General features: G+C 41.8%; 8 protein-coding genes and 3 non-coding genes across 18 annotated transcripts; 8 read left to right on the forward strand and 3 right to left on the reverse strand.

Annotated features, from left to right (window-relative positions):
- Positions 1-17,219: 17,219 nt before the first annotated feature.
- On the reverse strand, positions 17,220-24,801 carry gata2a (GATA binding protein 2a). 2 transcript variants are annotated; one of them, XM_054785302.1, is made up of 6 exons: positions 24,689-24,801; positions 24,126-24,509; positions 22,993-23,565; positions 20,907-21,064; positions 19,219-19,344; positions 17,220-18,555 (listed from the first exon to the last, which is right to left on the reverse strand). In XM_054785302.1, exons 2-6 carry the CDS (start codon positions 24,352-24,354, stop codon positions 18,256-18,258), a joined length of 1,386 nt encoding a protein of 461 aa, XP_054641277.1. In that variant the 5' UTR covers positions 24,355-24,509; positions 24,689-24,801; the 3' UTR covers positions 17,220-18,255. The 2 variants fall into 2 exon arrangements, with proteins under 2 accessions (XP_054641277.1, XP_054641278.1); XM_054785303.1 differs by having other exon boundaries at positions 17,224-18,555; positions 20,907-21,052.
- A 15,727-nt stretch (positions 24,802-40,528) lies between these two features.
- On the reverse strand, positions 40,529-48,483 carry rpn1 (ribophorin I). Its single transcript, XM_054785784.1, has 10 exons — positions 48,111-48,483; positions 47,244-47,308; positions 46,846-47,152; positions 46,548-46,757; positions 45,676-45,868; positions 43,026-43,125; positions 42,791-42,929; positions 42,500-42,619; positions 41,566-41,811; positions 40,529-41,482 (listed from the first exon to the last, which is right to left on the reverse strand). Exons 1-10 carry the CDS (start codon positions 48,351-48,353, stop codon positions 41,300-41,302), a joined length of 1,806 nt encoding a protein of 601 aa, XP_054641759.1. The 5' UTR covers positions 48,354-48,483; the 3' UTR covers positions 40,529-41,299.
- A 190-nt stretch (positions 48,484-48,673) lies between these two features.
- trnaf-gaa (transfer RNA phenylalanine (anticodon GAA)) lies at positions 48,674-48,746 on the forward strand. The gene has a single exon. It is a non-coding gene; the product is annotated as a tRNA-Phe (tRNA).
- Positions 48,747-51,965: 3,219 nt separating this feature from the next.
- LOC129186625 (ras-related protein rab7-like) lies at positions 51,966-59,711 on the forward strand. 2 transcript variants are annotated; one of them, XM_054785057.1, is made up of 6 exons: positions 51,966-52,312; positions 55,748-55,810; positions 55,929-56,055; positions 57,851-58,069; positions 58,176-58,304; positions 58,376-59,711. In XM_054785057.1, the coding sequence occupies exons 2-6, from the start codon at positions 55,758-55,760 to the stop codon at positions 58,466-58,468; spliced, it is 621 nt and encodes a 206-aa protein (XP_054641032.1). In that variant the 5' UTR covers positions 51,966-52,312; positions 55,748-55,757; the 3' UTR covers positions 58,469-59,711. The 2 variants fall into 2 exon arrangements, with proteins under 2 accessions (XP_054641032.1, XP_054641033.1); XM_054785058.1 differs by lacking the exon at positions 51,966-52,312 and adding an exon at positions 52,343-53,761.
- On the reverse strand, positions 59,045-62,020 carry hmces (5-hydroxymethylcytosine binding, ES cell specific). Of its 2 annotated transcripts, XM_054785054.1 has the most exons (7): positions 61,900-62,020; positions 61,529-61,745; positions 61,161-61,304; positions 60,871-61,089; positions 60,630-60,784; positions 60,313-60,505; positions 59,100-60,031 (listed from the first exon to the last, which is right to left on the reverse strand). In XM_054785054.1, the coding sequence occupies exons 2-7, from the start codon at positions 61,715-61,717 to the stop codon at positions 59,846-59,848; spliced, it is 1,086 nt and encodes a 361-aa protein (XP_054641029.1). In that variant the 5' UTR covers positions 61,718-61,745; positions 61,900-62,020; the 3' UTR covers positions 59,100-59,845. The 2 variants fall into 2 exon arrangements, with proteins under 2 accessions (XP_054641031.1, XP_054641029.1); XM_054785056.1 differs by lacking the exon at positions 61,161-61,304 and having other exon boundaries at positions 59,045-60,031.
- Positions 61,995-68,654, forward strand: LOC129186622 (tubulin monoglycylase TTLL3-like). Of its 5 annotated transcripts, XM_054785052.1 has the most exons (15): positions 61,995-62,120; positions 62,624-62,738; positions 63,581-63,649; positions 63,815-63,906; positions 63,997-64,165; positions 64,245-64,285; positions 64,396-64,524; positions 65,532-65,646; positions 65,711-65,806; positions 65,870-66,041; positions 66,137-66,285; positions 66,350-66,593; positions 66,776-67,035; positions 67,611-67,786; positions 67,861-68,654. In XM_054785052.1, the coding sequence occupies exons 3-15, from the start codon at positions 63,604-63,606 to the stop codon at positions 68,245-68,247; spliced, it is 2,076 nt and encodes a 691-aa protein (XP_054641027.1). In that variant the 5' UTR covers positions 61,995-62,120; positions 62,624-62,738; positions 63,581-63,603; the 3' UTR covers positions 68,248-68,654. The 5 variants fall into 5 exon arrangements, with proteins under 5 accessions (XP_054641027.1, XP_054641024.1, XP_054641026.1 ...); XM_054785049.1 differs by having other exon boundaries at positions 65,711-66,041; XM_054785051.1 differs by having other exon boundaries at positions 64,021-64,165; positions 65,711-66,041.
- Positions 68,655-68,816: 162 nt separating this feature from the next.
- LOC129186497 (cytochrome b-c1 complex subunit 1, mitochondrial) lies at positions 68,817-74,642 on the forward strand. Its single transcript, XM_054784812.1, has 13 exons — positions 68,817-68,973; positions 69,661-69,801; positions 69,895-69,981; positions 70,058-70,187; positions 70,258-70,456; positions 70,570-70,649; positions 70,730-70,845; positions 71,178-71,321; positions 73,370-73,530; positions 73,616-73,701; positions 73,816-73,904; positions 73,982-74,057; positions 74,142-74,642. Exons 1-13 carry the CDS (start codon positions 68,911-68,913, stop codon positions 74,204-74,206), a joined length of 1,437 nt encoding a protein of 478 aa, XP_054640787.1. The 5' UTR covers positions 68,817-68,910; the 3' UTR covers positions 74,207-74,642.
- On the forward strand, positions 71,387-71,506 carry LOC129187075 (small nucleolar RNA SNORA26). Its single transcript, XR_008572349.1, has one exon. It is a non-coding gene; the product is annotated as a small nucleolar RNA SNORA26 (small nucleolar RNA).
- Positions 74,643-79,199: 4,557 nt separating the features above from the next.
- cidec (cell death inducing DFFA like effector c) lies at positions 79,200-85,232 on the forward strand. The gene is made up of 7 exons (XM_054784815.1): positions 79,200-79,300; positions 80,618-80,751; positions 80,848-80,923; positions 81,015-81,168; positions 82,741-82,890; positions 83,201-83,391; positions 84,539-85,232. Exons 3-7 carry the CDS (start codon positions 80,871-80,873, stop codon positions 84,720-84,722), a joined length of 732 nt encoding a protein of 243 aa, XP_054640790.1. The 5' UTR covers positions 79,200-79,300; positions 80,618-80,751; positions 80,848-80,870; the 3' UTR covers positions 84,723-85,232.
- A 260-nt stretch (positions 85,233-85,492) lies between these two features.
- On the forward strand, positions 85,493-107,719 carry LOC129186496 (G-protein coupled receptor 22-like). Its single transcript, XM_054784811.1, has 2 exons — positions 85,493-85,832; positions 103,237-107,719. The coding sequence occupies exon 2, from the start codon at positions 103,370-103,372 to the stop codon at positions 104,852-104,854; it is 1,485 nt and encodes a 494-aa protein (XP_054640786.1). The 5' UTR covers positions 85,493-85,832; positions 103,237-103,369; the 3' UTR covers positions 104,855-107,719.
- Positions 107,720-109,845: 2,126 nt separating this feature from the next.
- trnaf-gaa (transfer RNA phenylalanine (anticodon GAA)) lies at positions 109,846-109,918 on the forward strand. Its single transcript has one exon. It is a non-coding gene; the product is annotated as a tRNA-Phe (tRNA).
- Positions 109,919-128,211: the final 18,293 nt, after the last annotated feature.

Below are 128,211 nucleotides of genomic sequence, written 5' to 3' on the forward strand. Positions count from 1 at the left end.
TCAACCTTTGGATGCTTGCCAGAAGTATCTCAAGGAGAGTCACGGCTGGGTTGGACTCTGTAGGTAAGGAGGTCAGGTTATGACTGGGATCAGCAGAGTGCTGTCATCATGGTTGCTCCCTTTCAAGACATATTATTATACATATTTCCTGTTGTTACAACATATATACTACACATTATGAAGCAACCGCCTTAGTAAATCAAAATGCTTGTAGCCCCGAACTGTCTTCTGTCCAAGAATTATTATTGTAACTATATCATTAATGACAAACCATATACGTTGGGAAAAATTGCCTCATAAAAGGCTTAAATTAACTTGTCACTTAAAAAGAAACAAGAAACAGACCCCCAATTTGGCAAGACTTTATCTGGTAAGTAAATGATAACATTTTGCCTCAAGGTGTGTCTGGTCACTTCTGGAACTAAGACACAAGGACGACATTGACGACACTGCCAGTATAAAGGATTCTATTGTTGATGCGCTCCACTGCTCGTTCAAGTTAGCCACATGAAAGAAATCAATGGAAGGGAGAATGACGAATGAATGTGTTGGTGTTTCTGGTTTGCAGGCTTGTGCCGTGCTGTGTGTGTCTGTGTGTGTGTGTGTGGGTGTGGGTGTGTGTGTGCGCGTGTGCGTGTGCTAAGGCAGGGCAGCATATTTGTGTGTTGCTTTGCTTGTTTGTCACATGATGTCCTGTGGCAATCGCTAACTAACCGTACAGGCGCCAGTTGAGGATGAGTTGGGGGGGGTGAGCGACGGGCATGAGAAGTTACAGAATTGTGAAGAGGAGCCATGGATGGGGGCACTCTGGCTGACTGCTGTCACATGACGGGCATATAATGAAGACAAACTGCGTTCAAACTGTTGAATAAATGTGTCGTTTACTCGTGATCTCTCTTAGCATTGTGTAAACATGGGTTTTGTATCGTCCAAAACGTCACCATCCCCGTGCTAAAGGATATACTGTACTTACTGTAGTATCACAAAGAACACATTATCACCAATACAATCTTCATTTGTTACCTTTGCTGTAGAAATGTATTTGTACACAAGATTAGGCCAAACAACTGATAATCTAACTGATTTCCACACAACTTTAGTGCGGGGCAAGAACCAGTGAAAAATAATTTGGTTTTGTTTGGTAATTAGGATTACTGTCCTTGTGGGGGTCTGTTGGACTGCACTGTTGGACTGCACTGTTGGACTGCGCTGTTGGACTGCTGTTGGACTGCTGTTGGACTGCGCTTAAAGGAAGACTGCCCTTTTTTAAAAAACTTCGGCCATCATCCACAATACTTATGAGAAACATGACCACACATGTCTTTCTCTTTTCTGGGCGTTCCAAAGAGTAAACCAAAAAGCAGCTAGCACGTGGGCGCTAACAATGCACGTAACCGCACACACCTATTTCAACTTTAAAGCCTGAAAAAAAAAAAACCCTCAACAAAGTTCTATTTACATAAGTGACCTGTATATAAACCAGGCTACAGTGACATTGTTATTGTAGCAGCGAACACAATTTTTCTGGCGTAGTCGTGCAGCGCCAAACGCCACTACCGAGTTCAAAACAATGCGATAGGACACCCATTTGTACTGACTAGGAAACAAGAACAAGCATATAAACAACTATGAACAGACAGCCAAATTATCTGTACAGTATTAGCCCACATTCCATGTTTTGTTTATACACGGCTAGATGGATGGTGTTGGGATATCATGTGCAATGTGCTCCATGTATCACAATCAATATCATGATGACCCACTCGATGGACAGTTGTCCATCTGGTCTGGAGTGTCCTTGCCAGTTCATTTTGGGTAGGAGGAAACAAGTTTTGTATCGCTGGAGGGTTTGTTAGCGCTAACAATTCTTCGTTCGTTGTGATTCAATCTCCTTGAGCAATGTCCTCCTCACCAAAGCCTTGCCATGGATGGTAACACTGTGGTATGCCACACTCTATTTTTGTCGGTATGGCTTGACAAGCTCCACATTTACACCACCAAGTCATGCCTGTGTAATGATTTGCCCCCCATTTGCTACCTTCGAAGTTTCACTCTCTCTTCTTGCGGGGTCAGCTTCTAAAAGCTGTAGCTCATCTTTCGTATATTCGGGCTCAAAAAGAGCTCAAAAAGGTTGTGGATCCTCATTTGTTCAAAAGTAGTCGGCGGCCACAGTACATAAGTACCATACTTACTTCCACACTCATTTTCGATCATGTTATCATGTTGTTGGGTTTTTTACAGTGATGGTGATGTCAGCAATTAGATTATAGTTATTACAATTGTGTGCATTACAGTTATTGTTATTCTGTTCACTATTATGGTTAATATTTTCATTACTACTATTACCACTAATAACGGACTGTTTCAATTCAGTATTATCACTGTGGCTGTTGATATCATGTTGTTATTTCCATTATGGTCTTTATGGCCATCATAGACATTTGCTGATGTAGTGCTGTTTGTTTCTGTTGTTTTGTTATTGTCATTGCAATTATTGTTGTTGCTGTTGTTCTTGTCTCTCTCAATTGTCCCCGCACTACCCCCTCTGTTTTCTTTTCTCTTCTTTTCTATCCCCTCTATCCCCTCTCCCACTCCACTCTGAGTTGATGCATTTTGTCGCTGTCCATCAAGTAATGATTACCAAACAGTAATAGTTTCTAATAATTCCCGGTCTACTGTTACATCTCTGATGCACCAGTTTTGTGACATCTCTGTGAAAGAGGTTTAGTAGTTTCCAAAGGACATACAGTAGAACCAATGCTAATGTTTTCACTAGATTGTTCTTATGTATGTGTCTTTACTATTCAGGGTTTCAGACTGAACGGGCAAATAATTTTCACTAGATTTTAAAGGCTCTATTTGGTTCTTTATTATAGGAGCGTTTTACTGCTGTCGCACATCATTCATCACACAACTTCCAATTAGTGTTTGCGTGTTAGTCGACACTTGATTTGTGTGTCTGTTTTTTGTTTTTTTTGTTTTTGTTTTTTTTTTTTGTTTTTTTAACCTGTGTATACGATGTGTTTGGCTGTGACAGGCCACTGTGAAATGTTTCTGACAACAGCAGCCAGTTGCACTTGTGACTGTAATTTTTTTTGTGTGTGTTCGAAGTCCGGTGTGGCTGTGTGTGTGTGTATGTGTGTGTGTGCGCACTTGTTTGTTATGCAGAGATTAACTGCAATTTTAAGTGTGTGTTTTAACGTATTCATGGCTGATGTGCAGAGAGAAGCCACTTGCATTCATTGTATTCCTTTCATTAGGCCAGAAAGAGGCATCATGTAGAAAGGAAGAGTGGGCATGTAGCTGATGCTTCTGCAACAAAAGAGCAAGGAAGGAGAAAGAAAGAATGTTAATAGAGTAGGAGAGGGGAAATGAATCAGTGGAAGGCACTGCCATTCTGTCTTATTCAACAAGCATCCCCCCCCCCCCGTCTGTCAGCTATTTTTTCCCCCTTTTTTTGTTTTTGAGCTCTTGATCACTTCTCTTTCCCCTTTCCACAACATTCCGTGCAGTTTTGTCATCCTGCCAAGGAAACAAATCAGAGAGGACCTCTCCCAGTTGCCTTCACTTTGTCCCATTCTGCCTTTCTTTGCTCTTTTGCTCTCTGCTATAGTGTCTCAGCACACACTTCACTTTGACCCTCGCTCCCATGATGCCACACTGGGAGTGACAACCGTTGAGATGTGACTCAAGGTCAAATGAGCATGTATCCAGCAAGCAATGCTGCATCTGAGAGGGTGTCATAAAATGCTTGTTCTTCCCTTTCAGGAGAACCTAGGTTCCCAAAGTGGGGTATGCGTAGCCCCAGGGGTACGGCAAATGTCATGGGGGTACGTGAATGAAAATGAAAAACAATTAGCACCTACAGTAACACTCACAATTACGAGTGCGCCTGAACGCCTCAGAGCGCACAGTCAGAGCAGAAAGAACGAAGGAGACGCGGCATGAAATTGTTCTACGTGATTTATATGAACTAATAAGTAAGTTTGACGATTATGTTGTGCTTTAAGAGTGTTTAATCTTCAAGATTTAATTTATATTGCTGTTGCAATCCCTGCACTGTGGAAAGCTGTCAATGTATGTGCGTGTCAGGATGAGAGCTTGAGGATTCCCCGAAAATGAGGCTTTATCGCTGCCTGTAGGTATCTTTATACTTTGGACACTGCTTTATCATGTTTGTTAAACTTTCCTTTTCCATTCCATTCCATTTTCCTCCGTTTATCCGGGTCCGGGTCACGGGGGCAGCAGTCTTACTAGGGAAGCCCAGACTTCCCGGTCCCCGACCACCTCCTCCAGCTCCACCGGGGGGACACCAAGGCGTTCCCAGGCCAGCTGTGAGACATAATCCCTCCAGCGTGTCCTAGGTCTTCCCCGGGGCCTTCGCCCGGCTGCGCATGCCCGAAACACCTCACCAGGGAGGCGTCCGGGAGGCATCCGGACTAGATGCCCGAGCCACCTCAGCTGGCTCCTCTCGATGTGAAGGAGCAGCGGCTCTACTCTGAGCTCCTCCCGGATGACCGAGCTCCTCACCCTATCTCCTTTTCAGTTTGGTATGAAATTAATATGCAGAGTTAAATCATAGAAATTGCAAGTGGACAAAAGTAAAGCTTCAAAGTTCAACCGATTCAAACGGAAGGATCCCAACATCCAGCTGAAAAAAAATATGTAGGACGAATATTTATCTATTTATCAGTGCACATGTAAAATGTGAACATGCGAAATACACATTTTGGAACTAGAATTATTTACTCACTATAAAACTAATTATGTTCAATATTTCAAGTTAATGAAGATGAATGTTCTTTATGTTGTTTAAGTGTACAGGAGTAGGGGGTACATGGCTTCAAGTCAAATGTCTGTGAAAAGTTTGGGAACCACTGCAGTAGAAAACTTGCCTTGTTTGGATGAAGTGTCTCTTGTTTCATGAACTCTGTTTTGCCCTTTTTAAGTGTTTCAAAGTGGATCCCTGATTTCTTAGTTCTCCTTCATGTGCATACAGAGATTTTGCACATGCCTTTTATCATCCATTTTTATTGGCACCATTGTAATTGAATGAAGTCATTTACATCACTGACTTTTAAATTAATTTTCTTGTGGTCTTTTTTTTTTTTTTTTTTTTCTCAAGATGATCTCCACTGAAGCATAACTGTGCTGGCATGTTTTAATCAGACGAGCAAATTGAATAATTCTATCAGTCATTTTGGTCTTGTCTTTACCTTTTATGCTGGTGATTAACTGTGTTACCAGTTGTTCAGCTGGCAGGATGGATAAGCTGGATTAGATATTTTTCTTACATGAATTCCTCTGTGTGGTCGTCTGCGTGTATATTGCATTTGAGTGTGTGTTTGAAGCCAATTAAAGATGGATTGGCAGGCTAAAAGTCAGTCAGTGGCTTACTGTAAATGTAGCACAGAGAAGGATGGGACTAACAGCATCCTCACTTGACCTTCAGTTCACAGAAAATAATATAACTATGTCACAGTAGTGGTGAGATGTTTGTCTGTCCATAGCAAGGGTGAGAAATTAGTTTTCCCAAGGGGCCACATAAGAAACATAAAATACCGCGGAGGGCCGGGCCAATATGCTGGATATCAATTCTATACTTTTTTAGGAAAGCAGAAAAATGGCATTGTTTTTGCATGATGGCAACTGGTACGAGGAAATGCAATGATTAAACAATTGACAATAAGATGGTAAATACAATAAGTACAATTTATTCTAAATTTGTCAACTGTAAAACAAATGTTATGTTAGAAAAGAACAGCCTTACATTTTCTTGTTCAGTGAGAGAAACTTCGCCTCTGTGGGCCTTGAACAAGTGCAGTGAAGTCTTATGCAAAAACTACACCTCAAAATAATTCATTCTTATCCAAACTTAACTTTAAATGGTGAACGGTTAGAGCTGTATACTTGCTCACCTGGACTTTATTGTAAACTTCAGCAGCAGGTACAATTGCCATTCCACACACTGGCCCCGGCAACTGTCTGTAAGTTGTCTCCATCGAGACGTTCCCTCTGCAACCTGTGTTAACTAGGAAACGTTACATTACAATCCTATTGTAACAGACACTACCTTCATACTTTGCTACAAATGTATGTAGCAAAGCTAACACACAGTTAGCTTTAACACCCCATCAGTGCAACTGCTTATTAGGAGAAAGAAAGAAGTGAGAAACTAAGTTGTTCATCATTCTGTGTGCGTTCTATGAACACACATAATCAAGAGGAGTCAAGGATTCTCTGACAGGAATCTGTCTACAGTGTCCCAACTCAAAAAGAACCACGATCCATTCTTCACAGAGACTGAGTCATAAACGCATGAATGCTTTGTTTGGGGGCTGTTTGGCCGTACAATAATCGGGGCCGTGTATAAAAACGGAGACATTTTTTTTTTTCGCAATTATTATCGTCGAAAACTAATTCCTACGAAAGCAGAGTTTCCACTGTAGTTTGATAGAGGTTCATGGGGAAGCTGGACCCTATCCCGGCTCCAGTACACAGCAAAATGAATGTCCTCCTTTGTAGTTCTTTGTTTACATAGATTTCCTTTTTTGTTAAACTCATTAGTGAACCATACGGTTCACAGGATATCTGCCACTTTTTCTTGGCGTTTATTCTTGACCTCAAACAGAATAAACATAAACTTGTGCACTCAACTGATCAATTGTAGTGCGACAACTGCAAATACAAGTTCTTCCTTAAATGTGGTGCACGTGTTGGTCTGAAGCATTTTCTTCCACCATTGAGTTGATACAAACAAGCAAATGATCACGGTCATGCAGAAACCACAGGGAAGTGGGTTTATTTCACTGGTTCATTTTTTTTTTTTTTTTTTTTACTCATCTTTCTCTCACCACGGTGTCTTTTCTTTCCGACAAATATGACAGATGCATATCATGCTGCAGTCTGCTCTGAGGAGATAAGGACCGGTAAGGTGCTGGGGTTGCAACATCCCACTGGGCCAATGAGTGAGCACAATGCCGTTTCATACCGATCCTTAACAGATAGGCCTGCTGTGCATGTGTAAATGCACATGATGCCACTGATAATTGCTGTGTCCTCTAAATTTCTGCATCCACTCTGTAATGCTGGCCGGTCTGTACATGTACATGTTTTTTAAAAAGTTATAATTGTTCAGGTACAACTGAGGTGTTTTTGCATGAATGCAGATCCTTTATGTCATATGGAGTTGGATGCTTTTCCTATCAAAAATAGTAATTGATCTGGTGCAAATGACTTCTTCAATCCTTGACACTGAAATCTACAAAAGACCTTTTAGTTTTCCCCGAATGGGGGGGAGTCCAACATTATAGCGATCTAATGTGTTATTTATTATGTATTGTGTAAAAATAAGACAGTAGCAACATCAAATTAAAAGCACAAAATGAATACAGACCCACCATCCACCAGTACGAGCCTGGAGGTTGTTTTTCAGAGAGATTATTACGTTGCTGTTGGATGTGTGTTGTAAAAGGCAGTGTGCTAGCATGAATTAAGTTGAAGTTGTGCACCAACAAATATGCAAATTATCACACAATTACATCATCAAAACATACCTTTATGCATTCCCACATAGTATCAGCATTTGAGACCAAATATGAGGTGAAAGAAAAACGGTAAAAATACATTATAGTAGTCTATCTGTGCAGCATGGGAGACAGTTAGCATGCGCACAATAGTGTCTTCAAGGACCGTCAAACGAAGTTTGACAGCTCACCGCTCGCAACAAACAACATATAAATGCAAAAACTATGGGATTTTTTTTTTTTAAATAAGAAATACGTAATAACATAATATATATTTTTAATAATAAAATTGATATGCATTTACATATAGTTTATGTAGTTATTTACAAATGTATTTTTTAAGTGTTTTTTAAGTGCACCTGAAAGCTTTCCAGACAGGGGTCCCCAACCACCGGTGTATGGGTGGGGCCAGACCGGGCCTGCCTTAGATGAAACGCTGCATCCCACTACTACCCAATATGTTTTTCCAATTGTGTTTTGCCAAACACACAAGTAAAACTGGAGACTGAAAGAAAATGATCCCCAAGTGTGGATAAAATCTTGTTAAGAAATGCCCTCACCACAGTCTTATTGAAGAAATGAACAGTTATCTGATGTATTTTGTGTGCACATTTATCAGACGTATTAAGTGAATATCAAACAGTAAGAACAGTAAGGCTACTGTTACATTTCAATACAAACTGTCAACACCCTGGCCTGTCTTGTGAAAGTTTTCTTTAACTGTATTTCTGAGAGTTGCATTTCTGTGGTTGCGTTGCAAAATGCCAAGATGAAAGTTGGCTATAGGTTCCAACATCATTTTTTGCATGAACGTATAACGGGAATGGCAGCAAAGGCACCTTGGAAGGACTTAATGTGCAAAGGCTTTAGGATGTTCAAGTCAGTTTACTTTGTGTTTACTTCACTGTTGGGTTAGGGGCTACAGGTCATAAAGGAAACCCATTCCAGCCACTTATGTCAACAGTTTTAAAGCTTGTTACCATGAATGAGTGTAGGAATAAATCAACAAGGAAAGTGAATTCCTTCCCACTCATGGACAGGAGAGGGACAGCGGAGACACCACAACATTCTGCCTACGATAATCATTATGCTGTGACTCCAGTTTAAAATCAGTTTTGGACATCGACTTAGGTCATTGTTGAGTTTTACAATCCAGTGTGTGATTGTAGGATTGAGTATTTGCAATACGATGGAATGCAGCACCATTGACATACCCCCTGGCTGTTTTTGGGCTGACCCGGTCTATAAATGGAGACAGTTGAAAATGGCATTGGGAGAGCCACAGAAATGCTGTGTCACTTAATCCCCCACAGCCGTCATTAGTCTACTAGCAAGCTTGGTAGAAGTAAGTAAGGCACTGCAGGTCTCTGTGGGCGTCAACTGTGATTCCATTCTCTGTCTCAACACCCGTCCCAGTGGGAGAGGATCCATGCAGGGGAGGGTCCTCCTCTCCTCTCCCCTGGCTGCCGGCCAAGCTGTCCTGGACCCACTCATGCCTTTCTCCAGTTACTCCCAGTGAAAGTGATTTGGGTGGAAAGGAGTGCTGGTAATGGTGGGGGACATAATACTGGCATGTAAGAGGATGGCCAGTTCAGACACCCTTTCCCTTGAGCCTTCCAAGACATTAGTACTGTACTTGCTCTCTGGTCTGAATGGGCTCATTTGTCCTCAGACATCAGGGATGGATTTGTGTTGTAGAGCAGGTGAGCAGGGGGTGGGTCAGCATAATCCAATGAATCCTGAATACTGTCCCAGGTGAACACCCTGAATGCTCACTGACCCATCTGAAAGAAGAGGGGCCTCCTTTGTGGAATAAGATGTGGGGGGGTGGGAAGCCTGGAGATGTTTTTTGTGTGCACATCCTCTTCTTACGGTTTCCTACCTTGTAGTTGATTTTAGATTTTACACTTTACTGATCAAGCAAAGAATGTGTGAACCATACAGAATGTGAACGGTCATATGAGCGATGCCAGTTCATAATGGTCTTTGTTGGAGTTGCTTCTAGTTCTTGTGAGTACAGCAGCTGAATGCCTCATTTCAGGCAGGATTGTGTACCAACAGAAAAGGGCTACAGTAAGAGTAGCAGCCTTGACAAGTGATTGCCTAGACTCCTTTGACTGGAAATAATCTTTAGAGACATTACATTACATTGTAGGTGGTCCTCAGGTTATGTACGAGTTCCGTTCCTCCACTGGGAGGAGAACATCTTACCTTTACTATGCTGCTTATTGGGAGGAGGAAACAGAGGAGGCAGGAGAACAAATAAAACAATGAAACCGCTACTTTGTTATTACTGTACTCGTAGGGGTAGGGGTACTCGTTTAATACTAAAAGTGCTGCCAACATTGGTGGGTGTTTCTCCTATCCCAGAGCTATGATGTTCATTTTCATTTGGTTACTTCCATGGTGATGTTTTTTTCTTTCCTCAGTGCATTCCCACCAGAAGAGCCTGTGTTTACGCTTGGGAGACATAATGAAGTGCAAAGAGTTCATTAATAATCGATGTTATCCGCTCTGTGTAGCTTCGAATGAGGCACACACTGTATTCATCCGCGGTGTGCGAGACGGGTACACGCTCCATCCTTGCAGCATGCAGCGCACAGTCATCCGCTGCATGTGCTGAAACTAGTTTTAACCTAGTTTCGTTTTTTATGGATTTATGGGAGTGCATATGTAACCACAAACTGCTGTAACTCGAAGACCACCTGTATTATTTCACTGAATTATACAATATGGCCATATCCTAACCACCACAAGAATATGTGACTCTCCCCTTGTTTGTGTTGTGGCAAACAAAAAAAGAGAATAGCTCATAATACCCCTCTATGTCTCTATCAGTTCCTGCTGGCTTAATTGGTCACATTTCTGAAACTTTTTCATTGCTTTAAAAATCCATATCACCGAGTCAAGCATGATATTTCACTGTAAAAGGCAAGCAGGTCATAGTGTTGACGGCTTGAAGTGGTGAAAAGATGTAAAAGGCCACTTTGGATACAGATGGGTGAAATGATGCAAGATCTCAAACACATTTGACTTTTTCAAAGTAATTTCTGACATTCAGAGAGATGATCCGTGAGATTGGCTCTTCTGACAGGTCAGGATGCGGTTGTTTCCTGTCAACAGAGGTCATCAGTGATTATCTGCTGTCAGCTCTGCCTCTGTGAGTGTCAGTTTTTACTGTCAAGGCTTTTGTCGATTACATCATTGCTGTGTGGATCAATCTGAAAACTGTTAAGCGCTCTGCTGTGCAAGGTTTCCATGTGAAGTGTTAATTAGGTGTTTTACAGAATCTGCCCAGTTTTGTCTATCAGAAACAATGAGAGGGGTATTTCTATGAATGTCTCTTCATCCAGGAAATGAGGAAGTTTGAATTTGGGTCCCTTTATAGCATGTTCACAGTGACTGGTGGCTATTGCACTTCAGACAGTTAAGCGCTTAGTCAGTGCTTCATCATAGCCCGAGTATAAGTTCTGCTTTTGCACAGTGTCAATAAACAAAAAGGCAGGAAAACAAGTCTTGTGTTTGTATTATCTGAAAACTGTCCTCCATTGCTACTTTAATATCCTTCTAGGGGTCTTAGGAAGAAGTGATGCTTTTTTTAGTTAGGACCATGTAAAGGTCAACCCCCCCCAAATTGCAACACACACACACACACACACACACCAAGACCTAAATCTGAACTGCACTCTACTTCCTTTCATCTTAAGCGCCCCTCTCTCCCTAACTCAACTTAGTGAAAGGATGGTTGGGATACCTTTTGATTCCTCTAATTCAATTTGATGAAAAAACAAATACTCTTGGGGAGTCGGAGACGAGAAAAGAGTGGGAGTTAGAGAGAAGGAACACAAAGAGATGAAGAATTACATGTAGGGAACAAGCAATGGTGACGGTGGGGTTGTTAAGAACAAACGGGATGACAAGGGCGGGGGGCAGAAAGGGAGGTAGGGAGTCAGGATGAGTCGAAACATCCAGTTCCAGGTTGAAGTCGTAAACCTCTCTTTGCTCTGATCTAGGTGGCCGCCATGCTCACCCCTCCAATGCATTTGAGATCTCTCTACTTCATCTGTACTGTGGAAGGCCACTGATTGCAAAGATAAGTAACATCCTATTTTATGGCTGTTTTGTGTCACATAATTCATGAGGTGAGTTTACTAAGGATGTCTTTTTCACATCATCTGTTGCTCTGTAGAGATTTGCTGAATGAGTACCATAAATTCGCATATTAAAATATTTGATTGGGGAGAAAGTCAAGCTGTGTTTGCACATCCAGACTGACTCTTATGTTATTAATGTATTCATCTCAAGGATAACTTTGCCTGTCATGTTTTACCTAAGAAATGAAACATTGCCCTACTTCCCACATACAACCACATTCTTACACTTACTCAATTCGTGTTCTGTGCACATGCATCCTCAGGTCTGTGGATGCGTTCGTTCAGGGGATGCCAGCTCTGGCAGAATGCTATATTATTTTTGGTAGGGCTGCAGCTTCTCCCCTCTGGAGGGCCTCATTGTCGAGTGCTGGCTCTCCTTTCCGCCCCTCTCCAGCTCCGGGAGTCAAGCCAAGCCCAGCCGGCTCGCTGGCTGCAGCAGTACACCACCCGGTGGAGCCTGCACCCACAACGCTTTGCTCCACACAAGATGGCTACCGTGCATATTGGCTGTAGTCTGTGATATTTAGACAGTGTTAGAGTTAGGGGTTAAGAAAACACAGATTAACAGCATATAACCCATCTACCTAAACCCCCCGTCACACTTATTCAGAATCAGCACGAATCAAGCAGAACCAGCTGGAATGAAACACAAGTTCACACCTCATTCGGAAGAGAGTTACTACTTCAAAAAGAATGCAGTTCGAATATTTACATTATGATTCAAACCTGTCTCGAATCATTCTTGCACATTGACTCAAATGTACTTGGAACAGAGTAGGAATATTAAGAATACTCTTAGAATGCAGTCTGAATATTTAGAAAGTACTTTGAACACTGTATGGGTGCCATTTGATTGTCTGGTGTGAAGGTGCAGCCTCATCAGGAATAGGAGCTGGCTCTTCAGGGGCTTCTTGGGTTACAGCACCTCTGCCCTGTCCACGCCGGCTTAGTTCCTCACCTCGGCTCCTTTTTTCCTTGGCGGCATAACGTGATGCGAATAAGGTGACGCTTCAATGGTCTGTTACCATTCCGCTGTAGCTGGCTGCGTTTTTATGTGATTATGCGGCATTCCAAATTATATCAAGAGGCAATTGGGACATTTCGACTGCATTCGAGTGACAATTGAAAGATTATGATGGCATTCAAAGTGCATTCCATTATTATTTTAATATCGAAATATATTCCAGCAACAACTGAGTTGCATTTGAACTGATTCGGTGCACATTTGGAGACATTCAAGCAGGATTTGAAGTGGCTTGCTGTTTTGGTTCTCCCTCAAATGCCATCAGAATGTTTGGAATGCTGTTGGAATACCATAAGAATATGTAGAATGCAGTTGGAATACATTTTGAATGCCGTTTGATATTTTTCCACTTCGTATACACCTTGAAAGTTATTAGCTCATGCTAATAATGGGCTCAAATATTTGGAATGCACTCAGTACTCAGAATGCAGTCAGAATTTTTAAAATGCAGTTCAAATATCCAGGAATAAACCAGGAATTTTCATTCCGACAGCATTCCGACTGATTCCGCCTTTAGTGCGACTAGGGTTTAAACAACACACGCGTGACAAATCAAAACTATAGCAAAAGCATACACTGTTAAATTAAACGTATTACAGGTGCATGTGGGCCATTACATAGGGAGAGCAAGTGGCTAGTAGACTGTGGTTACTTGCATTAATATCAATGAGGATTACACTTAGTACAGCCCAACTAATTGTAACAATCATGCATTACTAAATGTACAACACATTCAATACAAAGCACCTGATAGCTGTACATGGAAGAACTACCACTAGCAACACTGTTGTAAACTACAAGCTGATTTTTTAGCGTCTGTGCCAGCTGACTTTTACCCAGGTTGAGCATCAGCTGCTGGACAAAGTAGAAGGTATTTTTCAAATACTTGGGGTATTTCAAGTCCAGGGCATAAATCAGTCCAAAAATCACACAGAAGGCCTGAGGAAGGCTGGCAAGCTCATCCATCACCACATTCGCTTCTAAGACGATCGCCACTCTGGAAGGGTTCAGCTGGGGGACTTCCTTTTAACACACAGGATTCCCACTGGAATCCGACTGGAAGAGTCCCTGTCAGTTGCATCCTGACAAAGAAACAGATTTACAAGCGAGAACACAGCCATGCCAGCTACATAACACTGTTGACCACTAAAAATACCATTGTTTGAATGAGATTGTTCGAATGAAAACCCACAGAAAATAAACTACGATTTCAATACAAATTAAATATATACAAGGATCATCACTCAACCACCAGCAGTTCCTGAAGGCAAAGGCACCTGATGTAGACAAGGAAATTATTGTGTTTTTGTATAAATGGTTATGTTCAAGTTTCTGTGCTGTCTTTTCACAGCTAATTACACTTCCAAAGCATTTTATATGTTGAGACTGGTACATTTCAGAGTGTGGGCCTATTGGGGCTCTGACTCTTGAGCATCTGTTCCCTGCAGATTGGCTAATATTGAATATGTTTTCATTATTAAAGTTGATATCGTCAGTAACATTACATCAATTACTAATTACAATGATACGACATTTTCTATGTGTTAATTTAACGCCTAGTAGTTAGCATGTCGACCACAGGCAGGAGATACGGAAGATCTGGGTTCGTGCATGGGTTTTCTCTGGATACTGCGTCAAGGCCTAATCAAAAAAACAGCTGTGGGCTGTAAATGGCCCCCAGGCCACACTTTGGACACCCCTGCTGTAGCTAGTGAGACTGGTGTCTTTTTTCTGGTGGAGGCAGACTGCAGCCCACCTCCTGGACCTTCCGCAGCAGCACCTTCTGTGTCGACTGTCCCGTGTCCAAGTTGAGGAGGTGACTGTCAAACAACAGAAACAAATGTATGGAGCCTAGAGGTGAATAAAGTGCCTTCTGACGAGTTGTATCTCCGACATACAGAATCGAGCAATAGCACAGGAACAGGTTGTTACTGCATGAATGAAAATTGAGCGCAAATTGCGACCCTTAAATTAACATTTCAAACAGCCCCTCCCCCATTACATTGAACGCACAAAATGTTTGTTGGACTGCTAAACTTAAAAACAAGTTTCCACCACTCACAATCAAAACACACCTTCACCCACCAGTTCCTCAGGTGCACGTAACGCTTAAAAAAACAGTGTTGCCTGGCTGCACAGCCGGTGACGTTTGCAGAAGAGCTGAATCTATCAGCAAAGATTGTTTCGTGGCCAAAAATGTGCAACCACAAACAGAAATACAGCAAATCGCATTACACATGATATTATCTTGTCTGGGCGGTGAAATATGCTTTTTATTTTATACTCATGCATCTAACACACTGGCATTGTAGTTAAATGTAAACACGGGCTATGTTTGTATTGTTTTGTCTTGGTTTTATATATGACATGACCTTCGAATTTGCAGAAATCTTGACAAGCATCTTCTATTCTGTGTATATTTTGAAATTGTTAGTCGTCTGTGAAATGGAAATTCCGTGGCTGTAATTGTTACATTATTGAGGTATAGTGTTGATAAAATGAATCTTGAATAATGGTTTATCTTTTTTGATTGATGATTTAATCCAGGATATTGTGGGACACAAAAACCTGACTGGTATATCATGGTTTTATTGAGTGGCTTTGATATTAGCTGTAATTACATCCTTTAAAATGATTCACAGTGCAAGTCATTATTGATGTGCTGCAAAACATGCACACACTTTCTGCTACACAGATAATATTGACGAAGTACAGGAACTTTGAAAATATAATAACAGTCGCTACCTTTCGTGTCCGCCCCGTCACACTTGTTAATTAGCGTGGGAAGCGCCTTGAATGTCTTCTATTGTACTTGTTCACACACCAGCTGCAAATTAAGCAGCTAGGCTATAGTATGCCGTGATATCTAAAAATCATGTGGTTTTCAAATCATCACGATTGTTATCACTGGCATATATTTCAGGGAGTGCAGGTTTTTATTTGCCACAATTTTTTTAATGAACTTAACATTGTATAGCTATCTTTTTACGTGTTTTTTTTTTAATGATGTGGCGGTGATTGAACACTGCAATAATATACTTTGAATGATGACTCCCATGTCAGGTTTTTAGTCAGCAGGTTCAGAGAACATGTCATACAGTGTATAGTATAGGCTTATCCATTTATCTGTACCTTTTAACCTATATGAGCATGTGTAGGCGATAAAGAAAGTTACAAAAAAAACTTGCGGATTTCAGAAAATGGTTCTTGCCGGGGTCTTGCGATTGGCTGGCGACCAGTCCAGGGTGTACCCTGCCTCTCGCCCGAAGTCAGCTGGGATAGGCTCCAGCCTACCCGCAACCCTAGTGAGGATAAGCGGCATAGGAGATGGATGGATTGATTGGTTACTGCTAGGGAAAGTGACTCCGTAGCTGCTAGGTGGAGATGAGCTACTTGGATAAAGAGGTGTGGTCATGACTAAAACTTTATGATTGAAGGTCATTTACCTTAGTTATTTGCGATTTCAACTATGTCAGCAAATCAGTAAAATACACTGAAATAATTGAAGGTGTAGTGCATGTGACACCCGGGTGCATTTGAAAGACAAAACAAAGCAGCATCTTTATAAAGTCCTCGCTCACCATTATTTAAAATTGGAACGTAGCAAGCCTGTGGGAAACCCCGGCAGATCAACCTCTGCAGCAGATGTGAACAGGGTGGAGAGTTCAAGGAGGGGTAATAGTCAACTTTTAGTTTGAACTCTTTAATCGGCTGGTTTGTCTCTTGGGTGTGTGAGGGCACACTGAACTCTGTGATGATGACCTCTAATTGGCCCTCATCGAGCAGACTCATTAATCGTTGGCTCTGCTCAAAAACTCTTCAGCCCAGTATTTTACTGTAATCTTCCAAATGGGAGAAAAGAGGAAAAAAAATACCAACAAAAATAGAGAAACCGAGAAGAGTTGCCAACAAATAGTACAAAGGAGAGGGGGAGTGCAAAAGCATGAACAAAACAAACAAAAAGAAAGAAAAAAGGATGAGATGAGGGAGAAACAGTCGACGCCTGCTTCCTGGCAGCCTCAGCTGCGTGCACATCTGTGTGTAAATGGTCGGAGCAGACCCCCACGTGTTTGCTCAGGTCGCCTGATTGCCTTTCCTTCCTCTTCTCTATCCCGCTAAAGACCCGCTGTCCTTCCTCTCACTCCAATCACCGCAGCCAAGAAAGAGGGCGGCAGGCACAGGGAGTCAGAGTGACTCCCACTGAACTTTTGTCATGACTCAGTATTCGTTGCAGTAAATTCATATAGTTATAAAAAAAAAAAAAAAAAAAGGGATATGGTGTGTGGTATCTGGTTAAATCATGGATAAACTTTGTGTTTGTGTATGCAAGAATGCAGTGTATGTGTTTGTGTCTGGAGTCTACTGTCTGGGTACAGGGTAGAATGGGCCAGCCTGGGGCTCAGCTCCACAAAGAGGCCTTCTCTTAACAACGTACCATCACAGTTCGAGGAGGAGCCTGACCAAACCGTTTCCACGCTTTAGGGATCACTTTTGATTTTAATAATCAAGCCGTCGTCATCGTTTCTATGGCTATATAAAGGCACTTTTACATCAAGCCTATTTAGTTCCGATTTTTTCTGGTCAAGGTTCAGAGGCGTGAAGAGACAACTCTACAAGGTGATGTGAAAGCACTGCTCACTCGTCCCGATAATCGCCACTGCTGTCATGGAAACATCATTGTGCAACACCATACCTGCAGACGCAAAGTTTAGACCAATAAATGTGGTGAAAGAGAGGTTTAAGAAGCGGTGACATTGTATTTAAGTAATAAACTTTATTTTCTTCACTTTTGTGAGATGGAAAAATGATAAAAACGTACAGCTCAGGGACTTTTTATCTATAAGTCAGTGTTTTCCTTTGCGTCATAACCATAAAACCAAAATCAGAACAATTTTCGTATGTCTTTGACAAAAGCTTAAAGAGTGAAAATAAATTATTGTAGCAATAATTATAACATCAAATATAACAACCATAATAGCAATTAAGTATTTATAAACACTCTATTTACTGTATTTTCTTTCTCCATAAAAGGCCATTATTAAAAACTGGTGAACATTGAGTGGGAACATTGTGTCCAGCATGTGAAGAGCGCACAGGTTTGTGGGTACTGCAGCCTGGATCTACTGCATTGCTGTTTGTGTTCAGCCAGGCTTTACATTTCCAGCACTGAAGCTTCTGTCCACAGTAGTCTTGGCTGGGAAAAGGTGGACAGGGTGCACATACCTCAGAATATATGGAGAAGAGGTGACCTCTCATGGATTTCCTGCGACAGGGTTGAGGTGAGGCGGGTACCAAAGTGACTTAGGAAGAACAAGCAAAAAGAATGACAGGCATCACCATTCTCTCCTTTCTTGCACTTCAAGCTCCTCGCAGAGTCCGCTCTCTGCTCCGTCTCATCAACTCAACTCGCAGTTATTAAGTCCAACTGAGCGCTGCTCGGATCCAACCACTGTACATGACGCGGCAAGTCTGCTCAGCTTCCGCCTTATTATGAGAGAGGGGGGCCTTTTAATGGTAATGGCAACACGGTGGCTCAGACAGGAAGAGAAGTTCAGTGAGGCTCTGCCCAAACCGGAGAGCGGTTGGTGTGGTGGGGGTGACCGAATGAAGGGTGAATGGGCGTGGGAGTCGGCAGCATGTGTCCCGAGTGGCTGAAGGGGGGTAAGTGACCCATGTGGGTCATGTGGCTTGTGAGGCCGGGGGCAGCGCCAAAGGGAGAGGCCTTGTCCTGCATGCACTTGGATAGCTCTTCGAAGCCGTCCCCTGATCGCTTGTTCCTCTTGGACTTGCTGGACATTTTGCGGTTGCGTGTCTGGATGCCTTCTTTCTTCATGGTCAGTGGTCTGTTGACCTGTGGGGAGCAGCACATTAGCTCTACATGTCCCAGACAAAAGCTGCACTGACATCATGAATACTGCATTTGAATTGTGCTTTTACTTCCAGTGCATGAACCCACACAGTATTTAAACAATAAATATACCTCGTATTACTTTGTTCTTTTTGGATTTGGATTCCATGTGTCAAACCCAAATGTCTAATTTACAGCACGGTGCTATAAATAATGAGTAGCTGTTTTGCATAAATTATAGTTGCATTATAAGGTGAGTCAGGGGCGTGTTTGGCTTTTGTCTAATTCAAAACACAACAGTCGTCTTGGTCAATTTGAATACATGAGGATGAGGGCCTGGATGGATCTGAAAGGACCAGCCTCAGACAAATCCTCATCAGTGTAACCGACGCCGTTACACTGAATGATGGTCCCACCCCACAGCCTCTCAGGGGAGTAACGCCCCCCATTGAAACAACGATGGATTAATAATAAAAAAAAAAAGGAGGACGACCGGTGGGTTCTGCTCAACAGGGCGAGCTGGCTTTGCTTGAACCTCACAGCTTCTCTGCTCTTAAATCTATACAAGCTGTCCGCCCACTTGACCAGTTAACGACCAGCCCCCGTCATCAACCGCCCCCCTCCCCCCCAAACCATGCACTGTGTGTGTTTTCTGGGGCTACTTACATTGTGCAGTTTGAAGTAAAGGCCACAGGCATTACACACTGGGTCTCCATTCCCATTGCGCCTCCACAGGGTGGTGGTGGTGGTCTGGCAGTTTGCACAGCAGGTGCCTGCACGGCGAGCGGCGGACTGCAGGAGGCAGAGGGAATATATTATGCATTTAAACCAATTCATTGTGGTCAAGAGGGTGCAAAACACAGAATATCACAGTAACCTTACTGGCCAGTAGAAAATAATACTAAAAATATAATAACATTTGAAACATTTTAATGTTTCTTGGAAAATAAAAGTTTTTTTTAGAATGTTTTGCAACCATGATAAGACAAGGATATTTCCTCCTGAAAGTATGTTTTTAAATTCATTATACTATTGTTAGCATTGCTACAAGCCATCTAAAACCCGGTGCCTCGCCTGGCAGTAGGCTCCCTCGTCCATTGCAGATCAATTCTACACACATAATAAGAAACATTAACTTTACATGCAACCAACCCTCTGGGTCTGAGCAGCATCCATGTTTTTTCTTTAAATGAAATCCAGGTGCGTGGTGTTGGAGTTGACCAGCCACACTCACATTTATTTTAATGCAAAATAATAGAATAAAGTTAGCATTTCAGAAAAAGCTTTGCATCCCAATTGTGCACACCGAGAATGATAAACAGGAGAGGAACATAAATCCATGTATTTTCCAATCCCCACCCCTCTCTCGGTCCATCTCTTCACAGCGTATAAGCGGCTCCTCTAGTGTTGTGATAATCTCTTTACAGTATATGTCAGTCTGGCCAGAGAGAATGCAGCGTGCTGGGTGAAGGCGGAAACAGCCGGGAGCCTGACTTCCTTATCAGGGCCGGGCAGATATCCGGATAGGAAACAACTGGATGCCCCTTTGAACACGGCTCTGACAAACACTTGAGTTGAAAATGCAAAAAGCTGCAGCCACATAGGCAGACCCAGTGGAAAATGGAATGGACTTTTTTTTTTTTTTTTTTTTTTGCCTCTGTGGCTAGGGAACAGCTCGGGAAAACATTTCCATTATAAACTGGTAGAGGTTAATGTGTATATCTTATGGAATAAATACATAGCTACATTTCTAATCTTGGTAATTTGCCTTGAAAATTAAAAAAAAGAAAGAAAAAATTTAATCAGCTGTGAATCATTTCTTTATTTTTAAATTCATAATAAAGTTATTAATGATTCAGCATATAAAATATGTTTCCATTAATAAATTGAATAAATAAATTGCCGACAACTGATCTTTTATCTATAATTGGATATATAATTTATTCTTCTATACATTCCAAAACAGTAATATAGAGTACTGTACTTTCTATGATTTGTATGGCCGTATCAAATGTATATTGATTCGTCGTAGTTGCTTCATGGCTATGCAATGGTATCAGCACCATGGCCATTCAGTGTCTCATTTACTCCACCGTGGTGTTAACTGAAGCAACATGGGCATTGGTATCAGTAACAGTATCAGAAGTACCAGCAATAATGATAGCAGGAACAATGGCAATAGTAGAAGTATTGTAGTAGGCCATGAAGGTGGATCATCAGGGGGTGAGAGCAACAAACAATTACCGGAAGATCATAGGGAAAATATAACTTTCCTGGCATTGTGCTGCAGGCATCTGTTTTTTACTCATATTTGAATGCTTTCTCCCATAGTGAAGCATACAAGTAGCACTCACCAGTCTGCGTTTAGGCTTGATGAGCGGTCGATTCTGGCCGTTCATCTTATGGTACAGTCCGCAGGCGTTGCACAGGTAGTGACCAGTACCGTCCCGTCGCCACAGAGGAGTGGAAGTGGCACCGCAGTTTACACACTCACGACCCTCTGCATATAATTCAAGAGGAGACAAGAAGAAATTTTATATAATTAAAAATGTCTGGCTTGGGTGGTTGCACCCCGGCGGCTGTCCAATGCTGGGCTGGTCGGCCCAAGCGGACCTGGATGACCCCTGAAGTCAGGCTGTGTCTTGTTACAACATGTCAGAGTGCGTTTGTGTGTCGTGAATTTGGTTATGGACATCTGTATGTAAACTGATATAGAGCGGGGAGGCACAACGTATAGCCGGACCATGTCCAGAAGTGTCGAACAAGAAGAAAGACACACTATCACATTTTAACTTTATCAACTGAAGGGACTCTGTAAAAAGAAATAGTAGTAAATGTGTTCATGCTTACATGTCCTGTTGACAGCAATAGTGTTTCAACTCACAATCAAACCTGCTCAAAATAAAAACACGCTTTGACTCTTTCCAAATGGCCTGTTGCTCAACTCAAGTATTCCATTCTCCCTAGAGTATCACCTCATTATTGCTGATATAATACCAGCGACACCCAATGTCCCACCCTCGCTCGACAATGGAATCTGACCTGAGCATAAAGCTATGTTCCTTTTGAAATGCATCTTGGCTCTTTTATCCCTCTTTTGTCTTCCCCTCAAGTGTTTCACAAGTCCGGCAAGCACATTCAAGCAGGGTCATTAGCGCTTTAAATATTCATCAGCGAGTACTGATGTCTTATGCAACGTTCAGTGTTGAAATTAAAAAATGGGAAGATGAAAGCTTTGCTGTGAAAAGGCAGGGAAAGAGGAGGGGTCGGGTTTGCGGCTAATTCAACAGGAAGCCACTGTAAGGTATATACGTGTCGACAGCTGAAATGTCAGTGTGGCATTTTCTACACCAATCAATCAACTTTCACTGACGCTGGACATCCACTTTAACAGATAAGCGTCTTTTTAATGTCACAGCCGATGTGTTCCTGATTCAGGCACATTCATTCTATTAAAATGTCACAGTACAACATTTTGGGCCTACAAAAGCTCACATCAGTCAGATAATCTTACTGGCAGCATTGCCAGGGTGGATGAAACAAAAACAATGACGAGTTGTATGATTACACAACTCGAAGCAATTTCTAGGTTTGTTGTTCATTCATTTACAAATACTAATCATGTTCGACTCGTTACAATTTTATTTGTTATTCTGCATTTTGTTTTTAATGATAATAATTGGAATATACACAGATGATGCATGCCCTTCAGCAAACAATGCCATCTAAAGGAGAGAAGCTGCTCCACTGTGGTCTTGTCCACTTTTCTGCGCCATGGCCGTTGCTTAAGAACACAAACAGCAGGACTCTGTCGCCTGTTCTTTGTTAGTGTGTGGAGGCTGCAGGGAGGGGTGGAGGTCGTGATTTGTTCACTTGGAGGTATACAGGATATGGCAGGAGCCAGGGCGTCGTGACTCCTTCATTTTTTTTTTTTGAGTGCAATAAAGGGCACGTTTTTAAAACACACACACACGACACGACGACCACATTATTTATGTCACAATGAAACAACAAAGCTAATTTGATGCACAGGATATTTTACCTCCCTTCGGTACAGAATGATGACAATTATTAAATAGTTACATAAGATGTCGTTCATGTAATTCTACACATGCATCAAATAAATAAATTGCACACAGTGGAGAATAATTGGAAAAAAAGAAGGTGTCGTATCGTGATATGTTAAAAAAAAAGGATAGAATTTTTTCAACTGATTTTTTTTCCACTTTGAGTTTAGCTATAAAATATATTTACGAATACATAAAATGTGTATACCTTGTTTTTCAAAGTATATTAGTGTAACCGTCATACAAATGTTGATCATTTTGCAAGTTATGGAAAGTTCTTTCTATGTTTTATAATTGACGATGTGTTTCTGTGTGTTATGTCCTTTCACTTGCAAGTGGCGTGAAACGTGATAAAGAAACTCGTGAGACTCACCTGAGCTCGACCGGGCTTTGCTTTTGCATTTGGGCGTGAAGCTGGACGAGGAGCCGAGGAGGCTGCCGGGGTGGAACAGACTACCGCTGTACTCGTGTGGGGTATGCAGAGGGTAGCCCGGGTACGTGGGGATTGGGTGGTGCGTGGCCGGGGCCTGGCTGTTCATCGAGGCCAGGCCGCTGCGGAGCGGGCTGCAGCTCTCCATCTTCATACTGTCCGCCAGCGGCACTTGGTACTTGATCGAATCCTTCTCGTCCATCCTGGTCGACGTAGGGGTGGGAGATGTGGGCCCGGGGTCTGGAGACACGTCTTTGGGCGGAGTAGGGGGGAAGCTGTAGAGGTGCGGGCTTGAGTGGCTCGCTGGAGTGAGCGAGGAGACTGGAGCCGTGCCGGTGTTGCTACTACAGGGGTAGCCGGAGCTCGTGGGATGCAGGCCGGGTTTGCTGAAGTGACTCACCGCCCATGCGTTATGGTGGTGGGCGGCGGACAGGGCTGCCTTCCCCGGGTCCAGCCAGGGAATACCGGGGCTATGGATGAGGTGTGGTCGGCAGACCTGGTTCCCAGCGAGGCGAGCTGAAATTGCAAATATCTTACTCATATTTGTTTTTAACTAATGCATTGAAATTGTATTAGAAAGTACCTGATGAATTATCACATCTACTCAAAGTTAACATTCGGAAAATACATATCTCCAGTTGTTCATTATCCGTGACAACGCCTATAGAAGATTGGATGAAACAGAAATGACTCCCAGCGCATCCAAAGCAAAAAAAGTGTCTTCTTCTCAGCTGCAGCCCTCGGAGTAAGGATTGTTATTAGTAAATTTGCGGTTTTTATTTTATATCCGGGAAGTGCCTCTCTCTCTCTCCCTGCCCCAGCAGAGAGGGGTTAAATGACACACTTCCCTTTCCTCTTGCTGTCATAGAAATTCCTTTTATCTTGCTGAATATAGAGAGAAATGTCACCAAGAATGTTTGGACCAATTGCTTGCATGCTGCGTGAATTATTATTTGTCTAAAAACAACTCTAAAATTAATTGGTAGTGAATACGCTTCCGTTGACTTAAAATAAATGTGAATTTAATTTTCCCCCGTCGTGAATCTCCAATAACAAAAAAAGAGCGAGCATCTTACCGTGCGCTTGGCTGTAGGTGACCCTGGCCCGGGAGTTGGTGTAGTATGGGTTTCCTTGAGAGTCCAAGTGGTTCAGAAACATGTCTACTTCATCTTGGGGCAGTAAAGGCGCCATGGGCTCCATGTAGTTGTGGCTCAAGCTGTGGTGATGAGAGTCCGGGTGCTGGCCGTTGAGCACGGCGTGGTGGTGCGCCATCCACCGAGACTGATCTGCCGCTGCCACCTCCATAGCCGAGCCGCTCTGTGCTGGGCTTTATACGCTCAGGCTGGGTTTGCCCTCCAGTGGAAGTTTAATCCTCTTGATAATATGGTCCCCGTGTTGTGTTTATTAAATTCACAAATAGAATCCTCAGACAACACGGTCTTCTTTTTCCTCGCGGTTATCTACAAGGGAGAAATCACGTTATTTAAATGTAATTTTAAACACATGGGTTTCACCCTTTATAGTTATAATAACAGAAGATCAAATAGACGTGGCATAAAATCACCCTCCCCGAAATGAGTACATAAAAATAGTGCTGTTTTCTCTCCGCAAGAAAAGACAAAGGTGTCTTGTTGGCTACCTGTTGCGGTTTTCGATCAGCTGACTGCAGCTTGGACGTGTCAGCCTCCTGATCCGTGCACTGCTGGGGATCATTAATGAGATGTGGCGCGGACTCATGCGGCTGGCGCCAGTAAATTCCCATATCAAGCTACGGGAGGCGGGGCCTCGCTCTCAGCCAATCACGAGCCGCGCCGCCGCAATTGGCTCCCTGCGTCCTCGCTCTTTTTCTATGCCAATTGAAGTGAAAGACTTCTCAATCAGCAGTGTAATATCTCCTGTCTCTCTGCAAGCTTCACAATGACGACGCCGATAATCGTTTTAGCGCTTTAAGACAGACATTTAACATGGCTTGCGAGCACATTGCTGATCCTAACTAATATGATTATTTAGAAAATGTAATTCCACACAAAGTCGCCGCTGTACCTTTGTGAACCAATCACTAAAAGGCACAGCGTAATGACATCTTAGATATTTTAACATCTCTTTCCAACCCACTTGCAAAATATTTTGAATCACTGAAATGACTGAATTAGCCATACAACGCAGGCGATAATTGTACGTATTGTTTTGGCAGAGTTTTTTTTTTTAGCACCTCTAAAACCAACAGAGGAGGAGTCGATTTATGACCTCTCATTCTGGCTCATTGTTGAGGGCGGCTAATTGTCTATAATAGTAGCAGAGCATTCTACTTGTGAAAACAGAGGTTTTGTCTCTGGGACAGGGCTATCAAAGACACTTTGCATACTAATGGCGTCCTTTTCTCTGCTGCTGGCACCAGTGATGGGTGCAAGGCCTCACCTATATGCTGTCCATCAAATCGTGTCTCTAAAGGCCCTCATTCAAAACTTTTTCTTCACAGACAAGTCAAAAGTTCAATAAACGTAAGCTAAAATAATTATTGTTAATCACAGCCTGTTAACAATGAAATTAGGGTGCAACAGTATACAAAATTCAGTTTAATTTGATGGTTTACTATCATGGTTCCATATGTTCTCAATACAAAAGATACATTTTTAACGTGTAGTGTATTGAAATTACCAACATTTGTTTCAACTCAAGAGTACAATTTTAAATTAAAATAAATTAAATGTACACTCCTGATCAAAATTTTAGTACCAGTTGAAAAATGGCAAGAATTAAAAAAAACAATGAGGAAGCAATTTATTGCAAACAACCATTGCAGTGAAATAGGCTGATCAAAAGTTTAAGACCATAGACTGTAAAACCCCAAATCTTGGCAAAAATGCGGATCCAGTGTCATTTTCTGTCAGGTATTCACACTCTCATTATCTCTTGATGGCAAATGCAAAAAATATTTGTCTTTGAATGCAGTCGCATTGCTGAGCTGCATAAGCAAGGCCTCTTGCAGCGTGCCATTGCTGCTGAGGTTGGACGCAACAAGAGTCATTTGAAACTTCTTAAAAGATCGTGAGGGTTATGGAACAAAAAAGTCATGCGGTAGACCCAAAAAAATGTCATCGGCCCTATGAGTCTGAGGATCCAATTGGCTGTCTGTGAAGACACGTGACAGTCCTTGACCCAAAATGAAGGTTTTTACTGGTGCCGAGTGCAGTCCAATAACCATCAGACAAGAGAAGGGTTTTAAGAACAAAAAAATATCTCCAAGGCCTCGTCTCCTTCAACGTCACAAAACTGCCCGTTTGGAATTTGCCCAAGAGCACCAAACGTGGGACATTGAAAGGTGGAAGAAATTTTTATTCTCTGATGAGAAAGACATTTAACCTTGACGGTCCTGATGGCTTCCAACGTTACTGACATAGCAAGGAGATCCCACCTGAGATATTTTCCACACGGCACAGTGGAGGTGGCGCCCTCATGATCTGGTGTGCTTTTTCTTCAATGGAACAATGGAGCTTCAGGTTGTGTAGGGGTGTCAAACGGCAGCTGGCTGTGTGGAGATGTTGCAGGGGGCATCCCTCATGACTGAAGGCTCTCGTCTGTGTGGTAATGACTGGGTTTCAAAAGAACAACGCTGCAGTTCACAATGCCTGCCTGACAAAGGACTTCTTCCAGACGACTAATGTCACTCTTCCATCCTGCATGTTCCTCTGATCTAAATCTAACTGAGAACATATGGGGATGGATGGCAAGGGAAGTTCACAAAATTGGACATCATTTCCAGAAAGTGGATGCCCTCCGTGAAGCCATCTTCACCGCCTGGAATAAAATTCCTAGCCTCCTGGAAACAGCGGCATCAAGCATGCCCAAACCAATTTTTGAGGTGATTAACAAGAATGGAGCATGACTTTCATGTTTTTTTTAGTTATGGTCTTAAACTCTTGATCAGCTGATGAAAAGCCTATTGCAGCTTAATGGTTGTATGAAATAAATTGCTTACTCCAAAAAAGTGTTTTGTCTTACTCCCACTTCTTTTTTGCATTTTGAAGCTTTACTTATAACCTCCTTAAGATCAAACAGTGCAACATTTTAGACATGTTTCAACTGGTCTTAAAATTTTGTTCAGAAATGTATCATGTATAATGGTGCTAGACCTGCCTGATTATATGCTGTGCATACTCAGAAGTTAGAGCAACTTCAAACAAAAACAGCATCTTGTAAAAACAATAATAAAATAGATGCACCTGATAAATCATTCATTTTTTGTGGGGCATTCTTTTCCGCAGAGTATATATTAAAACAAAACGGCTCCCTAAATATGTTTGGAAACATAGTTATTATATTTGAAACATTCAACACAGTATCAACCAAATACAGTCCTGTACCATTTGAGGGTCTGTGATGGTGTGTTTTTGTATTCTTGGAAGAACATAAAGAAAACACACCCAATTCGTGATATAAAAAGAATTTTAGAACCGCTGTTCTATAGTGTACAATTTTGTTTGTCAGTATATGTGTGTACATGTTGGTTGTATTTATATTTCCATTTTCAACATACCGTTGTACTTTTTGTCTACAGTGTACTTGCCATCACGGTCATACTTAATATGAAAACCAAAGTACTTCCAAACACCCGATCTGAAGGATGTTGGCAGATTTTCGATTTCAGGTATATTTAAGTCATTAGCTATGTGTAACGCACTAACGTTGCGTGTAGCATGCAGCATTCTGTCTCAGCAGCTTTCTATTGCCATTACCTTACACTTGCCATCAGAGTCAAACTTAATTCAAAAACCAAAATAGTTCCAAACGCAAGCTCTGAAGGATGGTGTAAGATCTTCGATTTCAGGTATATTTAAGGCATTAGCCATGTTGCAACCGTTTAGCTCACATGTGTCAAACTCGTGCCCTGAAGGGCCGAGACGCTGCAGGTTTTCTCTCCAACCAGTTTCTTCAGCAGGTGATTTAATTGATGAGCTCCTTCCCTCAAACTGAAGGTGTTGATCATTAAAATCACCTGCTTTAGTGACTGGCTGGAAAGAAAACCTGCAATGTCTCGGCCCTCCATGGCACGAGTTTGACACCCCTGGTTTAGCTTCATATGTAGCTTCCGTCTCAACAGCTTTGTCTGAATCAATGTGGGAGGCGCAGTTTAGTGGATCTGCCGTGACAATGCAGCCAGTGCAGTGGTTGAGCGCAGATCGTCATCATCAGAAGTTGATCAAATAAATTTTTAAATTGTGTATTGTTCAATTTGTAGTGTGTACCGAACCGAGACCACTGTCTCGAACGGTCCAGTACAGATGCATGTGCTGTTGCACCCCTAATTGAAATAGTTCTTATGATATCCTGACAAATTCTCCAGGTAAAAGATTCCATGTAGGTCTAATGATCAACAATTCTGTGTGTGTGTGTGTGTGTGTGTGTGTCAGTCAGTCAGCAAGCAGTCCTTAAATCACTGGCATGTTGCCAAAGGCAGTGAGTTGATGAGCGCAGTCCAAAGAGCTTGTCAACCCCTAAAACCAACAAATTAGTGCAGTCGTGACCACCTGAATAACTGACATTCCACTGGACCACTCCACAGACTGACAGGTAGACTGGGAACAGCTTCGCCCGTGTGTGTTATAAATGACTGAATTGTGATGCATGACAGAAAAAGGCTGGACTGCATTGTAGAATCGTGTCCTCTCTAGTCTTGCAATTGTGTCCCATGCAGAGCCTTGGAGGGAAGTTTCAAGCTGCCTGCACTATTGCTGCTGCCATTGTTGTTTGCATGTTTGCCAAATGGATTACTCAACAGGATTTAGCTCTCTTGTCATTTCTACCTTCATTAATCCCATTTGTATCTGCACTGGAACAAAAGACAAGTGAGGGTGAAGTGATTGTGTGTGTTGGTGAGGGGGAGAGGGGGGGTCTTTGTCAAGGACACTGCACCATTGTTTCACATAGGGGTTGCTATCCTGGGCGAGACATGCATGCACTGTCCCTATTGCACTGGCTTGGAAGTGTGGGTAACAACTGTATCACTGCAGCACCACTAATGAACAACAAGATTATCATTCCGATCCATGCTGTTATTATTATTAAATGGGATTGGCTTTATCTACCTGTTTGCTCCCATTGGGCACAGTCATCCATCATTATCCAGAGTGGAGGTGTGTGACTGTTCAAAAGTGTGCACTCTTTGTGTGTGTTTAGCTGAAGGGAGTGTGTGAAGAGCCATGTGGGGCTTGTGAAGATAAGCAGAGGCAGAGAGAGAGAGAGAGGGGAGAATGACACAGACCAGCCGAAGCATTATTGTCCCCTTTACTCACGGCTAATTAGATGGAGCCAGGGCACCCAGGGGGCTTTTTGGAACCACCAGCACCCAGTCACAAGAGCATCTATCTGCACAGAATGAGACCTGGGTGGTGCTATGAGATCTGCCTGGCCCGTTTAAGCACTCTCAACTCGCAGTAATAATAATGTTTCAGAATGAGACAGGTTGCATGCATTGAACTGGAAATATTCCCCTTTTGGCAAACTTGACCTTTTCCTTTCTTCTCTTGCACAGTTGGCATTTCACAAGCAAACAGACAGGACAAGAAGAAGAGGATGGCAACCAGGTATAGTTTCCCTGCAGGCCCCTATATGTTCTACTCATGCATGAAAGATGGCTAGTCATTATGCACTTATGCAGCGTGACAATTGGACACTTTGTCATTACTAATATCTGGATGATGGCACAGTAATCACTTTTATGATCTGTGCTTTTTTATGAACAGCCCAGGGCAACTCATGATTTATAGTTATGGTGGGTTTTTTATGTTTTAAAAAAATATATTGTTGGTCATTTGAAAAATGTTATGATAGAGTTAATGAAGCAAAAAAAAAATCCACAAATTATTAGCAGCTACAGTCGTATAATAATATCCCTACTATTTTTATCTTTCGAAACCCTATTATTAATTATAATATATACAATGAAATATGACAGAGAAACTCACCTGCTATAGAGACAGCCACTCCATCCGCAGCTTCTTTTCCATCCATAAATATTGTGCAAAAAAACCTCAACTATTATTGAGATACGTTTTGCTTTCCTTTTTTGGCAAAAAAAAAAAAAAAAACACCGAAGATGCAGTGGAAAATAGTGCAATTGTAGCTTTTTGCGTAGAGCTGTGTTTATGTGCACGCTCCGTCTGCTGCTTCTGTCTGTGCAGGCTGGCTCCGAGGCTCAGTGAGCTCAATGAGCAGAAACTTGTGCGGCCATAGGAGAGAGCTGCAGCCACCAAGCCACGTACGTAGAAGGCGCGTCAAGGCAGCAGCAGCAGGACTCAGGCTTCCGGCTGCCTCTTAAAGCAGGAAACTATGGCTGATCACATTTAAGGTAATATCTAATTGTCTCCACCTGACACTTTTGGATCTTTCGTGACGGTACGTCAAACAAAATAGTGGCATGTGCAAACAACAAGCAGATTAGAGGGGAACAAATGAGTGCCACGTAGAGGCATACACACATTATTACAGCTTAACCGTCCATTCTAATACAATCCAATATAATTATATACAGTATATATTGTTGTGGTTGTAGTTTGTAGTCATTGCAGCTCAAAACACAGCTCAGTGCAGTTCTAAACCACACTAAAACCACAATACATAAAAACATACTGTTCAATTAATACAGCTCTGACAAAACTTACTGTTATTATCACAGATTTTCGATACAGCTCTTGCAAATTGATATTATTTTGTGCATTTGTCAAGTTCATTCATTATATTCCTGAACTATTACGACTCCATTGAAGGTTTTTTATTTTCATTATTCGCACTTTAAAGTATTGCATCTCCGTGCTTGTCAGTTATTGACATTTTTTCCAAAGGATCCCCCAGCCGTATTAAACAAGAACACAGTTGTGCCTCCCTCCTTGTGTGTGTGTGTGTGTGTGTGTGCGTGTGTGTGCGTGTGTGTGTGTGTGTGTGCGTGTTTTAGATCCCAGTGCATCACCAACTTTGTAAAACATGCAAAGCCCCTCAAATCTCCTGCACGCGACCTGCATGGTGCTGGGCAGGTGCAAGTGGAGCTTGCACCACCACCAGCAGCAGCCTTGCAGCCCTGCAGCCCCGCAGACCCGGCTTGTGTTCCCCAGAGTGCACACGCTCACAAAAAGAGCAGAAAAGAATTGCTAAAAGGCTCAGACAGAAAAGGGGGGTAGAAAAGAAATGCGAGTTTCGATTGAATTAAATGCCTTTGTTTCAGGGTTCTGAACTCACCAGAGCAAAGATCTGATCTCGGAATCTTAAATAAGAACGTGTGGCACAACGTTCACATCATGACACGGGTAACTTTGGACAGTAACCTTCCTAAAAATAAACAAACACAAAATCCAAGCACATAAACTATTTTCTTTTTTTTTTTTAGCAAACAAATTATGACAAAGAAATTAAATCCAATAGTTATGTGTTCTCAAAGTTTGGGATTTATCCACTTGACCATATATTGGCCAGATATTCGTTCATACATAAAAAATGTGTAATTGAAATCAGAAGTTAAAATACTCATAATAAATGCATAATTTTTATATATTTATTTGTTTATCAGAAATTGCAAATAAAAGTAACAAACATTGCATTGTTATTTACAAATCGAGGGCAGCCTATTTTAAAATATAGTAATTTAAACTAGCGTATTATTAGTATTGTTGGTGAAAATAATTATGAATAATATTTCTTTCTTATTTGCGGTTGCTTGCGCTACACTCAGTACGTGTGCCTCTCTTTCCGTCTGAGATGATTCTATATATGCCAGGGCCCTTCTTCTTTTCCTTCTGATTATTACCACGGGTAATATTTCATCGGCACCACGCAATCTTTGTTCCCTGTGAAGATAATAAATGGCCTAATCGTTATCAGCAAACTGCTGGGGGTGTCAGCACCGACCGAGGCTGCAAGCGGGGTCCAAAGTGCCGCTGAATAAATTGGTGTTCCTTATCTCTCGCTCCCAGATTATCGCCGCCTTTTCAAACTTGCACAACAAATACATTGAATGCATCTAATGCATCATTTGTGTGTTGGAGGGGGGGAGATCGTGCAGGTTGATAGAGACAGATAGGCGCACAGAATGAGAAATATTTACACGGATGCGTGCTGCAGCCAATATAAGCTCCATTTGGCATTTATTGGCCAGGTCATCTGTACACACACTTAACATATCAATACAAGCTATATTAAATATACATCACAGTGATACGATGCCTATCTCTCTGATTAGTCCCATCTCGGTTTTGAAGTTAGGTTCACCTTTTCATCACATTTTTAATGCATTGGGGGCAAAGCTAGTTTACCAATACTTTCAAAATGATAAACAAGCCCATGAATCTCAGTGTGTACTATATTTAGATTTTTATACTGCTTGGTAAGCAATGTTATAAAATGAACCACACTGCCTCAAAATACATTTCTGTATTATCAGTTTCCCAGAGAAGTTGCAGGCCTCACTTTGTGTCATTACTTTAATTTAGCACATGGAGCTACCATATCCTTTAATTGATGTCAGGCCTGATTAGCAAAATGAGCCGTGTAGGACACTCCCATTCACCTTACTGCAGGGGTGTCCAAACCTTTTCCACAAGGGCCACATACACAAAAATGTGGGGGCCATATTGATACATTTTGTGCATTAAAGATGCTAAAACCGATCCAATGTAGGTTGATATATGCCAACCTATCTAAACACAACATTAAATTCAGGTCTTAGCTTTGTGTTGTGGGTGACGATGCAAATTAGTGTAATAACTAATTAATATTGAATTTATTTTGTTTTTACAAATATGCCGAGGGCCAATAAAAAATAGCGGGGGGCCAAAAATGGCCTTCGGACCACACTTTAGACACCCCTGCTTTAGTGGGAATGACCTTTTCTATTTTAACATCTTTAAAAATGGTGCAGGCCAAACTGCCCAGAAAACGATTCCTTCATACTACATACCTTCATATAGTGGATAAATAGCTGGATTGCACTATTTATGAGTGACACTTATGACAAACATTTTTTCCAACACACACACACACCTTTAATACTGTGGCATCTCCACCAGCCCCGGTGGTGCTCTGATGGTCTCCTAGACAACCGAGATAACGGTGCAGCAGTTTTCCATATCGGCCCTGGAGTCTATTATAGTGCAGGATTAGCTTTTCTGAAAAGGTCAGACGCAAAGTCACCAAACCTTTTCTTTTTTTCTTTTTTTTTTTGTAACCATGCATGGCCTCAGCCCGAACCTGCCTGCATCCATAAACATGCATGTGCCATTTTATTTAATGAAATTTGACTAATAGCCTCATGACTATATGTACTTCAAACCTGACAATGCAGCAAGACGAGCCCAGTGTCTCTTGCTCACTGCAGCATGTTCAAGGCCCAACTCCTGCACCAGAAAATTGGCTGTTATATAGCGGCCCCTGGTGGGTGCAGATAGAATGCAACAGCACCCTGAATAGCAGCCATGTGCGGCATTGACGCCAATGCACTTTATGCATGAATATCTATGAAGGAGTGAGCAGTTTCGGACTGGTAACAATGCAGTGAGACTATTACACAGCTGGAATGTTCTAGCTGGGATTCCCGGTGGCTGGACAGGAAGTTAAAGGAGCTCCGACAGGAAGTGTGCACTCATGGAGGGTCAGCGTTGGGCGGAGAGAGAGGGAGAGAGATGTTTCCTGTTGGCGTTTGCTGCATGTTTAGACGCCTCGCTCATAGTCTGATGGCCCCTTGCTTTTTCAGGTCACTCAAAAGCTCACCCTGGCAACCTTTTAAAAGCTTTTGAGATAGTCTGCACAGTATTAGGCCAGAGCTGTCCACAGTACTGTAGATGCTGGTCAGCCTCCCATTTGTTTGGATTTCAAAACTATTTTTCCCTTAGGAAGTCATGGAAATAGAAATCTCTTCCAGGTCAAACTGTACAATGGAACCTTGGTTAGCGTCATAAATTTGTTCCAGAAGGTCCGACTCTAACCAAAACGGACGTTAACTGAACAAAATTTTCCCATAAGAAACTAGAAAAGCACTCGGGCAAAATGCCAAAAATGGTCCTATCTTGCAATGTTCAAGAATCCTTTAAAAAAAATCCTGGATCCAGACGGTGATCTGGATCACCCCCAAAATGTTCTTCCATATCACATATCACATAATGTCATCCAAATCCATTAAGAACTTTTATTTTTAACACAAACAAAATTGTTTGAACACAAACAAACAAACAGAGAAACGCCAGCAAAAACATAACCTCTGCTGCTTGCGCTTGACGGAGGTAATAATCGAAATCCAATTAATCCATTGCAGAAAGCCAGAAATATTAACACAAAACACGTTTTTATAGTTTTACAATTATAGTTGAACATGTAAGGTTACTTTTACCTTCACTGAAGATGTGATTTGTGAGAAGACTGAAAACAAAGGTGGTGGTGGTTGATGTCGTTGCCACATTGTGTCTTTGGGAACAGTCTTCAGTGAAGGTAAAAGCAACCTTAAATGTGCATTTATCCCTTTTATTCATCATTTATATGCATTTAGAATTGTTTTATGATTGTAAAAGCATAACTGAATTAAGACCAGTTGCGTCAATTCAACCTTTGTGGATTAACATGACCTGGATGACTCAGAACATACACACACACACACACACACACATACACACCAAGATAGTCAAGCATGGCGGTGGTAGCATCATGGTCTGGGGCAGCATGTGGGAGCTGTCGTTCATTGAGAGAAATGTGAATTCCAACATGTACATTCTGTAGCAGAGCAAGATATCCTCTCCCTTTTGAAAAATGGACCACATGGCAGTTTTCTAACATGATAAAGAGTTTAAACACACCTCCAAGATGACAAGCGCCTTGCTGAGAAAGGTGAAAGTGAAGGTTATGGAGTGTCCAAGTATGTCTCCATACCTGAAGCCAATTGGGCAATCGGGAGTTGAAGAGGATTCCAGTAACAACCTGAATTCCATGCCCCAGGAGATTAAGGCAGTGGTAGATAACAATGGTGCTCACCAGAGTCACTGGACTCGAGTCACACGACTTAGACTTGAGTCACAATTTTGATGACTTTGGGCTCAACTTGACAATATCAAAGTATCAAAATAGTATCATAATATCAAAGACTTGCAACTCAACGTGAACTTTGACATCAAAGACTCGGGACTTGACTTTAGTCTGACTTGAAAATACTTGAGATTTTCAGGGAGTGTGTTGAGTAAAATGTGTCCTCATTCAAAGTATTAAACTAACGAGACCGTTATGTCATTTCAAGCAAGACACCAAAGCTTCCCGCAGAATCAGCCTCATTGAATGCACCTACAGTATTAAAGTCCAATCAGGTTTAAGAACAAACAACGAGGGTGCGGCTTGCATTTCTGTGAGCGCCAGTCTGCTGGAGAGTGGCAGCGGTGAACACCGGGATGTGTCAGCATGCTACCGAGGGTCATTTCATTTGCATTCGTAAATTACGAGGGCATGGCATTTTATTTGGTACACTTAACTTCTGACTTGTAAGGACTCGAAAAAGTCAGGCCTGTGACTTTGACCTTGACTCGACCTGGCTTTTCCTGACTTGAGTATTGACTTGGACTTGCACGTCTTTACTTGAGACTTGACTCGAGACTTGGGACTTAAAACTTGAGACTTTCTCCCACTTCTGGCTTTCACACTAAGTATTCACACAGTGGGCACAATTCGGTCATGTTTCCCTGTGAGTTGTACTGACTTGTGTTACCAGCCGTTTCGACACTAATGGCTGTGTGTTGGCTTATTTTCAGGGGACGGTAAATCTACACTGCTTTCCAAGCTGTACACAGACTAATTTTTATAGTGTGATCTTTGGCGTTAGCACTGTAGCTTAATAATGGAGAAGGACTGTGTCACAGGATGCAGATGCGGCCACATGAAATGAAACTTCCTGCCCATCAAAGCAGACAGTGCCAGTTTGATGGACTCCCCATCTGCAGCCCGCAGACCCAAAGCGAATGTTGCTTCATGCAAGAAAAATCAAGAGGAAAGGGATTTATAGGAGGAGGCGAGATTTTAAGTAAAGATGTGATGGCGAGATATGTGGACTGCGAGAGGAAAAATCTCTTTGTCTCTCGTCAGCTTGGTGGACAATCAAAGTTTCCTATCAGCTGTGGAGTAGGGGAAATTGGCTGCCCTGGAAAGGAGAGGGCCACTCTCACAGCTAATGGGAAGTGCCCCTGTCACTATACTCAGGTCCGATAGAGAAAGTAGGAAATGTGTGTGTGTGTGTGTGTGTGTGTGCGCATGTGCTTCTGAACAGAGACCAGCCTTGTCTCCCTGAGTGTCATGCAATACAGGGTGATGCATCTAAAGTAGAGCTTCATCTGCTGCTTATCCTCTGCACCGAGGGACTTCTATGAGCCATGCAGGCTTGTTTTTTTTGGCCAAACTTCTCCTGAGAGGCATGACCATCACTGCTTTGATGGAGCGCCATGTGGCAGAGATCAGTGGGTTTTAGTGGGAGTTGTGGACAGTTGCAAACAAGGGCGACAAGGGAAAAGGATTACTGTCTCGTCGATACAAATCCACACCGAGAGGGGGGTTGACATCAGCATGCTCAGATAGGCAAGAGCTTGGAGTAAAAGTGTGTAAACATCCGCATTGGGAGCAAGATGGCAGCAGGGCTTTGATGCTTGTCTGCTTGCTCTCCATCCCCCGCCTCCTCTACTCCAGACAAGAATGCGTCTCTCCACACCAAAAGGCTCAGCTTGAAAGTCCCATCTCCATCCCTGCACTCCTTCCTCCTGTCTGTCAGAGGCGTCTGTCAGCCCTGCTCCTGGCCGCCTCCTGCAGCTGCAACAAGGGCCATAGACGCCCCCATTGTCCTCCCCCCTTTCTGCCATCACACGTCCACACGCGGGCGGATCACACCTGCCACCTGCAATGGAGGCTGGTACCTGAGGGGCAGGGCTTTCATCCATCGCTAACCTCTCATCCCTGTCACTGAGGAATGGCCGCAGCACACAGAGGAGCTGTTGTGAGGAAGGGTTCGTTTTAAGCAGAGCCAGACGAACGGTGTGTTGGAGGGGAGGGTTTTAGGTTCACATTTCCCCCTTTTTGCTGACATCCTTTTATGCAGGGCGAGAAGGATTGAATGAGTGCGTGTCATAGCAGTGTGGACCCAAGTGTGTGTGTTCACATAATAACATGGTGACAGTGAGGGTGGTGGCTCTGTCTCAGTGATTTATGAGAGTGTGCTCTGAAGGGTCTCCAGTGCAGGATATTGTTCCCTGACTGGTGACTTCTGCCTCTCGCTTTCTTTGCACATCTCAGTGTGTATATGTGTGCACTTTCTCAACACCAGAAAGATTAAGAAGCAGGGAGCTGCAGGTGAGCGCTCCGTGTAATCAATCACCACCACGTCACAAAGCCAAAGACTTGTGGATTAACCTACAAGAGAGTATGACTATATATTTTTCTCTCTCTTTTTTGCATATTCATTATTTCTGGCAGATAAAGAAAGAGCATACTCTACATCATTACTCCACTCCAGGAAAGGAAGATAATAATCAGCTTCACGCATGAGAGGCACCTTACAGCTCAACCACATGGGCCAAGCAGTTCAACACCTTGCACTAAACCCCTCATCCACCCTAAACACACGCACGCCACATCAGGATACAGTGCTGCACATGAATTCCGGTTTAAACAGTCTCTTTGCTCGACTGACGCCAACAGATAAACCGCACTTCTTCTGCGACCAGTAATCACATCCTGGGCCAGAGGACATGGCTGCAAGTGAAAAAGGCTGAAGGGCCTCAAATCATCCAAATATCAAACTGTGAAGGCCTTGATACTGTCAGGAAGGACTAGCTTGAAAGGCTCTTTGCAACCTCATGATATCAATTAATCGAGGTCTGCACTTCTGACTCAGCATCTCTGCCAGCCTATAACTATAGTAAATTTTGCACGGAGTGAAAGTGCCGGAACGGAGCAAAAGAGGACATTTAAGTGATATGATGTGTTAAAGGCTGGTAGTATTAGTTATTTTCAATCTGTCTACTAGCTGGAGTATATGAAGGGTCGCCCCTGGCCAAATTGGGGCCCTCAGCCCCCATTACGAAATTACTATATCACGGAACAGCGGAGCCACAAGGAAATCTGTGCCCCATGGAATACTGTGGTCGCCACATTTCTTGGATCTAACTGACCCATTAAAAGCTATTTTTATATGACTTGAACCTGAACCTGCATGTTTTAGAGTAATATGAATACATGGGAAAGTGTTCAATCAATCATTTTTAGCGCAACATAACAAATTGACAGAATTTGAAAAAATTGCACAAGCCTGGGATTTAACCCACACCTTCTGCCTTCATGGGTAGCAGCTGTACCATTACACCAATCAATCATTGTGGCAAGGCAACGAACGCAGTGTCAGACTACTCGTTCGTTTTTTTTCTCTCCTGCCTCGAACTAACTTGGTGCTCTTTGCCTCATGGCAACGATGCACATCCTTTGCACATTTGCAAAGAATGCACCCGCTTATGCAAAATGGGGCGGCCCATTGATTGTAGGGCGCTACTTACAGCGTGTGATTTGCCGTGTAGAAGGGGGTGGCCCTGAGTATATGTTTGATGTTTGAAGATTCAATATATGTGCTTCATCTTTTGAACTTTTCAGTTTTCCGCGACATCTTTTGAATTTCTTAGGACAGTTGTGGGACTAAACATGGCTCACTATTGTGTTTTTGCGATGAGGAGTGGACCCCAACAATTAACAAATTTAAATCCCATCTATTTGTTTATAAACGTGCAGTATTTTGCAACAAACCAACAAACAAAAAGATTCAAATGACTCAACAACTAATATTACAAACTGTCACTATTTATAGAAAATGGCTACCTAATGGAGGTTTGTGCATTTTAAGAATAAATGCAATTCACAATGGGGGTTGATTGATTTTTTTAGTGCAACTGTATCAATACGGAACATTTTAGATAGTCAAAGCTAACTTTTCACATTGTCAATGCCACCGTTCTGCTTCATCCTACTCCTTTTTTGAGCATGTTTAGATGTACTCCAATGTAACCTCGTATGCATGTTCAAAATACATTCAAACCAAACCAAACCAAATCGTTGCGTTGCAGTCACCGCTGCCCCTTCCTACATGCAGAACACGCGCTGTGCGTAGGGCCCCACGATCCATAGGAGGGCCCGCTTTTTTGCAAGGGGGCACATTCTCTGCAAATGTGCAAAGTGTGTTCATTGCTGCCGTGACGCACGCATGGAGCATCAAATCAGCCTCAGGCTCTGTTACCGATTAGCAAATAAAATTGCAGAATTCACCTGATCTGTTTGAGTAATGGTACACGCTGCTCCCCGTCAAGGCAGAGGGCAGCAGCCTCTGATCCCAGCCCTGGACAATTTTTTTTTTTTTTTTTTTTTTAAACAAGAGGAGGCCTGTAATGGGACGTGGGGGCAGTCTGGACCAAAAAGTCCAGCACCAAATTTTTGTCCCAGTCTACCCCTGTTCTTGTAGCACAGTCCAAAAACGTGCATTTTCGGCTAATTATAGGTGCTGAATTGTCCATATCTGTGAATGGTTGTTTATATGTGGCCTGTGATTGGTTGGTGATGAGTTCAGGGCGTACGTCACTTCTCGCCCAAAGTCAACTGGGACAGGCTCCAGTTCACTTGTGTCCCGGAACAGGATAAGCAGAAGAAAATGAATAAATGAGTGATTGTTTTTGGACGTCCATCAGTTTTCGGCAATAATACTCATCCTGTGCAGTTTGGCACATAAACACATTAAAATGTTTGGCTCCTTGTCTTTGATGGATGTTTTTTCTCTGTGATAGTACTGACGCTGAAGAAGACTGCTGATAAATTTACCTCATTTATTATTGTAACAAGTATTTTCAGTGATGATTAGCTTTCTTCGCCACACATTGGGTTCATTATTCTAATCACCACTGCAACCCCCTCATAAGTTGTGGCCAGCAGTTAAGTCATCATTGCCTGATAGAATCAGCGCAGTGCACCAAGTAGACATGAGCTCAGTGGTTTGTCGGATAGTCCCGGGTGTTGAGGTGAGCGTGTTGGAGCGGTTCGCCTGCTGTGAGAATAAGTCTTACCGACCTCCCACTGCTGCAAATATCCACTCATGCACAAACAAAATTGCCATTGTGTGGCCTTTCAACAGCACCGAGCATCAGCGCTAACGGACATTGTCTTTGCTTTCCCCTGCTGTGTACTTTCAGAATGATTATTGTATGCACATACAATGTTAACATTAGTATTGTGAGGGGAAGGGGGCCTGTTATTATGGAACAGGAAATGACCGGCCGGGACCCGTGATGACCTCATAGGGAAAGCTGTGACCTCACTCTGACCTTTATGGGCTCCTGCAGGTCGGCTGCTGTGCTGAATGCATGCAAGCTTTGATTGGTGCTGTACTCCAAGACTACAATGTTTTGGAAATCCCCCTGTAGTTATAAAGAGACCTGCCGCTGCTGACCTTCTCATTTTTAAGCGCGTTTATTTTCCTCCAGAAGAGCAATGCTTTGTGACAAAAACCTTTTAGGTGTTTAACGCAAGGGCGCTCCCCTGTGGCTAACCAGGGTATTTGCGTTCTTGCGTAACAACATGTTCAACTACAACTCTGTACTCCAAATTTATTTTATTTCAAATGTGACAGCTTTCCATTTTATGTCTTGACTCACACAACCTAATCTCATGTATTCCCGAATCTCATGGTGAAAACAACCTTACAAAATCACTAACTATAGAAAGTATGACTTAACAGAGAAAATGACACCATGGTTTCAGACAAAAAAAAACAAAATCAGAGCTTTAAAATTGTTAATGTCAGGGGTCGAATAAAAAAATACTAAGTGCAAAATGGAGGTAATTATCAAAGTAACCATTGTCACACCCGACCATTTCAGAAAATCTTAACGTACAATTGGTGTTATGTGAGAAAAGACATAATAGAGTTCTATTCTATTCATTTTGCAAACAGTGAAACTTAAACCTGTAAAATAAAACCAAAGACAAACATGAAAATGTCATGTAAAGTCTGAGCATATGTGACAAAGCCAAGAAAAGAAGCACTCTGATCCAGTATCACAAGGCACAAATGTTTGGATAAACTCGTTGTGACCACAAGATGACACGTTACTGGCTGTACAGGATGTAAAAAAAAAAAAAGGCATGTTGGTCACATTTGCTGGGGTTGTCATACATACACATGATAACGCGGGTGCGTGGCGAGTGTTATAGCATTTTAAAGGGCATCCAGCAGACTGTCGATGCGACTGATGAGCTCCTGTCTCTTGCTGGCCAGAGTCTTGTCACTCTCGATGTATGCCTCCTTCTTCACCTTGCCGGCCACTAGTCGCTCGGCCTCCTGGCTGGCACGAGACACCAGCTCTTTAACTTGGCCATCCAGCTTCTGCACCTCCCCGACCTAAAATCACACAGAGGAGATGATGGTGGTCACTCGATGCTCATTAAACACTGCATGCTTGCAAACATACAAATGCCACTCACCTTATCTGCCAGGTCGGAGCCTTCAGCCTTGAGGCGAGCCTGCAGTGAGCTGATCTCATTGGTTAGAGCGCGGTGGTCGGCCTCAAGGGTCTTCCGGCCGCTGTTGAGAGCTCCGGTGTCACGAGATTGCTTGTAGCGGTTGACCACCTCGTCCATGTGTCGGTAAAGACCCAGACGCTTGTTGACCAAGGTTAGCACCTGCTCTGTGATGGAAGCCACCTTCATTCGCACTTCAGCAGCAGGGTCCTGAGGGAAGAAGAAAGATCATTTATCAATGAATGACCAAGCTCAACAACTCTTCTGAAATCCCCTGAACATTTCAGTTTTTCTGTCATCTCTGTTCCTTAAATTAGACAAAAACGGCAACGCTATTTCAATTCAGACTACTGGCTTTCAATTTTTTATATTCATATCATACAGTATATGAATATAAAAAAATGCTCGTTTTCCGCATCAAATTGTGCATCAAATTTTCCTAGCTTTTATCATTTTCTGCCAGGGTGCCTTGCTGCTCAAGTGATAAGTGTGTTGGAATTGATGTTGTATTATGGTGTGTAAGTTTAAAAAACAAGTGTTTGCATGTTATTTTAAGTTGTTTTTGTTTTGTTTTGTTTTAAACTGACTCATTTTAAATAGAAAACTGCTTAATATTTACTTTAGTTGTTGGGAAGGTGACTTTGAAAAATCTGACACTGTAGGAAAAAATGCTTAAAAAAAAAAATTCAACATTGCTGCCTACCACTGACCCATCTCAGGGCTTAATAACACTTGATAACAATCTTAATACCTTTTTTAATGGCCTTTAAGTGTTCAAAAACAAAAAATCTAACATTTGATACATATATTTTGGCCTGAAGTCATTTTATTGGGGGGGACAATTCATATGTAATTTTACAGCAGTTTGGGGGATATTTTTTAAGTGAATAAAAAGAACCTTTGTGATGGCAAAATCCAGGCGAACATAGATGATGACAGTGAAGAAGAGAATGTAGAAGGCGCCGACAACCAAGAGCGGCTCCTGCAGCATCAGGATCTTATTGAAGTTGTAATGAACCTGCAAGTGACAAAAGATGATAATTTGGGAGTGGTTTCGCCGTTTTGTTCTCAGATGCGGTCTTTGATGTCTTAAAACCAACTTTTAACTGTAAAAACTGCTATTTTATTTCAGGATCTCTGCACAGTTCCATTAGAGCCCAGGTGGCTTGAAAAAGAGGGAAAGTCTTACCACCACATCCTGAATGTGCTGCTCCACCAGGTTGTTCTTGGTGGCCACCAGCACCGGTCGCCCAAAGGTATCAAGGTATGTGTAGTGCAGTTGGTTCGGCATGCGATCAATTTTATACGGTGTATCCATTTGGATGTTTCTGAAGGAAGCAGAGAGGAAAATAACAAACATTAGCAAATAAAACTCTGGGAAAAATCTGAGACACAAACTGTGGCACCCTGTGTTTAACACTCACTTGGCTCCCTCGGGCAGGATGATTTTCACAGTCATGGAGTCAATCACCTGGTCGTCATACACATGGTCAACCAGTCTCATCTTCAGTGCATACTGGTCCCCTAAAAGATGCAATTATTTAGGAACACACAATTAAAAGGACTTTTATAGCTTAAGCTCCACCTACGGCTGTGGTCATGCAAATCACAAGCACTCAAACATAAGAAAAAGCTAAATAAGACAACAAATGCGCCTAAAACTAACAGTTTATCAGTGATCGGCGAGAGCGTTACTCCAAAACGGACACTTTTTTCAACAAGTAATCTAATGTGTTACTATTTCCAAACCAGTAATCACATTAAAGTTCCTTATCCAAGACACTGTGCATTACTATTTGTTGTCATTTTCCTTAGTAAAATGATGTACGGTAATCCCTCGTTTATCGCGGTTAATTGGTTCCACACCTGATTGTCTTCCCTGAAGCAGGATTCCTTCTTTATAAATGGAATGTGTTTACAGTTATGGCCTGTTAATGATCTTCTAAATATGTCAATTAACAATATTAGAGCCTTCTAGACATGTAATAACACCCATACAGCCACCTGTACGTTTGTATAACCCAATATAGTATACAAAAAAATCAGAGAAAATAAGCCATTTAAGACAAAACTTGTGCTTGTGTGGTGTCGCAGTAATAAATGTGTTAGTGTTTGTAGAGAAGCAGAATGGGTGGCAGACAGGAAGTGACGTCTGGGATTCAGTTTCACAGGTTTTAGCTTGTTGTGGTTATGGCCGCAACAGTAGCCCATTTTATTTTTATTTATTATTGTGCCTGTTGTGACATCATTTAAACCTGCAATAAACACCTGTTGGAAGATTACTGACACCTAGTGGCCAATGTAGAATACTACATTCACAATTTGAATCATCTTCAATATATATTTGCATTTTAGTTAATTTAGCCATTTTAAATCCTTGAAAGTATTTAATTTAGGCATAAAACATACCAAAGTAATTTATTATTATATTTTTGAAAAATGTGATAAAAATTCCAACCGCAATGTTGGACGACTGTACTGTATTTGGTTCTTGTCGTCTCGGGGAATGACGTCATACATGCGGCAACTCACATGTAGGCAACACAATGGAGGGATGGGAGAGATACTGTAGGTGTTTTGTCGCTGGCAATAAAGCCATTGTTTTGAGTTTTTGTCAGCTAAATATAACAGTATTATGGTTCGTTGTACAATCTGTGCTGGTGACAAAGTCTTATTGAACTTCAAAAACACTACGTCAAATTTGAAGAAACATTTGGCGTTGCAGAGCGGCTCAGTCAACCTTACATAGGTGTTATTCACAACTGAGCCACTAGATGGTAGTCAAGGATCAGGTACATGTGTGACTCAGTCATGCGAGACAGGAATGAAAATGACTGGCTGTATATTGTTAGCTGATATCCAACATGTTGACAGTAAAGAAGCTCACTATCAACAAAGTTGTTGCCCTTTATGTTTTCACAAACAACATAACCTAGACAGGTGGTGTGAACCAGAGCGCGACGACTAATGCAGGAGGTCCCCCACCGATAAGTGAAGTCAGCAGAGACTGTCATTACATTTTTTTTAACTTTCTTTCAGGAAATTTATGTTCAATGTCAGGAAATACATTACTGTTAAAAATGCACTGCAAAAAAATCAGTATTGGCAGAACCGGTTGTCAGTTTTACATTGAGGCGGTGGGGGTGTTATGTAATGTAACTAGTAGAGTACCTTGTAATCTAACTCCGTTACTTTTAAAATAAAGTAATCAGCAGCGTAACTAAGTAATGAGTAAATCAGATTACTTGTTCAAACGTAACTGCGGCAACACTGGATGGATCTACTCCTGTATATTTCCTGAAAAAAAATGAAAAATACAATCTAAAAACATGCCAAAAAAGTGGTTACGTAAAAGGAGAAGAGCACTGATTCACACCTTGACAGAACTGTAATTCAAGTCTATTGAACTGATGTGTAGCTTCTGCTAAAAAGTAAAATTCTGTTCGATATACACTGGATGGTACATGCATAAAACAATGTTCACAGGCACTGCCCAAATGATTATTAGACCAACCTGGAAGTATTCTTACCGCGCATGTGCTCATTTGACACCTTAAATGTCGATCCTTTGACTAGTGTGAGCGTGTGATCAAGCACACTCGGTACACACAGACACCCAAACTGCAAGTGTTCTCTTTCCAGTTAATGAAAGATAAACGCAAGGCCTTGAATAATCAAAATAACCGCAACAGCTTGACATACACAAAGTCAAAAGCCCACGTACACATTCTTGCTCATGCACAAGCACGTTTGCGGCGCAAAGCCGACGTATTTACTTATTGCGATAGTTCCTCCAACCAGAGATTTTTAACATCCGACTGGCACCACCCTGGAGATGCACAGTGCCCAGCCGGAAATGAAGTGCGATATACCACTGATGTCTAATATGCAAAATGTTCACTTAAATTGCCACTCGTCTCCAGCACAGTCTTCGCAGGCATCATCCTCTTGATTAAAGGGTGTGCAGTGCACCACAAACATACTCTCAAGCGCACATGGGCCAGTCTGATTTTTCCGACACAGAAACTGCCATCTGCTTACAAGTCAAACATGCATCATGTTAACACTACTCACCAAGAGTGTAGAGATACTCATAGCTGGGTAAGTTGTACCCGATGATGTAGTGGGTCTTCCAGCCACCAAACAAAGGGAAGCGAGGCCTGACCTCCACCTCCACTGAGTCATCCAGAACCTGCAGGTGGGAGGTGGAGATGTTCCCAATCTCATCCCTGTAGTACACATCTTGTGCCGAAGCGGGAAGAATAGTCTGTTGGGAAGAATCACCATTATCACAGTCATCCAAAAAAAAAAGTTAATATGTAAAAGAACAGTAATTATTAAGTAATTTAGTACTTAAACTTTTTCCAGTGAGGGCCACTTACAGAAAAACTGAAGGCTGCAGAGGCCACTTTGATACATCTTGCACATTAAAGGTGTTAAAAACTCGGGGTGTAACAATTACTGGTATTAATGATTAACCGTGGTAAAGCTTCTGACGGTTAGTATTACCATTTCAAATTACCGTAAAACCGTGATTGATAACCATACTTTGATAAACGCACTAACTCGCTGCTCATTTCCTGGAGAAGCAGCCATTAGATACATTGTGTCTCTCTCTCTCTCAAAGCACCAACTGTGGTGTAAACAAAAGCTCACAGCGCCTTGCGCAATCATGTGTTCTTCCGATCCCTGTAAGCGGCAAGCACTCGGAAGAGGGCGCATTTTGGTCAATAATCATGTTATGAAATGTTCATATCGTTACGTCCTTAGTTCAAATGTAGATCAACAATTTCTGCTATCTGAAGAAGTGTCAAAGAAAAATTAATTAAATTAAATTTTTATATTTTATTTTTGGCAAGGGCCAATAAAAAAAAACTAGCTGTGGGCCGAAAATGGCCCCCAGTCCGCACTTTGGACACGCCTGACTTAACATGATAATAACACACCTTGAAGGACTTAACAGATGAGATCCCGCTGTCTGACTGACGCTGGTAATCATAGCGTGAAAACGGGCCCTTTAGTACAGCTCCGGTGTGCCGCAGATCAACGGTCTCCTCCACAGCGATGTTGCCCCAGTGAGAGACCTCGATGGTGCGAGTGATGCTACTGACGGTGAGGAAGGGGGTGTTGTTCTCAAAGTGGATCTTCATAGTGTCCTGGGCATGAGATGACATACACAGTAAGAACGTTGTGCCACTTTCTAGCAGCCCCACCTACAGGCCAGAACTGAAGGTCAGTCATTACCTCGCTAAATGGGTCCACATCATTGAACGGACCATACTCTATGATCTCATCCGTCTTGCTGGGGTTACCCAACTTGGTGTAGCTCTCTACTGTTTTGGACGCCAGGCGGACACGTGTGGTCTGACTGCGGGTGGGGTAAGGCGAGTAAAAGTAGTGGTTGCCTTGGAAGACAACCAGCTGGCGCTCGGCCTGAGTGATCTGCGAGGGGAAGGGCTTGAGCACGTGGCTGAACGTCATCTCCACCTTCACTTTCATCTGATCGCCCACAGGCAAGGTGGATGGCAGAGTTACTTGGAAAAGCTCCCCGCTGCAAGTGAGCAGACATGACTATCAACAATGACGATCTGCTCAATCTGAAAACAAACATTTAAACATTGGCATTGAGAATGGAGTTATACCTTAACCCATTATTTTTGGTCTCCTGGATTTTAAGTGAGCTATCCTCCTCTTCATCATCATTTGCCTGCAGAAATATATACATTTAGAACTTTGAAATGAGCACATTCAGCTGCTAGATTTACAGTAACTGGAATATTCACTTTTCAAGAAACCTCATGTACAATACATGGACAAAGGTAATTGGACACAACTATAAAAACTGTATATGGGACACAATATACAATCCATCCTGGCTTTGCAGCTGTCAAAACTTCCACCTTTCTGCAAGATTTAGTAGTGTGTCTCCAGAAATTTGGGATGAATGGATAAAGCTTCTTCCACACCAAATGCAGGACACACACTTCTAAGTACATTCGTCCATAAAGCCTTCAAAGCATTAAAGCATGTTGATAGATAGGAAGTGGGCGGGAGCTCTGGGCAGGCGCACCCGGAAGTAATCTTCCCATCGCATACGTGTCATTCATTTACAGAAAAAATGTGCACGGCTGCGGAAGTCAACTTTCTGCAAATTGCATTCCAAGTGATTAAAAAAAAACAGTTCAAACAGTTCCAAACAAATATTTGTTGTTTAAAACCAGTCTGACCGGATAAAAATAAATCCGTTGTTGACAATGCACGAGTTGATTTCGTCATAACCTGTCGGACAGCTAACGTTAGCATCTCCTTGCTAATAGGTGTGCTTTAACGCATAAAGTCAACTCATTATTCCATAGTTCTGAAGCATGACACGAAGATACACACGTTTGACAAAAGACTTGGCTACGCAATAGCCCAGTGACTTCTGCTTTGAATTAGCTCACAAGCTAGCGCGCTAGCAAAACGTCGTGGTCATGCCCAATGTACGGAGTCACTCGTTTAAAACTCACCGATGCTCCAACGTATGCCAGATGTGGTACAAGGTCCGGTTCCACGGCTAATATGAAGCTTTGAACGCCATAGCGTCCGTGGTTAGTCAATGTGATTTCTGCAGTGATCTTAGCTAGATGCGTGCTCAGGTCCACTGTCCTCTTGACTTCGTCGTTCACCAACAAGTCTGTCCCGGGCCCGGCGGCCGAGCACAGTGCGACCAAAAGACACAGGAGAGCACCGAGGAGGAACCTTCTCGCCATGGCTGAAGAGATTCAGACTGTAAATGCTGCCAGGACCGTTCAATAACGGGGTGGCTGAGCAGCAATGAAAGGCCGCCGCGCTGCTCCTCTGCAAGCTAAAAGATGACGCTTCATTCATTCAAACGTGATGACGTCATGCTTTGGCTCTGCAGCGGAACAAATGAAATGATTGGCGGCTGCAGTTTGTCATTACATTTTTTGTTCTTTGATGTTTCCTTACCGATGCGTAAATAAGATTGTCCCCCTGCTTGGTTATTGCAGACAAGGTGGTCTATGTAATGTATTTCACGCGGATGATATCATAAACACATGGTAGCTAAGCCGAAATAGCTCAGTTGGGAGAGCGTTAGACTGAAGATCTAAAGGTCCCTGGTTCGATCCCGGGTTTCGGCAGTAGGTGGCGCACTTTTGTAACATTGGCACGCACCACTGAGTAAGTAGCTACATGAAATTGCAATCGTTTTTACATGAACAGTGTCGTCCGGTGTGATAATGCCTGGTCAGTTCCTCACTACTTTGGAGGTTGTTTTTTTTTTTTTACTTGAAATTCACGTAAAATTTGTATCAAATACTACCTAATGCCGTTTTTAATGCCATTTTTTTTCTAAAATAAAAACCTTTTGTGGTCTTACCTTACATATGAAATCCATGTGCCTATCCTCCAGGAAAAGCTCCTTTACTTTGTTGTCAAAGTCCTCATTTTCTTTTAATTTCGCTTTAGGTCAAAATAATTAGCCCTTTCATTAAATCAGATAAAAGTGCTGTTTTACAAGTGTTTTATCTTTTGTGTGTGTCAAGAAGAACAAAGACAACATCTGTATAAAGCCTTATTGATGTTCTGAACTGAAACAAGAAAAAGTTTTGGGGAAAAAATGGCAAAAATGATTAGCCCTCTGATCATTAATAGTCAATGGTACAGCTTTCTGATTCAAAAATGAAAATAATCTCTTCTGGTAGTTTTTAACCAAATTGGCACATATCTCCTGATGGATGTTAGCCCATTCTTCCATGGAAACTTTTTCAAGATTATCCACAGATTCTCCATAGCCTAGGTTCCCAAAGTATGGTACACGTACCCCCAGGGGTACACCAATTGTCATAGTTGGTACTGAAAAACCCCCCCAAAAAATTAGCGCCAAACATCACAATTACGAGTGCGCCTCAATGCCTCACAGCGCAGCACGTACAGTCAGAGCAGAAAGAAGGAAGGAGACACGGCATAAAGTTGGGTAGTGGGTGTGTGAGTTAAATAAAGAAGTAAGTTTGCTGATTATGTTGTGCATTACTTAACCTTGAAGATTTCATTTATATTGGCGTTTCAATCGCAGCACTGTGAAACCTGTCAATGTTTGTGCGTGTCAGGATGAGAGTGGGGGTTTCCCCAAAAATGAGGCTTTATTTCTGGTTGTATGTATTTTTGTACTTTGGATACTGTTGATTATCATGTTTGTTAAACTTTCCCTTTCAACCTGGTATCAAATTAATATGCAGACTTAAAACGTAGCGATTTCAAGCGGACAAAAGTGAAGCTCAAGTCCAACCCACTCAAATGGAACGATCCCAACACCCGGCTGGAATAAAAGATTTGTAGGATGAATACTTATTTATCAGTGCTCATGTAAAAGTTTTATAAAAATCCAACCATGCAAAATACACATTTTTGAACCAGAATTACTTAGTTACGATAACATTAACACATTCATCATGTTCAATATTTCAAGTTAATGAAGATTACAAAACGTTTGTTTTTTAAGCGTGCAGAAGTAGGGGTACGTCACTGTGAAAAGTTTGGGAACCACTGCTCCATAGGATTGATATACGGGCTCTGAGAGGGCAACTCCAGAACCTTGATTTTGGTGTCCTTGGAAAACATCTGGACCAACTTTGATGTCATCGTCTTGTTGGAAGACCCAGTGGCGACCTAAACCTAGACTGACAACAGACATTTTGATGTTATTCTTCAATATATCAACATTTTCTTTCTTCATGGTCCCGTGAACCCCAACAAGGTGAAGCAGCAAAACAGCTCCAAAACGTTATGCTCCCACCACCACGCTTCACTGTGGGAGTAGTGTTTGTAGGGTTCAAGGCCTCACCCCTCCTTCACCAAACAAAAGCAGCTCGAGGCCATGAAGTACACCTTGATCAAGAGCACTCACAACGTTCTTACGTGAAACATCAAGGCCAGTGAAAGCCAGTTGAATGACAAATCTTGCACTTTGACCACACTAAGGTTTATTTTTGACATACTTAGTTTTGACCGCACTCAGGTTTATTTTTGATATCGTTTCTTTGGAGTTGGTTGTGCAGCGATGCAAAACAGTTGTAGGCCGTGAAAGGCTTAGAAATGGCAATACAGGATATCTTTCCCCTTTAAGATCACCATCTACTATCTTCAGTGTGAGGTCCAAACTCATGTCATTGGTTTTTGGCATGATGATACCACTTCTTAACAACATTTAGGAGCAACTCTATAGCAATCCCTTTGCCAAGTGGTCAAGCGATACTAACCATGCTTCTCGGAGTCACTCTGCTCAGGTGTTGTTCAACCCTAATTGACTGCTGAGGTGTGTTTTTAAAGCAGAGACTCACATGGGGGCTATACAGTCTATATTGGTGACATGATGACAAACAGCAGTCCCCATCCAACTCAGTGCAGTGCACTCAGACGGTAGGCTCGGCTTGCACACTAAGCCGAGAGGAGAGACTCATCGTGCTGCCCTGTATTTGATAAGGAAATATGCAAAGGCAGTGATTGGAATGTTTGGAATCATCCAGAAAATACATTTGCAACACAGTGCAATGGCCAAATATTAATATTTATTTTATGTTATTGTTTTTAGCATCCCCCGACAGCATGTATGAGCATGTAGCTCTGGTTTGATGATTACCACTCCTGACTTTGTATGGGGTTGTTAGTATTCTTCAGTCTGCAGGAACATTTTGTATTATTGACAACACAAGCACAAATATTGTGCAGCTTTTAATGTGGACAACAGCAGTGTCCAACCTTTTTCATGTAAAAAAAAAAAAAAATCTGAGGATGTGGGGGTCCACTTTGATATTTCGACATATTAATTTTATAAAAGGCTAATAAAATTTAAGGCAAGGCTTTGTGTTGTTATTATTAGTTATTAGTGTAAACATTTCAGCTCTGTCTCTTCACTTTGTGACTTTTTGTTCGATTTTTGCAATTTTTACATTTATTTCTATAGTTTGATGTACAATATTACATTCCACACTGCACAGCATGCACAAAAATATTTTCTTCGATGCTTTTTTTTGTTTTTACCAGAGCACAAATCTGTGAAACAAGCTCACTTCTGTAAAAGTACAAGTCAAACAGTGTGTAAATGATAAGTTGGAAGTACAACTTATTTGTCTCGATAGTTATACCATGCCTTGAATTATATTATAGTTTACCATTTTTGCTGCGCTTTATGATTAGGTCCACGTTTTAGATTTCAATTATGAATTAATGTAGTTTTGAAAGTTTGGGTGTATTGTATACCACAGTTAGGGGTCCCACTGGTGTTTTTGCGACCTCTGCGCCGTTCTCAGATGAGCAAGGCGTAGCCAGCGTGTGACGTCATAATCTCAGACGCAGCTTGTTTTGGAGGAAGTGGCTAGCGAGGCTAACTGCTAATGTTAGCTTGACAGGAAAAGCCAACGTCAACGACAACAAGACACCATTGTATCAAGTCGCTAGTACACCAAGTGATATTTATATTTATACATTGGCAGTGACAGTGCTGTGTTTGACAAGGAGAGTCGGTCGCAGGAGGTAGCTATCGTAGCTTTTGACGACGCCGAGGCTTGAAACGGATAGTTTTGCGACGGCAGACATTTAAAAGGAACTGCTAGCTCTTTAGCTAATCTGTGCGCTAGCTAGCCCTCGGGACAGAGGCTGAGGAAAATTCACTTTCGATATTTTTTTTTACGACAGGATCGTCTCACAGGTACGGTGTGTGATGTTCTGATTGTTTTTTCTTGTCAGTATGTAGGGTGAAGTTTAGGTCAATTTTGTCACATTCTCCGAACGTTAAACGTTCGCGGAATGACCGATGGTAAGTGTTTATATTTACCATGGGACTGATAACATTTCCAACAAAACAAAATCCCTCAGATAGTTATTAAGAAATGGCTGTTTATCCCTGGTACCTATTTTCGTGGTATTTTACATTGTATGAATCTGTTGGGTTGGGTTTTTATGTTGTGTCACGTCCTTTTGAGATTTGCTAACGAATCCTTGGAGTGTCTTCACGTTCGGGAAAGAATGACGGGGCATCATTCTATGTTAATACTGTCACTTGCGCTTTTACTTTACAAAAACATTTTCCCTGGAATGGCCGTTGAAACTATCTGGGCTAACGCTGCTTGCCAAGTCATGGTTCCGTTAGCCGTGTGTTTTCGAACCATGTGATCCGTCCCTGACACAGTGTCATGGGGTGCAGATTACCAGCACTCTTTGCTCATTTACAGCCTCTAAATTACACTAAATTGTGGCAGTAAGCAAATCACTTGACTCGCTTGCTGATTCCAACATCTTAACAAATGTATCTGATGACTCAATCAAGAAAACGAGTTTGGACTTTGGTCTCCCCAGCTGTATGTGCTGGTTTCTTGTCACACTGCACACTCAGCTAAAGTGAGTAATGCTAAGCGATGTCTGCCAGGGGTGTCCAAAGTGCGGCCCGAGGGTCATTTGTGGGCCGTGGCAGTTTTTTACTGCCTCTCCGCACATTCTAAAAAAAAAACAAAAAAAAACACGAAAACTACAGTGGTCCACAAGAGCAAACGTGCAGCCATTCCATTTTCCTCCGCTTATCCGGGTCCGGGCTGCGGAACGTGCAGCAACACCATAAAACAAATCCATTGGGGGCAATGGGGGGGGAAACAACAGCATGAGAGAAATGCTGCAAGTTCACGGAACAAAACGGACGTTAGCCAGGCTTTAACTATATATAACTTCCTAACTATAGTATGTACCTCTTGAGTTGGTTTACAGAATGTACAATATCAAAGTGGCGCTCACATCCTTTCATTTTCTTCAGTATTCAGGCCTCAGTAGAAAAAGTTTGGACACCCCTGAATTGCAGCATTTTTCTTCTCCCAAATGTGTGCGGTGCAGAAAATAGTGACATGTATGTCGGATTAACACAGATCAGTATGAACATTTAATGATTAACACTAGGCATGGTTTCAGTCTTTACGCTGTCTTGGAGTGACTGGAGTGTCCTTTTTCGTAGATTTGAACTCAGTGAAAACCTCCCAAAGTTAACCCCAAGCCTTTCCACAACACTGCGAGATGTTGTCATTTCTCCATTGTGTTTTCCATAGGTTGAAGTGGTCAGTTCCAGAATCAAACTGTCACCATCATGAGGTTGACATTCTCAACTGTTATGCAGGTGTATAAATTAATTTCTGTGCAGTAAAACTTAAGGTGTGTACGCACCTAGAGCTCACACTGCTGTGTAGATTCCATTCTTTTATTTTTATTTTTCGTATTGTCAGCGTAGCTATAATTGTAATGAGCTGCCTGGACTGAGACGTGTGTACTGCTTTCCTACGTCGCAATAAGTTCCGTTTCTGGTTCTATGGTGAAACACCACACAAACCAAAGAAAATGTAAAGACACTTCTTGGGTTTCTTTCTAATCGGCCACTAAGCGGCCACTTTTATTATATTTTGCTAACTAAAGTCTAAAACTGAGCCAATTTTGGTCAAGCTAAGCTAACCAGTTGAATGTCATTGAAGTACAGTCTGTATCCCAGCTTTGTGTTACAGGTGAGAAAGCAAATCAGTATGAGTGAAATAGCTTGCATGGTTACAAGTTTTTGTTTGTGTTTTTTTTTTATTATTAACAGGTTGGTCACAATCCTGGTTTGTGTGTTCAGTGTTTAACTACGTGTTTAATTTAATTTTAAAATAAGCTGCGGACCATGACTTTGGACACCCCTTTTTAAGTGATTTGGCTTTAGGGATTTTCTACAAAGGTGAATAAAAATCTTCTAGCAAATATTCAAGAGTAAATCGTTCAGAAAAATAACTTTTGACCTATGCACAATGCAGGTGGCCCTTGAGCTGCAATGGAAATCCCAAGTTTTTATGTATTTCGGAGCTTATACCTTAAATTAACTCCTAAGTCACGCTGTACACAGAATACAGGAAGGACATAAAATAATTAAAAGATTAAAATACATGAATTAAATGAAACCATCAATAAGAGAACAACTGCTTACTTTTATCCTTGTGACTGTTTTGCAGGCCTTTCTACCGTCTTAAAATGTTGTGCTCGGCTAGTCTGGAAGGATAACCACCACCTCTTCTCCTCCCAGATCTCCTTGTGACTTTAATTAGTAAACATTCATTAGCATTCAATCATTTGTATCCTTATCTCATTCAATACCAAAGACGTATTTATATTTTTTATTATGCCGAACGCCCGATCCCAACAACGTATTTATACGTTTTTATGTTGGTATAGTTGTTTAGGTATTTGAGCTGTCACAAAAGCAAAAACTATGTGTGTCAAAGTGAAAGCTATGCTTGAAATGTAGCTTTACAAAAAGCTGTTTTTCCTCCCCGTTTTAGTCGGGAACTGATATTTTCCTGAAACTTATCTATGTTCTACTGCTGATTACGGTACTAAAGGACAGAAAAAGGTAGAAACAATTTTTTTTTCTGATGAAAGACGGGAGTCCAATCTTTCTTTTTGGTGGGTTCCATGTTTATATAGCCATAGAACACAATGTTCTGTGTGCCTTGAAAGATCAGCCAAAATTGTCTAAAATGACTGGGACTGAAGGGGTTGTCTTTTGAAAAATGACTAGGATTGAATGAGCTAATGGCCACGACAGTTGAGCAGTTCGGACCAATAGGGTGCCTAATGGGTGTTTTTCCTCTCGTTGAACTTTTTATAATGTTCATTTTTACTTCCATGAGGATGGCGTTCCTTTTCTTTGGCACACTGCTGTTTGGGAGACACAATGAAACTAATCAGCAATGTTATTTTTCCTCGCTGTATTCTTCCGCCCATCACGAGGCACACACTGCATTCTTGTGCTGTGCACGGCACGCATTCTTCCGCCGTCGCTAGTTTCCAAAGACGTTCAGAACCATGAAACATCGTGCACGAGGACCACCTGTAGTGTGAATGAATAGTTTGTTCCATTGTTCCTCATCATTCTTGCCTTGTAGCGCATTTCTGGCAATACATGCTTTTCTTGTAAGGACTTAGTGTTTATGTATTTAGAACAGTTCTGCTTCTTAGCTTCAGTGAGACCTGTGGGCTCGTATTAAACAGGTCATGCGTAGACCAGTGTGCAGTAAGCTTCTATTGTCAGTGTTTATCCCACCTCTTCATGCTCTTCATGTTTTCTCTGTGGTTTCAGTTGAGGCACAATGACATCAAGGAAGAAAGTACTACTCAAAGTAATCATCCTTGGAGACTCAGGGTGAGTGATCCGCAAGTGCTTTCCACTACAACTTTACTGCAAAGAGCACCACTTGATCTGCTCTCACCAGTACACCTTTGTGTTCCTGTCCTTCAACGTTTTTTCATTTCTTGTCTAGAGTGGGGAAGACCTCATTGATGAACCAGTACGTGAATAAGAAGTTCAGTAATCAGTACAAAGCCACGATAGGTGCGGATTTCTTGACGAAAGAAGTCATGGTGGACGATAGACTCGTCACGATGCAGGTAACAAGAATGAAACTTGAATTTCTACATTGTTTATGAATAAAATACAACTCTTTATGACCATATGTTCCGGATATTATCAATTGCTTTGAAAATATGATCAACTGATTTGTTCAGTTACTTTATTTTAACATCAAAACTCCTGTAAGAAGAAGAACACATTATACAGGAAATTTATCATTCAACAAACTAAAGAAGCAGAAAAAAATAAGACTTATAAAAATAAGTTGACAACAATCTTGAGAGTGTGCAAGAGGGAATATTACAGTCAATAAAAACATGAGAGCAACTTGGGGCATCATAAATAGTATTATAAGGAACAGCACTAAGAAAGCAGACTACCCTCACTATTTTATGGTTGGAAACACTAATAAGGATGACATGAATGAGGTAGTTGAAATGTTTAACAACTATTTTGTAAATATTGGACCAAAACTGGAAGAAGAAATTCCAAAACTCTGGACAATGGAGGAATGGAATGCAACCATAGATTGGAATCTCAATTCCATGTTTGTCACTGATGTAACTAAAAAGGAAACACTGACATTGTCAAAAATTTAAAAGCAAAAATGTCAACTGATTGTAAAGGAATTTAAGTAAAGCAAAAATAATGCTATCTGGAAATAGCAGAAAGGACATGTACGACCAAATACAAATAGACAGAGCGGACGTTGAAAGAGTGAATGAAAATAAATTTATGGGGATCATAGTAGACGAAAAAATGAGTTGGAAAATAATATACAACAAAAGGTGGCGAAAAATACTTCAATATTGAATAAAGCAAAATTTGGTGTTGGTCCCAAAAAAATGTTTTTAACTTTTTCATCTCATTCACTGTAAGCCATATGGTAAAAAAAAAAAAAAATAGACATATTTATGGGCATATCAATTACTGGTAGATTTTTGCCATTTGCCAAAAAGGGAATCTACTGTAGTAATCCACTCTACTTTTACGATTCAAATAAATAATAGGGTCAAACTGTCGCCATCATTTATTCACACTAGTCCAATCATACCATGCTTGGACCCACTTCACCTAAAACACAGCATGTGTGGATAGTGCGAGCGCAATGATCCACATCCAATTCCGCCACGATTCCATGCACACACGCAACATAGCCGAGTCATAGAATTATTGAATTGTGATCGCTCCTCTTTTTAAATATAACCAATCCAGTTCACAATCGATATAAAATACAAAGACTAAAGGTAATCCAAAAATCAAACCCACAGCGCGCACACTCACCCACGACTACATTTGGTAATTGAAGTGATTTGTGTTGCAGCTGTAATTTTCACATCTTGTTACACAAGTATAAAAATAAGTTGACTGCAGTAAAATGTCGGAGTCGTCCTGCTTTGAATGAGAGACCACTTACGTCACTTTATTTTTGAGGGACCACTTACGTCACTTTATTTCTGATGTATAATCTTTTCACACTTGTTGTTGAGGCTGCTCCTTTGGTACAAGTGTCATAAAAAAAAAAAGACACAAAAAACAAGGAAAAGCTAAAAACTGAAAACAGAGTTAATATCTTGACGCTCACTGGCCTGAGGTCTTATGTGATATGCTGACGTGCAGAAATGGGCTTGATCAATCGATTGATTGATTGATTGATTGTTGATAATGTCTTGAAAAAACTGAGGTTGGGTCATTGTCAACATTTTCCCTCAGATTTGGAAGTGTATGACATACCAACGTGGGTTTCATCATATGCTTTATATTTTCTTCATTGTAATCCTGCAGGTGATTGTACTGATTCCAATTCATCATGTTTTTTGTATCGTGTGTCAGATTTGGGACACAGCCGGTCAGGAGAGGTTCCAGTCTTTAGGGGTGGCGTTCTACCGTGGAGCAGACTGCTGTGTTCTAGTCTTTGACGTGACCGCCCCTAACACCTTCAAGACTCTGGACAGCTGGAGGGACGAGTTCTTGATCCAGGCCAGCCCTCGAGACCCAGAGAACTTCCCCTTCGTGGTGCTCGGCAACAAGATTGACCTAGAAAACAGACAGGTGTCAGAGACTTTACGTTTGTCTTTAACATTTCTGTCTATGTAAGGAAATGTGGCCTATTATTTGAGCCTAAAATATGAATCAGGCTCTTCTGTTGTATGTTCAGGTAACAACCAAGAGGGCACAGGCATGGTGTCAGAGCAAGAACAACATCCCTTATTTTGAAACCAGCGCCAAGGAGGCCATTAATGTGGAGCAGGCCTTCCAGACTATTGCGCGCAATGCTCTCAAACAGGTACCCCAGTCGGCTCTGTGGTAGCGTCGAAAAGCTGGGACACACTCGGCAACTACTGTTGTCTTTTTCAGGAGACCGAAGTGGAGATGTACGAGTTCCCAGAGCCGATAAAGCTGGACAGGAATGAGCGAGCCAAGCCTTCGGCAGAGACCTGCAGCTGCTGAGGACTCTGGCGATCTACAGAGAGGGTCGTCATCACCCTATCATGCCTTGTCTAAATATCCTCCTTTCCCACGACCCCACGTGTTGACCCCTAATGCCCAACATACAAACAGCATCCCACTCAGAGTACACAACCAACATGCTGCACCCTCCTCCTGTGTAGGAAACACATTTTCTATCTATAAGTATGAGCCTCTTAGCCCAAAGAACACCTTCAACAAACATTTGTATGTTGTTTCCTTTCCAGTGTTTCTTACTTTTTGTTTAAATGGCAACGGTGGTTTTCAGTTCTATGAATATTGCTGCTTTCACAATCAGTTCTTTTACCTTCAGATCAACAAAACCATATCCTTTGTGCTTAAACAAGTAAAGTTTGATTTTTTTTTTTTTTTTTTGGTAGCTGTGGTGGTTATTGTTTTACTTGTACATGCTGCCACTACTGCATGAATAGAGAACACACGGCGCCCCTCATTTTAGACATTTGTGTTGTGGCTTTGTTTCACTCCCCACCTCATGCAGACATTCATAAATATTTGTTAGGGGTTGGGATTCAAGTTTGGAAGAGCAGAATGTGTGAATTCCAATGAATATGCTGCCTATTGATTTGTTGCTAATTGGTAAACAATAATGAAAATGAAGAGAAATGACTAGTCCAATCACTCCAGTGTGCAGGGTTTTTTTTGCACTTTTTAAAAATAGCCTGCGGAAACTACACCTGGCAGGAAACTGCATCGAGGCTCAGGTTGGTGCAAGGTCAAACTCAAGCTGTTCTTTCTGCTCCTTTTGCTGTTCCTCTTTTGGGAGAGAAGAGTATCTCTTGTCCAACATGATGTGGGAATGAATTAACTCAAAGACAGCTCTCACAAATACAAATACTGGTAGTCATAACAGTAATTTTTTTTTTTATTATTGTCAACTGTTTTCAATACTTTGTACAATTGCAATCATTTTGTGGGGAAGACATAACATGTAAATCTCCATGTCTTACTGCCAGTTGCTTGTGTTGGCAAACAACTAAGTGCTTGACGTTTCTTTTAACCAATCAGGTGTTTGTCTGCTTGAATTATATTGAAAACTGAAATGCATTACAGATTAGAGACAATAGCTAACAGACTGCAACTTTGAAAGAGGTGGTGGAAGTAGTGGCATTCATCATGATAATATGATAAATGCATAGCAGCAACGTTTAAAAAAGTCTTTGCCTTTCAAAAGTAATAAGGGTAATAAAAACCTTGGATTGAGCAAGCTGTTTATTTCTGAAATTCTTTCTGAAAACATTGAACCATTGAGCAAAATACAGTACAGTAGCATTATGACACATAATGTTAGAAATGGGTGCAAGAAAGAACATAAGCCAGAATGAAAGGAAACGTTCTGCTTTACTGGGTTTTTGGTTTCTTATTAGCCCCTTGCAGCCACTGCTGAAGTGCTTCTGTAGACGTGCTCTGAGGCTCCTTCCGTTCTACCTCTTCTTGACTCTCACTAGCATCCGACTCCTTTCTCTTTGAAGAGCCACCGGCCAGCCAGCTCCTCATCATCTTGCTGCTTGCTGTCGGCTTGGGCTCCTGCAGGGAGGAGATGGTCACATTTGTCAGCTGACTTTAAGGGAAACAATTCCAAACACATAACATGTACTCAGGTCCACCTAAAAACCGGTTGTCAAGCTGGTGGAACAGGTCATAGCAATCGCAGGCATAGATATTCAACCAGGAACAGAGTATTATTTTCTATGTGAATTATATTTAGCATTTCAGAGGTCTAACAATGGATTTTGTGAAGCCTGGGGCGGTACCATTGTAATACACGTTTTAAAATATCAGTGTTCCAGCACCACATCAATAGTTACCTTCTTCTGGTTGAGGTCCACAGGTTGGAGGCACTCAGGTGAGTTGTTACGCGAGTTATTGACAAGCGATGAAACAGGATGATAGGTCAATATGTTTTCTGACTGAAGCAGTTTCAGTGCATCGAGAGATTTCACCTCGCCGAAATCAAGCCATTGTCTCACTTCCTCCTCTCCGGCCAAGATGGCTGGCATCCTATTCAGACAACACTCACTTTAGCTCCATAGCGAAATTTGAAATGGATTCACTTACCACTTACATAGAGGTCTCGTGAGATTAAAATGTGTCTTGTGACACCCCTACTCACGACTGTCCTCACCTATCATGGATGCTCTGTAGATTTGGGGAAGCGTTCACAGTGATGACGCTGTACGTGTAGAGAGGCTCACCACCAGCTGGAGGTGTCCAGCAGTCAAAAAGTCCAGCCATGGTAAGCAGCTTCCACCCAGTCCACTCATCTGCTCCGTCTTTTGCCTGCCAACACAACATGTACTCAACATGGGCTCCACATGAGGCTGGCATTTATCTGGCTTCATTAAAAAAAAAACCCATCATCTTGCCTCTGTCAAGTCTGTGGAGGAGTTCTCTGTCGGGGACTCATTTTCTGGACATACTTTAAAACTGGATGCGTTGACAAGGTCGTCATCTTTTTCCTCCTGACAGGACGTCGGAGTCTGAGGGAAGTAGATGAAGAAAGGCTGCTTGTCTTTCTCCTGCCTCTTCCATTCGTAGAAGCCATCAGCAAGGATGACACAGCGTTGTCCTTTCAAAAGGGGCTCCTGAGGAGTGACCACAAAGCCATCAGAGATGCTGACATTGGCTACCGAGCAGGTACTCATAGAGCATGCACCTTGTAAGACTTCTTCTGCAGAATGTTCTCACTGCGGCAATTGCTGGTGCTGTACTGCATCTTGCTCGGGTCGTTCTCCTTAAACCAGGAAGGTACAAGGCCCCAACGCATGGCAGCTAATACACACTCATCAGCAGGAGCATTCTGTAGACACAATTCTGCTATTATGAAAATAATGCTCACTTTGTGATGACACTTTCGGATATGTATTCATGGGACAATATGTTTACTATTGTGGTAGAACTTCACTGCCTCACACTGTGACAGTTTCTAAGCATATTGGCTCTGGTTAGTTTAATAGTAAGTTGAACGTATGCACATAGTTTTAAGATTGAGGTCATCCAGGTCATGTGAAACAGACACGCTACCTTGTCAAAATGTCTGTGGGACAGCAGAACGGGGCTCATGGACTGGGGACTCTTGTTGTACGACGGTCGGTATTTATCCTCATCTCCCTCCCTCCAACCGGGCTGTCTCCGCTGCCCACGCCGGTTTCTATACAAACAGGCTCGGCTCACCTCGTCCGGAGCCAGTGTGCACGCAGTCCTTCCACACATTTTATAGTCAAACAGCGTCCACCTGAAACTGGTATGAAACACAAAAATGGCTTTTTCAATTCGCGCGCTTCCCTACTAGCCAATGTAAGCTAATACGTCCCTCAATAAACTAATAGCGTTATGTTAGCTTGACCAAACTGTCAAGTCAGTTTACAAAAATGTGTGAAGTAAGCAAAGCTTACCCGTTTTCTCGTGTTTTATTCCTGTTGCGCAGTTATGTAGAGTCAGGTGAAGCGTACTAGTGAGTGTTATGCGGTTGGGGGGGTGAGATTTGCCCGGACACGGTCCTCGCCAGTGTACGTATGACGTCACAGTGACGCCCCTCCAAACGGTGCCAAGCCAAGATGGCGGCGCTCAAATCTTCACAACTCCAAACCAGCAGAAAACTTGATTTATTGAAAAAGTAAGGATAACACATTTTCTAGAACCACTTGGTTATTTAGAAAGGTTTTTTAAAAAATATATTTTGTGTTTGTTAGTTTTAAATGTTTATTTTCGTACATCTGTTGTGTTGTCTTCTTTTCAAATTAGTGTAGTGGTTGCTTCAATTGGTTTGCGTTACAAAATGTTTAAATGTTTACAGTGTTACGTTCTGTAAATTGATACAGATTAGCAATGATTGATTTAGAAAATTAAAAAGAAACATGAAATAATCAACTCATTTATAATGAAGGTAAAATGATACTTCATGTCAGTAACAATTTATAATCCATTGAAGTACAATGCATATTTACAGTTACACAATTCAACATGTCTGAATGGGAGTAGAAAGAAGCAGAGTTTATTTAATCCTACCCCCTCTGGTGTTACAGCAATTACTAATAGTTTTACTTCCTAGCATATTATTAAATATAATTAAGTTATGAGTTAAATGATTTGATGGTATGATACAATAAATGTGAACAGGTTACAGTTCAAGGTCATGTGCGTTGGCATGGGAACAGTAAACCGAGCTGGGGCAGCGTGTGTGTTCCTCTGGTGAAACAACACAACAAAGTCGCACATTTTTGGAGCCCAGCAGGTAGGAACAGCTACTTTTGCTCCAACAGATTCTGTTATTGATTATATAATTTGTGCATTATATACCACTAAATGTTTAGTGGTATATTCCTATGACCATAGGAATTTTGTTTGTGCTCAAGTTTGTTTGAGAAAGTCTTGCATACATTTGTCATAACCGGAGTAGATTTATAAAAATATGGATATTTGATGTGTGGCGAGATACACATGTTGGCAATGGAAGGTAGCTGAATCACACACACCCTGTCAAGGTCCAAATCTCACAGGTGTAGCAAGCGGTGCTGCAATTTGACCCTCTGCAATGGAGACTGGCTGCTAGTCAGTAAACCTGTATTGTCAAGAGAGTCTTAATCACTGTATCATATTATGCACTCCATTAAGCACACCTGCTGGAAGATTGTACAAAATACATTCTTGTACACAAATGTGTATGTATAGGAACACATCAAATAACTGGTGAAGTTAAACCTCATATGAAAGTGAGCTGATGCCATTGAAAGACATGATCAGCTATGACAAAACGATCATATTCACAGATGAGAATGACGCTGGCTTTTTCTGCAGTCGAGAGTTTTAAAATGAGCCTTGAAGATACACTACTCTTCACGCCTCTGGACAGTCACCTGAATTAATCATGAGGTGACACACTGGAGACAAATGTCTGAATCCAGAGGCCATTTATTAAAGTTTCATGAAGTTGCTCTTTAGCTGAAGATGCCAAGCTTTTAGTTACAATACAATGCCTTTAGCTTTATATCACATTTACACAGCATATCTATACGTTTGTGCACTTTAAGGCGTTTGCTTTAGCTTTTCACCCCCAACACAGCCTTTTTTTTCTAGGTGAGGGCCATAAGGTCACAGCAATGGTCCAACAATGCAGTGAAGTGGAAATCAAAACCCTGCAAGCGAGTAAGTCATTGCACACTTTTGTTTGCCCAGCCACTGTTCCTTTCTTTCATGACCATGTGTAAATACGGTAGCATGTGCTAGAAGCACACTGCATAAAGACTATTTTGAATGTGTGTGTGTGTGTGTGTGTGTGTGTGTGTGTGTGTGTGTGTGTGTGTGTAACAGCTTCACCTCCATGTCGACACAGTGTCCACCTTCCTGTTATCAATCCTGATAGACTAAAGACAGCCAAGGCCATTGTGCACCAAACTGTCAAGGTAGGTCAAAATAATGGTGTTTGTGTGTCTGGACATACGATGCAATTTTTATTTCACTGTCACTGTTTTGTCACTTCCTCTTACTTGTAGTTACATAAGGTGTTCTCAGTGCAGGGCCCGTACCCTGTCATTCGGGCTGCACTGAGGGCCAGAGGCTGGGTGGAAAAGCGGATTTGTCACCCTCATCACCACACCTCCAAGCGTCCTGTTAAAGAGACCAGCTGTAATGATGCCGGTGGCACTGAGGGTGAAGATGATGGTCAGCTGAAGTTATGATGGGAGCCCATACAGTGGTGTCTTATCTTTCTCCACTCATGACAGTTGATCCTTCTCCTCAGGTGACCAAGAGCAGGATCCAGACGGACTGTATGGTCTGATGGTAAGGACACAAGGAAACATGTAGGGTAGCTATGACGGGATGTGACACTATGCTGAAAATATGTGCTTTTTCGGTAGTGACAGTTGAACGATGTCATTCATCTTCCACAGTCTCGCCTGGTGCGCAATGAAATAGTTTATTTCTACTGGACAAACAGGAGAGACGCCATCAACACCAGCATCTTGCAGAAAGATCAGATCATCAATCATTTTGCCAAAGCAGGCAGTTTCACCACCAAGGTACATTCATGTAGTTTTTTTGTTGGTTATACTGTATACAATGGTGGGAATAACTGCTTTTTTTGTCGGAGCGTACGTCTGTATGGCAGATTAATGTTAGACTTGCTGTCAAGCGACAAACATCATAGTGACGATGGAAAATAGGCTGATGTCGATCTTTTTTTTTTTAAATGTCATGCCATCGACCCACATTATGTTCAAGATACTAGTACAAGAACAAGGAACTTTCCCAATGCTAACGGCGAGTTATTATGTCTTTTATTGCTTATCATGCCTTATGGCGGGCCGCACTGTGGTTTGCATGTTGGCCACACAGTCACAGTCAGGAGATGGGGAAGATCTGGGTTCGAATCTCCGTTGGGCATTTCTGTGAGTTTGCATGTTCTCCCCGTGCGTGCGTGGGTTTTCTCCGGGTACTCTGGTTTCTTCCCACATTCCAAAAACATGCATGTTAGGTTAATTGGTGACTCTAAATTGTCCATAGGTATGAATGTGAGTGTGAATGGTTGTTTGTCTATATGTTCCATGCGATTGACTGGCGACCAGTTCAAGGTGTTCCTCGCCTGTCGCCCGAAGTCAGCTGGGATAAGCTCCAGCATAATCCTGTGACCCTAATGAGGAGAAGCGGCATAGAAAATGGATGGATGGATGTCTTATGGCTTAAATACTCTTATTTTGTCTACTATATTAGGTAATACGAGTATAAATGTGACTGTAAGGGTGTTATTTAATGTCTACAGTTAGACATTACATTGTCTACAGTTATTTAATGTCTAATCATGTTAAAAAGCGCTTTTAGAAAGTCATAAACAGGTTTTCTACGCTCTAACTATGAAAATATTCAATTTACACAATATTGAATCCTACTTTGTGGAAATTCACTTTTCACTGTCAGGGCTGGAACCAATTAACCACGATAAACGAGGGAGGAAAATAAATAAATGACATTGTGGAAGTAACTTGTGCAACACTGATTACATCTGAAAACAGCACCTACTCTGTTCCAGGTGGGATTGTGTGTCAACCTGAGGAGCCTCCACTGGTTTGACTCAGCCGACCCAGACACATTCTTTCCTCGCTGTTACCGACTCGGAGCACGGGATGAAAAGCATGCTTTCATCGGTCAGATATTACTTACTTACTCAAACAGAGGAAATGTATCTACCCATATGTGTCCTTCCTTTAGAGGACTACAGGAGGACAGCCTGCACCAGTCTTCTGAAGTACATTGTGGAGAGAGTGCAGCATGTACACAAAAAGAGAATAAATGATCCCATTCGAGGTAAAAACATTTTATCATGTGGGTCAGAGCAGAGCTTTGTGTCATTGTCTTTTTCCATTTCAGAACCATCAGAACCTGTGATTATTCCCAAAATGATCAACACAGCTCTCAAAGTGTGCCAGGCTTTTCTCGAGAGTTTAGAGCATGCTGACATTGACACCAGCTTGGACCCGTATCAATCCCTTACAAAGGAGGAGTGGGAGGAGTTTATTGACAGCTACTATTTGGTTGTTCAGTGAGTACAGAGTGGGTGTATGTACAGTATGTGTGTAAAATATGAGTGAGATAGAGACTGCACGATACAGCTTTCACTCCTGCTTTTCCACTCAGTGGAAGTGCCCAGATTGATATCAGTGATCAGTCAGTTGGCCGCTGCAAGGCCATGCTGCAGAGGCTGGCCATGGTCAGTCCACAGCTGGACACAGATGGCATACACAACATCTGGATCATCAAGCCTGGAGCCATGTCCAGAGGCAGAGGTGAGAGATCACACACTGTCAGACACATCATATTTGAAATATAACCCAATCCCATGTCTTGCAGGTATCAAATGTGCCAAACGTTTGAATGAGATCCTCAGTGTGGTGGACAGTGATCCAGCTCTAATCAAGGAAAGCAAATGGGTGGTCCAGAAATACTTGGAGTCTCCCTTCCTGGTGGAAGGCACCAAGTTTGATGTACGCCAGTGGTTTCTGGTCACAGACTGGAACCCTCTCACTGTGTGGTTTTATAGAAAGTGCTACTTGCGCTTCTCTACACAGCCTTATTCAGTGGACTCGATGGACAAGTAGGTGACATCTCTGTCACCATCACTACTCCAAATATGCTTATTGCATCTAAAGTTTACGAGTTACAAATTCAGACCATTAATTTATGATTTCATTTTGACTCAATGTGTATACACTTGAATCGATGACAACATTTGTTGTATTCCCTATTTCCATGTTCCATTTTGGTCTTTCTTTTCAGCTCTGTGCACCTGTGCAATAATTCCATTCAGAAGCATCTGAGGCCTTCTCATCACCGCCATCCAAGCATCCCGGAAGACAACATGTGGTCAGATGACCAGTTCAAGACCTTTCTGTCCAGTCGGGGTTCCCAAGCTCAGTGGGAGGATGTGGTGGTCCCTGGGATGAAGAAGGCTATCATCCACGCATTGCAAACAACACAAGATCTTGTCGATTCCCGCAAGAACACGTTTGAGCTCTATGGCGCTGACTTCATGTTAGGTATGAATATCATGCAACGTAGTGTATGTCCTTAAATTGCCTCTTTTCTAATCAGACAGTGTGCCTCAGTTAATTGTTGTTTGCATCATTCAGTGGCAGTTGTAGACATGAGCCACACGGGCAAATTGCTCAGGGCAGCGTTCTTATGGGGGCGCCGCAAGGATGAGAGAAAAAAAATTATATTTGTGGTCAGATTTCATTTGCTCATCATTTGGCGCACAATTTGCAGGGATTGGTTGAATTTGCAAGAATTACTACAAAATTGTGAAATCCTGGAGGCAGTGGTGGTTTCTGGCATGTGCATCATGAGCGAGAACACAGGGCAGAAGGGGAAAAAAATTGCACCGTGAAGTTTTTTGTATCTTGTCAATCAGTAGTGGCATGTGTTGACCTATGTGGCGAAGTAGGACTCCCCGGGTGGGCACCCCTTCCGCCTAAGTGTGGAGCGCAGACAGCACCTGAATGAGACTGCCGTCTGTGGGGGATGATGGGAACGATCTAATAAAGACAATATAACATCTATCAAAAGCTAATTTAGATTTATACAAAAAAATCACCAGCTATCATTTTTGCAGGCCGTGACTTACATCCATGGCTGATTGAAATCAATGCCAGTCCGACCATGGCTCCCTCGACACCCATCACAGCTCGTCTTTGTGCAGCTGTGCAGGAGGACACACTACGTGTGGTCCTGGACAGGAGAGCAGACAGATCAGCACACACGGGAGACTTTGAGCTCATATATCACCAGGTAGACAAGCGGGCTAGTAACCAAATAGCCAGAGAGTCAAAATCCTAACTTTGGATTTTTCTTTTGGTTTGTAGGCAGCAGTAGTCGTACCACAGTATGTAGGAGTCAACCTACTCATTGAAGGCTTCAGGCTAAAGTGTTCCCGTCTGCTTCCTCCTCTGAGGCCTCTCGACCATTCAGCCCCAAAGTATCGTGTCAAGGTCAAGAAGGAGATGTCTTCAGAAAAATTAAAGCCTTTACCCAAAGTGGTAAAGAGTGCTGATACGCCAGTAAAAAACATGACAGGCAAAGTTCTTCGTCTTCCTCCTGCTTCTTCCCAGCCACCAGTGCCTATCCCTATTGAAACATTCACTCTTCAGCTGCCCAAGACTGGCCACAGGTCCATCCATGTACCGCTTAATGCTTGCTCACATTCTGTCTTTCTGTGGAGAAGGAGCTTGGAATTAAGACCTCTTCTGTGAAAGCCCGACCTAGCGCCACAGAAAAGAAGGTCTGACCATTAACTAACATGTTTCACTTGTAAGAAACAGCACCAACACAACCTGTGATGGAGATTGGACACATTTTTTTCAAAGGGGTTTTACCTTACTCTGAAGTCAGAATGTAATGTTTGGCAATTTCAGTTCGTTAGTCATTCGTTGTCCATCATGTTGACAATACAGACAATTGTTACTCAGAAACAGTTTTTTTTTCTTAATATCCCTCAAGACATGGTGCCCAGAGAAACTGTTTTTATGTGTTGATATTGTTTCAGACGCTGTGTCAATGGTGCAAGTCCATTCAATTGAAATGTGAATCTCAGAAGATTTACATAAATATGGCATGATGTTAAAGTGAATCCATACCATCATCATTCTAAATCATGTCATTATTATTACTATATATATGAATTTTGTAGCTCAATAACACTTCATGATTTATAGATTAAAAATATATACAGTATTGTTATTAAAATACATTAACATCTGCCTTAGTTTGCGTTCCACCGCACATGTAATGACACGTTTGAACACACGGTGGCGCTAAATAGACTGGAGGCGGATAACACGTTTAACATGCAAACAAAGAAGACTCGCTGCTGGAGAATAGCGGAAACTGCTGTCCTCTGTAGTCTGGACTGAGAAATGGCGGCGTCCGTATGCCGAGTCGGGAGCACCGTGGGTCGTGTACTAGCCAAAGCCCGTAGTGTGAGTAACGCTTCAAGTTTGTTTTCAAAGAAATAAAGGCTTCTCATTTTCCCATTAAGGTAGCAAGAAAAGAATGAAGTAACACTGGACTTGATCAACCTTCCGCAAGTGGATAACTCGAGTTAGCAGCTTAGCATTGGCTAGCTCAGTGTGAATGCAAGGTCAAGCGGCAAATAATACTCCACGTTTAGCCACAGCTAATTTATTTATTATATCAACATTATATGTGAGATTTTGTTGTTTCCTTGGCGTGGTCTGCTTGTATACGTTGTCATCAGTTTTAAAGATTGAACTCGCGTCCCCGGTTTGCCCTCACAGCGTTGCTACGCTTCCTTGCTAATAACTTGAGCAAGGGGACTCAAGCGTTGTCATTTGTGTGTTTTTGTCGCGCCCCCAATGTCTGTTAAGTTATATTTTTGCCATTGCTACATTTAAAGTCATTGTGACTTTGACACATTAATAACTAATGCTTGAATATGTACACGTTGATTTTAGATACTTTAAATATGAGCTAAACAGTTCCTTTTTGATTGGTATGTTTACTAAATCCCTGCACCTATTAAATTCTTCATAGACAATTGATGTTTACTTAATGTCCTGCTAGTTTCAAATGGACTTGTACATATTGATTTATTTGACTTCAATTGTATCTCTAATCCTGCCCCCCCCCCCCCCCCCCCCCCCCAGCCCATCCTGCTTTCTCTGAGGCGTGGACAAGCCTCAATCAGCTATGCCCAAAGTCTGGTGGGAGCCCCTGAAACTCGTCTGACTGCCCTGGATAATGGCCTGAGGGTCGCGTCTGAAGAGACGGGACATGCAACATGCACTGTAAGGACATCATAATATAATCATATCAATGCAGGGCTTTATGACATTGTACTCCTCATCAACTACACTCTGCACATCTCCTGTTCATTACAGGTCGGACTGTGGATCAGTGCTGGCAGTCGCTATGAGAGCGAAAGGAACAACGGGGCAGGCTTTTTCCTAGAGCACATGGCTTTTAAGGTGGCCATAGATTGATGCACTAACACAGGAAAGTCAAACATGGTTCAGCAGTTCCATCTTTGTCCTTGTTCCCCAGGGAACCAAGAAGCATCCTCAGGCAGCCTTGGAGCAGGAGGTGGAGACTATGGGTGCCCACTTGAGTGCCTACACCTCCCGGGAGCACACTGCGTACTACATGAAGACCTTGGCTAAAGACCTGCCTAAAGGTAACATGAGATGAGTGAAGTGTTTGTGTGCGGTCATTAGGCATCAGTGTGAACACATGCGTTTCCTCAGCTGTGGAGCTGCTGTCAGAGGTGGTGCAGAGCTGCTCGCTCACTGAGGCGGAGATCGAGCAGCAGCGGGGCATTGTGCTACGTGAACTGGAGGAAGTAGAAGGCAACCTGCAGGAAGTTTGTCTGGACCTGCTGCATGCCACAGCCTTTCAGGGTACCCCTCTGGGTCAAAGTGTGCTGGGACCATCCAACAATGCCAGGTAGACGAAAGTATATCCACTGAGAGAACTATAACAGATTCTTGCATCCACGTTGTCATGCGGTAAATTAGACAGATCCCCCAAGTTTCTAATCAACATTTAAATTCTGTCAGAACCTTTACTCGTCAGGACTTGGTGGATTACATCAACAGTCACTACAAGGCCCCACGCATGGTTCTGTCAGCTGCTGGAGGTAGGTCGTCTTTGTGCTGCTACACTGAGCAGTCTTTCTGCATGCATTTATCAGCAGTTTATGTGGTGTCGACTGTGTAGGTGTTAATCACGAGGAGCTGGTTGGCTTGGCCAAAACTCACTTCAGTGGCGTGTCCTTTGAGTATGAGGGAGATGCTGTTCCTGTGTTGTCACCCTGCAGGTTTACAGGAAGTGAGGTGAGAAGTTGTTGCAGGGATACTTAATAATGTAGTTAGGTTACTTTGCCTATATTGCTAATGTGCCACCATCTTGACCCTGTCCTGATACTGCAAATAGTACCTGGTAGTACATGGCAGACGAAATGAAAATGTCAATCGCAAGTATTTACCACGTCGGTACCATGCAGTGGAGAATGTGAATTTCGCCCTTAATGTCAAGTTACAACTTAAAATCTGTGGTCAAATTGGACTAAAGGTTGCCTTCATTTTAACAGTATTCGTGCACAGGTCGGATTTTGTTATGCATAAGGCAGGTTTTTTTAACAAAATGTTGATATGCTTCTCTTCAGATCCGCATGCGTGATGACGCACTTCCTCTGGCACACGTCGCCATCGCTGTGGAGGGGGCCGGTGCTGCCAGCCCAGATATTGTGCCTCTCATGGTGGCTAACGCAATCATTGGAAGCTATGACCTCACCTATGGTGGTGGAAAGGTTTGGCATCTTTTTTTTTTTTTTTTCCTTTTGTGTAATCTTCTTGGATATTCCCCTTTTAAGCTTTGCCCATTCGAGACTGACTATGTTTTGAGTGGCCATTATGGAGGGGTATATCAATGTTCTCTCAAAAACCTGGGTCAGGGGTTTCACCCCTGCCTTCGGACATGTTGGGAGGAACATCTGCAGTACAAGTAGAAATTTTCATCACCTCATTTCTTCCAAATTATTTAAACTTCCAAACAATAACATACAGAAATAAATGCAACATTAATGACAGTAAAACCCGAGTTATGAACCTCACTTATTTACTTTTTTCTCTGCTTTAATTTGTAAATAATGTTATTTATGGTAAATATTACAATTAATATAATGTACAATAAGATATAAAACATAGAAATCATATATAAAGCTATAATAAATGAATATAATTACAGTATGGCTCTCTGTAGGGTAATAAGTGCTGCAGAGGGCTAGCAAAGGGTGCTGTCTCAAGTATATTCACTCAATATTTTCCAAACTGGATATGTAACTGCACGTTTCAGTACGCTACTGTATACCTGTAATTGTTAATGTGTACAACTTCATTTAAAATGTCTTAGAGAGGCATATTAAAAGGTAGAGCAGCGGTCTTATCTGGGGTCCGTTGGTGTCTGAGGTAGGCTGGACTGCATCAATTATTCCACCAAAATAGGGTTTCAAGTATTTTAAAATATATATATATATATATATAGATATATATAGATATGTATAGATATACTCGTGATCCAGTCTTCTCAGTTTGCTGGCAGAGACCCCAGACTTGAACAGTCTTAATAGATCAGCAGTGGAAATTGCTTGGTCGCAGTCAGCTCAATTGCAAAGAAACAGAAAACTACTCTTAAAAACACTAGGATAGAAAACAAAGGCATGGAGTATATAAAAAGAAATTCAACATGACTACATTTAGAAGATGTGTATTGACAAATGGACAAGGAAATGAATAAAAATCTAAGTACGGTAAATCCAGTCAAATTACACTATACACTATTTAGCTGGCAGTGCTTCCTCTTACACCACATCGCTGGGACTGCTTCTGGCTTCCCAGCATGGCTTGCGACACTTGGTTTGTAAAAAGTTGCTAAATTGACATGTTTTGTGTTGCTGTAGTTGTTTATTCTTCTTCATAGTAGTAGTTACTTATCTGTTACATGTTGTGCTGACATTTCTGTGGTCGCACCGTGATTGTAGTAAGTCTTCTCATGACCAGTTTGGATTTTTTGACATGAAGTTGTATGACATCCCCATCAGCACTGTAGTGCATCCACTCTGACTTCTCCCCCCACTTCGTCCCGTGGACCGAGTTCTGGTCGTTTTTTGTTGGCGAGTGGCTGGGGTCTCTTAGGTTAAGCGTTTTGCTTCTCTAAATAATATGCATTCAAAAGAGTAAATACATTTGCATCACAAAAAAAGTCAGACCTTTCAATCGCTTGGCGTTATTTTCTCTCCGTTCGTACCACTGCATTGTTTTGTGTGTGTGTGTGTGTGTGTGTGTGTGTGTGTGTGTGTGTGTTCCAGTGTTTTCACGGGACCAAGTGGGGGAAAGGTCACTGTGGATGCACTACACTGCTGATGGGGGTGCCATACAACTTCATGTAAAAAAATCCCTTTAATCCCTACAATATAAAATGCCCTGGGGGCTGTGAGTTTGAGACTCCAGGACTGTGGAGTATCAAAATAGGCTTTTATGAGTGTGTCCATTATTGGTAGTTTTTTGTCGTTTGCTGGGGGTCTTGGAACATAACTCTTGCTAATAGCAGAGTTCTACTGTACATGGGATTTATGAATAGTATAGTCTTCTTTAAACAGTTAATAAGTTTGTATACCCAAAGGAGGTTAATCCAACACAGTAATCATATAAAAAGGGATACTAAAGCAAAGTTTTAGTTGGTTGAACAGTCAATGCTTTTTATTTCCTCCACATTGCAGGGAGAATAAAAAATGTATGCAAGCCTACAAAGGCATTTTTATTGTATTCATGGTTGTCAGTGTTCCTGATCTCCATGTAGCATCTGAGCAGCCGCCTGGCCCGCTTGGCAGTGGAGGAGAACTTGTGTCACAGCTTCCAGGCCTTCCACTCGTCTTACAGCGACACCGGCTTGCTGGGAATTTACTTTGTGACGGATAAGCACCACATTGATGATATGATGCACTGGTCCCAGAACGCTTGGTCAGAAATTACGCACATCTCCCACACGACACCGTATCTCGCCATTTGAACTCCCCAAAACTGAGGCTTGTTGTGACCCACCCAGGATGAACCTGTGCACTACAGCCACTGAGAGTGATGTAGCAAGAGGCAAGAATGCTCTGAAGGCCAGCCTGGTAGGACAGCTCAACGGTACTGAATGCTTCTTTCATGCACTCCACACACACACACACACACACACACACACACTCTCTCTCAACAGGTTCCCATAAATCAATCACAAGACTGTACAACTGTGTCTCTTAGGAACAACACCAATTTGTGATGACATTGGCAGGCACATTCTGAACTACGGACGCCGTATTCCTCTGGCTGAGTGGGACGCAAGGATTGATGTGAGTCACTCCGAAACGGAGGACTTTGCCAACAAATTCAGTTTAGGTGTGCTTGAGAACACATGCTGTCGTTTCAGGCCGTGACCCCCAGGATGGTACGCGATGTGTGCTCCAAGTACATCTACGACAAGTGTCCTGCTGTGGCTGCTGTCGGTGCGTTTGAGCTTTCCTTGTCTTTTGAGTTTGCTCATTTTTGCTTTCCTCTAATCGTCCACCCCTCCCGCCTCTCTCCATCAGGCCCCGTTGAGCAGCTTCCTGACTACAACAGAATGCGCAGTGCCATGTACTGGCTGAGGTTTTAACTGTCATTGTGATGTTGCTTCATTTTTGCTCCTCAACGTCACACCACGTTGTTCCTGCAAGGGGATTGTCCACCCGCGCTCTCTCTCTCTCTCTCTCTCTCTCTCTCTCTCTCTCTCTCTCTCTCTCTCTCTCTCTCTCTCTCTCTCTCTCTCTCTCTCTCTCTCTCTCTCTCTCTCTCTCTCTCTCTCTCTCTCTCTCTCAAACCCTGGTAGCTGACAGTAAGAAATCATATCATGAATTGGTCAGCTCACTCATCTGGTACAGGTGTGGTGTGGGATGGGGTGTGGACTTACTGTAAACAGGACTCAGTACATCCTAAATACAACCAGTGTGGAGCAACGGCATATTTATAATTTCTGTAAGATTTGTTTCTGTCCTATTGTACATAACAGAAGCTCTCATTCTGATGAAAATAAAAACAAAAACTGCACACCTGTTGATTGTTCATATATGTGCGATGTATTTGAGAACAATTTTTCTCTTTTTCTTGCTATCCTCTTGATGAGCAATCTGTGTTAACATTGATTAGCGCGTAAAAAAAATGTAAGTCATACCTCACCACACGTCACTGGATTCAAGTCATGTTCTACGCATGTTGACGTCACTTCTCACTGATCCAACTGATGAGATCTGATATGATAAGCTGCTGCATGGATGATAGACCAGCATCTGCTTTGGAATATAGCTGTGCCTTGATTCATGTGATGACAGCATCTAAAGTCAATGTGTTGTCACGCTGTATCTGACAATGATGCGACTGGTGCACTCGTGAACGTTTGTTAAGAGGATGGGTGACATCTGTGCACTCCATGTTTATCTGTGGCCATCCGCAATGATTCCTTTTGCTTCAGGAGCCCCGAGGGCCCGGCCAGCGTGTAATATTTGAGTCATTAGAGAGATGAGGATGGCTCCAGTGACGGGCTGGAATGGAGGTGGATAAGAGAACGAGGTACAGCATCCTTGTAGTTTTCCAGGGGGCTTTTTTTGTTTTTGTCTGATGCGCACTTCAACTTTAATACAAATGATATGTCGGTATGTCGTCTTCAGCAAGCAGCACTGGGATGACGCCACCGAATTAGTTTTAAGTGTACATCACACAAAAACACACAGTTGCCTTTGGTAACATGTTTCAGCAGCCGTGGCTTATCAGCCTAATGAAGCCTGGGCAATATCTTCACAGAATTTGGGATTGCTCTTTCAAGTAGAACTGCTTCTTTTAGAGTTTGTGATGTAAGCAGCCTCACTTTGGGTTCTGGAGAAAGCAGGAAACGTCCCATTGATTAAACATTGTGCTTCTGTGAAAATGCAAACAAAAAAACTAAGGCCGTGTCCAAAGGAATACGGAAATTGTAAAACCGCATATTTGTCTACGCATTTTGGCATTTCGTGCAGAGGTGGACGCGCATGCGTGTGCATTAATAACACACACGGCGATTTAAAACAAAACATTCTGTTTCCTGAGCTCCATGTAAGTGTGCGTTGATTTTAAAGATAACGCACATGTCATTGTACATCTTATATCTCACTATATTGGTCGTCCGTTTTAATGCGTGACCAAGTCAGTTGGTAACTTTCTCAGGCTTCTGATTGGCCAAAATGTACGCCGGAGTAAAAGTAATACATTTACGAGTAAAAAAAAAGTTGGCCAAGGCCAAAGGTTAAATAAGTCCCCTTTTCATAGTTGTCACAGGCAATGCCTGTCACGACGGAGTATTAAAACAATCTGAGATTTTGAGAATAAGGTCGTAAATGTACCTTTGCCCAAGGCCAAAGTTCAAAAAAGTCCCCCCTTTTCATAGCTGTCTCAGGCAATGCCTGTTACGAAGGAGTATTAAAATGATATGAGATGACGAAAGTTAAGTCGTAAATTTATGATAAAAATAGTCTTAATATCACCTTTTGCCTGTTACGAGTATTAAAGTAATATGAGATTTGGTGAATAAAGTCGAAGTCAACTTTACTGTAGTAAATTTATGAGAACAAATTTCATATTATGAGAATAAAGTAAATTTAGGATAATAAATATGTAAATTTACGAGAAAAATTATAATTTTATGTTACAGGCATTGCCTGAGACAGCTATGAAAATTGCCTTGGGCATGTAGAGAGGGCGGGATAAGGAAGGCGGAAGTGAGAAGGGCTAGACATGCTAATCTGTTTGTGCTCAACTGCTGTGTTTTGCTGCCACGTTATAAACAAAAACTTGCCTGAGGCAAGAGGAAAGTTTCCTTCCTTCCTGAAAAACTATGCTCTATGTTCCCTCTGAAATGTATGACACGTAATATTACGACTTTATTGTCATACAGTTATGACATTATTCCCGTAATATTACAACTTTTTTTCTAATAAATTTACAGCTTTATTCTTGTAAATGAACAAGTTTTTTTCTTGTAAATTTACTACTTTATTCTCGAAGTCTCAGGTTTTTTTTTCCAGTGTGGTCCTAGTAAAACTCTTGAATCTTGAATCTAGTACTCCGTCGTACATGTGCACTCTCAGAAGAACAATGTAAATCATGCACACAAATCCATTATTTCTGTCTTATCATTGTAATCAATAACGAATGAAAGTGCGTCAGATATCATATCTACCTCATATTTGGCGTCAGAGGATATTGGTCACTGTTGACTGTCCGATTCTTTATAGGCAAATTATTGTGATTGTGTTATTTTTAGACGAGGATCGCAATGAGTGGGAAGGAAATGAGATTAAAAGAAGGGAGGGGGGAAAAGGACTAACAGAGGGGGACGGTGAAGACGGGCGGCAGTGAAGACGGGGTCGTGCAGGCACTTGAACGTCCGACTGCGTGGACCACAGGTCGCTTTTGTAGCTGGAGTGGAGACAAGACATTTTTTTAGTAATTTATCAAGCACAGGGAGTCAAAGTATTTTTGTCACGTGACCAACCATCCACTGTGTAAGTATATATCACAATACTTAAGTCTGCATTGTTAAAGAAGTTGATTATTTTATACGTGGATGAGCAAAGCTGAATGTCAAGTTGTGTGCTTTGCGACACTGCTAAATTTGATGGCTTTGAAGTCGTTCCCAACCTTTGCAGAGCTAAAATTGTCACTGTTTTGCATCATCTTCTGTGCCTGCTGACAGACTTGCGGCCATGAGAGCGGCGCGGCTTTGTATCTGCCTGCTTCTGCTGCACGCCCAGAGAAGCAGCCCTGCTCTCGCCAAGTCTGACGAGGACACAAAAAGAGGCACGCCGGCCATCGACATCATAAACAGCGGCATGTTGAACTCATTGCTCCGTTCGGAGCATCGCATGGTTCTCCGGCAAGGGCGTGCCCAGGTGCCAAAGAGAGCCCAGCAGGGGTCCCGTTTTGCCCTGTCCCTTGACGTCCCCACCAGCATCCTCAGTGCTCTCATAGACCTGGCCAAGAACCAGGACTTGAGGACCAAAGCGGCAGCCAATGCAGAACTGATGGCACGGATTGGAAGGAGGAAATAAAATGCCAGGATGGAGGAGAACTGACAATGTTAGTTCAGATAGGGTCCATTAGAGGAATAGATCTGCTTTACCCAGTAGCTCATGTACCATGACATCACTTGTACAAGATAAAGGCAACAATGTCACATCTGCTCGACTGTTTCATTCCTTCATGGCTCTCATTCTTCTCATCCAAAAATCTCTTTCTTGTGTCTGCATGTGTCATGAATTCACACAATGAAAACATCTTCAATGAAACATTATGATGATAATGATTTTGTTTCTTATTCATTTCACTCGGCATGGGCAAGCGTCAGCGAGCCGTTAAAGGCAAATGAATGCGTCACGGCGATGGCTGATAAACATGACAAAGACACGGCAGGATATTGACCTCTGACAGAAAGAAAGACTAGAGCGTTGGTTTCATATACGCTTTTGTCCACGACGGTTGTTACATTTGACACTTCTTGGCTATTTTAAGTCTTTATCTGCAATGGAAGACGATCTGCAGCGTGATTCATCTGGGCTCCTGCACTGAGCATGAAATGTGATTCAACAGAGTGAAATAAACCGTTCATCTGATTCGCAGTGGAGTTTGCTCTGTTTCATGGCGGCCATCACCTTGACGCTACCACTTAAAGCTTAGAAGACATATGCACTAAACAGCAAACACGGCACCGTTTATATTCTTTATATTTACTACGAATACAAAAACTCATATTTATATGTATTTAATGATAGACGGTGAGTTGCCCCCTTCTTGGTTTGTCACACTTGGGTGTGAAAAAAATCCAAATCTAGAGTACATGGCCCTGTGTGAATTGATTTGATTGCCCCCTTTGGGACTCCAGCAAACCACAGTTAGAGCCATTATCCACATATGGCAAAAACATGGAACAGTGGTGAACCTTCCCAGGAGTGGCCGGCCAACCAAAATGACCCCAAGAGCGCAGCGACGACTCATCTGAGAGGTCACAAAAGACCCCACAACAACATCCAAAGAACTGCAGGCCTCACTTGCCGCAGTTAAGGTCAGTGTTCATGACTCCACCATTAAAAACACACTATGTAAAAACGGCCTGCATGTGAGCGTTCCAAGACAAAAAGCACTGCTGAACAAAAAGAACACTAAGGCTCGTCTCCATTTTGCCAGACAACATCTTGATGATTTGTTTGTACTTACTTATTTTGCACTATTGACTTTATTTTGCTCAAAAAACTGCACACAACAGAAGGGAATAATTTGATCATTTTGCTGATATTGTTACATTGTCTTATATATTTTTTATTTATAAATTGTTAAATTGTTCACGTTGTAACGTTGTTAATAAACTATATAATTTTTTTTCAAAACTTTTGTCCTTAGTTTTATTGTGATTCTAATTAATCAGAGGCTAAATCACAACGATCCTGAAATTTTTCAAGTAGAAAGTACCTGTCTCTGTATTTAGTTAGTATGGAATCGACACCAAATTTAGCAGTATCGCCCACCCCTAATTTAGAGTGTCGCTGCATTCAAGAAAAAAAAGTATTTGCAAGTTCCGGTTAGGACCGGACGTCACGTGACTTACCGCAATCAATCAGTCGGAAACGATTCGCCAGGTGTTCTCAATTAGCACCGAATCCGCGCCAAGCTAACAGCAGAGTGTCTGGTAAGTGCGTTCATTTAAGTCTTTTCATCTCGTAAAACGCCTCGTTTGTCACAACACTCTGTTTCATCAAGCGTCATCATTTGTTGGTGTCCTAAGTTGTGCAAGTTTTTCATAGTGTGACAAAGTTGAACTGAGTATTACAGCGTGACCTTTGCTCTATTTACCAACGTAATAGCAGAGCACTGTATAGGGAACATACATATTTATCAGTACATATTTACCAGTACTATCTTTTCCAACTCAGTTATTTATTAAATGTGTGAGTGTAAAAGATGTTCTGTTCATGTGGAACCTTTTGGACTGTTTGCTTTGCATCCTACTCTTTTGGCATCCACACACAAATTGAGAAAGAGGGGTTTTTTTTAAGCGATATGGACTTTCCTCTGATCACTCTATTGCCTTTCTGGACCCTATTGTTGACTTTACAGCATACCTAAATACAATACACATATACATGTAAATATACATGTTTTTAAATCTGTGAACAAGATGTTGCTTTCCGATCATATAAGGTGCTGTGAAGGAGCTACTTTTTACATTGTATGGTCAATTTTGGTAAACGCATGTAAGACATGCGTGATTTTGTTTTCCCCTCCATGCCAGTCGAAACACAACCTAAAGGTGACTGTATGCAATATTACATTTTTTCTTTTTAATCAAAAAGTATAACACCAGCACCAGCTGGCATACTGTATATTACCAACAGTGCTTTTAAAAGAACAGATTGGACAAAAAAAAAGAAGTATTTTTCATAAAGGTCATAAAAATCGGTGTAAATTGGCGTTCGGCCTCAGATAAGAAGATTCGCCGCTCACTGTAGATTTTGAGTTTGTGTCCACATACACAAAAGCAGTCCAAGAGAAGCGATCAATATCAAACAATACCAACCAAGCACCACCACCAAAGGTTTTTCTATTATTTTCATGACATGTACATCAAATGAGTTGGGGGTGTGACAGCAACACTACAGTGGAACCTCAAAAGTCACTCTTGAGGTTGTCGGATATTTTTGAGGAAAAAACACACAGTTGCCCTGATATCTTAATATCTTAATGATTGTTTGCATTTGTGGCCTTTTTTTTTTGTGCGGTGCAAACGTATTTGTTTCAATATTGTGTCGTGTCGCCTTATATTTTCTATACATGTAAGATAAGATGTTGTGGCTAAATTAAACCAGAAGTATGACAGTGGAAAAGACTTTTTTTTTTTTTTTTTTTGGTTGAACTTTACACACATTTGAATGCAAGGCGTTCAGGGGGAAGGACCAGGGAGTTGATGTTGCTCAATGACACTGACGGCATGCAACTTGCTCAACAGCAGTACAAGGTTCAGTGGCCAGCTGTCACATTGTCTGGCTTCTCTGAGCTTCAACAGCCAAGTCAGCATAAAGGCAACCGTAACCAGGATTTATTTACAAGATTATTTGCGAGAGCCGAGCCAGTCTTGTCAGCGTAAGTGTTTTGTTTTTGTCTCTCTTATAGATTACATGACCAATACCGACTTTTAGTTGTTATAGTGAATGTTGATTCCAAGATTGGTGATTACAGGTTGTGGAGCTCTCTGACCAGCGATGGATTATGCCATGAAGTCTCTCAGCCTCTTGACCCCATCTACCTTCTCCAAGTAATAAAACCTGAAACTGAAATGAAGGGGAAGAGACTCATTCATTGGGTAACAGTGTTTTTTTTTTTTTCTTCTTCTCCCTTCTCATCAGATGTGTGACTGCCAGCATGTCAGCCAGTGCCTCCATGACCCATCAGCTTCTGTCTGGCCGAGCACCTCGGCCAAAGCCTTTCCGGGTGACGAATGCTGACCGCAGCTTGAAGAAGGGCATCATGGCTGATGCACTAGATGACCTGATCAACAAGGTTAGAAAAGCGGCTTGATTATTTTAAGGGAAAGGTGTCCAAACTTTTTCCACCGAGGGTCGCTTGCTGAAAAAAATATTTGTAATTTTCTGAAAAGACTCAAATCAATCCAATGTACATCAAGTTATGCAAAAACAGCCTGCATCTAAGATTTGTTATACTGTAGGTGACAAAGCATGTTTAATATTATCAACATTTCAGCTTTTTTGCCTTTTTGCTCTTTCTCCATTCGTGCTGACGTGCCCCTTATCTTGCACGGCTTTTACATCCCAAATGTGGTCTGCGCTGTTTCAAATACCAGTTTAAGTTGACTCTTCCTCACAGCTGGCATCTCCGCTCAGTGTTCTTGGTGCCAAAAAATATTGTTATTAGAAGGGGTGCTCCGATCAGGGTTTAATGCTGCCGATTCCGATACCGATCATCCAGTACTGAAATCATACAGGTACTGAGCACATGGATTAATTACACATATTTTCAATGCATTTGTAATGCTATTGTCTAATAATATAATGCTAATAATGCTATCATTAATAGTGCTATTGGCCAGGGTGCAGGACAGGACAATTCCAAGGTCCCTTGACTTCCAGTTGACCCAAAAAAAATAGTAATTACTAATAAAATTAGTAATTAAACGGGGGCGGGGTCTTCCACTGTTGAGAAAGGCTGGTCATCTCGTGCGATGAATTCAATTATTTTTCGAGTTATTAGCTTAGCCTTCTTAGTGTTAGCCACATGGCTACATTAGCTGCAGTATGACTGATCACACCGTAAGCCTTAAACTCACCATACTCCGTCAATTGTTTGTTCTTCAAATGCCGTACTGACGTTTAACGTGCTACCCCCGTGAAATGGTTTCTGGGGCATTTGTTGGTAGTGAAGTTCCACACGGCAGACATGATTGTTATTGTTGGAAAAGTGGGATGACGACGCTGCGCAAGACGTTAGGTAAGTCAAGACACTATACTGCACGAAAGGATTGCTGCGGCTTGCAAAAGTGCCAGGTATCGGCATTTGTGATCGGCGTTGAAAGGCATTTATCGGCATATGCCGATCTTGTGATTTTTCACGGAAATCGGCCGATACTGCTTGGTGGCCGATCGGTCGGCACACCCGTAATTACTATTATTAGTGTTGGTATCAATATTTCAGCTTTTTGTTCTTGTTTTTTTTCTCTTTTTTGTTTGGTAGTCTTGTTTAATTGTGCTGGGGGCTTCAAATGGCCCCCGGCCACACTTTGGACAAAGGAGCACCAGAAATGTATGTTTGGTACCCTTTTTTTTTTTTTCCTCTCTCCTTGCATCAGCAGTGAGAGTTTGTCATATTTCAACTTGAATACCTAACTTTAAAAATGTATCTCATATTGGTTAGTTTTTGCACTGGGCTTGCCTGTCATGGGTATTTTAAGTTATTTTTTAATTTTTCCTGAACCTTGCATGTCCCAGTGTCCCTATCTTTGCAATGTTTCTGGAAATGTGAATTTCTCTGTTCTTCATTGGAAATGATAACAACATACATTCTGTCCATGTGAGCTGTAGTGGCACTGGCTCATGACGTGATCCCTTTATGACTCAGGTGAGCGACTCGTTAAATGTGCTGTGTGCCAGTGGACTGGTGCTGGACGAAGATGGCACATGTGTGGACACACAGGAGTTCTTTATGACGCTGCCAGAAAACACGGTCCTCATGGTGCTGGAGAAGGGACAGAAGTGGACCCCATATCAGGTACGGTGACGCATCAACCACCAGATGGCACTGCAGATCAGCTGCCCGTGATGCTGATTGAAGAGAATCATTGTACCACGTTTTTGTAACACGTTTATGAAAAATCTATAGAGAGCTACATGCTGAGGGAAATGGAAGTGTTTTATATACCGTTTATTGCCATGGTTCCACACACATTTTTCACCCACTAGTGGCATTTACAGTACTATAATATGACCCATTGACTGACCTGTCTGTTCCCAGCATTACTTGTGCATCATTGTCTACAAAAGAAACGTCTGCAACCCTTTTGACTTGAGTCTTTCTCCAGAACAGCCCCTCCAGAGACGAGCTCAGCAAGTGCAGGCTGAGGCCCCGGACAGATGTGGCCAAGCTGACCTTTGACCTCTACAAGAACAACCCCAACGATTTCATTGGCTGCTTGAATGTCAAAGCGACGCTGTACGGTGTTTACTCGGTGTCCTATGACCTGCGCTGTTATGCGGCCAAAAAGATGTTGAAGTGAGTGAATGAGCTTTCTTTGTTGCTGAAACATTGACAGTCGGTCAAAGCTGTGAAGCAGCCAACACACACTAAACATGATATAACAGCCGAGCAGTGCTGAAAAATGAAGCAATGTAAGCCAGTAAAAGTGGTCCATGTAACAGGGTACAAGCCACATTCTGGGTTCAACATTTTGTCTCTAATACACGATTGTCATGGCAGCGCAACCTCTTCAATGGCTAATGATAAATCAATGAAAATTAATTTGTTTCTATTCTGCAGCTACTGCAAATCGGCTGCACAATAGTATTTGCGACACTCATCTTGCAGTGAAAATACAATCATCCATTGCTCTTTGCACCTGTGTGGGTGGCAGCTTTGAAATGGGTTCGATTTTACTGAGATTAATTTTGTGAGGAGTTATGTCATCAGCAAAGAGATGTGCAGGTTTCCAGCTTTGGCACGGACCTTGGAGCGGAGGATTATGTTTTGGACTTGTTTGTGCCCCAACACTGAAGTGCACACGTTTTTGTCTCGAAATGCCACACTTGTGGGATACTGTCGAGGAGAGAAATTGCCATCTGAGATTGTTTAAAGAAAGTCCAGCCGTCTTTTAGATTACATGTGTGAAACTCAAGTCCCGGTTGCCAAATGTGGCCCGCGAAAGGCTGGGAATAATGAGTCAATCCTGCACTTCACCACTTTCCTTCTAAATGATGTATTCTTTCATTTTGACAAATTGTACTGTGTGTGGATTATCTGAACATGCAACAAGATATTCCAAGCATTTTCTGTTATCAAAAAAGAAATACGTGGATGTCTGCGTCTCCCCTTGACCTTCTCACTTCACTTTTCCATTTCAAAGCAAGTTAACCATACATTTGTAAAATGTAATCAAAGAATGAGGTCAGATTCATATATTTATACGGAATTACAAGTGGCCCTCTGCAGGCAGCCATAACGGCAATGTGGCCCTCAATGAGAACAAGTTTTACACCCTGCCTGCTGACGGTCTTGACACACTTGTATGTTTTATTTTAGCTGACAATTACAAAATGTTATTCACCAATAACTGCCGTTCATATTTATTATGCACTTTTCCTCAAATCGCCAATTCAGTGGTCTCCTGCTGATGAACACTGAAATCTGTCTATTGTGCTTCAAGGGAGGCTTTGCGGTGGACCATCTTCTCCATGCAAGCCACCGGTCACATCCTGCTGGGTTCCTCCTGGTACATTGAGCAGCTTCTGGAGGAGGATGAGGCTAGAGTAGAGAAGAGCCTGGTCCTGCCTCGGGAAGGCAGAATTAGGCAGCTGCAGAGCTTGCTGCTGGGTCGAGCCGCCTACTGAGGTTGAACTCTGCATGTCAGCTTTCCCTGCCAGAGCATCTGACACTGTACAAGTGTCTTACCACAGACACTTTCCTGGCTGAAGAAGCAGCAGCTGCAACAGCGTAATCTTGTTGGATGTCAAATGCCATCCTATGGAGATGAGTGAATAAAACGAAGCACTTTTAATGTAAACTAAGTCAAGGCTTGAGCCTGTGTGTGGCCAAGTGGTGCTTGGACACAAGTAAATGGAAACGGATCCAGCTGTCTCTCCCATGCTTCCCTAATTGTCCCCTGGCTTCCACAGTCCTGTCAGCTTCAGCCTGCTGGAGGAGCACGAAAGCAAACCATTACCCAGAGAGGATGTCCTCAGTTAGCTGCACAAGTGCCACTTTGACCATGTAGTCAAAAAAATGCTGCACAAGTGTGACTCAGAAGTCCGTGTACTCCTTTTTAATGTATTTTCTGTAATGGTGACATAAAATTATGGAATAAATGGCTGACCTTGTTTAGCTTGTAGGTAAATGTAAATATATTGATTGTCCAGTTTGTGGTGAGCTGCAGATGCCAACAGCAATATGACTTTTGCACATTTTGTATTTCTTTGAAATTGCTTTATATTAAACTTCTACAAACGGCACACAATGCAGTTGCTTATCTGCATATGCACAAATCATTCCACATAGACGTCTGATTGGCCATGTCATCCGAATGCAGATAAGCACTTAAAGCTGTTTATTGCGGGTACGACAGGTTGGCACTTATGAACATGATCTGCATTCAGTCCCTTTAAAGTATCTTCTGTAAGGTCTTCCTCAAGCACAAAAGCATAAAGAGACATTCGTTTTTGGAGCTTGCAATGACTTATGTTGATGCTTTTAAAAGGCACCGCCCCCTCTTCTATCGTGTCCTCTGCTGTGTGCATCCATCAGGACAGTGAGCGGTGTGCAGTCTTCTGTGTCGGTCCACGCGTCCCACGGAGGTGAGCTGATCTTAGCTGCGTGGTTCTCAGGTGGCGAGGGGCGTCCTACAGTGAATCCGCTGCAGATGACCATGTGGTCCGGCAAAAGACGCTCTTCTCATCCCCATTCAACTGGCCGACATGGATAGTAACTAACTGAAGCGCTCCAAGGTAAGCGTGCGCCTGTTTTAAAAGTGACGTGTACATATGTTGTCACCGTGCAAATGTCACAGGGAGTTGCTATGCATAGTTAAAGGACGCTTGCAACTTTTCAGGAGCACGAATGCACGTGCAACAATCACGTTGCATTACATATTCCGTTTGATGGAGAGTGATGTAGTGCGCTCCTCTCGCGCAGTCCATTACGCACACCCATGATAGCCGTTTGGCGCCACAACAGGGGTGTCCAAAGTGCTGCCCGGGGCCATTTCCGTCCCATGGTTTGTTTTATTGGCTCGCCACATATCGTGGAAATAAAATTATATACAAAAATAAAACATACAGCAAAAATGGAACATGTTACAATGTAAAGAGAAAAAGCTGGAATGTTGATACTAATAACCAATACGGACACAAACCCCTTTTATAAAATGTTAAAAATATATCAACATATCAGCCCTTTGCTGGAAAAAGTTTGTACACCCCAAGATGCAGAAAATATTGATTTGCAAGAGGAATATGAGGCTGGGGGCGCTTTGTTCGTGGGACGTGGGAGTGGGTGCTTGACGCTTCCAGCTTGTGGATTTCTCCCACGCTCTCAAGGGAGTTCTTCCTGCAGCAGCAAAAAAAAAAACTCACTGTGCATTGACTTTGTACACTGTGTTGTTTCTTTGTGTGGTGTGGTGTTCTCAATGCTCACTATTGTTACGTTTCTCATTTTACGCACCACAGTGGTCGGTTTATTAGAATGAGAGACTTGTACTGCAAGAGGTTATCAAGTTTTACTGAAATGGTGCAATTACTGTAAATGTCACTGATTTAACTGTTAAAGGAAAACTGCACTTTTTTTGTAATTTTTGCCCACCATCCACAATCCTTATATGAGACATGAACACGCATCTTTCCCTTCTCTGTGCGTTCTAAAGAAAGAAAAACAGTTTGCACGAGGCAGCTAAGAATTATACGTAATGGGAAGCACATATTCCGCCTACAATGCACCATTTTAAAAAAAGTAACCCTCCAAAAATGGCAACAATGTTCCGTTTACATAACATCACCTGCATACACAAGTTCCCAAACTTTTGGAGGGGAGGGGAGTGAAGCCACAGCGACATTGTCATTGTAGGAGCTAACACCAAAGAACTACTTTACTGGTGTAGTGACACAGTGCCTCGCTCACAGAGCCACAGGCCACTTCCGAGAGGTAATGTAAGCTACTGGAGCTGCTGCATCACCTGTGAGTTTGGAAAAGTTCATCCTTGGTTACAAATCATGCCTCACACGTGTGTAATAGAATTTTGCGGCAATAACTTTTGAGAGTCCACATGCTACCAACTAAACATCCGGACAGACTGAAGCAGTGGATACTGGCTCTCAACTTAGACCCGACGACATCACTAGGAAGACTCAGCTAGATGCTTGTTAGCACTCCGAATATTTTATTTATTTTTTTTACCTGAGGACTGTGCTGAATTAACCAGCTCAATGGGGAGCACAAGTCTTGTGCTGAAAGGGACAGTCAGCATTGTAAGTGACTGTTTCATTATGGTCTTATTTTATCAATAAAACATTTAGCACTAGTGCTACATGCTAACGTATGAGAATGGCTTAGTGGTTTACTAGAGCTGGATCTGCCTAGCACCCAGCAACATTATTCTCTGCCTGGGGGGTAGAAAAAGTCAAGCGTAATCGGCGGCGGCTCTTGTGAAGTGTGCCATGATTAGTGGTAGCAAATCCTCTCTCTATGCTGCTGCTGTCGACTGAAGTAGCGTCTGTTGCTATGGGCTCTGTGGAATCAATGCGCCCAGGAAGGAAGTTCCGGTAATGCTTAATATGACCAAAATACAAAGTACTACATGGTCATAGCTATAAAAGGACAAAACGTTGGAAAGTTTTTTGAGGTGTTTTAATAGAGGGCTTTATAGGCGGAATAGGTGAATCCCATTACATTGCATTATTAGCTGCCTCGTGCTAGCAGTTTTTCAATATTGGCAAGGCACAGGAAAGAGAAAGACGTGTGTTCATGTCTCACATAAGGCTGTGTAGTCAATCCATAGAATAGAAGAGTACTGAAATTAGCTTTTCAAAGATATTCACATTTTTTGAGATGCAGTTGTGCATTTACAAATGAACTGGAACCATTTTTAGTTTTACATTTTGCTGCTTATCTCAAAACTGCGGAGACAATCATACTATTTGATATGCAAGTGTGAATCTCATCTGTTGCTCATGAACAACCTTCATAAGAAACACCTGAGGACAAAGACTAGGAAATATACACCAGGCAGGTGGAAAGCAACAGTAGTGGAAGAAGAAAGTAGCTATTCTTGCAACATTGTGAAGTTTGCGTCTGTGTTGTTTTGGATTTGTTTGGTCTGTGATTTTGCAAAAAGCAAAACCCAGTCTGCATGAAAAATGACAAAAAGAAGTCTGTGTGATTGTGCGTATTAATGAAATCATTACAATTCCCCCCAGTCTTACAGCAGCCTTCTCATCAAATGTATTAATTCACTTCTAATCGGCTGTTGAGCAAGTGGCCCTCCTTAGTCCATCGTTTTTCAACTCTTTTTCTTTTCTTTTGTTATACTTTGCCTGCTGTTGGTTTTCAATGGCTAGCTATTTCAGCTCCAAGATAAATAATTCAGGTAACAGGACAACACAAAGGCCGTCAGCGGCGAGTCTGCATGCTTTGCTCAAACCTCCATCCTTCTTCAACTGGCGAGTCCACCTGAATAATGGAAATGTTTCCCAACACAGGGAAACCTATAACAGCAGCAATGCATGCTCTCACTCCTATGCTCACTCCCCTCTTCTTCTTTAGTCACCCAAAATATACATTAAAGATGAAGCCTCTTTTTCTCTCTCCATATTTCATGCCAGCGTGCTCGCTGCTCGCAGCCGTGCACGCTTCTCTGCTACGTGATGAAATAGGCCAAAATTATTGCTGATTTTCACAAGAATGGGAGTTGTATTTCAGGATTGTTGGTGCAGCTTTAACAGCCGCCACAATGGAGGTGCTACTGAAGTGCAGACAGAACGTCAATAAGAGTGAAGCAGACTCACATTCATGTGTGTTCGCTGTCTGTATGAGTGTATGGAGGGATGGGATTACAGTATTTCACACACCAGTTACACTGTCATTGAATAGTAACTCGGTGTAGATACCACACAAATTGCTAATGTTCCCACATGTCAACCAATAGTAAATATTTCAGTATTAGGAGTGATGTTACCATGTGATATATTACATTTCCTCTCAGCTACTGAGTGTGTTTTTTTAGTTCATTGTTTTGACATGTACTATGAGAAAGAAACATTACAAAAGTCTAAGCAGCTAAAAGATTAAAAGACTAACATTTTGGATACCTTATTAATCATAATATTGACAGGCACATCAATAAAACAGATTTGCAAAGGCCAAAGCGGCCATAAGTATGCCTATGCTCTCGTACGCTGTCATGGTTGTCATATAGAATCGCACATAACAAACTTGTATTTTGCCCTACGGCGTGTAGAATCTTGTGGTATTAATAAAGATTTGGACGGACGACTGTAAATTCCGGTGTATAAGCCGCTACTTTTTTCTTAAACTCTTAAACGTGCGGCGTGACATCTGCTTTACTTCAGAACTACTACTAATTGTTTACATACTGTGTCGCTAGCGAGTCAGTGAGGAAACGGTAGCTCTTTCTTTAGCATGAGCCAATCACGAGCTGTCAGTGCACTCATAACAAGCTTGTCAAGCCATCCTACTAAGAACACTTTTCTAAGAACACCAAACTCATCACACAGCAACTTAACACTCAAAAGGTATATCTGACAAATATACAAGCATGTGCCAGTACTAGTTTAAAAAGAAAGCAACTCTTTTTAAAGTTTTCCCATAATGCATTGCGTCCGAGCAACCTCCCTCTGAGCTCTGGGCTCCTTTGGCTCCCTCTGGTGGACTGATGCAACATTGGCGTGCCATCCATCCATTTTTTATGCTGCTTGTACTCCAATGAAATGCTTTGCTCAAAGGAATTATTATAGGAAAACTGTAAACATTTTTTATTTAAAATTCGAATTCTTCCATGTTTGTATATTTCTGAGGTATACCTTTTGAGTGTTAAGTTGCTGTTTGATGAGTTTAATGTTGTTTGTAAGATTGTAAGACACCGTGAATCAGACTGTTATTGTATGTACTTTATTTATCCCACAGCGGGGAAATTTACTTACTATCAGACTGTTATATTGCTCTTCGCAAAAATATGGCATCATAAGACATGGGACACGTGCGGCTTATACACCAGAATGTACGGTCGTCCCAGCATTGCTTGTTTATTCAGCCATCTTGGATCTCACACCCAACAGCAAATCTTGCGATACTTATTATACTACAGTATCCTGTTAGGCACATTCAGTTGGCAAACTCAAATGAGAATCTTACACAAACTAGTCTATTTGCCTGCATACCATTGGGTACTCGGTCTTGGCGTGTTATTAATACACTGCGTGATTCCAGCTGTGTTTTTACTATAAAACATGCCTGTTGGCATGCACAAAACTCCCACCTGGAAGTCATCACCGGTGGACTCTGTAGTTCTTTACTAACACAGTTACACCACAATTATTGAGTACGGCTACAAATTTACCCATCCTGGGGCAGTGCCGGCATTTTTACAACGAACGTGAGAAACACATGGAATTCAAGAAATAACTTGTAGCAAATGTGTCGTCGTGTGGCTCTCTCCTTCCCTCGTTCGTCCCTCGCCACTGCCTCATTGCCATCGTTGTCAACAAAGTTGAGCCCTTTCATTGGTCATCAATAAGAATATGTGCATTTCAAATTGTTTTCTGCCTGTAAAACGAAAATTGTAAAACTGTTTTTAAAAGAAGTGTTTTGTGTCAACATTTTTGGGTGTCTGGAACGGATGAATTGGATTTACATGACTTCTTAGGGGGAAATTTGTGTGTTTTTGTACGATTTGGTTTTAGGTGGACACTTTGGAATGGACTCACAACAACAAATGGGAGTCCACTGTACATGAATGCATAATATAGCACACGGGTTTATGCTTCTGCATCGAGGCACCAGCGTGTGCTACTCGCTCCTCCCCCTCCAAACCCTTCTGCGTAGCATGACGTGAACCTACGAAACAAACCTGACCTCTCCTCCGATTTCGGATCAACATTTGCAATAAGAGGGACTGCTGAAACACATTGATTAGTCCCAGCTACAATCGACTCTATTTAATCACCATTATTTGGTTGCGACAAAGAAAGCCAACAAGTTAAATAGTTGGCGAGAGTTGTGGTTGCTCACCGAGTTGACGCTATCATTTCGGTAGAGGGGTGTACGTCACTTGGGATGGCGTAGTGACTACGCAGAAACATAAACCAGCTTATAGAAACTTTAGCAACAGTAAGGAGGGGAGGGTTGCATTGCATTCAATGTCATCACAATCAATACAAAACTATTTTCTTTCATGTCTAACATGAAAGGCCCTGTGTCTTATTACGTCAAATGCACTGGTAATTTGTATCATTCATGTGACTTGTTAAGCATGTTGGAAACAAATGAAACCATGACCCTCGTAGATATTTCAAATAATCCATGAAGAAATAGCCTTGACTTTGTGAATGTCAGCTTTGCGTGCAAACCCACCAAAGGCACACACACAAATTAAATAAAGTGCGGCATGAAATAACAGCCGCTTTCGTCACATTTGAAGGTGAAAGTCGTGCTCCTCCCTCGCCACGAGGGTTAGCTGCACTAAAAAGGGGCATCTTAAAAGCGGACATCCAGCTGAGAGTCACCCTCAGTGGGGGATTCTGTATTCAGTTCCTGTTTGTTTCAGATTTCATGTGCTGGCCTGAACATTTGCAAGCCTCTAATGTACTCCAGGGCTGCATTGGATGAGGCTATCATCCTCACTCTATTCAACTACAGCTGGAATTGGTCTCAGTGGGTGCTCAGCGGTACAGCAAGATGTGTGTGTTGTTGCACAAGTGTCTTAGTGCATGTATGCATGTGTGTGTGTGTTTGTCCCTTTCACGCACCGCTTGACTCCGAGCATTGGTGAGCAAATGTTATGCTCTGACATGACAATTGTCTGCATCATGGACTGTTGACTGGCGAGAGAGAGCTTTAATAACAGCTTGATGTCTCAATAGGGAGCCTATTTACACACCACACATAAATGCAAGCGTATCGTGGAAAAGAAGAGTACATGTTGTGTGTGCTTGCGTCTGCTCCAAGCTGTTCTCTACACAGTCGTCGTTCGCCCCCTCACATTGCAGACTTCTGAATGCTGCTGCTTCTATTCATGTGCATTGTTTTGTCCCGAGTGATGAGCATTGTTGGAATTAGAGCTTTGACAGAGTGAAGTGACTGAAGCTTCCCTTTTGGCACAAAGGCAGGGCTCTCGGAGTAGTCTTTTTGTGAATCACGCCTTCTCTCTCTGCTGTATCTTATGCAAGGATCAAACGCTTGACCGTTGTTCCTTCCAAAACATCACAACATGGTGTCTGAAATGTTGATATTAGAGTGTAATTATTAGGAGGACTAAAGGAGACAGATGCTGAGTTGTTCATCGTTCTGTGCGCGTTCTCTGAACAAATAAACGCACAGATAACAGGATTCCCTGGCCAGAATCTGCATCGTGTCCCAACTCTAAAAGAACTACTAACCATTCTTCCCCGAACGTCCCCTAACGCGTAGATGCTTTGTTTGGGCGCCGTTTGGCCGTACGATAACCGTGGCAGTGGATGAAAACAGACATATTGGTGGCAATAATTTTCGTTGCAAACAGAACGCTACGAAAACCGGAGCGTGCGAAAACCGAGCTTCCACTGTATACACAAACATATAAACAGTGGGGGAAAATAGTATATGATCCCCTGGTGATTTTGTAGGGTTACCCCCTTACCGAGGTGTGAACAGTACAAAACCTTAGTGAGAGGTGACTTGTAACTGAGAGACACGGAATGTACAAATATATCTTTTTAAAAAGTTTCAAAACTATATGTATTTGCGTCTAAGAACACGTATTAATCCTAGTGCCACAAGAGGGCACTTCAGTTAATTATTTTATGTTCACAAAGCTTTTTCATAATTAAGTTAATGTTTGCAATCTACCGGTAAGTTATTTATGTATTTGTATGTAGAAATGTTGCAAACAAGGCTACTACAGATGAGCACTGTTTTGGACCATTACAAATCAGATAGTGACGCCATAGCGCTGTATTTGAAATCTTTTTTTCAAAAAAAATGCTTTTCTCTACTTTGGGGGTGTGCTTGGCAGAAAAAAATATTGCACAGGGTGTACCCGGGGGAGTAAAAAAGTTTGAGAAGCACTGGTCTCGGGAGGGAAGGCCCGATTCACACCAAAAAACTGCTGGCACGTACAGTAGGATGTACTTCAGGTCGGACCACGTGTACTGTCAACAGAAACACATGCACATGCACAATCTAAACTTAGTGTAGAGCTTTGAAAGCAGTATAGATGTACTGCCCTCTGAAAGCAAGCCAGTACACAGCCGTAGTTGTCATAAAACAAGTAAGTACACCTCCTAGTGAACATATTCATGTCCATGTCTAGCACTGCCTTAATCCTCTTGGGTGTGCAATTCACCAGAGCTCCACAGGTTGCTACTGGAATCATCTTCCACTCCTCCGTGATGTCATCACAGAGCTGGTAGATGTTAGACAACTTGTGCTCCTCCCCCTTCCACTTGAGGATGCCCCACAGGCGCTCAGGTGTGGAGACACACTTGGCTGCTCCTTCACCGTCACCTTCAGCTTCCTCAGCAAAGCACTTGTCAGTTTGGAGGTGTTTGGGCTCGTTATGTTGGAAAACTCTCCAGGTTTTGAAGTAAGAGGATCATGCTGTGCTTTCGAATGAAACAGTACGCGTTGGAGTATATTTTTCCCTCAATGAACCACAGCTCTCCAGGGTTTGCAGCTTCCATGCAGCCCCTGTACCATGTCGCCACTACTACCATGTTTGAGTGGAGGCAAGACACAATTGTCTTGCTACTCACTTGTGTCGTCAGCTATTCTGACAGTAATGGCTGTATGATGACTGTCTTTCCGAGGATAGTAAATCTATACTGTTATACCAGCTGTACACAGACTACTCTCAAGTATAACCACGTTACATTTCTATAGTATTGTCCCTTAGGAAGATGCAGGTTGCTGGAATACACTTTTTTGAGATTCTGTGCATGTACCAAAACAAACCAAAAAAAAACTAAGCAGTCATAATTCCTGATTGCAATGATGAACTTAGCGACGATTGATGCTGATTTGATTGTGTGGTTTGGTTTCCTTCTTTCATACTCCAGTGTATGATACATGTGTGCCAACACCCGCCATGGAGCGTCCACAGGGTTGAATAGAAATGCACACGTAATCTTCCACGCAGCAACCACACTCACTCATGGTGCCAGAAAACCTCTCCCACTCTCCAACAGAGGAGCACTCTGCTCCTCCCACCTTTCTCCAACACACTGTGATGTCTTTTAAATAGCCATTAAATTCAACTACAGCACTTGTTTACCGTAAATACTTGCTTTCCAGCTATAATCACACTTGACTAATCGTAAATGCTGGAGCTAAATGCTTTATGTTGGATGAGTTTTATTTCTGTGGAATCTTTACAACAGTTCTTGTATTAGATTAGTGGAAGTGTATTAGATAGTGAGCGTATTTGCTAGGAACTACTTTATTTTGTTACATCATTGTAATTTGTCGATGATGAAGGGTGCGTGCCACCAAATTTCTAACAAATGGCTGAGAGTCATCAAGGATGCATTTTGGAGATAAAGACAATTTGTCTAAATACAGTACATGTCCGTCATGTGGTCACGCACGCACGCCCACATACACACACGCACACACACACGCACTCACATGCTACTGTTGTTATTGTAGAGCAATGTGATTGTAACTGCCAGAGGACAAATGGTCAAACTCGACTTCAAAATAACAGATGGTGCTTTATGAGCATGTGATGGGATGGTTTTCATGATGTCACGGACACCAGCGGTTTGAACAACTTTTGTGCAACTTCTTCCTCAAGTCCAAATTGTGCAGTCCACGTGTTAAATTGAATATGAATCCATTAAACGTCCCCTAATTTTATTTGCTTTGATGCCTTATCTGCCATGACAGATATTTTCTCATGTAAAAAATTGACAGATTTGTGCTTGATCTCAATTTTCACCTTGCATATAAGCGGTGGCGTTTTGTGTAAAGCAATTCAAGGATGATATGTTTTTATAAAAACTTAAATTACAGCACATCACGTACGTGACCGACTTGGACGTGATGATGACAATGGATCCATTTGTGTCTTTTATTCTAGCCAGCAAGGAGTGACCTCCCACAGTGGTAGTGAGACCAAATAACCACTCTGCTTCCACTTTCCTTTTTATTTTTGGAAGGCACATCCCAGTGATGGCAAGATGGTGTATAACAGGTCAAATTGAACCAGCAGTGACGATAATCTTCCTTTTCCTGTGGGACAGGCTAGATTGAATAACTGGTGAGACGGATGGATGGATGGATGGATGGATGGATGGATGGATGGATGTTACACTAATAACTATTTGCTTTGACACCTGTAACACAAAAGCCAAGTTTTCAGATAGCTTAGCAAAGGTGCCTTCAAAGTGCAGCCGGAGAGCCATTTGCCACCTGCTGCTGTTTTTTATTGGCCCGCGGCACATTCTAAAATTATATTTTAACAAGAAAATGTAAAAAAAAAAACATAAAAAAATGAAAATAATCTGCAGTAATTTTAGAACAATAGTCTATCAATAAAAAAAGTTGTAATTTTACAAGAATAACGTAATATGAGGAAAAATAATGTAATTTTAGGAGCATAAAGTTGAAATATTAAAGAAAATGTACTTTTTAAAGTCATAGTATGAAAAACACAAAACAACCAATAAAGTTGTAATTTTGGAGAAAATTAAATGGTGGACAAAGATATAATTTTTTGAGAATGAAGTCAAAATATTCTGGGAATAAAATCATAAAAAAAAGTTGAAAGAGTTGAAAAAAAAACAGCAGAAGTGCGACAAAAAACAGCTGTAATTTTACAAACATAAAGTCAAAATATTAAGAGTTAAGATATTAAAAGTTGTATTCTAACAAGAAAAAAGTCATTTGAGGGAAAAAAATGTCATTTTTGTGACATACTGTAGATTTGAAATATGACAGAAAAAATATTGCTTTTTAAAAGTCGTAATATTTTATGAAACAATTTTTGGAAAATAAGGTTGGGGAAAAGTTCTGTAATATGGTACTAAAATAATAATATTACGAAAAGAAAAGATTAAGAACAAAGTTGAAATATTTAGAAAAAAACCAGCAAAAAAAGAGCAAAGTTGATACTACTGATACGGCTTTTTCACCGATATCACAAAGCTGAAATACAGTTTGTTTCTTTTTTAATATATGGCCCTTGCATTCTTTCCTTTTTCACTATTATGGCCCTTGCTGGAAAACGTTTGGACACGCCTGGCTTAGCATCTTTAATGTACAAAATGTATCAAAGTGGCCCCCACATCTTTTAAAATTTCTGCTTGTGGCCTTCTAAACTAAACAAATTTAAACCAGCTAAATGATTACATGAAACAGTCATGCTAGTCAGTTAAAACGGCACCCAAAGTCTCAAAAGCACTAACAATACAGTGGCCACGTGATCAATTCTTCATTTTTGTGTTTAAACATACACAATGTTTAATCATCACTTACTGGTATGTTCAAGGGGAAACATTTAAGCAGATAGACGCAGTGTACAATGATACTGAATGGGAGCACACACACACACACACACTAAGATAACCAGCTTGTGGTTCGGTATGACACTATTCCAACACTGCTTTGGCTCAGACATGAAACACTGGGTCATATCAGGGTCAGACTGATTGATTTTTAGCTCTTTTCACACACTTTTTCCACAATATGCGATCCCTTGAACCTTGCAGCTTTTAACTTGCCGCAGTGTCCTTTCAAGTAACAAACTTGCCCATCAAAACACGCATTGCACAAGAGAAATGGCAATTGTTTTAAAATATTTATGGCCAAATCCCAGGGATTTCTACATTTTTCAGCTCCGGAACCAAAATCTAAATATAAACTCAACAAAAATATAAACGCCACACTTTTGTTTTGGCTCCCATCTTTTACGAGCTGAACTCGACGTTGAAATAAAGTAGACTCTACGGGGAATTTTCAACGTCGGATCATTGAATCAACGTTGAACTTCACTGTTGATTTAGCATCAGTTTGCACCCGCTGCTAGCATTGCAACATAACCATAGATCAACACAATTTCAATTGTATTCCAACTAATGTGAACGTTGAAACAATGCTGAAATTTTAATGTAACTAAAAATCAATGTGGTTTCACTGATATTTCATTTATAATACCAGAAAAGATAGGACTCATTTAATGCTGTTGCTTTTTCTACAGTCAGGATGTCACCGGCTTTCAAGCTGTATATGATTTGATCTCATGTAACAGCAGACACACACTTTTATAACAGAAATGACAGGTTTCATTTCATTTCATTCATTTCCATGCCTAAAGCCTCCTGTTCCAGTCTGGCGCATAGCAGAGACACTTTTTCACTGCTTGAGCAAAAGCATAAAGATCTAAAACGTTTTCTGTGTCCGAAGGCTTATTTCTCTCAAAATGGTGTTCACAAATGTGTCTAAATCTGTGCTAGTGAGCACTTCTCCTTTGCCGAAATAACCCATCCACCTCACAGGTGTAGCATATCAACATGCTGATGAGACAGCATGATTATTGCACAGCTGTGCCTTAGGCTGGCCACAATAAAAGGCCACTCCTAAGTGTGAGTGTTAGTAGTGGGGAAACTAAACTAAATTGTCCGTAGGCGTGAATAGTTGTTTGTCTGTATGTGTCCTGTGATTGGCTGCCTCTTGTCAGAAGTCAGCTGGGATAGGCTCCAGCTCACTCTCGTGTATTGAAAATGGATGGATGTATAGTTGAACAACACAACAAAAAACACTGATATTTCTGAAAACATAGAAGAGGACTGAAAAATATCAATCTCATCACACTAGTATTGATCCAATACTGATAGCACCCTGGTATCAATAATATCAACATTTGGATCGATCCACACTCCTCTACTGATTAAAGAGTGTTTTAAAAATCGCATTGAACAAATAAATGTCTGTGTTTGCCACAATTTGAAGCAGATCTGCCACAATTAATTGATGACCAGATGATTGATCAATTATCCAATTAACTATTTTGGGCTTCGATTAATCGTTTTTTGATCTCAAATGTAAATATCCTCTGATTTCAGCCTCTCAAATGTGAATATTTTGAAATTTCTTTCATGAAATCAGACCTATTATCTTTGTGTTTTAGGCAAAACAAGATATTCAAACAAATCAGCTTTGACTTTGGAAAACAGGGATCGACATTTTTGCCTCTTTCCTGACATGCTGCAAAGCAAACCACTGACTGTTTGTGTTCATATTCATATTTGATTCAGTCCGTCTAGTAGCTAAACTTTGCCAAATCACTATCATTAGCAGACAACAAACTATCTATTACAGTATCTAATGTGTGTGTGTGTGTGTGTGTGTTTGTGTGTGTGTGTTAAATAGGGTGTGGCTTGCAATGTTAAAGCAAGACGAGGGTGGGACATACACATTTGAAGGTTAAGCCTTGTTTACACTTGCACGCCTTTTGACCTCGCAGTGATATTTTTGCGTGCCAATGAGTAAATTGGTCGTAAACAGGTGTGATGTATGTGCTGCGTGCCAGTGCGCAAAGAACATTTTTAAATGTTCAAAAGTTGTGGCACGCATAATTTCCGTGAACGCAGTGCAAACGCAACGGGAACGCACCGCAACCTATGCCTCAACAATTCGGTCGGTGCGTGTCTCATTCACATGAATGGGCTAACTTTTCCACCACCTTTTGGTGCAAGTCGGGGAGAATTCTCAAGTAATTTCTGCAGCTTCTTGGATTTTCCTTGTGAATTTCTGTTAATAAGCGATGATAATGCCCAAAGCGATGTCTTCTAGTCAGCAATTCCCTCTCCCACACTGTCTGTGCCTCCTTTTTTTCTAGTTTATGCCTCCCTCCTGCTCTTTGTGCATTCACTTCCTGCAGCTGCGAGGTAATATAGACTCACTTTTCTTTTTTACATGAACTTCTTCAAGGAGTTCAACATCTTGTGTGTCCCTTGCAAGTAGAGGAATTAATGAAGCTAGGGGTGATGCCTGCTGTTCTGTGGCGTCACGTGGGACACAGCGAGACACCGCAGGACAAAGTGGGACCAAATAACGCCACGACTGCTTCATGGGTGCGCGAAGCGGCGGTGACAATGCATACCCACACGGGAACGATGTGAGTTACGTGTACGATTGTCACGCACTAGACGTAAACAGTACTTGACAAGGTATGAATAACCCCTACGGGACCGTGGTCATTTTCTGCCAATGCCCACCATTTTCTGTCACAAATTGCGCGCCAAGTGTGTAATTTATGCATAAACGAAAGGCAAAGAGTGTGCAAACTCGTCCTCACGCTTTTTAGGTGTGCCATAAATAATGACACGCATTGCCATGGCAAATTTGCGAGACAATGTGGAGGCAAAATGAGTGCAAGTGTAAACACCACTTTACTTAACCAGCTTAATCAACTGTTGTTCTGCCAGATTGTTGTACATTTGTCAGTCCTAAAGTAAGCTTCTAAGTTAAGCAATTATCAATGAATTTTTTTGGAAAGCAGGCTCTCTGTTGGGGTTTGGAGGGAACTAGGAAACCAGAAGCTCTGAGGGCAAGCCTGATGTAAGACTTCAGAGCGGAAAAAAAGCTCCCACCTCTGTTCCATGGGAGATCTTGTTTATCGGCTCACAGTCTTCTCTTCTACTTCCTTCCCTCAACTGTTCATTTACTATAATGAATCTCGGTTTTTACTTCATTTCCACATGTCATATTAGCATTTATGTTCATCTCCCAGGTCAGGCATGCTCACAGAATGACTAACCTCGTAGAACTCTTTAAAAAATATACACAAAGTTGCATTCATTCTTCACTTCCCTCCATTTACTTTCGTTAATGTGCGACCAAAATCCATGAGATGCATCATGCATTGAAGGTTCGTAAACACCAGGGTGAACATCTGCACTGCTTTCTCACTTGTGCTATCAAGACTTGCCTGTCAAGAAGTCCATCATTTGCTTATACAATTTGCTTAAAATACACAGAAGGAGAGTACTGTTGATCTTCAGGGACTTCCGTTTCCTCCCACAACTGCTCTTTTCTGTATCCAGGGGGAACAGAACACATGTCAACAGAAAGCAGTCCTTTTTGGAGCAATCTTTGAGGCTCACATTACAAAAATATGTTTTTATCACCGCAATTTCCTGTGGATGTACCGACTCTTAATGGCGTCGCTGTAGTGGAATATGCTTTAACTAGACTGCACTTCTCTCACACTTCTCTCTGTGTCACGCGCCTCCATGATATATACCACCTGTGTCCTCATTAAACTATACCCTTGTAGTACGGTTGCCGTGGCAACCCTACGCGTTGGCTGGAGGGGGGTAACGGAGCAACTCAGAGGTTAATGGTTAGGAGTTGTTTTGTTTTTTTGTGTTTGCGCTGAAGGTTCCTCATCCAGTCCTTTCACACTTGACTCGGCGTTGACTGCTTGCAAGATGAAGCGGAAGAGAAACAGATTTTTCTTTGAAAATCAATTGATTTCCCTTAGGCGCTATCTAAAGCCCTCTCTCTAATCAGTGATGAGCAAATGTGTTTGGGTTGGCTTCCCTTTATCCTTGCAGTCTGTCAATAGAACAACATACTATCTGTGTGCAGGCCATTAGAAACGGGAGTGCGGTGCAATAAAACACATTCATCAGTGTGTTGTTACATATACTTTCCAGTACATTTAACAGTAACTACCACGTTTGGATGCAAGTTTAATTCAGCTACTGAACCATAGTTACAATTAGACATACAGTATTTTGCACTCCAGCGCTAATGTACTTCTGTAGGTTTTTTTGGTACCAGGGTTTGGTTTCTCACTGCGCACTGTACCTCCCAAGTCACTGCAGTCGTCATAGCAACACCACATGAAACTGCTGTGATGTCAACCTCAACAGGGTACAAGAAGGAGCACCTTCCAGTCAGGAAGATTAGAAAAAAACGGACAGAAAGTTTGTTGTTCTGAACACAGAAATACTTACGTGGAGTACCTTGTAAGTACCTTGTAAGATAGCAAATAGATCTTCTGACTCAATAAGCTTGTTTTAATTTCATCCTTCATACAGGAACACGTTGGAGGTAGTGTGTCGTCCCAAAGCGTCTTTATTTTGTTTGCCGTTGATCATGATGTGAAGGCAAAGAATGGTGCAAACGGCTGCCTTGCTATTTTTAAAGTCTGATGTTCTTGACATCTTCACCCCACATATAAAGACAGCTTTAGAGTAGTAGTTGTGCATAATTAGCAACATAATACATTTTTAGAGCAGTGGTTCCTAAGTGGTTTGACTATGGGAGAGCACCACCCACCCTTAAAGGAAAACTGCACTTTTTTGGGGAATTGTGAGTTCTAAAGAGAGCAAAAAACAGTTAGTATGAGGGCGCTAACAATGCACGTCTTGCGACACATCTATTTAAATTATAAAGCCCACTAAAAAACCCTCCAACGTTTCATCGTTTTCTATACAAGCTCTCACATGATAACATGCAATACTTTTTTACAACAATTTTAACTTCTTCCCATCATGAATTTTGTCCCAGCAAAGCATTTCATTGGTTATGGCTGCCAGGGTGCCGCAATGCTGCCTCTGTCCACCAGAGGAGCCCAGAGGGAGGCTGACATCATTGCAGCTCCCTGGCAGCCATAACCAATAAAATGTTTTGCTGGGTCGAAATGCATGATTGGAAGCCGGTAAAATAGTTGCTTTAAAAAAAACAACTCATATTGGTACGTGTGTTGTATATTTCTTAGCTACCTTTGAGTGTTAAGTTGCTGTGTGATGATTTCAGCGTTCATTGTAAGATGACACCGTGAGTCAGACGGTTATATTGAGTAATGACCTCCTGCGATTTCCAATGTGTTGACAAGCTCGTCGTGAGTTCACTTACAGCTCGTGATTGGCTCCTGCCAAAGAAAGCGCTTCCATTTCCTCACTGACTCACGAGTGGCACAGTATTTAAATGATTAGTAGTAGTTCTGAAGTCAAGGAGATGCCACAAGATTAGAAGATTGCCGTAAATTAGCAGCACAACTGTATAAGCCTCCGGGTTCAATGTTTAAGAAAAAGGTAGCGGCTTATACACCGGAAATTATGGTTATAACGAAAACCGAGGTACCACAGAGTGTTTCTTCCATTGTAGCTGCAATTCATGAACGTGTGTACTAGCTACACCTGCACAATCTCCTGAGATCCAATACAAAGGCTCCAGTGAGTAGTCTTCCTTTACATCCAGTATATAATGATCACTCTGGAGTGATAAGGTGTTCATGGAACAATATGTCTGTTAGTGTGGTTGTAGTTTGTGGTGCTGAAGAACTGCACTGAATCATACTGAGAGGTGTATTTCATATCACTACAAATTGGTTAGGTTTGATAAGAAGCATCTTGCACCTGCCATATTAAATAAAATAGAAACAAACTAGGTACATTGTGTTAGAGATGCTTTATACATGTATTACCTTTACACAGAACCAAGGAGTTTACTAAGCATATTGAATTTAATGAAGTACTGTTTTAGTTTCATTGTCAATGATGCCCTCAAAATATACACGGTAATGCAATAAAAGTTGTTTTAATTAATTCCATATGCTGCATTTTGAGCAACAGTTGACAATGAATACATTTCATTTGTTGTAGTGGCATTCTAAATAATTTACACCGTCTGGAAGAGTCGTAAGAGGTAGAAATCTAACCAATTTGGGACAAATTGCTGACTGCATTGTTTTTATTGATCCACCAAGGGAGCGGCTGATTGCCTGTGGGCCTGATTACTTAGTTTCATTCAATTTGTTCATTCCCCTGAGCTCCAGTACACGTTAGTGATGGCTTATTGTCGCGCCCTGTGGTTTGGAAAGCTACATGCCGGTTTCGTGCAGCGACGGATTAGGGGGTACTGTTAAGGGATGGATGGATAGATAGATAGGAGGTTATCTATCTATGTTTCTTTTTGTCACAGTAGCTCTAATAGTGATGAAAGTTGAAGGCCTCTGCTATAGATAGATAGATAGATAGATAGATAGATAACGAGATGGATGGATAACGAGATGGATGGATTGGTGGCGAGATCAATGGATAGCTGTCTGGATGCGTGTTTGTTACATGTACAAAGTGATTGATGTCATCCACTATGAAAGAGAATAATGTGTTTTCATTCTCTCCTGCACAGCTCATTCCTCATCCGTCTGCCCTGGGTGTCCCCAGCTCGCTCTCCTCCCTGCACGATGGAAGCTCAGCCTGGTGTATCATGGGACTCCATCAAGGCAGTGACAGGTACAACATGTGAGGACTGAGAGGTAGCCATGGAGACTGACAGCTACACCTCCAGCCCAGGCAGTCTGGGGGGAGTGGGAGTCACTGAGGAGCGCGCAGGTGAGGCTTGGTCCAGCAACCCGGCATCATGGTACATGCCGTACTCACTGGGCTTCCAGGTGTCCCTCACTGCCTTTCTCATGCTAGAGCTGGTGTTGGGTTTCAGCAGCAACCTGACGGTGCTGGTGCTCTACTGCTCCCAGTCTAATTTAGTGGACTCGGTCAGCAACATGGTGACAGTCAGTCTGCACGTGCTGGACGTGGCGGTGTGCGTTCTGTGTTTGCCCCTCACTCTGGCGGTCGTGTTGGTGCCTCCTGGGCCCAACCTGGCTCTGCTGTGCTGCTTCCACGAGTCCTGCGTCACGTTCGCCAGCATTGCCACAGCCGTCAACATCCTGGTAATCAGCCTGGACCGATACGATATCTCAGTGCGGCCGGCTAACAGGCTGCTGACGACACGCAGGGCAGCACTGCTACTGGCGGCCGTGTGGCTCACATCAGTCGCTGTATTTTTTATCCCTTTCCTGGAGGAACAATTGTCTAGGGGTGAAGGAACTGAGAAGAAAGGGCTGGAGACACCATCGCCAGCGTGGCGTAACCGGACACTCTTGTGCATAGGCGGGCATGGCAGTCACTTGACCCTGGGGACATATTACCACCTAATCCTCCAGGTGCCCATATTCTTCACCACTGTGACAGTAATGTTGTTCACCTACTCCAGAATCCTGAGGGCTCTAAACATCCGCATAGGCACGCACATAAAGAAGAGCCAGAGGTTTATCGGCCCCTCCTGCACGGGCCTCCACAAGAAACCAAAAAGAAAGAAGACCAAGCTCAAAATGATGAATAGTCCAGCACCAGAAGGAGAGCAGTGCACTACAGATGGCACCAAACAACGGAGCCACCCTCCCCTCATACCTTCCTCATCACCCACTCCCACAGCTACCTCCCCCCCAGCCCTCTCTTCTTCTGCCCCACTGGTGACATCTGACACAGGTGCTGCCACCCCGATGCCAGCCACCATGGGTGTCCAAGCCTCTGTGTCTGCTATTATCGCCCTGCGTCGAGCAGTGCGGCGTCATCGGGATCGGCGAGAGCGCCAGCGGCGGGTGTTCAGGATGTCCCTCATCATTATCAGCACCTTCCTCGGTTGCTGGGCTCCCCTGTCTGTGATCAACATGCTCATCCTGGCTATCGGCCCCAGTGACGCCATGGTCAGTCTCCGCCTCTGGTTCTTAGTTCTGGCTTACGGCACCACCGTGTCCCACCCTCTGCTCTATGCCTTCACACGACAGAAGTTGCGGCGTGCCCTTCGTGCCAAGGTTAAAAAGAGGGTGGTGTCCTTGCTTCAGGTGGACCCTTCGCCAGGGGGCACCGTCATACACAATTCTTGGGTGGAAAACAGAAAAACCAGTCGTCAGGTGCGGCTCGAAGCAAGCGAGGGTTCCGACCGCTGCCTGGCAGAGGCCCTGTGAGACTATCCGCACACGTGCTGGCCTGTTTTAATTAAAAACAAGAGGATAGTCACAGATGTGTTCCATCACCACTAGAGTGTGAAGTTACTATAAGGAACCACAAAAAAACATATGTGCACCTCTGGGAAACAATTGGAAGGGAACAATTAGAGCGAGCAATCACCTGAGGTGGGATGCAACTGAACACAATCGTACACAAGCAACTTTCAAGTATGAATATCGTGATGTTTTCTCTGTCAAAACACATGTTTACATATGGAGTTGTACGATGGAGCATACTCACAGCAGTGCTTACATAACCGCTCCAAGGAATGTGCTTAGCCAACTGATGATCACATTTACCACCCACTCGGAAGCTCCGAGACAGCTTTAAAAAGAATGTTGACGCACCTAAATGTGACCATGTGAATATTTAAAGTCTGTTTGGTATGACCTCTGCCTTAATTATGTGCTTGGCCGTGTTGTTTGTCACGAACACAATGGGACTCGTTTGGATATTCACGAGCAAAGTGTGTGCACAATGTGTACCACATTAAATATGGTGCTCCGGTTTAATTATGTCAGAGTGTAGGAGGTTTATATTCATAGAACGGGAGGCAGAGGATAATTATAAGCACCGAGTGTGAAATACTCAAATGCATTTACCTAATAATAAGTTGTTATTGTTTGGTCAGATGTTACAGTGTTATGACGGAAATGTGCAAATGTTCTTTCTTCTCTGTGAATGCAACCTTTTTCTATCAAATGATTACTGGATGTTGTGGTGTTGACCTTCAGGAAAGAGAACCTGTCCAGAACCATTTTTCTCCTGCAAAGACATACAGTTGATGAGGGGTTTGTACCTGCAGCAGCTTTGAAGCAGGATGGTTAGCATATGAGCACAAAAATATTCATCAAACTGGCAAGAAGTTACAGATGGGTGATACCACGACGTTTGATGAGAATCGAAGCCCAAGTAAATGCAATAGAGCAAATGAGACGCCCATAAAACACTCTAATCAAGCCTGGGCTATGTCTGTGGCGCTACTGTACATGATATCAATCTGCTTGAGGAAATGCTGTCTATTTTACACCCATACTAATGCAACACAAAACAAACGCCTTCCTCACTCACGGTGCAACAAAAAATAACACAAGTGACATTTTGCGGGTATAGAAATAAATGTCCACTGATAGTCCATGTGGTACAGATGTGTTCCACGTGTGTTGCTTGTTGTGTTATTTTTGGTTGCACGGTGAGGTGGGCCTTTGGGGTGATGAGCTCCTGTTGGTTTGTGATAATGAAAGCTGGTTGAAATTTTTTTAAACTAATGTTTTGATCAAAAATCCGCAAATGCTAAATCACGAATATGCAGGGATTGACTGTACACAGCCAGTATTGCAGATACCGATATTAATACTTTTTACTTTTTGCATTTTTCAAGATCATTGAATGATTGTGATTTTTGCCGTAATTATGTTGATCAGAATAAAAGACAGATTTTAGGCAAAGAATGTAACAATATCAACAAATTCTTCCCTTGTTCCCTTTTGTTACGTGCAATTGTTTGAGCAAAAATAAAGTTAACAAAATTACTAAGCAAACTACTGTTAGCCCTTAGAGTTTGTCAACAATACTGTATGCATGTTAGGTTAATTGGCGACTCTAAATTGTCCATAGGTGTGAATGCGAGTGTGAATGATTGTCTGTCTGTATGTGCCCTGCGATTGGCTGGCGACCGGTCCAGGGTGTACCCCGCCTGTCGCCCGAAGTCAGCTGGGATATACTCCAGCATACCCCTGCGACCCCAATGAGGAGAAGCGGCATAGAAAACGGATGGATGAATGGATATTTGTACACAACAAAAAACACAGATATTTGGGAATGTATAGGAGAGAGAACTGAAAAATGGCCATCTCAATATGCAAGTATCAATACGATACAGCCATACTTGCAGTGGTAAAATTGATATTTGGCCTCATCTGCCCACCTTTACAAAAAGTGTGTTGTGAGTGGACACTTGCGGTGCATTTGTACACACTCTTCATACTGAAATAATTTTACGTCCTCGAACTTTTATCTTACTCTCAAAACATTAAATTTGCACTTTAACGAGTCTGTCTTTTCATTTATTAGAAATGAAAAAGACCAATAGTAGTTAGATTGGTTATTGCCAATGTAAGAGTAACTTTATAATCATTTACAACTGATTGCCTCTTTGTATCATGCAGACCATTGTATCAACAAGCTATATTGTCAAAAAGCACTTACTGTATTTTGTCATTACAATTGATTGTCTTCATATTATTTATTGCACATGATGCACGGCAAAGATGTTCTTGAACATCCATTTGGAGTTTTGCCATGCTACAGGCATGCGATTGTTTTTTTGAAAATGACACGATTGTACATGCTGTATATACAAAGGGGAGAATTTTAAATGTACAGTACGCACATGATGTTACGCAGACATTTGCAGATTGTGTTTGCAGCTGGCTGGTCTCAGACGCAGCCCGGACATCTGGTCCCATGGCTCGGCTCAACGCTAGCATCCTGCAAACATAAAGAGAGCAAGTGTCACTCCAGAGGAGCACCAAAAGATTGAAAGGTTTATTAATAGGACCTGTGTTTGCTCTTGACTTTGTTGTGCGTACTTGTGTGTTCACTGCTCTCGTGCTTGGCACACACACCGGGGCTCATTGCAGGGGCCATGGGTTCGTCTCACGCTCACTATTAACACACTACTGAATGTAAACACAGCCAGAAGGATGTATATTTATACTGTATGTACACACCTATTTACTGTATTTTTTCATGATGTTGTCATGTGAATGTACCGTATTTTCATTTGATTTAAGTTGAATACGATAAATAAACACAAATTCTGAAGGTCTCTTATTGCCTTTGCTCCCATTGCCTTTGCTTACATTTGCACAGTTCAACAAGAAGAAGCTAATCTTATTTAATCCTATCCCTTCTCCGGGATGTTTAGTAATGGTTCATTCACACCATATCTTTTACTGCACATGTTGACAAAAAATAAACTTACAAGAAGTGGGGACATCATTACTGGGGTAAATATTTTCACTGAATTGCACAATTCGTGAGTAATTTTTGTCGATCGGTTTAGTAAAAACTTGTTGGTTACATTATTTGAATGAAATATATTGCGTAGTATTTTTGAATTTGGCATAATTTATGTTAGTGTTGTAGACGCACAAAAGACTCTCAGTTGTGCCCATTTTCCTCTGACACAATGTGACGATCCCCTTAGCCGTGTGGGTCGCGAAGACACCCTTCATGTTCACTAATCATCCTGCCATGTATAGAAAAGAGATAAGAGTAAAGTGTTGACCCCGACGGGTTCCGTATCTGGTGGGTTCATACTGGTACGGTTGAGAGGGAGCTGCAAAGTCCAAACATACACATTCTGTACACAGGTACGTCCAAATGAAAAGTGTAGCAGAAGGCTAGAAAAATAGTCTGATCCAAAAGTACTACCACAAAGCTGGGGTGCAATACCTGGGAAGTCTGCAAGCGGGGAGAAGATGTCAGTGGTGGCCGTGACAGGGAAGCATTCTGCCTCGGCTGGCATAAGTAGGCCTAATTGCAAATCTGCAGTAGGTGTGACTCCTCCCCAAACATAACAATTATAGATTACTATTGCTAATAATACGTTTAGGGGCTGTCCACAAAACGTTTTCATGTCAAGTATTGATGACTAGCAGAAGTAATTCCACTTCGTCGTCAGTCTCGACAAGCCTTTAAAGTGAAAGACAACGGATTTTATACGCATGCGCTCTATAGTTTTGGTGACAGCGCCACAGGTAGGTGTACCTTATGTATTACATCGTTTTCTCCCAGTTGTCAGTTCGCTTCTGGATGCAACTACTAACTAATCTGACACAGTGTGGACACAATTTTTTTTCAAGCCGCCAAAATGGCTGTCACGCACATACGGGCGTTTGACATACACATACACAGCTGCCGTTTGACCGATGCAGCGTGAACCTCAAAAACTCACCATAGTCCATCAAGTGTTTGTTCTTCAAATGCCGTATTAAAATAAAGCTTTTAAACGTGCTACCCTGTGAGATATTTTGCGTGGCATGTTTTTAATTTGATATCGCTGTCACAAATGGCAGGTAGGTTGCACATGGCGATCGTTTAACACGTCTGCTACACACATGATCACGCCCTCAGTAACAAGGATTGTTGAAGTGTGTGCATGTATTACTTATGAAGCCCCTTTGACTCATGTGGTTACATAGACTTCTAATAATCACAAGTGACTTTTCTGTCACTTTTAGCTTTATTTTCAGATGCCGTTGCATTATGAGATGGGCCTGGCTCAGCCGGCACTGCACACCACCCTCTCTCTGTACACCACCCTCTCTCTGTACCTGATCAGGTCAAGCTTGTCCCAGTGAGCCATAGAGTGCACTCTTCTTCAAAAGATGCCAACACATGCTTTTGAATACCGCGTGGGAGTTTTCAGCTGTGTGGGACGGAGTTGCAAACCAACTCTGCAGTCTAGGAAAAAGAAGGTCATCTAAGTGGGATTCAGGCTGTAGGGTGATCAATCAACAGTATTTAAACATAGTCAGTACAATGAGGCCAGTGCTGCTGGTTTTGCGGGAGCAGTCATTTATGTTTGGTATCAGTTAAGCACAACTTAGCTGCAATAAAGTGGAATAGGCAAACATACTGTTAAGTGTTGACATTAATGCTGCAAACAATAGGATTCAAGGTACGTCCACGCAGTCATGATTGTGACATTGCATGAGGATGTTTATGTACAGTATAAGCCGATTGTTTAATATAATAACATATTCGACATAACACGTATTAGTCGTAAGAGCATTGCACCTTTCTATTCAGTAGTGAGCGATGCAGTCGTACAATGAAGACCAAGTTGCATTCATAACAATTAAATAAGCACATCAGAGGGCAAGGCAACCTTGATGTGTGAGTGCCCTCTAATGGTCACAATGTTTTTGCTCCCTTGTGTGCCGAAATAGCTCAGTTGGGAGAGCGTTAGACTGAAGATCTAAAGGTCCCTGGTTCGATCCCGGGTTTCGGCATTGGGTTGTAGTGTTTTAGCTAACATATCCTACAACAAGTGTAATGGGGGACATGTTATTACGATTCCAAGGACCTGTGACTGACAAGGGCCCCAGTAAATAGATCAATTATGCTATCTGGTGGTGACTTTTTTAAACATTGTCAAAACACGGTTAAAACAATCTCTTTTATTTGGTAGTAACAGTTAAATATCCACATTGACCAAAAGTAATCTTCCATATTGACTGAGTAACCCCCAGAGATACATAAAATGGTTTGGTCCACTACTACCTTCGCAGTGCTTGGAAGCTGCAGCGTGTTGCCTATCAGTCAGCAGTTGCAGCAGAGCAGAGTGAAACTATGCTGCAAGTGCCGAGTAAAAAAATGTCCGGGAGTGAAAAAAGGAAAGAGAGAAAGGTGAGAGAAGAAATGTGACCATGTGACCATTTTTTGTAGCTTAGCCAGTCTGTGTATCGTGGAAATGAACCTGTTAGCTTCAATGAAATAAGCTAGCAGGCAGTAAGCATGTTGTGTTAGCCTAAGCAGCAGCCCTGTCTCCCAATAACCACTGCTGCCAACTCCTCAATAGGAAAATTAGCTATGACCTCATTGGTAAATTTGCATATTAGTTGCATATGATGTAAGAGATGCTGTAGGAAAAAGCATAACCTCGTAGGAGAGCCAAAAAAGTGAGTAAAAACACCTTAATTATGTCTACAACTACATATAAACTTGATGTAAACTTGATTCCTGGTTTGTTAATTTCAAATGGGGGCGGGGGGAATTGTAGCTGTAAATAAACGGGACAGTGGCTAAGACTCAAAGTGTAGTCCCACACAGTATATCTTGAAGGTGCTTTTTTTTCTTAATATGACTATAGTAAATGCAAAGTTCCTTTCACACACTGACTTTCTGCTCCATTGCGTGCTATGTTACATGTATTTTCGGCGAAGTCGGCACTCATACTAATATAGGATCTTTGCTAACCTATTTAGCAATTATGTAATATTATATATTACTGTCATAAGTTGTTCACAGCAACATGTTTGTAACGTCATGATCACGCTTCAGACAAGAACATCAAACAAAAAGGCTGTCGTCAAACGTCAGTAGATGGCGGTATTGTTTAAGAATTCACCCCCATACATACTGTAGCATTAATTACAACGCATTCATGGTACAGTGTGTCAAATCTTCATACCTAACGACATGATTTCATTTGTTATTCGTGACTCTTTACAGTTGTATTTATAAATTATAATGTATTAATGTCGCATGACCAATAATAAAATGTGATTACTCCTTCATCAATCATTAATGCTTTACATATAGGAAAATGGTAAGATTTTTTTTCTTACTTTATAAACACACATAAGCATAACACACGTGTCAATGTCATATCACAAAAACCTCAACCAATGATAACCAACTATTCAATAACCAGACCAAACTTTGAAAATGATCATATTTCTAGCTAGTATGTTTAGAGCAATCGTATGAAATCTTGCATGTGTGGGCTGTCTAATATTTGCAGCAGGTTGTGTACGTTTTTTGCAAGTAGAAGTTGCTTGTGCTTTTCTTCTGTCCTCTTGTGTTGTCTTGTTCTATGACTTGTGACCTAAATTCACTGAAAGGGGAATAACAACACAGCTGTTCTTTATAGGAAAATCAGCTATGTTGTCAGGAATTTTATGGATGGTCTGTTAGTTACACTGCAGAAAATCCACGAAAATGACCCCTGAACTTCAATATTACAGTATATGTTGTTGGATTCAGGCGAGAAGGAGTTTCATTACTTTAATGGACATAGAAGTAGTGGAATGCTACAAGAAAGTGCAGATATTAAGGATGCATTCAGAGAAAACATTCATAGGATCGTCTGTCATTGGGTCACAGTAATACCACCATAACTTAAGCACAAAAAGACTCAGATTTAACTAACAAGTCCAGTCAGAGGCTCTGGCACATTGTAAACTGGTACAGCACGTAGAGGGCCACAGTCCAACAGGTCCCCGCCACAAGCGACCTAACGGACCAAGGATTTGCGTCATTCCCATTGAAATGGGGATGAATGGCCAGTTGGCTGTGTGGCGATGTACCAATCAACAGTCCATTGATAATGAAGCGACAGAAAGCGGTCTACAGAACACACATTGAAGTTGAGTGACAGAAGAATTGAATTGTGTGTGCCTTTTTAAGCTTGTCAAGTGGCCCATAATCCAATTTGTTACCATTGTTAAAAGAACATTTAAGGCCAGATGAGTTACGTAAGCATTTGGAAGCCGTTTTTTTAATTTAAAATGAATTAATCCCGCATGTGTGTCAGTGGTATTGTATAATTGTGTTACAGGGAAATGAGGTGGAGATTCTAAATTAATTGTGTGCTTTTATTGATGATTGTTCCACCTTTTAATGTGTTGCTATTTAATTTGGAGCAAGGTAACATCCTGTGTTTGCAGGGTTATGCAAGATCTAGCTCTTCTCATTGTGGAAGGCACTGCATTTTTCCATTGGCGTAATTTGGTTTCCTGGGGGAGCTTTCTTCCTGCCAGTCACAAAGGATGCCTGACATTACCACTCAAGGGCTGTGAACATTGAATGAAACCTGCAGGTGGTGGGCAGTCCAATAGCCGGTGAGGAGAAGATGTCCTCTCAGGGCTCCCTTCACTTGCAAAGCATGTCTCATAGACTTCCCAGACGATTGGGCTTCAGCTCAAGGCTTGCATAACCGAAGCAGCAGCCACGTCTGCCATTGTCTTTTCGCAACTCTCTTTTTGTAGTCTCAACTGCTTGGTCACACTGAGCCGTGCTGTGTACCTTGCCAAGTACAGTAGTGTAATTCTTACACAGGATGACTTGATGAACTTGATATTTACTGGTTGGTGCGTCTGGTTAAATCCCTTCGAGTCATTTGTGTATACCAGAATATTTAACATATCATTTAATATCTCATTTTGTATGAAAGCGTGCAGACGAATTGGCACAAAATACTCATTATTCAGGTTTTAGTACTTTATACATACATGTCAAAGAATGGAGGTTAAAGGTCAAAACCACAACCATGTCAAAAATGAATAACCTTGCGTTTTTAATCCGATCATCTCCAACCTTGGTGGAAGTAGGTAGATACTGACACTACTTGTAAGTATCCGAATATACAGTGCAAGTGCAAATGTAATCATTTCTCTGAACTTTTTTCCGTGATAGTGGAAAGGCGCGGGCCCGTTACCGGTTTGAAGCTATGCCACGGTATTAAAAAGTCCCAGTTTCAAAAACAAACGTTTTCCGTCATACCGTTCCTGCGGTATGAGAGAAAGTGGGGGTCCGCCGTGGACATACTTTGTCGCGTCCTGTGTTATTCGTTGACGAGGCCACATGCCACGCTGCTGCTACCGTTGTTGGTCGACATATTATTCAACGTCGAGGGTCACTAAATATGTAGATGTGATTAGGAATGAGACAGGAGTCGAGGATAAGTGGTATAAACCCTTTACTCTCCACTGAACAACACTTAGCAACAGTTGCTACAACAATCACATGACCCGGAAACGGAAGTGAAACTTGGTGAATGTCTTAAATATTTAGTGGGTCATCACACAAGCAAATTAATCAAAACTTGGTAAATACACAACAACAACTCCAAAACACTCTGGTGGCCAAGTTGTGACCTGCACCTTCACCACGCTATGAAATAATAATGTAATATTACAAGGGTTTTAAAAAATTATTATTTATGTTGTAACCTTCTTGAGACACTTATTGATTGCATTTGTTAGCATTTTGCTTTGTTTTTTTTATGGTATTTATGATATTGTGACTTGAGTTGCAGGATTAGCCAGAGTAGACTGCATTACGAACTGTATTTTATTTATTATTGATCTGGAAATAATACAGTTTGGTTATTTATTTTAAATACATGTTCCACATTTATCATTTTTTAGTATATTGTTTAAAAAAATGATTCAAGATTCAAGAGAGTTTTATTGTCATGTGCATGGTAAAACAGCAGTTATACCATGCAATGAAAATCTTATTCTGTTCATTCTCCCACGAAAAGAAAGAAAACACAAGAAAGAAAAAGAACATAAGAAACATAAACACATAAACATATATACCAATAAATTAAGCAACAGAAACAGAAGAGACATTAATACAAATAAATAATACAAATAAATATATAAAGTGCTATGAGTGTGTGCGTGTGTTGCGTGCGGCGTGTGTGAGTGCTTCGTTGAGAAGCCTGATGGCCTGTGGGTAAAAGCTGTTTGCCAGCGGGTAAAAGCTGTTTGCCAGCCTTGTGGTCCTGGACTTCAAACTCCTGTAGCGTCTGCCTGACGGTAGGAGTGTGAATAATGAGTGTTGTGGATGTGTGCTGTCCTTGATGAGGTTGTGTGTTCTGCGTAGGACTCTAGTTTTATAAATGTCTTGCAGTGAGGGGAGGGCTGCCCCAACAATGTTCTCTGAGGTCTTGATCACCCGCTGGAGTGCCTTCCTATCACGTGTTGTACAGTTACCGTACCAAACAGTGATGGAGGCGGTAAGGACACTTTCCATAGTGCATCTGTAGAAGCAACTCAGGATTGTGGTGGACATGCCAAAATTCCTCAGTCTTCTCAGGAAGTACAGTCTCCTTTGGGACTTCTTCATAATTTGTTGGGTGTTGTGAGACCAGGTGAGGTCCTCGCTGATGTGTGTGCCAAGGAACTTGAAGGTTTTCAAGGAACTCGAAGGTTTTCACCCTCTCCACCTCAGTCTCATCAATAAACAGGGGTCTATGTGGCTCCTTTTCCTTTTCCCTTGTTCTTGGGTCAATGATCATCTCTTTGGTCTTATCTGTATTGAGAAGGAGATTGTTATCACGACACCAAGCTATGAGGTCCGCCACCTCTCTTCTGTATGATGTTTCAACACCACCAGTGATCAGTCCGATGACTGCCACCTATTGCTAACCTGTGGCCTAGCGTTGACGTTGGCTTGGCTTTTAGGCTTTGCCTTTTAAACGTAAAAATGCTAGCATGTTAGCAACCTGTCTGGATACATTGTGATAATATGGGTTCATGGTTCATGGTTCATGGTTCATGGTTTTAATTCATCTTGAACATGCATGTAAGTCAAACAGTAGCACATCACATAATACAGTTCACAGTTTTGCATGTCCAAAAAGGAGTAGGAAGAAGCAAAGCTTATTTAATCCTACCCCTCATCAGTTTCACATCAACTGCAATACATTTATTCACCTCTTGTTCTTCCAGGTATGCTTTGTAAGGCTACATGACAATGTAGTGCGATCATAACCAAGGTTTTCACTTACTAAAAGGAAGCTACAGGCTTAATAATAACTGATAGAATGATTGAAGAAGTGTTTGATTGATAATGAATGAGTACAGACCATGTACTCACCACAATGAAGAGTTAATAGTCAGTATAGTAGTGGTTAGATGTTGTATTGTATGTACACAGTGGTTCAGGTCTCTTCTTCTTTGTATTTTGTGAACATCAACTGCTTGTACTTTTTCTTAAAATCGCTCATTGTTGTGCATTGTTTGAGTTCTTTACTCAATCCATTCCACAACTTGATTCCACATACAGACATGGGAACTTCTCTTGCGTCATCAGAGTGGTAAATCTCTTCATAATATGCAAAATGATAAAATGCAAGGTACTATAGAGACATTTTAACTATATTTTCTGAGAAGCCTACCTGAAACTGTCTTTCGTTATACACAGTATTTTGTAATATAACAGTTTTATATACATACAGAGGGGGCATACTTTAAGTACATACTTCGAGTATCATTTGAGAATCTCATTGCTGGGCCGAGTATCCTGGTTTTCGGTCACCAAAATACGGTCACCCTAACATTGTCTCGGAAATACTCGGCAGGAAAAATCACAGCCACGCAAATCATCAAAGGGATGTTGTCTGCAAAGGTACCAGAAGTTGTTTAACGTTTGTTCCAAGTGTAGATGTGGTTATGATGACCTAACATAAAGAAGAGCTGGGTCGGACACTTGCAATGTTAAAAAAGCCTAAATAAAGGGAAAAGAACACTAGAAATATTGCTCGCATGTTATATGTATGGTCGGCTATGGCCTGAAAGAGTGGGTTCCTAATGAAAGGGCTGTTTTCAACTTTGTCAATTACATCGGCATTGTTACACAGAATGTTACCAAATATAAATGGGGTTCTTACCCCCCATCGAGACCTGTCCAGTGATTATAACGTGTGGGGGTTCTAAACACGTTATGGCCTGAAGTGTGGGTACCTAATCAAGTGGCTGTTTTCACAGTGCTTCCTCAATGACATCACTATGGTTTTTTAGAATGTTATACACTTTATAGCACACTACCTACCTATCTAGTGATATAATGTGTGGGGGTTCTTTGCATAGCTTGTTCTGCATCTGTTTTAGGACGAAGTGGATCAATCCTCGAATGATCATAGATACCTGGGGCATGCAGAATAAGAAAAATAAGTGTGAGGAAGAATAGGATGGGCTGCACTTCACTATAATGAATATCATTCTGCACAGCTTTACATAGTTGCAAGTCTCAACATCTGTCGTAAGAGAAGAGACATTTTTACAGTTGGTTTTGATGCTATTCTGTGGACCTCTTGTGACATAACACACCATTATGTACATAGTCGAAGACTGACAAAGAAAGGTTGTGTCAGTGGTCAGACTGTGACTTCACTGGTGGCCTTTGAGAAAAAACAGACATTTTCCTGGCATAATGACTGAGCAGAAAGTAACACACCCACTAGTTCTTGAAGTAACTCCAAGAAATGGTGGAAGACTGTGCCTCTCGATTACTGTGCAGCATGCCTTTCAGAATGGTGCTTTTCTTGGTAGTTGCACTGCCTGTACTTCTGCAAATAGGTTTGTACCAGTACTACATTGTTAAATGAAGGATTGAAATGTTGTCTTTCGGGTTTTGCTGTCAGTGGTTGCCACAGCGAGTCAATCGCATGATTTGTTTGGCTTAGTTTTTATGACAGATGCCCTTCCAGACATGCCCTCCAGGCTTAAGATAGGCAATGGACATCTCCAGTGGCTGGGTATTGGGGCCAATCACGAACACTCAAGGCAGCAGCATGTACCATTACACCACCAAGGCCAGATGAAAACTTTATATTAAAAAAATGATTATTATGATTAGTAAAAGAACTTATTTTAGTGTCTATAGCGTATGATCACTGAACTGAAAACCTGCTCAGCACTGACTTGTGATTGACACAACTGGACGCACCAGTTATTGTGTACTTGTCTCTGAACTTATTGTGACAATAAACACACACAAGTAACAAGTTCAAGGAGCTGACCTGGAGAGGTTACACCGGTCAATGGCAAGAGGGTTATGGTGGTTACCCAATACACAACGTGTGTCAGCAGAGTAGCTTTCCAAGCATCCAAGTAGTTGCATTACTCGTTTGCTTCATCGGTGCATGAGTGTGTGCATCCTAGCCAGGCTTCCATTTCTATCGTCCATGTTGGCACATCAGGGCTTTTCACACCATCTGTTTTATGACTTTATAAATGAGAAAGTCCAAAATAGAGGCAGTAGACAAGGACAGAACCTGAGATGGAAAGCAGTCTATTGGATAGGGTCCAGAAAGTAAGGCCTGACTGATACTGTGTTTCCCTCTCCATCAACCACACACAACCTGTAAATCCCACTGGCAGGATTGGGTATCCCACTGAAGCATTTCGTCAGTTGATATCAGTCTGGAGCCGGCCTGCTTGTCTCCGCCTCTCTTTCTCTGCACACACGCACACGCTTCTCGACTTCTTATGTAACAATGCTCTTCAAACATTTTGGAGGACGAAACAGCATGACTGCGCAAAGAAAACAATGTTCACGATGCCAGCCACGAGTTTCTTATCCTTCAATTATTGTTTTAAATCAGCTTCTTCATGAGCGTAAAGGGGTTTTTACAGCCTGTTTTATTGTGTATAAAACAGGATGTATAATGCTTTGCATAGTGGTCGTTCTTCGCCATCTTGTTTTTTTCTGTGAACATCCAGCAGCAACACAACATTTTTCCTGTTTTGATGAAAAAGATACTGAACCAAGTCGAGAATCTACCTCGAGAAGCATTTGTTTACTCTGCTTTAGCTGAGAGGTGTTACCCCGATGACGTCACTTCCGGAAATGAGGCTGAGCTGCGAGCTAGGTCGTCATAAACTATAAATGTAATTTTTGCGAATTTACCGTTCGCTTTCAAAAATTGAACAATGTAGAACATAATTACAAACAATATAAAACATATTTAAGCACAGTTGATGAATCATGTCCGGGACCCTTTAAAATAACATTTCAAGATGAAATTTGAATACCTTCATGAATTTTAGTGGCCAATCGACAGACCTGCCAAACCACAACCTACGTACCCAAAATCAAATGGACTCGATCGTTTTGCTGAAGCGCGTGAGAACAGGTATAGTTGATCTTTTATTTTGAATAGTTTGGACACAGAAAAAGAAAAACTCCTGGGCAGGCAAAGAACTGACCAGTTTTGTCCTTTTGCTACAGTCAGGTGAGACAGAACTGTGAGCATTGTTTGATAGCAATTATCAAACTTTATGCTTATGTCATGCAATGTAGTCACAGTCACCTTAGTTCCCCAAATTATTAGCTTTATATGGACAATTTCTGTCCGTAGTAGTACATAGCATGGGCCGTAATAGAAGTGCAGTAGTCCCTCGCCACTTTGCGGTTCGAATATGACGTTATTTTGAAAACATATTAATTGATTGCTGTTTCCTGGTTGACTATGGCCGATTATTAGTAAAAAAATATGCATATTTAAGCAAATTTTATGTATTTTTAGCCTAAATTAAGCATTTTCAAGCATGATAATGGCTAATGAACGAAAAAGCATTCACAAGACAAATTCAAAGACATGTTGATAGACAGTATTCTACACTGGCGACTAGTGCGGAATGGCTCAGGTGGCTGGTCTCTCAACCTGAAGGTTTGCGGGTTTAATCCTTCGTCCTCCCGTGATGTGTTGAAGTGTCCTTGGGCAACATGCTGAACCCCTGCGTCATCAGTAGGTAAATGTGCTAGCAGTCTCAAAGCTCCTCTTGGAGGTGGAAAACCGCTATACGAGTGGAAGACCAAAGACCATTTAGTGGTCACTATACTATATTTAGTATATCAGTATTTCCTGATAATATAGTCTAAATATGTACAATTGTAATGTTGTGCTAGTTTTCAGATGAACTCCAACAATGTGTTATAAAAATAGTTTTAAAAGAACGTACAGACGGAGGTCACAGTTTAAAGTTAGTGTGCTCTACTTTCTGGCTGTTAATGTTGTTTGTCGCCTGAAAATATTTGCTGATCTTCCTGGTGGCATTATTTTTGTTGTGACGGTTTGACAAGTCCTAAGCTTTAGCACATTATCAGTGTCTGTATCGGATGACCTATCTTCATTCATTCAGAGTTTTTTCCGTGGACTTGATTTGGCACCGTGCAGTTTTTATTGAAAGTGATGCCAACAAATGCAGAAAGATCTTCACGGCAGTCCATTAGAATAGCTGTAGTGTAACGGAGAGGGCAGTTGTATGGTTATTACATAAGACAAAATGAGATGAGGATTCCCTCACATTGCAGAAGGCTAGCCGGACTGCCACCACTCTCTGATTTACTGTCACTGAAAACAGGTGGATGCTTTGATGATGACTAGCTGTCTATTAACTCATGCGCAGTCTTGGCGACACATGTTTCACTGACACTTGTAGTTTCTAAATGAATCATCTCCCACAGTCCATTTTGGGGACACAAACAGGTTAAGTCAAGTGTTGGGATTATGTATCCATCAGGTGATGAAAATGTTATTGTTTTCAGGAGGTTATTGAGAAGTGAGATGGATTGAAGAAGACCATACCCCTCTCAGGGACTCTCTGCATAATGTGGATAATGTCTGTCTTCTTGATAAAAAGATACCCCACTCAGTGACGGTGTGAATTTGAGCGTATATGGTTGTCTGGCTCAAGATTGACTGGCGATTAGTCCAGGGTGTAGTCCTCCTATTGCCCCAAAGTAAGCTGAGATAGGTTCCAGCTCCTCGCGACCCTGAACAGGAGAAGCAGGAGAAAATGGATGGGTGGAAGGATTTTTGTAAGGATGTATAAATATATCACTTGCAAATAAAGTTAAAGTGAAATTTTGAACCCATGTCTTCCCGATCTCCTGAGTTTGTGGCCAACATGCTAACCACTCAGCCAGCGACAATCGCAATATTTCTGAGTTTGAATCAGTGTCACTTTCGTTAATGTCTGAATACTGACAAAGAAATAAGAATAACCCTGAAATACTCTGAAGTTCACATTCTGTGTCAATGCAGATGTCAGATCATTTGCATGTACGGTATACTTCCTTGCTTCACTTTTAGCAACATTGTGTGGAATACGCTGTTTACGTTTAATGAGGTGTAACATTTTGTCGGCGTTTGGTCAAAGTACGTGTTTTGCAGCAAAATGTGTTTGGTTCACAATGAGTTGTTATACTTACTAGAATACTAGAATCACGGCAACTGAAATGTAAGCTCCACCGTTTTGTATGATTTATTTAACTGTCACAAACTTCTTCATGCCATGAAATGATGATGCGCAAACGGTCTGAAATTGACATCAGGTCGTATTTTATACACGACAGACAAAAAGAAAGTATTTGACACCGTTACTTCAGTTTATTGAAGATGTTTGCAGTATGCTTTCACATGGCTATGGCTTCAAATCACTGTAGTCATCATGACCCTCAAAGTAACTGCACTGTCGCTAGCACACTTGTGAATACTCTCATTCACTGGTACCCCTTTCAGGAGAATCACCCAATATCGTTTGCTTGCCTTTTACTCCACACGACATTCACTTGCAGCACACACATGCACATGTCAAAATGATCAAGTTTGCTTTTATTTATGGTGAGGTTAATTGATTATTGATTATTGTGACAGACAAATTATTATGTCTACTGTGTTGTCCACTATGTTGGTAATAGGAGTGTAAAGGTAGGTATTTCATGTCTAGATGGTTCTAATAATGTTAAAAACTGCATTTAGAAGGTTGTAAAGAGATTTTATTTGCTGTAGCTATGAAAATATTCAATTTATAAGGAAGGACTCCTACTTTGCGGAAATTCACTTCTCACGGTCCGATCTTGAACCAATTAATCGCGATAAACGAGAGCTTACTGTAGCTCATTTGCGGCTTCATAGACTTAGAGATAGCAGAGCCTCTTTGACTTTACCCTTCTCCAAGTGACTGACTATCAGGGCTGTGGTTCACCTTCATGGCTGGGCCCTACAAATTTGACACCATTTCTCAGTCATGGAGAGTGTGACCAGTTTTAATCTGGAGACTGCATGTGATAATCTCTCAGGCTTGGTAGCTTTAGTCAGGTTTCTAGAGATGCGGTTTTGTTGGGGTCAGCATTGGGGTGGATTGTTGGCTTCTGCTGCAGAAACCAGTTGGACTTAAAAAAGAAACAGGGTGTGGTATTTGTCATTGAGAAAGTAAAGAGTGCCAACTCACTTTAAATGATTTTTGCACGGTGCTGGGTCTATGCCAGACACATTCTTCCCTCTACCTCACCCTCCCTCACTCATAGCCTTATCAACTAGGAAGGCTCAGTAGAAGCCCTTTTGTTGAGATGTTACAAAATTTAGACTCAACCCTTGTTCTCATCAGGTATTACAGTACCTCTACTGTCTCATTAGGAATCATGTCCATGTTAGTCGCCAATTTATCTGTCTTACATTAAAGGTATCGTTCTGATTTTTTGACATGAAGTTGTATGACATCCCCATCAGCAGTGTAGTACAGCAAAACCAATTGGTGCCATGAGCCTTGTTCTGGTCGGAGATCCATGACGAGGAACATAGTTCCGCTTAGTTGCTGGGGCCATTTAAGTAAAGAGTTTGGCTTCTCAAAACAATATGCGTTCAAAAGATTAATACATTTGCATCACAAAAATCTATATATGTAAAAAAGCTATATATGTATGGATGTATATATATCATATGCAGAAGATACATTATTGTTTTCAAGTTAATTTTTAAGGTGTGGCAGCTTTTATTTTGTAGTGGCGGGCCACCACGATCAATTACATGTAGCGGAAACCCTGACTTGTGTTTACATGTGGACGAGAGGCCAAAATGCAAAAAAAAAAAGTGTTTTTAAAATATCTGTGTTTGTGTGGACATGGTCTTGTATACTGTACATTGGATAGGTATTCCAAGTCCCTTTAGTAGTGTAGTGGTTCACCGAAATAGCTTTCATGCAGCTGGCATGTCCCCATTAACAACTGCTCTGGGACTGACTGGTAATTAGGCCAGGGTGTCTGCCTTTCACATTAAAGTGCTCATGACACCAAAAAAGTTAGAAAAAAAATTTGCAAAATTAAAGTACTCACTCAATAAAACTTTTTTTTGTCATACTGCTGTCATAGATAAATAAAAAAACAATGAAATGAAGTGGTGATTTTGACGCAATTTTGTCACACCCCCAGCGAGTTTTCTGAACTGGCACATTCTTGGTTGTGACATCACGACCGGACCACGTTCCCGGAATCAGATTTAGAAAAATTTTAGCCATGAACTCGCAGCAAAGCCAAGAAAGTGACATGTTCTCACAACAATAACACAGTAATAATAATAATAATAATTCACTGATATTGTGTTGTGATGAGTGTGCCATAACACACAAAAAAATGGCCACAAGTATGTTTTTTTAGTATGTCAATAAGTGGCACTGACAGCTCTACTCACACTGCAGAATAAAAGACCAGTGAACAGCGATCGCTGCTTATTTAGCCCTGGAATAAAACTCCATACTATTATACTATTATACATACTACTATTATATAGAATAGATTTTTTTTACTAACTGAAACTGACAGATTGACTGCAGGATAGGCTAGCTAGAAAGACAAGTGACAGCAGTTCATGTTTTGCAAGCAATTCATGTCTACAACACTTACAGGTGAGCGTGGACACAAGGTGCAAACAAGCACAGCCATGAACACACGCGACGAAAGTGACATATTCACAACAATAATAACACTCACTAATATAGTGTTGTGAGGAGTATGATATACTTTACTAGCAGTGATAGCTACAACAGATTAGCTGTCTTGCTAGCGCGTCAGTTAGGAATACACACTGCATTAGCTGCCAGCACGAGACTAGACGGGTCGAATGATGTCTTTTAGAAATGTGAGCAAGTTTACTCCGTCTCCTCGAGTGTTACAGCAAAAGCCTTCAAAATAACGAGCGGGCATGATATAAATAAAGATATAAATAAATATATAAAAAAACAACAGAAATTCACCAAGAACTTAGTTCATTTAAAACATTCTTGCTCTGTCTTCTGGGTCAGGGGCCGTAATGTCAAACAAAGTTTCATCCACGTCTGATTCAAACTATGCCACTGGTACCAATTAGCATAGGACTCTTGTGTAATATTTTCAGATGCATACAGCTGTGAAATATTGTCAGATAAGGCTGCATTTGAGCCGCTTTTTCACTGGAGGGTACCTACTTGTCTCGACACGACTGTACTTGGAAAATGCAGGTATTACCAGTTACGGCACTCGTTCTAGTACCTGGGGTTCCTGACCCGACCTTTTCACTATCATTAGTTTCACAGGTGTTACTTCTGAAGTGTTAAGTTCTCTTGTTGACATGCTTCTCTCCTCAGTATGATACTATTCTCTTGTGCCTTGTCCTCATTTCTCCAGCGCACGTGTACTTGCACTTTGTGTTATGTGCATGAATGTGCCTCTTGTGTCAGATTGACACAGCTCGTATAGTCATTTTGTCTGGGATTCTTCTTGCTCAGGGAACATGCTGTTTGCAGTGGGCATATGAGAGGCATAATTAATGGCTTTTTGTGGTGTGTTGTATGGTTTGGCCTAGAGGAAAACGTTCTTTTGCGAGTCTTTGCGAGCTGAAAAAACACCGTAAAAGACCACTGCCGTAAATGCAGTTTCTTTGGGAGATGGTTTTATTTCTGGCTATTTTTGTTTTTAATTCCCTTGACCTTTTTGTTAAGTAACATGGCTCTTACATGTTAAGTGTATTTGTGTATTTTGTTGGCAGGCTTCATCTTAACAACCGAGTCGGGCAGATTGCAAGTACCATCCACCACCATCTATTGTTCTTCCATTGCCAATTCTCACCATGTGGTTAACTGCTCAGTTGTTTCCAGTGTGATTTAACTTGGCCATTCCAGGTAAATGTCAATACAGAATTTGGACGGGGTGGCACCAACTGTGGCATTCAGTACATTGTTTTGTATGCACAGCTTGTCAACAGGAGGGTCAAGTGAATTTTAGAATGGTATCTTCATCTGATTGTCCAAGCTTTGAGTAGACATGGTTGGAGGCGGCACATTGTTGTGGATTTACGTTGCTGTGCCCACTTTCGAGGCTGCTGTTATAGCCAGTGTTGGGAGTAACAGTGTTAAAAATAACATTATGAACGCCGTTATTTACAGATAACCTAATTAATTACTTTTTCAAATGTTACAATGCCATTAGTTAGTGCAGTGATAGTGCAGCCATATTTTTGTCATGTTCCGCAGGACAGGAGCGAACACTCCCTGCACTTCGCTCTTATTTTGGCGGGCTGTATTTGCAGCCGTACTTGCAGCCAGCAGTGAAGCGGCTGCTTCACTGCTGGTGGCCGTGCAGCTGCCGGCAATTAACATTAGCGGCAGTTAAAAGGCCAGCATCGTCAGTCTTGCGGCGCTGGTTCATTGTTGATGTTCCTTGTTTCGGCTGTCGAGTGCTTGAACCCCAGTATGCAGAGACGAGGCAATGGCGTGGAAAAATGAGGAATCTTTAATGTGACAGATGCAGGTATTCACTAAACGGACGGGAGCAAAACCAAAAGAGACAGAGGGAAAAAACTCTGTAGACACGTTAACAGGTAGGTTAATCTAGGTAACAGCTCCGGTGAGGAAACGAGGAACATCGACAATGTACAGTAAGATACAGGAAATGTACTTCACAGCAAAGACGTTTGCTTCACATTCATTTGCCGTTTGCAATACTTAAAGGTGTAAAATTTAATATCTTTATTTATCGTCACTCCATCCTTTTTTGCTAATTTTTTAAAAGTTATTTGACCTCCATGGCCCCCCCCACTTTTTCCAAAGCGTAAAGGAAAACAAAAGGAGTACCGGTATGTAGAGCTGGGTTTTAATTGTAGTTAACGATTTTCTTGTTGAAGAAACAACTGCGATGTTACCATACAAACAGTTGTATGTTGTTTTGATACAACATTTATTACCACATAAACACACACAAAAGTACTTTTGAGTACCATTTCCCAGTTACCGGTCATCGGTACTGTATTGGTTCAAAGGTGAAAGGCACCCATTCCTACAGTACATTATTGTTCTCGAAACGCTCAGCTGCAACAAGTGCATAGCGTGTGTAATCAAGGAGTTCATATTCTAAGGATTGATGGAAGATGGCTTACAATGTGGCTTAAAATTTTTTTGCTCACAAAGCATCCTGCTTTCCGTGCTTTTTTATTTGTGTTTTGTTCAGACTCACAGATAGTGTCACATGATTGTTGCTGCATTCATGACAACCTGCCTGTAGCATTTAAGTTGACAAGACAGAGAATCAGTTTGCAATAGCATCTGAACGCCACAGCCTCATTGGCTATGTTCAAGTCTGGTTGCTTTGACCTCGAATATGAAGCCATGAGAATATGATGCATACATGATGACTTTCACACTTCAGCTACTATCCAGGATGGCACAAGCTGTTTAGTGTTAAAAATGTGCTTCTACAAGCCCTTTTTGTGCATTTTCATTCATATACAACACACTTGAATTAACTTTACCATAAGCACTCACTCAGAAACCACCTCACCCTGAGTGGCCTCTCCACTGTTTACCTCTCACGTGACCTCTGCGCTATTCAGCTGCAGAACCCACTTTCAGAGAAATAAAGCAGAGTCCAGGAGGCATCTGGTTTGGCAAATCAGTTTGATGAGAGGTTAACAGAGTTTGAGGCAGCCCATGAGCAAGGCATTTAAGTGCGCCAACAGCTCCCAAGCCCTGGAAAGCTGCCTCGTGCTTCAATTTGTGTAAAGTTTAGTGTAAAATGACAGTAAGATTTTGTAGTGCTACGCATGATGAATCCAAAATGATAATAGGAGAGATCGCTGGTTTCAGGAGATTAAGTACTTGTTCTGATGAAAAAAAATCAGTGCAAGATTGAGGACTGGCTGTTCCTTCTGCAAATGGATGAAATGTGCTGAGGGCTGCATTATACAGTCATTTAGGGTGAAGATTTTGTCTAGTGGGAGGGCCATCAAAGCGGGATATGGCCGGGCATTTTGGTTAATCTTTCTGACATGTGCGCTCGTCCTCACGTGCGCACACGAGTGCCCCAGTGCAGAGCGGTCTGCGGCTGCCAGCGATGCCCACGACTTTGTGTACTTTGTGTCAATAGGCAGCGTCTCCTCCATTGACTCAATGTGTAAACATGCGATGCATTTCGCACTAAGTCCCCCTGCTGTTTTCTCACCTGTGCTACATTGAACCTTTATGCCTCAGACCCATGCCGCATAAATCACCCACCAGAAGAGACCACAGTAAATGGAGCTTTGCATACATTTTGTCAGTGGCGGAGGGGTCAGGCTGCCAAGTTGCCACTTTCGGTGGGCATGATTTATAAGTTTAGTGTCTCACTGATGTGTTTGGGGGCGGAGGTTAGTGGATATATCTTTGACAACAGTATAACACAGACAGAAAATATCATCACTAAATGCTGCCAAGTATGTCAGTAAGGAGGGAAGGGAATAAATAAATAACCCTCCCTATGAACTGTGGTTCAGTGGAACCCCCTCCAACACAAGTCACTTCTGTGCTGCTGGTGCTCACAGGCAAAGTTGAGATGCAGGCTGCACAGTCACAGCACACGACTCTTGTATTGTAGCTCCAAGCTTTTATCCCATTTCTGTCGCATTAAATAGATTTGTAATCTTTCAACTGTGTATGTGCAGGACTGCTTGACCTTGCGTGTTTGAAGAAAATGTCGACACATTTGTATAAACCCCACACCAACTAAGAGCCTTATATTACCATATTATGTTCTTGCACGTGTGTGAGCTTGTTCCAAGGATTAATATTCATCTGTCCGGCCGTCTGCAGGGCCAGAGACTTCGCCCTTCTGCATGCAGTGTTCTTTTACAATATTAAATGTCCTTAAACTATCTTATCCTGTCTCAAAATTCAATCACTTTGTACCCTTTTGGTTCCCCTCTTTTTCCCAGTTATAGTCTGTTTTAATGTCTTTATTAAAATGATATTCTCATACTTTAATGGAGACGTAAATGCACAGTCACCATGCACTGTGACGTCTGCGGACCTTTTTGGGTAAGACTGAGCTGCACACAAATTCAGTTGTGCTTTTTCACAGTGATGTGAAAGTGGCCTGCAGAGTAACAACAGAGGGCATGTCATTGTGCTTAGGTCAGTGATGAGCTTTTAATAGAATGCGATAAGGTGTGTAAGCACTGTTATTTGTAGTGGGAGGCATGAGCGTGGTTGTAGCTGTGAGGGATGTTGCCAACATGCTGAAGTGTATTCCCATTCTCCTGTCCGTCCGCATCATGTGTGATTGTGGATGGCTGCAGATGCCTGACACATGTGTGAGGAAATGTCAAGGATGCAACCAGACACGCGTTCATGCGTGTCACGCATCACGACGTGCTGGAGCTTGATTACCTGTTTTTAAGACGGCCAACATAATGTCTTTCTCAACTTTTGCAGGAGGTTCATCTCGGTATGTACAGTTGCGCTCAAATTGTTCAACTCCCTTCGTAAATGAAATTCACTTTCAAAATGTGCAAACATTCAATAGATGGCAAACTTAAAAAAAACTTTTTGTAATATGAGATGTGTTGAGCAATTTAAATGTATTTTGTTTGGTTGGTTTATTGCAACAACTGCTAGTTTGTAAACGCTGACAATAAATACAATTTACAATAGGGACTGAATGTCTGTGTTGAATTAAATATTTGCTATTTACTCATTAAAACACTTTAGAGCTGCAATAATGAATTTATGAATCAATGATTAATCAATTACACAATTAGGTCCTCATTTAATTGATTTACAAATGTAAATATCCTCTCAAATGTGAATATTTTAAATTTTCCTCAGTCCTCAATGAAAGCATACCTATTATCTTTGTGTTTTATGCAAAACAAGATATTCACACACATCACCTTTGGAAAACAGTGATCGACATTTTGGCCTCTTTCCTGATATGTTGCGGA

This window comes from Dunckerocampus dactyliophorus, chromosome 8 (assembly GCF_027744805.1).
Source record: "Dunckerocampus dactyliophorus isolate RoL2022-P2 chromosome 8, RoL_Ddac_1.1, whole genome shotgun sequence".
Classification (NCBI taxonomy): Eukaryota; Metazoa; Chordata; class Actinopteri; order Syngnathiformes; family Syngnathidae; genus Dunckerocampus; species Dunckerocampus dactyliophorus.

What these genes read in the sequence shown, in the direction of transcription:
- LOC129186497 (XM_054784812.1), top strand. Translation starts at nt 68,911, where the DNA reads ATGGCGGCGTCCGTATGCCGAGTCGGGAGCACCGTGGGTCGTGTACTA. An exon ending in TACTAGCCAAAGCCCGTAGT is followed by an intron (nt 68,974 to 69,660) that starts GTGAGTAACGCT and finishes CCCCCCCCCCAG; the next exon opens with CCCATCCTGCTTTCTCTGAG. An exon ending in GCAGGTTTACAGGAAGTGAG is followed by an intron (nt 70,846 to 71,177) that starts GTGAGAAGTTGT and finishes GCTTCTCTTCAG; the next exon opens with ATCCGCATGCGTGATGACGC.
- cidec (XM_054784815.1), top strand. Translation starts at nt 80,871, where the DNA reads ATGGATTATGCCATGAAGTCTCTCAGCCTCTTGACCCCATCTACCTTC. An exon ending in AGAAGTGGACCCCATATCAG is followed by an intron (nt 82,891 to 83,200) that starts GTACGGTGACGC and finishes GTCTTTCTCCAG; the next exon opens with AACAGCCCCTCCAGAGACGA. An exon ending in GCGGCCAAAAAGATGTTGAA is followed by an intron (nt 83,392 to 84,538) that starts GTGAGTGAATGA and finishes TTGTGCTTCAAG; the next exon opens with GGAGGCTTTGCGGTGGACCA.
- LOC129186625 (XM_054785057.1), top strand. Translation starts at nt 55,758, where the DNA reads ATGACATCAAGGAAGAAAGTACTACTCAAAGTAATCATCCTTGGAGAC. An exon ending in ATAGACTCGTCACGATGCAG is followed by an intron (nt 56,056 to 57,850) that starts GTAACAAGAATG and finishes ATCGTGTGTCAG; the next exon opens with ATTTGGGACACAGCCGGTCA. An exon ending in CGCGCAATGCTCTCAAACAG is followed by an intron (nt 58,305 to 58,375) that starts GTACCCCAGTCG and finishes TGTCTTTTTCAG; the next exon opens with GAGACCGAAGTGGAGATGTA.
- LOC129186496 (XM_054784811.1), top strand. Translation starts at nt 103,370, where the DNA reads ATGGAGACTGACAGCTACACCTCCAGCCCAGGCAGTCTGGGGGGAGTG.
- LOC129186622 (XM_054785049.1), top strand. Translation starts at nt 63,604, where the DNA reads ATGGTCCAACAATGCAGTGAAGTGGAAATCAAAACCCTGCAAGCGA. An exon ending in CAGGCAGTTTCACCACCAAG is followed by an intron (nt 64,525 to 65,531) that starts GTACATTCATGT and finishes ACTCTGTTCCAG; the next exon opens with GTGGGATTGTGTGTCAACCT. An exon ending in TCAGTGGACTCGATGGACAA is followed by an intron (nt 66,594 to 66,775) that starts GTAGGTGACATC and finishes CTTTCTTTTCAG; the next exon opens with CTCTGTGCACCTGTGCAATA.
- rpn1 (XM_054785784.1), bottom strand. Translation starts at nt 48,353, where the DNA reads ATGGCGAGAAGGTTCCTCCTCGGTGCTCTCCTGTGTCTTTTGGTCGCA. An exon ending in ATGTGGACCCATTTAGCGAG is followed by an intron (nt 46,758 to 46,845) that starts GTAATGACTGAC and finishes TCTCATGCCCAG; the next exon opens with GACACTATGAAGATCCACTT. An exon ending in TGAGTATCTCTACACTCTTG is followed by an intron (nt 43,126 to 45,675) that starts GTGAGTAGTGTT and finishes TGCATCTTTTAG; the next exon opens with GGGACCAGTATGCACTGAAG.
- gata2a (XM_054785302.1), bottom strand. Translation starts at nt 24,354, where the DNA reads ATGGAGGTGGCAGCGGCAGATCAGTCTCGGTGGATGGCGCACCACCAC. An exon ending in TCAAGCCTAAACGCAGACTG is followed by an intron (nt 19,345 to 20,906) that starts GTGAGTGCTACT and finishes TGCCTCCTGCAG; the next exon opens with TCCGCCGCTCGCCGTGCAGG. An exon ending in TTTACTTCAAACTGCACAAT is followed by an intron (nt 18,556 to 19,218) that starts GTAAGTAGCCCC and finishes TGCTCCCCACAG; the next exon opens with GTCAACAGACCACTGACCAT.
- hmces (XM_054785054.1), bottom strand. Translation starts at nt 61,717, where the DNA reads ATGTGTGGAAGGACTGCGTGCACACTGGCTCCGGACGAGGTGAGCCGA. An exon ending in CCCACAGACATTTTGACAAG is followed by an intron (nt 61,305 to 61,528) that starts GTAGCGTGTCTG and finishes TTGTGTCTACAG; the next exon opens with AATGCTCCTGCTGATGAGTG. An exon ending in CTACAGAGCATCCATGATAG is followed by an intron (nt 60,506 to 60,629) that starts GTGAGGACAGTC and finishes TTGTCTGAATAG; the next exon opens with GATGCCAGCCATCTTGGCCG.